At 44.5% G+C, this 129,040-nt stretch overlaps 1 protein-coding gene across 16 annotated transcripts; it reads right to left on the bottom strand.

Annotated features, from left to right (window-relative positions):
* Positions 1-9,246: 9,246 nt before the first annotated feature.
* Positions 9,247-128,506, bottom strand: ABLIM3 (actin binding LIM protein family member 3). Of its 16 annotated transcripts, none has more exons than XM_063723911.1 (23): positions 128,267-128,506; positions 127,813-127,912; positions 86,524-86,661; positions 71,612-71,795; positions 69,586-69,698; positions 62,876-63,002; positions 59,222-59,315; positions 53,036-53,123; positions 39,352-39,410; positions 36,770-36,841; positions 30,157-30,286; positions 29,270-29,368; positions 27,499-27,546; positions 24,839-24,973; positions 23,312-23,376; positions 21,930-22,077; positions 19,954-19,983; positions 19,293-19,351; positions 18,377-18,437; positions 17,503-17,597; positions 16,963-17,043; positions 15,670-15,753; positions 9,350-11,498 (listed from the first exon to the last, which is right to left on the bottom strand). In XM_063723911.1, the coding sequence occupies exons 2-23, from the start codon at positions 127,823-127,825 to the stop codon at positions 11,385-11,387; spliced, it is 2,037 nt and encodes a 678-aa protein (XP_063579981.1). In that variant the 5' UTR covers positions 127,826-127,912; positions 128,267-128,506; the 3' UTR covers positions 9,350-11,384.
* Between the last annotated feature and the right edge of the window lie 534 nt (positions 128,507-129,040).

Here is a 129,040-nt window from a genome sequence, read left to right as displayed (position 1 = left end):
GACCTCGTGATCCACCCGCCTCAGCCTCCCAAAGTGCTGGGATTACAGGCGTGAGCCACCACGCCCAGCCTCTCATAAATTGTATTTTAAGTTCTCAGGCTAGCTCACTAATTCTTCTAAAAACATAATATTTCATTTGAAATAATTTAGAAAAACAGTATGAAATGTTACTATTGCAAAAACAGACAGAGGCTTTTGTAAAGATTTTTATTTTTATAATGTTTAAAAAAATATTTAAGATAGAGACGAGGTTTCACTATGTTGCCCAAGCTGGTCTCGAACTTCTGAGATCAAGTGCTCCTCCGGCCTCGGCCTCCCAGAGTGCTAGGATGACAGGCATGAGCCACCACGCCTGCCCTGTAGAGATGTTTAGAGAACTTTCAGAAACTTTCAAGGACTTTGGAGATATATTCAGAGAATTGGAACGAAAAAGTAAAAAAGGCTAAGGAAAATGTACATGTGTCTATGGAATAATTTATGGAGTGGAATTAACTGAGCTGTGGTCTGGGAAGGATATAGAAATGGGAGAACACAGTCTGTGCACAGTTCTGAGAATCAACAAAAAATTGTTGCTGGGAAGGTATAGGGGTTCTGGTTTAAATAATTACCCATAATGTCCACTAGATGGCAATGTTGACTAAGTTGTCTACAGCTTGGTTGCTGTCAGAGTAACTGAGATGGATGAAAAAGTTATTTGCGGGTTTGGACAAGGAGTAACTATTTTTTTTTTTTTCTGTATGTTTCCTTTAGTGAGTTCTATATTCCTCATAAAAAATAACAATCCACACTGTCCATAAATTCGCCTAGGCAATATCGATTGCACTCTGTGCAAGTTTCTATTGAGAGAAGAAACGCTAAGTAGGAATGACTCCCACCCTCAGGGAATCTACAATCTAGTAAAGGAGATAGACATGTATAAAATAATATAATACAAATTATTGTATGAAAAGTACCAGAGGAGAAATAAAGTGGTCTTGGAGTCCATCAGACAAAGTAAGCCTTTTTTACTGATCATGGAGGCTGTAATGGATGACAGATATTTGGAAGGAGGGCAACTGAGAATGTGTAATGAGATAACATTATGGGCAAAGAGCAGTGAGAGCAAAGACATTGAGCTCAAAGGCAGCAGGACGTGTCTGTGAAGGAGTTCAGGTTGGCTGGATCGTGGGTTACTGGGGGGTAAGCATCAGGGCAAGGATGGGAATGGAGGTTGTTTGTACCTGCTTTTCTCGTCCCCTTTCCATTTCATTTTGAGTGCAACTCTCTGGCAAGGATTTTTAGAATCTGCCTCGTATCTTCCCTTTCACTACCTACTTTGCTCACTTCCAAGTTTTCCAGGTTTGCCTGGATTTTGTCTAAAGAATTCTATGTGGGGAGCTCCAGCTCTGTAAGAAGATATCAAATTTAGCCCTAGTGAACAATAGCAGGAAGAAAGCTTTCAACTCCCTCCTGCTCCCTGTGTTGTGAAAACAAATGATACTCCCTAGTCTCATTCTTCGCTTATCAGGTGGAACTGGGAAACCCTGGGAAAGAAAAATTTGGAGGCTCAGGGTTATTTGTTCCAGGGAGAGAAATGTACTCTAGCCTCCTAACCTGTCACCTTACCTCTAGGGATGGTTTTCACCACGGCCAACAGAGCGACCATTCCACGATCCCAATCAGACCATGCAACTACCCCCTTAAAAATATGTGATGGCTCCCCTTGGCCCTCAGCGGAAAGTCCAGATTTCTTATTATGGTGTTTGGGGTGCCTTCTTCACTGAGCCTGCAGAGGAGACTTCAGGAAGAGTAAGAAAAACAACAGATGGGTGCTCAGATCTGGGTTCCCAAGTCAACTTCATTGCTGTGTGAATCTCAGTTCTTTCACTGGGTCAATAGTACATAATTTCTTGTGTGCTCCTTTCCCTATGCTTCCCTGTCCCCCACCAGACTGCAAATGCTGTGAGAGCAGGTGCTGTGTCTTACTCATTGCTAGATCCTTAGAATCTAGCACAGTGCCCAAACACCTAGTAAATGGTAATAAGTATTTGTAGGATGAGTCAGTGAAAACATACTCAAGGGTGTGTAAGGCCTGCCAGTATTGGCTTCTATTAATGCATGTGTCCTGGGGGTCCCATTTGTCCTCTGGGATTGTCGTATTTGCTTATTTATTTGCAGGGGGAAATGAACTTGTGACCAGGCATTGTGGAGACATGCCGCTGTGCTGCCCACCAGCCCCTGTGTGCTGCTGTGGATGTGTGGCTTCTCCTTGGCTCAGGGCCCCTCTCCCATGCTCCTTTGTGTGGGGTGATCCCCAGAGCCCTCTGATCGGGTGTCTGCCTGATGCTGGCTGCAATGAAAACCTCTCTTGTTCCACTTAGCACAATGTTGCCATTATAGCCCCTATCCAGGGAAATGACACACGTCTGCTGGTCCGCCCTGGGCCCCGGAAAGCAGATAGAGAGCTTAGTGGCTGTTTCTGGGAGAAAGAGAAAGAGTTTCATGGATGGATGAAAACTCATTCTTCCCATGTGCCTTCAGGTTTCTGCTCCAGGGCACGGGGCTCCTACCTGCATGGAGGCAACAGGGCTCAGCTTCCACAGTTGTTAAAGCCAAGCCCAGTGGTTGTGTCTGAAGGAAAAGGAGCTTTTGTTTTTATGCCGAAATGCTGCATGAAGCTTACTCCCTCCCTTTGGATTCTTCTCCTTAAGTGAGATCTTAGGCTCCTGAAGCGAGGCTCATGCCCTGAAGCACCTACAGGGCCGGGCAGGGAAGGGTGTGCAGGAAGCAGGCCATGCAGGAAGCAGGCCATGCAAGTGGAGGGGCCACGGCAAAGCGGAGCCCTCTTGCTCCATCTGAGGGGCCAGTCACCAGTCAGCTCAGAAATGGAGTGGCCAATCTTCAGCTTTTTCAGCAGAACCCAGAAATCTAGATTTTAGTGAGAAATCTCTTTTGATTTAAAAGTGTTGGTAATGAATTCCAATTGTTTTAAAACATTGTAATAGCCAACTAAAACACCCCTGTGGACTTAATCTGGACTATAGCCACCCCCCGGCCCCAATGTGGAAACTTGAGGGAAATTAGGGACCCATGAAGACATCTGGAGGGTCTGTCCAGCCGGGGGCCTCCATGCTGAGGCCTGAGGAGGGTGTGCAGCTCCTAACACTGCAGCATGGACTAACTCTATTCTGAAGATCTGGGCTGCACGCCCCTAGCTTCATCTGTGGCTGCAGGCTGGTGCCAGGTTGCAGAAGTCCAAAGTGGGTTTTATAACCTGGAGCTAGAAAAGCTTTAGAGCCCCCAAAAGCCTGAGACATTAGCCCGTCTGGTCCCTTCATTTGTCAGTTGGGGAAACTGAGGCTGAGAGAAGGGGAGAAATCTTGCCTGAAATCACACAAGGCCTTAGAGCCAGAACCAGGAGCAGTGATGCCCTGATATGAGGTCACCTGAGCCACTCTGTTCAGTGTGTGGGACACAATGGTGAAGAGAATGACTTTAGTACAAGGTGGATCTGAGTGTTACCCAGCCCCGCCCCTGCACAGTCCAGGGACGATCTTCAACTGCTCTGAACCTCAGATTCCTCATCTAAAAACTGGGGCTACAAACATCTTCCCCACACAGCAGTTGTGATGCTTCAGTGTAACTGTGTATGTAGAGTGTGGAGTGGCTGGTGCCATGCCAGCACATGGTACATTTTCTTCAAATGCCAGCTGGCAGTCTATTCAGGGAGGAGATTTTGTATGATATAGCCAAGTGCACAGGCTTTGGGTGAGGCATCTCTAAGATCAAGTGCAGGCTCTGCCACATACAGCTGTGAAACACTGGATGAGTTATTTATCAAGGGCCCAATTGCCTCATCTGTAAAATAAGGATGAAAGTAGTACCAGGGGATTAAATGAGATCTGTAAGGTGCTTAGCACAGTGTCTGAGCCATGGTCAGAAGTGTTGGTTATTATGTAATCAGTGTGGGTTTCCTCTGAATAATTTGTCAGATGTTTATGGAAAAATATTAAGGGATGCTGAAACCGTGGCCACATACCCAGGCTGCCCCCTGCAGGGAGTTTTATATAAATCCAGTCCCTGGAAATGCAACTGATTCTGCCAGGTTCCTCCTTCCCTGAAGGAGCTCCCGGTGCTCCTGGATGGGAGGACTACCAGGCCTCCAAATGCTGCTACCCACGGAGTCTGCAAAGGAGTGGTGTTTTGTATGCACATTTAAAAACGTTACATAGTCCGATTATTTTGTTAGAATGACAGATTGCTAGGGCCAGATGGACAATTTGTCCTGATCCAGGTGGGCAAGACCCTGTGCCTTAGGGAGGCAGTCACGCTTCTTTTGTATGACAAGGAGTTCTGTATCCATAAGGAGGTTTTGGAAAACCAGAAGGCTCTAGGTCTGGGCCCTACAAACACTTTTCGGTGACAGACTGAGGCAAGCTTTTACCCTTCCTATGTGTTCCCTAGTGATTCATGTCACACTGCGTGCTCTGATCGGAGCACATGTCTGCAGTGTTTAAGTTGTGGTCACTCTCCCTCACACAGATGGCAAAGGAACACGTTTGGGATTCCGCTGCCAATATTCATTCACTCTGGGAGCCAGTGTATCTGTCACAACTTCTTTGGTGGCAAGTGATAGAATCACAACTCCAACCAGTTTTAACGAAAAAGCTCAAAGGGTAGCTGGGTAGCTGAAGGGGCGAAGCTGGTTTGAAGCCAAGCTTGGATCCAGGAAGGCAAACCGAGCAGTCGCTCTTTTCTCTCCATCTCCCGGCTCTGCCCTCCTCTGTTTAGTCTTCATCTTCAGGCGGTCTGTTCCAATCTGTGGCAGAGAAGGCCACACAGCTGCAGGCCTGAATTCCTTACACCTGGAGATTCCAGGTGAGTAAGGCAGCCTCTCTCCCTGCAGTTCCAGCAGTGGCCCAGAGGGGGCACTCATACTCTAGGTAAACCACAGGCTCTAAGCCCAAGGGAGGTGCTGAGCAGTGAAATGCAGCCAGGCGCGCACCTGCAGCACACCACTTTATCAACTAAATGCCGCGACTTCTATTTTGCACATCTCATTTCATTCGTTTGCTAGGGCTGCCACAACAGAATTTCTGCCAGCAGAGCTGGTTTCCTCTGAGGCCTGTCTCCATGGCTTGTGGATGGCTACCCCTTTGCTGTCTCTTCACGTGGCCGCCCCTCCCTGCATGGGCTCCCTGGCTGTCACCACGTATCCAAATCTTCTTATGAAGACACCAGTCAGATTGGATCAGGCCCTACCCTAACGGCCTCATCTTAACTTAGTTACCTCTTTAAAAGCTACCCTATGTCTAAGTAGAGTCACATTCAGAGGTACTGGGGGGTTAGGGAATCAAAATATGAAATGGGAGGGTGAGGACACAGTTCAACTAGCAAATGGCAAGGCTGAGACTGCCCTGAGGGAGGATGCGTCTAACCACGTGCCCTTACCCATGACGCCGTACTGTCCCTGCTGGAGCTCATGGCAGCATACCCGGAGGCAAAGGATTTACAACCCTCAGCAGCGGGGAATATGAAAGGCTGTATCCACTGAAAACCTTAGCGAGGTCCAGGGACCCCCTGTCTATATGATGCCCCAGCAGGATACCACTGGTATATGACAGTCTTGGCTGTCAGGTGAGCTGTGGTTCAGCAAGACCTGTTTGTTGTCAAAGAATTTTGGGTTATCTTCTCTCTGCAGCGTTTTCAGATTGTTTCTCTTGGGGTCCCCGAAGACCAGCTATCATGAAGACATACGGGGAATACAAATACCTTCTCTCCTCCCTTTTCCATCAGGTAGAACAGCGTTTCCCAAAGTGTGGGATTCAGACAATTGGTGAAAATGTGAGCTATGTTTAGATATTACACAGACCAACATATCTGGAGAGTTAGGAATTTATGTGAATTTCTATTAAAAACATATAACCAGGATGGGTGCGGTGGCTTATGCCTGTAATCCCAGCACTTTGGGAGGATGAGGTGGGAGGATCATTTGAGGCCAGGAGTTCGAGACCAGTTTGGGCAACATAGTGAGACCCCCCCCCCATCTCTGCAAAAAATTAAAAATAAAAATTAGCTGAACATGGTGGCACGTGACTGTAGTCCCATCTATTTGGGAGGCTGAGGCAGGAAAATTGCTTGAATCTAGGAGTTTGAGGTTACAGTGAACTATGATCACACCACTGGACTCCAGTCTGGGCAACACAGCAAGACCCTGTCTCTTAAAAAACAAAACTAAACAAAACAAGCTAAACCAACCAAACAAGCAAAAAACCCCATATAAACAGTCCTACAAACCTGTGCTTTTTGCTGGCATTAAAATAGAAACATCAGATACATGTCAATTGAAAGAAAAATATCAAGTAAATAGTATTAAGAAAATAAATAATTCGATGAAATCATGAAGGTGATGCTTGAATGACTGAAATCCAGGAAGCACTGGGATGGTTCCCCCTGAGAAGGAAATGCTTCTGGCTATGGACACAGAAGTCATGCCAATTTTAAGCCTCATTTATCTGCACATTTAGCTCTAATTTTCCCTGAGGCTGACCACAGATGGTGACTTCTGGCCTTTGGTTTCTCTTGTCTCTGTCTCTGGGCCAATCATATTGGACCAGGCCAAGTACAGAGGTGAAAGGCTTGTGAGTGTTGGGGAGAGGCTGACCCTCATCTGCACAGCCCCTGGACTCTATTCATTTGGAGTCTTGCTGCAGGGCTTCTGAGTGGCTTGGCACTGCCCATAGCTGAGTATGTAGGTAGGTGTTTATCATTGTGCCGTCAAGATTTTTAGCAACTCAAAGTCCAATGTGGAATAATGCGTTTAAAACTTAATTCCACACGGAACTGGCATAATTCTGTGAAGGTTAATTGCTATTAATTTTAGTAGTGCTTTTGCCCCCTTGAATTTTGCTAACAGTGCTGAATAACAGCCTTCTAGTCCTGTTTGGCTCTGTGGCCAGTTGCAGCTGCTGACATCTTCCACAGCTGGTGCCCATGTCTATGAACTGGGTGCCTGGTGAGGATGAGGGGCTGCAGGCACAGGAGAACTGGCTTTTTGTTCTGATCTGCTCAAACGCTCAGTCAGCCTGTATCGTGGCTGCGAATTACAACTATTGTATTATTGGCATTACCTTCTGTGGTTTCTGTGGCCTCCAAAGTCACATTCTGCTTCATTGATGTAAGGTTGATCTCCAGTGTCCAAAGGGGTTGCATGTGTGGGGAAAAGCCCCCTTCTAGAATTTCAGACAGTCTGACTCAAAATGTTATGTCTGTTCATGAAAGGAAGATGGGTGAGAGCAACGCTTCTTACACTTCACCATGTGTATGAATCACCTGGGGATCTTATGAAAATACAGATGCTGATTGGGCAGGTTGGGGTGGGGCCTGAGGTTCTGCATTTCACAGAAGTTCCTGGGTGATGCCAATGTTCCTGATTAGGAACAACACTTTGAGTGGCAAGGCTTGGAACAATTCTTCCTATACCCAGCATGTTGACAACCACAGCACAAGCCAAGCACCCTCTACAAAGCCTGGATGGATGAGAGGAGTCCTTTTAGACTCTGTGCACGGCTGGCCCCTGCCTGCCCTCCCACCGCTTCTAATCTCACTCTCCCCTGCATACACCCCACTCCAGCCTCATTGGTACTTTTTGCTCCTCCAACAAGCCAACCTCTTGCTCACTCCAGGGCCTTTGCATCCACTGTTCTCTGTGCCAAGAATGCTGCCAACCCCACTTTTCCCCAGGTACTTAGTTTTCATCCTTTGATTAGCATACGAAGTGAGTTTCTTTCTCATGGTACCTATTTGTTGTCTCTGTAGCAGTTATCTTCATGTGCCAGCTCTTTTTCTGTTGCCTTATTTATGATTCGTTTCTCCTCTAGACCAGAGTCCATGAGGAAAGCCCATTCCCGCCTTCCACACTGTTGTATCCTCAGTGCTCCTGCCTGGCAGGAGATGCTCACTCATGAATATTTGTTGGGTGCATGTGTAGGCAGGGAGCAAAATGCATTCTCATCTTTTCGCACATTTGAGCCACCTGTCTGGAGGGGCCATGTTGGGGCTGAAAGTTAGCATTGGTTCTTATTGAAGAATTGCAGAATGAGAGCTCAGAAAAGGAGCTACTTTTAATTCTAAGCCACATCTCATCGTCAGAGATGTCGAAACGTGAAAAAAGAGTGCATCTTTGAACAGATAAAATACAGTAAGCCTAGCATGTCTTAAACAGAGGTTACGTTAAATTCGTTTATCAAATATTGGATTAAATAAAGGTACTATGGTGGGACTTCTCAGGACTTTCGGCAATGCGTGTTGTGAGTCTATGAGAGAAGGGATGTGATGTGCTCTTTCACGGCACAGCGGTTGTGGCAGAGGCGCTGTGATTTCCTCACCCAGAGGCCATCCTTTTCTGCCCTGCTCTCTTCTTCTTTGTTGGTAGAGGGCCTGGTTCCCCTGTTGAGGCTGAAAATGCCAAATGCCCAGTTTCCCAGCCTTTATTGCAGCAGGAACATGGACATATCCCTAGTTCTGGCCAGTGGGATCCAAGCAGAAGTCTACTGAGGACTTCGGAAAAGTTTTTCTGACTATAATAGACATGCAATAGACTGTCTTGTTTTTTGATGTGATTGTGTGAGGACGTGATGCCTGGAGCCACAGAAGCCTCTTGTAAACATAGAGGACACGTGGCTGAGGACAAGAGCCAACATGCTGAGGATGGTGGGGTACAGAGATACAAACAACCTGGGCTCTGGACTCCATCCCTGAGCTGCTGAATGTACTAACTCTGCACCTTGCATTTCTGGTCGTGCAAGACAACACGTGTTCTCACCGTTGAAGCCACTTGTAATAAGGTGCTCTCTTTACCTGCAGCTGGAAGGATCTTGCCTAATAAGAGTGGTAAGCTGATCTCTCTGAGTCAGACAGGCTGGAATTCACTCCTGGCTCTACTAGCGGTAATTATGGTTCTCTTCAAAGCTATTTACCCATTTAGGAGTTGGAGATGTTAATAATGGCTACCTCTTGGGTTGTTTCAGAAGCTTAAATGAGATGATGGGTGTGAAGTGCTCACATAGAACTTGGAACATTGCTGGTGCTTAGTAATAAGGAACTGTTATTATTATTATTATTATTTTTGATCACAGAACTTCTTTGTTGTTGGAACATCCTTTACCATCTTGAGGGATCCTGCATTCTACAGAAAACAATCCGAGTAATGTTTACCTTTATCAAACTTTCTCATTTTACAGAAGGAGAAACTGAGGCCAAAGGAGTGGCTGTGGTTTTGGTGCTTTTATTTTGAAAAATGTGCAAGGTTCAGCCTCTTCCCATGTCAGTCATTTCCACTCCCACACAAGAAACAACAGAAGGACACAGGTTTAGGGTTGAAATGATGTGCTTTTATGGGAAACAAAAATATCCAACAACAATAACAAAAGCCCTTCAATCTTGCCAAGTTCTTAACCAGTGACAATGAGGCAGCTTCCATGATTGCGTCTGGCTGGGGATGATTCTAAAGGGTCAGGAAAGTGAAAAGACATTGGCCAAAAAGAGAAGTTGCAGGGAGGGCTGACATCCTACATGAGAACACAGCAGACTTCCCTCTGGCCCCTCACCCTATCACCCCTTCAATTTAGAATCTCCTCCCAATCTACAAAGATCCTTCCTGAATTTCCTCAGATGCAATCTCTTCCAGAAAGCTTTCCTTGGTCTGCTCTAACTGCATATGACTTTTCATTAACATCACACACACTTTCTCTTTCCTTCTCCGATCACTTTCTGCCTTACATCCGTTATGTTTGGGTACATGCCTTATGATACCCGCTATTGGTAGGCATATCCCTGAGACCGAGTCCCAGGTTGACTCACCCCATGCTCCCCTCCCCCTCCCCCATTCAGTGCTCAGTATTCAGCAGGTGCTCAACATCAGAGGTGCTCAGTGAGGGTTTGTTCAATTTAAGTCAGTTCTACATTTGCCATGTCACATCACCAGCCTCTTGAGAGTCATTATTGTCATTTTCACTTCTTCATCCTTCCTCCATGATCTCAAAATGGTCCGACTCAAGGCATCTCCAAGAAGGAACAGCCCCCACCAAACATTACCCGCTCAAGGTGAAAGGTTTGGAGAGGAGAAGAGAGGTTAAGCTTTCTCCCCTGTTCAGGGAGGCGAGCAGGAAAGGGAGCCACCGGGAAAATCCAGGATGGCCATGAGCGGTGTTGGCCAACACTTCATTTTGGAATCTCATAAGCAGCCACTCTTCCAAAAGTTTCCCCGTGAAACATGGCCAACTTTGCAGCAGGAGCCGAGGACTGGCGGGGGTATGGTATGGTTGCCTTGCCAGCCCACAGACCAGAGGCATAGACCAAGAACCTTTCTTTGGGACATGGCCTATTTTCTCTCTGGAGGGTGATGAGAGTTGTCTGTCTGGTTGTTCAGTTGGAGCTCTGGTGGGAACATTAGCCCTGCGGTGTGTTGAGTTGTCAGGCACATAGATTGTAATAAGGCTAAAGAATACAAGCTGCAATCATGGGCCTCTCCTTGAAAGGGGGAAGGGTCAGGAGGTGCTGGGAGCAGTGAGGGAGAGAGGAGGGTCCCAAGAAATCCTGCAGCTCTGATTCTAACAGGTGCCCTGCTCTATCTCCCACTTCCGCTCCCTCTCCTTTCCTCTGGTTCTCCAAGTCCAGGTCAGGCAAAGGGGCCAGTTGGAAGTGGTGGAGGGAAGGGAAAGGCCTTTTCCTTTTCCTACCATGAATCCTAGATTTGGACAAGGGAGAGGTTACAATCCAGGGCAGAAGGAGGAGGGTTAAGGAGCTGAGGAGAGGCCTAGGCCCTGTCCACTTCTGTTGACTGGTGTAATGACTAGATTTGAGGCTCACACTTTTAACTGCATTGCCCCCAAAGAGCACTGAGCTCCTAATTGGGGGTGTTGAGAAAGTTCTTCGTGGGCGCTCAAAGGCGCTCATTGATTTGGGGAGACTGCTGCAGATCTTCCCATGGGAGGGCCCCTCTGGGGCCAATAAGGTATGGAAACCACATGGTCAGCGTCAGCCCTAGAAATTTAAGAAAGGGGCCACGAAGCAGAGAGAAGAAAGACTTCTTCAGGCACCTTCTTTAGGAAAGAGAGTTGGACCTTGGGGCACTCAAGTTAGGACAGATGTTTCAGTATAAAAAGGATCCCCAATAAAAGGACAGAGTCCCCTCAAATCCCTTCCCAGATCCCACAGCACTTAGAAAAGAGAAAGTAAGGAGCATAAAAATATCTCGATGACGTGGGCTTGCCTGACAGTACAGAAAAGCAAGTCTCATGGCAGGCAGTGTGTCCCATTACACAAGAGAGGATTATACCGAGCTTCAGTAGAGAGATTTTACATATATCTTTATATAAATGCATATATATTTATAGAGCCTCTGCCTAGAACAGCCGGGCTTGCTTCTTCAGTTCATTCCTCTTCCAGAGGGCCAGCCGGTCAAACTCAGAGATGGTCATGCCAAAGACTTGGTAGAACTCTTCCTGGGACAGGTGGCGCTGAAGGAGGCAGGGCAGGCGGGGGTGGGGGGACAGAGAAAGAGAGCAGCATGAGGATGCAAGATGCAGGGGTAGGTGGAGGCAGCAGTGGGTGCTGCATGTTCCCTTCGGGCACCCTGTGCCTTGCATGGTGCCTGAGCCTGGGGAACGTGTGATGAATATTTGTTGAATGAGTGAATATGGAATGAACATTTTCCCAGGGAAGACTCTGGAGCTGATTTGGCTGAAGAGGCCTCCCCTGCCTATGACTCAAGTGGGACTTCCGCTTCCACTACACATCCCTTGGAGTCCCCTGTTGACCCCTCTGCTTTCTGCATGCCCGCTCCATGTATTTGCATCCAGAAGTGTGTGTGGGTTCATGTTATCCCACTCCCCTTTGAGAGAAAAAGGAGCCATGTCCAAGATTTTAGGGGATATTTCCTCTTACTGATGTTTTAACAAATGATCTGGAAGGCTGTTCATCAGGCCAGTCAATGAAAAAAATTACTGCTCATAATTTTTGATGTACCAAAATGTCCTTTTATCTTTTTCTGATATGAAAACAAATATGCTTTATAATCAAACCCTTGTCTGTATTCTATAATAGATTTTCCCCTCTTTCTGGCCTCCTTCCCTTCCTCCCTTCTAAGCAGCTTTAAAAGTGTGATGCATTGTCAAAAGTTTTTAGAGTTAGAAATATACAGCACTTAAAATGTGGCCAAATGTTAACAATTGTTGTATTTAGTGAAAGGTAAATGGATGTTCATTTTACTATTCTTGAAACTTTCCTGGATAGCTACAATTTTTCAAAATGAAATTTAAAATTAAGTTTACAAAGAGAAATATATGGCATATATACTGCCTACAAACTTAATGGATTCACTTGAGCTGGCTTGTTGGTAGCAATTACATGAGCTAATTGGGTGCTGAAGGAGATTCAGTGAAAATTATTTATGTGACCACACAATAATTAGTCAGTTCTCTGGCTTGTTGTCACTGTGAATTATTATTATTATTTTTTTGAGACAGAGTTTTGCTTTGTCGTCCAGGCTGGAGTGCGGTGGCATGATCTCAACTCACTGCAACCTCCACCACCCCAGTTCAAGCAATTCTCCTGCCTCAGCCTCCCAGGTAGCTGGGACTACAAGTGCACGCCATCACGCTGGGCTAATTTTTTTTGTGTTTAGTAGAGACGGGGTTTCACCATGTTGCCTAGGCTGGTCTTGAACTCCTGAGCTCAGGCAATCTGCCCTCCTCAGCCTCTCAAAGTGCTGGGATTATAGGCGTAAGCCACGGCGCATGGCCATGTGAACTAACATTTTCACCATACCTTCAGAATTTCAAACAAAGGTAATATTGATAATTTTTGGTCAGTAATTTTTGAAGTAGTAGAGCTGGGACCAAAGTCCAGGCAAAATGCATTACATTCTCATTGCCCCTCTTGGTCAGTCCCATTAAAAATTCATAAGTAAGTCTTTCTATTATGAAAAATGTCAAAACTACACAGAAGAGAGAAAATAGGACAAAGCCCATGTCCACTATCCAGATCCAGTAATTGTGAGGTTTTCCACATTTGCTTCATTTATCTATTTTATTTGCTGAAATATTTTAAAGCAAAGCCTAGACATTGTGTCAGTTCATTCCTATGCACTTCAGAATGTTTCTCAAAACACACTGAATATTTTCTCACATTGTGGTTACACAATGCCATGAGTAAACTCAAGAAAATCTAACAAGAATTCCTCAGAATTCCCTGATACCTGTCCATTACAAAGTTCCTGTCTTGAAAATGTCTTTTCACAGTTTGTTTATCTGAACTAGGACCCAGGCAGTGCCCACACATCACATTTGCTTGTTAGATCCGTAAGACCCTGCCTCTTTCTTTGTGCTATTGACTTGTCCATGTTTGTGCTACTCAAGTTGAGTGCTGAAAGACACCTTGGATAGGAGAGTCCCCTTCTCTGCTCCTTCCATAGTAAAGACTGAGGGAAAATGCACTTTGGAATCATTTGTTATTGTTGTTGGAGGGTGGTGGTCAGTATTGGTTCTCCAGTTGAGTTTCTCTATCATGTTCAAAAATCTTTGTTATGAGTCTTGATATAAAAGAATGGTAGACTCACCCTCAAGTAATGTGTTAATAAGTAGGACACACTGGAAGGAGACCAGGGCTTCTCTCCTCTAAGGGCCAGCTGGGGCCTCCTTTCTCCCTCCAGTTCTCAAGGCCCCTAATGCCACGACTGTCCATCTGACATTTGCCACAGAAAGGTGTTAAAGCAGGAAGGTTAAGAGTGCAGCTCTTACAGCCAGGGAGAAATGGCCATGTGACCATGGACAAGTTACCTAACCTCTCCTGAACTTCAATTTCCTTTTCTGGAAAATGGGAGCATCCTAGTGTCTGCATCATGAATACCATGAGGGTGAATGAGCAGATACAGGTCATGTGCTCAACACTCAAGGGCACACAGAAAGCACTCAGTCTGGTCACTTTCACTATCATGGTGATCTTTTCATGCATCTGTTACATTGTGTGATCTGCTTCCAGTTTCCTTGGACTTCATCTTCTCCTCCTCATCTTTGTTGTGCTCATGTGACCCTAGACACACTAATCTTCTACTATGTTCAAACACAACAAGCTTACTCCTACATCAGGTTCTCAACACTGGCTGTTCCCTCTGCCCAGAAAGTTCTTCCTTCTTATAAAAGCATGCCCAACTCCCTCAACTACTTTGAGTCTTTGCTTACTGTCATGCATCCAATGAGACCCACTCTGATGATGCTATTTAAAACTGCAACTCGCCTCTTCCTCTCCTGATCCCCTTCTCTTCTCTCCTTTAACTTTTTTCCTTAGCACTTATTACGTTCTAACACATCGTGTCATTTATTTTTTCTTTGTGTCAACAATATTGACACAAATAAAGGAGACACATCTTGTGTCTCCTCACACAAGAATGTAGTTCCAAGAGGGCAGCGGTGTCTGTTTTGTTCATTGATATATTGTAAGCACCTCGAACAGTACCTGGATGCTTCTGCGGACATAGGAGGAGAGCTAGATTTGCTCCCTGCCCTCAAGGGGCCAACAGTCTTAGGACTGCACATAAAACGAGTGCTTGTGATGGTGGAAGAGAGGGGAGGCAGCACTGTATAGATAAGCAAGGCTTAAGTTAAGCTCCCTCGGTTCAAATTCTGATTCTGTCATCACTAGGTGATCAGCTTTAGCCAAATGGCAGCCTTGCTGAACCTTTATTTTCTCCTCTGTAAGGTGAGGATGATTCAATAAATATTTGTTGGATGAATGAATATCTATTCTCTGAGTTCCTTGAGGACAGGGTCATAGTCTTCCTTCTTCAGTCCCCTCCTAGAACTAGTGCAGGAGGCTGGGGCAGTGTCTTTAGCCCATGGGCCTCAGCTCAGGCTACATTTTAGACATCCTTGGGTGCTTTTAAAAAGTTCTAGGCCTGAGCTCCTTCCCCAAATTGTGATTGAATTGGTCTACTGTGGGGCCCCTGTATGGTATTTTTAAAAATGTCCCTGGGTGATTCTGATGTCCTGGAGAATGTTTCCATCCCTAAAAACTGGCTTCACTGAGCTGCCCTGGGAGCTGTCCCCTTCAGCACTGGTAGACACTTTGATTTGGAGACAGGGAAAGGAGGAGGCCCTTGTTGAAATGTGAGGAGAATCACCCACTTCCTGGGGTGCTAACCCAGTGTGTTAGAGCTGGAAGAACTCACAGAGCTTCCTGGCTAACGTACATTCCCTTCCTTCTGCCCCAACCCTCTACCCTGGGCCAATTCCACGCCATCAAGTCCAGGGTGGCTCATATGCTTTTCCTGAGGAGTGCTGAGCCTCCTATTTCAGAAGCCTGCACTCAATCCCACAAACGTTTTCTGACACCTCTCCCAGCCCAGACCCTGTGGTAGAGGGCAGACAATGTTTGTCCCTAAGAAACTCAGGGTCAAGCAGAGGAAATGGACACATCCATGATCTGATACACAGGAGAGTGAAAGGTGCTTGATGCACTTTGGATATAAAGCTGGAGGAGGTCAGAGGACAAGAGGAGTGGCCCCTCCTGTAGGAGGGTTGGAGGAGGCTTTGGGGCACAGGGATTACTAGTGGAGAGCCCTGAGGAGCAAGGAGGCTGGTGAGATGGGAAGGGCATTGATATGGCTTGGCTGTGTCCCCACCCAAATCTCACCTTGAATTGTAATAATCCCGTGTCAAGGATGGGGCCAGGTGGAGATAATTGAATCTTGGGGGCAGTTTTCCATATACTCTTCTCCTGGTAGTGAATAAGTCTCATGAGATCTGATGGTTTTATAAAGGGCATTCCCCTGCACAATCTCTCTTGCCTGCTGCCATGTAAGACTTGACTTTACTCCTCCTTTTCCTTCCACCATGATTGTGAGTACTCCCCAGCCATGTGGAACTGTGAGACCATTAAACCTTTTTTTCTTTATAAATTACCCAGTCTCAGGTATATCTCTATTAGCCGCATTAGAACAGAGTAATACAGGCATTCTAGGGAGAGGGAGAGGCAGGGAGTGGCAACAGGCTGTAAGGGGCAGAGTGTGCTGCAGCACTAGAGGAGCCCAGGAACTGGAACTCCACACCAGGTGTCTGGATGGCTCAAATGCCGGGCACCATGTTCTGGCCCACCTCTGCACCTTTATTTATGCTGTTCTCCTCTCCATCTCCATCGATCACAAACTCTACTTGTCTTCCTAGTCCATCTACATCCTTCCTTTTTCTGCAAACCTGTGTTGACTGCCTCAGGCCTTAGTGGTCTCCCCTGCACAACAGTAATCTAATGTTCATTGGGCACTTCATACTCAGTATGTTGCCAGACTCCATGCTAAGGGCTTTATGGGTACTGGCTCACTCACTTCTCTTGGCAGCAGGAGGGAAGCACACCAATCACCCTCACTTTACAGAGGAGAAAACCAAGTTGCAGTGAGGTTGTTGCTTGGTTAAAGCTGCCCACCTAGTGATGGCAGAATCAGAGTTTGAACCTAGGGAGTTTGACTCAAGACTTACTTACGCTTTTTTTCCTTCTACATAGTGCTCCCTCCCCCTGTCCCCCATCACAAGCACAAGTTTTATGCACAATCCTGAGACTGAGGGCCCCTTGGGGGAAGGGAGCAAATCTAGCTCTTCTGCAATTCTGCAGAAGCATTGGCCCTAGTTGAGGACTTACTGTCCCTTTGCACCACAGACACTAACTGAATTGAAGAGGAGGCAGCAAAGAACAGCATGGGGAAGTTTTGGGGGAACAGTATGGAGCAGTTTTGGGGGAACAGCATGGGGCAATTTTGGGGAACAGCATGGGGAAATTTTGGGTTGAGGAAATTGGTTCAAGTCCCTGCTTTTTCAATAAGCTGTGTGATCTTAAAGCCACTCATTCCATCCAGCCCCCTTGAGCTGGATTATACCAAGCAACTTCTGAAATTTCTTTCAACCCAAGAGTTCCTGCTCAGTTTTTTAGACTTACCTCTAAACGGGTCCTGTCTACATCCTTGGGCAGTCGGTTTCTTCCTCTTGTAGTCACCAGCAGCAGTTCATAAGGGTAGATCTAAGGAGAAAGGGAGGTGGTCTCCAGCTTGGGTGAGGGTGGTGGGCTTGTTCCTTTCAGGTATATTTTGTGTCTGGGCTCTCTGTTCTATCCAGAAAGGGCCAGAAATTAAGTCTGGAGGAAGAGCTGGATCTGCCCGTCTTGGGGTTGCCCAGCAGCCTTAAGATACCTTCTCTCAAAGACAAGGCCCCAGAGAGTCCCCTAATACTACTAGGAATAAGCTTGGAGGTATTTGCCATGTGCCCATGCAATAATATGGGCACATAACCTCCCAAATGTAAGTGTCTAATATTTGGTGACTGGCAAGCCACCAGAGTGTCTCTGAAGCCCAGGGAGAGTATCTGATTTCAGTAGGCAAGAGACCTAGGGCAGGATTCAGGAAAAGTGGGCCAAGGAGGGGCAGGAAATGTTGGTCTTGAAAGGACCCCTGGGGTTATTTATCTATGTTCCCTTTCCTACACAGACAGTGCTGTCATCCTCCTGGTGATCCCCAGTGTAGCGGCTCCAAGAATCCTGGAGACCCCCAGGTCTATGCACATCCTTTACCTTGTACTCTGCAGAGAGAAAAAGAGACACACACACAGAATGGAGCCCATCAGTCTTTGCTTTGCATCACTACACGGGCCTCTGTCCTACTCTCTCAGGGAGTCTGGCCTCTATTGTCTACTTCTCTTAACCCAGAGACCTTGTCCTCACTGAATTCACCCTGAAGGACAATCAAGGCTGGTATGAGCACAGTGGAAGGCTAAAGATAGGGGTTGGGCTGATCTTGAGATGGTTTTAAGGAAAAAATGGCTTTAGAGATATTTAGAATAGAAATTAGAAGAATCTGAGATCTGAAACACATGGATAAGATCCTCTGTCTTCTGTGGGGAATCCTTTGAGGTTCTGATGTGGGCCCCTTCTACCTGAGCTTGCTCATAGGAGCTGGTCGAGGTTGGTGTGAAAGCATCACTGGCAGAGAGCAGGAAGCTCATGGAATTCTTACTGGGAACAGTGTGCAATTGGCTCTGAGTGCTTCCCTCCACTGGGGCTGGCAGGCAACCCTCGCTCCACAGTCCAGGGAGAAGACAGCAGAACTCTGTGATGGTTCTGGGAACCCAGATGGGACAGGTGGCTTGGAGATCACCCAAGGCCAGGATTTGAGAGGATGAGGGAAAAGCAGGGGAAAAGGGAGGGGGTGGGAAGTGAAAGGGAGTAAGAACTCAGGGTTGGATACAGCCCAGCGTGGGGACAGAATCTGTAGCCATCATTTGCCGAGGGTCAAGCTGCAGTTTTGAGTGGTACATCTGGAGGCACTTTCCCTGCAGACCCCCTGCAGGCCTGCACTCACCTCGCATGCCCCAGTTGACTGCGTTCATGCTGTCGTAGTGGAAGAGGTCTGCGCTGGGCGTCTGCAGAAGAGACAGAACCAGGGCTGGCCTGAGATAAGCTCACCTCTGCCTCCCTGAAGCACTCACTCACCTCCAGAAAATGGACTGGCGCTTGTGGGACATAGGGCCTTCTCAGCAGCCTCTGTCTCAAGTTAGGGAAACTTAACTCGCTGCTATATCCTTGTGCTTTGTCCTGGCACATGGTGGGTACTCAATATATATCCATTTATTTGGTGAATTTCACTTCTTCATGCTTTCTTTCATTGCTCAAATACCCCTTTTTCTAGGAGATTTGTCCTGACAACCTGGCTGGAAGTTGCAAGTCACTCCTTCCATGAACTCTCAATCCTCCTTCCCCTGCTCATCATTTTTCTTTTTCCATAACAGCATGCTCAGGGAGCTCAGAAAATGTACAGGCCATGTTAGAGGCCAGTGGAGCATAGCAGTCAGGGGTGGGCTGTGGGATCAGCTGGCCTGGGCTTGAATCCTGGCTCTACCACTTCTTGTTGAAGAGTGTGGGCAAGTCACCTCACCTCTCTGTGCCTTTCTGCATGCACAAAGTAGGGTAAATGATAGTAACTACCTCCATGGGTTGTGAAGGCAAAATAAATTAGTGCTTGCAAAGTGTTTAGCTGAGACCCTGGCACAGAGTTATTGCCCAATAAGTACTAGTTGTTCCCAAGCCCCTCCCATGGGGGCCCCTTTTCACGAAGGGGTCACCAGGGAGGGGAGCAAGTCATTGCCATACAGTTGTTTCAGTTAACCCACCACTAGCCCCAGGACCTTTGCTCAGGTTTCACCTTACAACAAGCTAATGTTGGATTTATTAGCATTTTGGGGACAACGTCCCCCCCATCCCCCAGCACAGCTTCTTACCCTGTGCAGCCCATTTCTTCGGTAGGCAGGCAGGGAGGCAGATTTGGAGATGAGAGGATCTGAAAAGAAGGATCTAGAGCAATTACCAGGAGTTCCAAGCCATGAGTCCCTCTCCCCGAGGTCATCTGGCCACCAATGGCCAATATTGCTCCCAACCTAGCAGGAAGGGGTGGAGGCCAGAGGCCACCAACTCTTCCTGATGCTCTCCAGATTTGCAACTTGACCATCTCTGGGGGCATTTCACTCTAGCAGAATTCTAGATACCTGCCCAAGGCACCCACTCATATACTCTTGTATCCTTGACCTGCACATCTCTATCTTCTTGTGATAGACCCCTGTGTCCTGGCCACAGGCTGGCTCTGGACAAAGGCCCTGGAATTGAAGTCAAGCTCAGAACTCAGGTAGGAAGGCTCCCAGGTGGTGGAAGAGGTGTGTGCCCTTTTTTCTCTCTGGGACCGTCTGTTGGGGATGGCAATCCTAGTTCCAGAAACCCAAATGCAGACCCACAATCTGACAAATACAATGGAGTAGACTATTTGAGGTCAGCAGTGGGCTGGGACATCCACATTGTATGGTCATTAGAACTATGGAGAACTGCAGCTGACACAGCTCTGTCCCTCATGGGACATGATGGGCTGAAGGTAGGGCAGGCAGAACTTACCACTGTCAGCCAGGTAGTGCGACCGAGGGGCTGCAGGAGAGAAAAGCTGAAGGTCATTGCTCTTGAGGAAAGACAAACATGGTGAAGACAATTCATGGGGACAAAGAAATGTGGCTTCCATACTTGGTCTCCCTGGCTGGCTGGGAAAAGGGGCCTCCTTCAGACCCTCCTGAACTGGTCAGTTTTTAATTGTTGCACTTGCACCCCATCTCCCTTCCCTGTCCAGCTCCTAGCCTGGCACCTGGCACAGGGCAGGTGCTCTGTGATATTTGTTGCACAGATGTGGTTGAACAAGGTTGAATTGCAAACAGCACTGGTGCACTGCACAGACCCCAGAGCCAGGGGTTGAAAACAGTGGCCCTCAGTGGTCAGGCAGGAAAACAGGCTCAGCAGTTCATCCTGGCTCTGCTATTAATAGATTTCTAACTTCAGACAATCTAATTAATCACGCTTTGGTTTTCTCATCTGCAAAACGGGGAGTGATAGTGTCTCCTTTGTAGGATTATTGTGAAGAATATGTGACACAATACAGTAAGATACTTAGCATAGTGCCTGACGCATCTGTAACACTCCATAAAACTGGCTTTATCATTATTGCCACCAACACCAACATCTTCAATCTCACTGAGAGTCAAGGTGTAGTATGGGGAAGAGGGAAGAGCTCATGGCCTTGGGGCCACTCCAACTTGGGTCTGATCTTGACTCAGTCACTTACTGGCTTTTGACTTGGAGCAAGTGGCTTAACCTCAGTTCTCTCATCTATAAAGTGGGTGATAATAATCCCTCTACATTGCAGCTCTACCAGGAGTGTAACATTCCTACAAATGCCTGGCACATAGAAGTGTAATAAATGATGCATTTTATTATCCATAAAGTATTGATCCGAGATGAGATTTCCTGGCAGGACTGCATCTCACAGGAGTAAGAAAAGGAAGAGGCAGACAGAGTGTGTGTGTGTGTGAGTGTGTGTGTGTGTATGTGTCCAGGAATAGGAGGAGCTTGCAATGAGATTTTCAAGAAGTATTTGAATAAAGCCCCTGCTTGTATAAGTTCAAATCATGGCAGACTCACTACCTCAGGAGGCCATCCCTTACATCTTTGAGCCATTCCGATGATTATCAGACATTGTTCTTTTTTTTTTTTTTTTTTTTTTTGAGACAGAGTCTTGCTCTGTCGCCCAGGCTGGAGTGCAGTGGCCCAATCTCAGCTCACTGCAAACTCCGCCTCCCGGGTTCATGCCATTCTTCTGCCTCAGCCTCCTGAGTAGCTGGGACTACAGGCGCCCACCAACACGCCCAGCTAATTTTTTGTAATTTTAGTAAAGACGGGGTTTCACCATGTTAGCCGGGATGGTCTTGATCTCCTGACCTCATGATCTGCCCGCCTCGGCCTCCTAAAGTGATGGGATTACAGTCATGAGCCACTGCGTCCAGCCAAGCCATTTTTCTTTATACTGAATCTGACTGGAAGTCAGAGCTTCAGATGCCCCAAAGCAATGGAAGTGACTGCTCAGGGCAGAGCATGGTCTTATATAGTGCCCCATAGAGCGCCTTTCCAAATCTGTATTCTAGACTTCAATGAAGCTCCCAGAAGGGGCATTGCAGGGTTTGGGGCTAACCTTTGTGGCCAGCCTCTTCTGATTCTTTTGTTGGCCCAGGGGATTGAGACTGGGCTGGCTACATTCCAATAGAACCTAATTTATAAAAGCAGACAAGGAAGCTAATTAAGTAAGCTCCATTACTGATAAATTGAGTGATCTTGGGCAAGTCACCAAAGGCTTCTGTGCCTTCACTCCCCATCTGTATATGTAGGGTGATAAGGGCACCCCACCCACCACAGGGCTGCTGTGAGGAAGAAGAAAGAGGATGCATGGGCTGTGCCTCAAGGGAGCCTGGCTCAGAGTGAACAGCTGACACTGCCAGCTAGTCACAGAGAAAGGTATCCCCACCCTGTTGGGCTTCCAGAGCAGTGCTTACAGCCATTGAGGGACATCTCATAGCCAGCTGTGTGCAGGGCCTCCCGGCTGCTGGTGGAGCTCCGGGGAGGGGTCCAGGGATCTGCATAGGAGCTCGACCGGGCCTTCATTTCTTCCTTCAGAATCAGCCGGCCAATTCCACTTTGGAGCTGAGGGTGGGGGAAGAGCAACATGAAGTTAGAAGGAAAATAAAGGACACTGAGATGGAACGGGCTTGGGCAAGGCTGAGGATCACATCCTCTATAGTAGCCTGCTCTCATGTTTGCCTTCCCGGCGTCCCTCCCACCTTGTGGCACCCATGTTTCCTGTTGCAATCTCATCTTGTCTTCCACAAGTTGTCCTGTGGTCTGGGTAGGGGTCTGGTGGTGGGCACAAAAAAGCAAGCCTGGCCAGTGACAGGATCCCATTGTCCTGGCACAGTGATTGATTCAACAATGGGCAGATAGCCACCTTTTTCTTTTTAACTGAGGTGAAAATTACATAACTTCAAATTAACCATTCTAAAGGAAATGATTCAGTGGCATTTAGTGCATTCACAATGTTGTGGAACTACCACCTCTATCTCATTTCAAAATACCATCATTTCCCCCAAAGGAGATCCCATACCCATGAAGCACTCACTCCTCATTCCCCTCTCCCCCAGCCCCTGGGAACCACCAATCTATGTTCTGTCTCTATGGATTTGCCTAGTCTGCATATTTCATGGAAATGGAATCACACAATATGTGATCTTGTGTCTAGCTTCTTTTCTTAAGCATAATGTTTTCAAGGTTCATCTGCATTGTGGCCTGTATCATTACTTCATTTCTTTTCATGGCTGAATAATATTCCACTGTATGGACATACCATATTTTGTCTATTCATGAGCTGATGGACATTTGGATTATTTCCATATTTTAGCTTTTGTGAATAGTGCTGCCATGGATATGAGTATATATGTATTCGTTTAAGTCCTGTTTTTAATTCTTCTGGGTATATATCTAGGAGTGGAATTGCTGGATCATATGGTAATTTTATGTTTAATTTTTGAGGAACCACCAAATTGTTTTCCACAGGGGCTGGAACAAGGGTTTCACCAGCAATGAACAAGGGTTGCAAGCACCTGCTTACCATTATGTGAAAATAGCTTGCCTGAGCATGAAGCCAATGCAGAGGCAAGCCCCAGAAGTGAAGAGATGAATTTCCTATGGCATTTTTTTGAGCAGTTGGATCTAGCCGTACTTTAAGCTAATTCTACCATTTGATTTTTCAGTTATACAAAGCTATGCTTTTCTTTTTTCTATCATAAGTGGGCTTGAATCTGTTTTTTGTCGCTTGCAAATGAAAAGACCCTCAGTGATATATGCTCTAAGCATCGTATTCAGTGCTGTGGCCTCTGCCCACCTTATGCATGCTGCGGTCAAAATCATCCTCCTCTCCTCCAGATGAGAACCTTCTGGCTCGGGGCACTGTCAAAAGACAGATAAGATCAGCTCCAGCATGTGCACCCCACTCAGCCTGGCTTAAGGCATTTTTTTTTTTTTTAAAAAGAAAAGCCACTTTTCTTTTTAATCTTATTTTTCAATGGAAACAGTCTCGTTTAAGCTAAGCCCCACATCAGCTGAAAGTGGTATCTGCTGCCTTTGTGGTCTCTGAACCCTCCTCTCCCGTGGGGACGGATCACTGCCCACTTGGTTATAGTTGTATTTGTGTCTTACCTTCTTTTCTAAATGAAGACTTCTTTGAGAGTAGCGAACGAGTCATCCTTTTATTAAATTTTTAAATTTTTGAGACAGGGGCTCACTCTGTCACCCAGGCTAGAGTGCAGTGGTGTGATCATGGCTTGTTGCAGCCTCAAGCCCCCAGGCTCAAGGGATCCTCCTGCCTCAGGCTTGCATGTAGCTGGGACTACAGGCATACACTATCATGCCCAGAGAATTTTTAAAAATTTTTTTGTAGAGAAGAAGTGCTATGTTGTCCAGGCTGGTCTCAATTTCCTGGGCTCAAGTGATCTTCCCAACTTGGCCTCCCAAAGTGCTGGAATTACGGGCATGAGCCACTGTGCCCAGCCCCAAAGAGTCATCTCTGAGCTTCTATGAAGCTTTGCTCAGAATGGACATTCAATTAGTAAAGACATTGAATAAGAGTGGATCTTGATGAAAAATCTCCCCCCATACTTGAGAGGAACAGCTTGGGTTGTATGACTGGGTGAAGTGGTATCCGAGGACCACTAAGACCCCTTACCAGGAGCCTTCCACCTCCCCACATCCTTTCTTTCTCCATCCTCCCAACCATTTTTTACCTTACAGCCAAAGTCGTCTCTCAAAAGCACAAATGTGATCATGCCACTACTTTCAATGTGATCATGCCACTCACTGTTTAGGATAACAACCAAAATCCTTACCTCAGCCCTCAAAACCCTGGGGGACCTCCTCCCTCACCTCTACTGCTTCTCTTCCTCTCTGAGTTCAAGGTTAAGTGGACAGCCTTTTCTTTCCTCCAATGGAATCCTCTCTCACATCCTGGGTCTTTGCAGAGGTATTTCTACACTCTCTGCTGTGTTACATCCTTGCCACCCTCCTGATGGCAGCTGAGTGGCTGCATTGAGAAGCTTTTGTCATCTTCAGGCTGGACAGCAGGCCCCTGCCATCAGCTCTCCTACCTTCTGCACATCACCTCCCTCTCATGGCTGGGGCCTATGTCTTCTCCACAAGGGCAAGGACCTGGTCTGTTTTGCTCCCCAGTGTATTGCTAGGGTCCATGGCTAGTGTTTAGTACATATTTGTTGAATGAATAAACACCCTCAGTTATAAACCCTCTAAGCACTCTTATTCAGAATGATTGTATAAAGGAGTGGGCAACTGTTCTGAACACCCGTGTCCTTGGCACAGGTGATAGGGCCCTGGCCCCAGGCTCCTATGGGGGTACTACCTTTGGGGGACCCATGGTAGGTCCAGTACTCAGACTCCGAAGCATAGTAGGGGTCTGGCGAGTAGACGGGACTGTACTTGGAGGTCTGGCTGATGTCTTCACTTGTTTTGCTCTTGGTTGCTGTAGACAAATCACCTGCAGAGGACCCAAGGAGAGCACTTCAGGAAGGCAGAGTGACCGGGATGGGACTGTGTACCCTTTTCCTATCTCTGCCAGGCTCCAGCCCAGGGGAGTGAGGCCACTTCAAGATCAGGGCTCTCTGTTAGAACTGGGCCATGGAGCATCGGAGCTGGAAAAGCACTGGGGCCAAACCCTCATTTTGCATTTAGAAATTGGAGCACCAGAGAGGGAAAGGGGCTTGCTTAAGACTACCTAGCATGTGAGCACCAGAACTGGACCAGACCTCAGCCCAGGGCTCTGTCCAGCACATTCCATGGATTCCCAGGTCTGTTCCAGAATGACCTCTAAGGGTGTGGCTCCTCAAATAAGACTGGACAAGTCTCAGGTGAGCCCCAGCCCTTTAGAAGCCTTCCTAGACCTTTAGAAGCCTTCCTTGTTATAAATTTGAACTCCATCATTCCTTACAACCTGAGATGCCACATTCTGCTCAGGGACTACATAGCCTGAAGGAAGGAGTGCTAGACAGGGAGTCAGCAAAGCCGGGTTCTGGTCGCAGCTCTGCCACTTTACTCAGCTGTAACACTGGGCAGTTCCTACCATCTCTGCCTGTTTCCTCATCTGTAAGTGTCAAAATTGGTCGGCTGGCTCAGGTGCCATCCAGCTTCAAGCTTCCACTGAAGTAAGCCCAGGACAGGGGTGACCAAAAAGACCCACTGCAGTCACAACTACTTACAGAGCAGTGACTTCTCGTGGCCCAAACGTGGGTGACAGGCTGGTAGAGCAGAGAGAGGGGCTGGGGAAGTGTGTGTCGCTGCATGACCATTTCTCATGGTCAGCTACAGGAAGCTTTAGGGACAAGCTCTGTGCTCTGTGGAGCCAGAGTGGCAGAGGGTGGTGGATCAGCTTCAGCCAGCCCCAGGCTATGCAGCCCCCACAACAGCACTTGCTTCCAAAGATTTCAAATTCTTCTCTTTGACTTGGGTCCTGGGCAGCCCCTCCTGGCTGATTGCATTTAGCTTTTTCCTCTGCCCTCTTTTCCAAGCAACCCACCTCCACCCCAGACTCCTCTTGAGTCTGCTTAATGCCACCCCTCAGAGCCCACCTGGAAAATCCCACGAAGTCCTGAGAAGCTTGCGACCTGGGGGCCTTTTCTAGGTATAAAGCCAAACTACCTTTGTCATGTTGGTGTCTTTCTATGAGTACTCAGGGGACATGGCATGTCCTTCACAGGCTGGTATAGATGTGCACATGCTCACAGACTCACTTAGGACCCCCTGCTCAGCCCCCTCTGGAACCAAGGATGTCTGTCTAAACTGTAGAATCTTAGGCACCCAGAGCCACTGTTTAAACTCGTACTGTCCCCTCCACCAGCTAATTAGTTCAGAACCTGGTGCAGGACTGCTTCACTCATCTCCAAGCTCCACCGATTCTGGGCCTCCTTTTGTTATCCAGCTAGATCCTTAAGCAAGTGTGGGTGCACAGGGTGGCAGCTGCTCCTCTGCAGCTTCAATGGAAGGGATGCGCTCATTCAATCGAGGCTTAGTAAGTACTTTTTGCAAAAATGAATGGGTGGTGCCAGTGATGAATGACTTGGTGGTTCTCACACTAAGTGCAGGTAGGAATCACGGACAAAACCAGTTATAGTGCAGATTCTTAGTTCACACTCTCAATATTTATAATTAAGGGAGTCTGGGGCAAGGAAGGGGCCAGGGAATCTGCCTTTTAAATGTCTCTTAGGTGCAGATGGTCCATAGATCATCCTTTAAGAATAAAGTATAATAATAATAATAATAATAATAATAATAATAAATGAAAATAAATAAATAAAATAAAAAAAAAGAAAATCAGTATTATGTATCCTACATATGTATGCAGCTGCTTTTCAAAAGTATACAGACACTATTGTGATTAGAAAAATACAAATTCATTCCAAGGCAAAAAAAAAAAAAAAAAAGAAACACTAAATCAATGAACGAATGAAAGAAGGAAGTGACCCTCTGCAACCTCACTCATCTACATCTCCTCTGCAAGTCTCCATCCACTCTCAGGAGACTGTGACTGAGAACAACTTAGAGCATGGGTTCCCAAGTTGGGCTGAGCATCAGAATCACTTGGAGAAACCATGACACATACAAAATTCGAATTCAGTAAGCCTGGGATGGGGCCCAGGAATCTGTATGCATCCCTTGTTATTCTAATGAACATTTCAAGTATTAATGCCTTGGAGTGTGACTCTCCCAGGGGTATGTGCATTTTACAAAGGTTTTACCAATTATGGAACTTAGGATGCCAGAGAGCAGGTAAGGGGGAGATTGCAAAGGTGGTGGGAAAGAACTGAGGGGACATGAGGACTTTGTTCTTTTGAAATGACACCAAACTCTGCCCTAATGTCACCCTGGGTGATGGGGCAGTCAGCAAGAAGGACCAAGATGCAGCCTTGTGTTTTGTGGCCCCTGGTGGCCTGTGCAGGGCCATCTGCATAGATGGTTAATCTCCCCCCTCTCCTTGTGTGGCCAAGCCCTATCTGCCTCTGACCATACCATGCCGTTTGTAGATCGGGGGTTTCCGGTAGATGTTACTGTCTCCAGCTGCCAGACAGACCAGGAAGGGACAGTGGGGAGGGGAGAGAGAGACAGGAGAAAAGGAGACAGTACTTGGTCAGTTGATCTTAGAAGAGAGAGATGGGCAACAACTTTTTCCAAGGGGCCACATCTTTTTCCCCTGGTGACTTCCTCTTCCAAAGTTGAACTTTCAACCTCGTCCCAACAGGTTCCAAGTAAGGTGCGGGAAGAGGAATGGATGGATCCAAGTGGTGCCGAGGAAGGGACCTGGGGCTTGAAGGGTGAGCATGCAGGCACAGGGGTGTGTGTGCTCAGCAGAGCCCCATGCAGGAAGGTGTCCACTGCCTCCACCAGGGGCCACACCTCACTCCATGTGAAAATTCCCAGGATGCTGCAGCCGAATTTCAGCTTACCTCCCTCCCCCTCCCTCAAAGACAGACAGGATGGGACCCCTCTAGGGCAGCTGAGGAAGGTGTAGATGCAACAGCAGCATGAGCTCTTGAGGGGAACATGAGTGGGGAGTGAAAAACTGAGCTTGGTGTCAGGAGACTGAGGTCCAGGCCCAGCTCTGCTGTGACTCAGAGGGAGACCTTGTCCAAACCACACCCACTCAGTCACGTAGCCCCTGTCTTCCTCTCAATTCCTATCATGACCTGCGGTCACATGACATGATAGTGCTGTTCCCTCTGCCTGGGATGTCTTTCCTTGGCTTCTTCATAGGCTGGCTCTTCATCTTTTTTTTTTTTTTTTTTTTTTTTTTTTTTGAGACAGAGTCTCACTTTGTCACCCAGGCTGGAGTGCAGTGGCACGATCTTGGCTCACTGCAACCTCCGCCTCCCAGGTTCAAGTGATTCTCCTGCCTCAGCCTCATGAGTAGCTGGGATTACAGGTACGTGCCACCATGCCCAGCTAATTTTTGTATTTTTAGTAGAGACGGCGTTTCACCATGTTGGACAGGTTGGTCTCGAACTCTTGATCTCATGACCCACACGCCTCGGCCTCCCAAAGTGCTGGGATCACAGGCATGAGCCACCACGCCGGGCCCCTTCTCATCTTTCAGCTTTAATGTTACCTCCTCCAAGAAGCTCTTCCTGACCGCCCCATCTAGCCTGGCCTCTCTCAGCCTCATCATCTCTCAGGATGGCCTGTTTTATTTATGTTTACAGCACCTATCGCTACCTGAAATTATCCTCTACGTATTTGTTTACTCATTTTTTTATCTCTCTTCCTACATTAGTACGTAAATACCAAATACCATGAAGGCAGGATCTGGGCTGGGTTGAGCACAGTTGCAACCTCTGGGCCCAGAACAGTGCTTGGCTGTACAGAAGGAATAACAGTGGCTTGGGAAGCCAAGTAACTGGCTCACAGTCATGAGCTTATAAGCAGCTGCATCGGATTCCATCCCAAGAGCTTTGAAGCCAAAGTGTGTGGCCTTCACCACTGTGTGCTCCTGCTGCGCCCCTCACAGCCCTCAGGCACTCACGGTATCTCACTCGGGCTCCCTGCCTCTTTTCTCCCCTGGACTGCTTCTTTGAGGTCCTAAGGGAGGTTGGTTCTGACAAGTGGATAATCTGAAGCCCCTGGGTGTGTTGGGGTTGGAGGACAGGGTTGGTGCAGGTGCTTGGTTAGGGAGGTCCCTCAAGAACCAGCTTCTTGGTGCCTGTGTGGCATCGAGGGGGTGACTCAGGCACCTGTGACCCCATGGAGCATGCATCCATCCCAGGAATTCCGGGCTGGCAATGCCTACCTGGGATGTGAAAGTGCTTGGGAGCCTGGTAAGAGGTTGGAGTGGAGGACCTCACATCTAACTGGCTATGGTATGGAGAGCTCCGGCCACTCTCGGGCCCTGGAGCACGCAGGCAGTGGTCGCCAAAGAAAACAGAGGCACAGAGAAAACAGGCATTAACGCGGTGGCAGTTAAGGAAGCAGTGAGGTGATGACAGCAGAGATGGGGGATGGGCTGGGGCGTCCCAGCGTGCTCAGGCTCCAGGGCGGAAGCAGCATGTGCTCTCATGCACCACGTTGGCAGAAACAAGCTTGACCTTGCTTCCTGGCTTGATCCCAAAGTCAGTTTTTGTGAGATGTAAAGATCAACTCTCCCGAGCTCCAGGAAGGCATCTTAGTTTGTCCCTTTTATCTCCCCAACCATCCCCGAACCTCCCCCTTTTGGACGCTCCCTTAATTGCTCCTTTCCTCCATCCAAGCGCTGGCTTCACCCCCAACCTGTGGGTGACTGTGGATGGCCTGATTGGATTGGCTGGGGTGGCCCTCAGGTGAAGGCCAGTTCATAGCCATACTTCTGGTCTCTTGGTTCTGCCCTCTGGGTGGGGCAGGCCATGAGGATGGTGGAGTCTTCTTCCATCCAGGGCCACAGGGCCACCTGCCAGCCCTCTCTCCTGGAAGTTCACCACCCACCTTCCTGCTGCTTCTCAGTGCCACACACTCCTCCATCCCCCCTGCCATCTCAGGGACTCAGAGAGGCCCAGCTGGTCACCTGGGTGGCCATAGGCCTCCAGAGGGCCACACTGTGATGGAGATCGTGGGGGAGCCTTGTGCCCTCTGCAGCAGGGACCCCAAGTGACTGTATTGTCTCCCTGGCTCTTCCTCTCCCTTCAGGGCCTACCCCTTCCTTACCAGAGCGGTAGTAATGGTGAGGTGAGCGGGAGAAGGTGGGCGACATGCCCTGCCGGCTGTAGGTGGGGGAGTCTATGTACCCCGGGCTGGAGGCCCGTCTCTGCCGGAGGTCCAGGTTCTCGTAGATGTCCTGGGAGAGGAAATGGGGCTGTGAGCACAGCTGGCAGTTAAGTGGGCCTGTGGCCTGAGGGTCTAGCAGGCAGGTGGGCATGACATGGAATCTGGGATTCTAGGGGTTGAGGTATGAATACAGAGATCCCCCTCCTCCCTGAGTTACACACACAGCCAGAGGAAGATGGCAGAGAATTTCCAGGGCTTTCCTCCATCGCTTGCAGGCCCTTGAATGAAATCCATGGGGTCAATCCCTGGAATCCTGACCAGGGATCCCAGAAGCCTGAGGGAGGCCATCTCTGGGCAGGAAGGGCAGATTTCTATCCTGTATGACACTGCCACTTCCTCCAGGACACGCACTCGAGTCTCTCCAGCGCTTCCCTGCTTGCAGGGAGCACCTTGGGCAAGGGCTCAAACACCTTCGGGGGGCTGGGGATGGGTGAAGTCCACATAAAGGGGCACAATTATATATCAACTTAATTCTCTATCAGCTGAATTACCTGGGAGTAGGGAGATAATGTTCCCAGCGACTTAGAAGTGAAGAGTTTGAAGGCAGTTGTGGAACAAGCAGAAGGAATGAGAGGAGGACGAGAGGAAGGACAGAACATGGTTAGATGGCTCGGCAGAGAGGGTCTGCATCAGTTCCTTTGTACCCCTCTCCAGATGACTGCCTCGCTGGGAATTCCAGAGGGTCAGACTACTGATGGGAGGCATGAAACCTCGAGATTATGCCCGCCTTTTAGGAAGGGAAAAACCAAGGCCCAGAGAGAGAATACGAAGGCTCAGGGCCACTCAGGGCAGAAGTGGCAGGGACTTGACTTGGACCCAGGCTTCTGTGCTGCATGCTCAGGGCTATTGTCACCATCCTTCTCTGTCTCTCTACTGGTTCATGACCCCTCTACAGTTCATAAGGACAATGCCCAGGGCAGGGCACCCAGCAGTCAGCACCCTGGCTAAGCAGGGGCCAGGCTGGGGCCACCAACAAGGGAGTTGAGCTGGTGGCTGGTGCAGCAGCTGGAGATGGGATGTCTCGACTGAAGAGGGCAGCGGTTCCTCAGCTCCAGCAGCTGGAATGCCTGCCCAGCATTTACACAGCATCTTAATTTTCCAAGAAAGTCAGAAATGCAGATTCTTACATGAAATCTCCCAGCGTTTACATGTTGACAACTAGTTTGCATTTTCAAAAGACACTTTGTGAGTGAAACAAAACAAATCTGAGGGCTGGCTGCAACCTGTGGGCCCTGGTTTGCCATCTCTAACTGAAGGACAAGCGGCTTCTACTAAACACTTGATCCTCCTCTCCTGGTACATTTCAGGGGCCGGAAACCAGAGAATCTCAGCAGTGGGCTCTTCAACCAAATGGAACCCAAATCCCTTAGAGAGGAAGGGAACTTGCCTGAGGTTACAAGTCCAGTTATGGTGGAGCTGGGACAAGAACCTGGGTCCCTGCCCACCAGGACAGGCTTCTGCTGCCTCAAATTAACTCAAGGGGTCTGGGATAAGGTTAGAAATCTTCTAGGATATAGACTGCCAGGACCTCCAGGGTAATTCTGCCCCTGACCCCGCTGCCATCTCCAGAAAACATTTTCTCTTGTTTAGCAACCATTTAATGATTTCAAAAGCCATCTGTTACTGAGTCTTTATAAAAGTGTCTCTTCCTTTGAAGAGACACTGGGGCTAAAGGCCAGATGCGAAAACCAGAGAACATGTCTGATTAGACATGTTATAATCAGGGATTATAAATCTAAATGGCCATTGAGACTGGCAGGAGATGAGCGCCTTGGGCTGAGTACATGAAAAATTCCTACAGTATAAGAAATACAACAGCTTGAGTGATAAGTGGTCACAAGCTCTCAGCTTCAATGCTGGGATTAACAGGGAGTAGGGGGACTGGGGAGAATGGAAAGCTCATGTCCTGTCTATAGGGGGTGCTGCTTCCATCTCCAGATGGCGGAAATGTAGGTTTAATGTTGTCAGCTCTGGTTTTTCAAGAAGAGCCAGAAAGCCAAATGAAATCTCTTCGTTTAAAAAATGTTGGCCATAAATCCCAGTGTAGAAGAGTCTGGGAGCCAGCATTGTGGAGGCCAAATTGTCTGTGATGGAGAGGGCTGGGGACCCCAGCAGAACCTCCTTTCCTACAATAGCCCCAGAGAGAAGGGCAAGACGCAATACCTCTCCATAGCCACATCTCTCCAGCATCTCGTCGGACGTGTATCTGGAATGAGGCTCATAGGAAATGAGGTCGGGACGTTGTACCTCGTAGATAGACTTAACCTTGGGGAGAGCCGCCAGGTCTTTGTAATTAAGGATCTCATTATCCACTTTAGCCTAGGGAAGAGGGAAATGGACAGGAAAGGAATAGAAAGATAGGAGGGAAAACGGAATGCAGAGAGGAAACAAAAACAAGATACAGAAGGAACGAACTTCTCCAGTTTCCACCACAAACAGAAGATTAGGATCAAATTGAAGAATAGTAGAATGTTAGAATAAAAGTGGTCTTAGAGGCCATCCATTCCAACAGGGCTAACATTTATTGAGCACATATTGTTTGTAAGCCCTGTGCTTTACAAGAATTATATCCTCTAGACGTTGTAATGCCTCTGTGAAGTATATGTCAATATCATTTCTATTTTCTAGCTGAGGAAATGGAGGCTCAAAAGGTTATACAATTTGCACCACTAAGCTAATAGATTTGAATTCAGCCTGAACTACACAGCCTGGGTGCTGACTGCCTTCCGATCCCACAGAGTGAGGACATCCCATTTCACAGCATCCTTGAAGAAGAAGATGAAGATGGTAAAGACAAAAATAATCATGATAGTAAAACACTAGCTAACATTTGGTGAGTACTTATTATAAGCCAGGCTCTGTACCAAGTCCCTTATATAGATTAACTCAGTTCATCCATACAACTCACAACTCTAGTAGTAGGCACTAACATTAACCTCCTTTTGAATAAGGAACCAGAGGCACAGAAAAATCAATTAACTTGTCCAAGGCTACATAGCTAATAAGTTGCAAGAGCCCAAATTTCAACACAGAGAGCTTGCCCTTTTCAGCAGCCTCTCCTGTCTTCTCGGGATGGGGAGTTCACTGTCTTACACCATCAGAAGGCTGCATTCAGAAAGCTGCTCCTTCCATTGAACTGAAATGAGCCTCTACCTTCTGCTTGACTTTGGCAGAGTTCAGCCCTCTAGAGCCGCATGGATTGAAAGAAAGCTTCCCCTTGCATGTGACAGCCCACATCTCATGGCTCCTGAAGCCATGTCTTTTCCACGGCCATGTCCTCCAGCTGTTTCCTCTGTGACCTGGTGTTTGCTATGATCAACCAGGATCTGTCTTGAAAGGTCCTGAGGTGCTGCAAATTACAATAGAGGCTGCTAGATAGAGAATCCAGAGACTGTATTAGTCTGATAACGTTCTCCCAATACCATAGGAGCCAGGTATAGTCTCAGGGCCAAGACTACTTTACAGGGAGCAGCATTCATAAATACCTATAAGCTGTGCTATTTTGAAAACCTACCAAAGCTCTTCCACTATTGTATCCCTGCCACATCAGCACTGCAATTAGGGCAGTGTTGCTTATTCTCTGTTGCCCCTAGACCCAGTGTCCACCCTTCCTTGCCTGGATCTATGTCCTGAACACTGCCTGGGCTGTATCACAGGCTCTTTTGCTCTCTGACTTTCAGCTGGGTTTAGCCAATGGGATGCACCAGCAGAGACTAGAGGGTGAATGGCAAGAGAGGCTGGCACACTTATTCCCCTGGCAACCTTCCTGGCTGGCAGTGGGCTGGGCCTGACTCTCTCTGGAGGCTGGGCTTCCCCAGCTCTTGCTAGCTTTGGTAATGCTGTTCCCTTCCCTCATCTCTTTAGGTCCAGTGTGGTAACCACATCATGTTGCTGTAGTCCCTGGATACGTCACTATCTCCTGTGGGTCCACTTAACCCTGCCCACACCTCCGTCATGAAACCTTCCTCAGTTGAGCTCTTTGAGGTAGGCTACCTGATTTCTGCCAGAGCCTGTCTGGTACAGACACCCACATCTGCACCAGTTCTGGGGGTGTGTGGGTAAAAAAAGCCTTTATTAGATGAGAGTCCACTTGCTGAAGTAATTGCTGCCTTTTGTCCTGGCTGTTAGATCTTGACCTTGAGAGCTGTTGGCATCTTCCAAACTCATCTCGACCTGTGACTATTCATTTTGGCACTTTACCCCAAACCTCAAAAATACTAAATTTATATTTCTTCCTATAGCCACTTTGTTTACAGGGCTATAAATGAGCCTCAGGTCTAGAGACACACCAGTTGATCAGAGGCATCCTAACATAATTAGCCAGGAAGGAAGGAAGGAAGAGAACACATGGGTCAAAGCCAAACCACCTGAAGATGATTCTAGAAGTCAGTGGAGATGGAGTAAAGTTTGAAAGTTTGAAAGAACCTGCTCATTTCAGGTTCACTGATAATTCTATTTGAATATAAAATCTCAAATGTCTATTAAAACTAAATTAAAATCCATCTTTATGCTTGTTATTGCATCTATCCAAAGCAGATGGATGAATATTTTTCCAAATTTGGAAGCCATGCTTGGGATGGGTTCACTGAAAACAGGGCTTCTATGACATGTTCAGTCATTCCCAGGAGCAGCTGAGCATGAGGCATCATAAATGGTGAGAGCACGAGAGGCTGGAAGGGGAGACACATGCCTCTGCTAGGATGTGAGGGACAACTGATCTCAATGTGTAAGCCCCTAGTTGGAAGGCACAAGCGCAGGTGTTTCTAGCTGCCATCATAAATTCCATTCTGTAACTGAGTTGCTCATCACAGGGGCAATTCTGGGAATCTTTCTCCAGGACTCCAAGGTGAACATCATCAGGGCTTAACTTATTTCACAAAGGTTTACAAGGCCCCTCAGTAGCACCGGGGAAACCAGCTTGTGATGAACAGTATTACAGTGCAGCAGCTTCTTGAGTGCTCCTGTTCTAGTAACTCTCTTCTGGAAACATACTCATATTTGTCAATAACATTCTCACTGTGCATGCCTGGAAACTAAGCCCATTAATCCTGCTGTGGTCTGGCCCCATTCACAGTGCCAGGGAGACTATCACCTTTCTTGCTTTAGACAGGAATCTTCAATGAGTACAGCCTGTGATCAAAGCAGCTTGTCTTTTTTGACAGCCACATGGTAGTATTGACCCATACTGAAATTTCAGTCAGTGATAACTCTTAAGTGTTTTTCTTTTTTTCTATTTGACCAGAGAAGAAAGGAAAGGTGCCCATAGTCCTGTCAATGGGCATTATCCAGGGATCAAAGAGGAGACTGGATGTGGATTTGAAGTAATTATCTAGCAGTAGTGGACAGGGCCACGGCTGGCTGGTTTGCTGTCTGTATCTAGAGCTTCTTGTCTGGAATGGGTTTCTTGTTACAGACCATTTTCCCCACATTTCTGGTCTTCTTGGCTCCTTTGGCTTTTGGAAGGCTGGAACAGTCCAGAGTCAATCAGATTGAGGTTTTCTGCTCGTTTCAGTTTTCCCTCGCTCTGCATTTCCCACCTCCTTTAGCTTATTTCTGTTTATCCCTCTGCTTTGAGTTTAATGTTTCTTCCTCGGGATGCCTTCTCCCAACTAGTCTTAGATTGTCAGGTCCCTCTGTTTATCTGTAGTATCATCAGAGGACCCCGTGCTTTTCCTTCCTGGAATTTATAACTGCAATTGATGATTCATGGCACTATGTGTTCAATGTCATGAGGACAGGCATCAAGTCTGTGTAGTTAATCACCATTTCCCCAGAGCAGAGCACTGCACTTAGCAGAGTAAATGCTTGGCACATGTTTGTTGAATGAATGAATGACATATATAAGGGGCCTCTGAGGTCATTGAACTCAACTTCTGTCTCTTCTTCTACATCCCTGGAAAATGATGAGTCTCTCTGTGTTTGAATGCCTGTGGAGATGGGAGCTCCGACACATGGAGGTGGGTCTGCTCCATCCCTGGACTTCCCACATGATTAGAAACCTCTTCCTTATGTTTGCAAATTCTTTACAGCCATGTTTCCACATGTGTATGTGGCTTCCTTCTCCTTTCTGCCTCCTTATCACCCACCACTATCTCCACATCAATATTCCACCTAATACCTATTCAGAATACCACTTTGATCCTCAGTTTTTTCTTGCTCTCAGTTAAGTAGTGGGAAACGAGGCGCCTTGTATTGGTTTTAGAACTCAGCAAGGGCTCTTGCTGTCATTGTACTTTCTTTCTCGTGCTCCATGGAACTCTGCATTATCCCTGAAACTCTGGGTTTACTAGACTGTTTGCTTCATGAGGGCAGGATCTATGTCCTCCCTGTACCCCACTGGATCCTCAAGAGCTGGTACAGAGCCTAGCACATGAAGAGCATGCATCAAATGTCAGCTGGATGAAAACCTGAGAGCTCCCTCATCCTTAGTGACTCTTTAGATACCAGGTCAGGAATAAGGAAGGGCCTTTGGTGGTAGAAAAGTGATACATACGCAGATGACTCGGTTGGGTGACCCAATGCTGGATCCAGGGGGTGAGATGGAGGTTTCAGATGTCCGTCTATGCTATGGGAGAGATGAAGACAGAAAAGGTGAGAAGCTGCAACCTGAGCTTGGTGGGGAGGGTGAGACAGGGGGTTAAGAATGCAACATTAGCAATACCATTAAAGTACTCTCTGGCTACTTCTGTACTTCCTTTTTATTCTCTGCCTTTTAAGTCAAGGTCTGAGTGTGAATGAGACCTAAAATGCAAGGACTTCAGGCTGTTGGGGGCAGAATATGGATTTATTTTCTACGTATTTGCAGCTAGCAGTCTAAATAGGAAATTACTCATAAAACTTTTCATTTTGAGTTATCCCAGTCAATAATGTATTTCTTTAAAAAAATAAAATTGGTTAGTATTCATTCCTTCGGAGTTTGTTTATTCAAAATGTAAAAGTGGGTTAAATTTCATGTAATTGCACAATTATGCTGATTCTTTACAGTGTATTAATTGCAAATTGACATCAACTTAAGTGATTAAAAAAAAACTGTCTCTGAACAATGGCAATGATGGATTAATAGCTTCCTTAGCAGAGCAGCATGATGCCAGTCTTAATGCATAAGAGGGTGCCTGCATGATGTAAAGGGATTAGGAATCAAGGACCCACGGGTGAAGTATGTGGTCTTAGGCATCTTGGATTCTTGATCTGTAAAATGAAGAGGCTGAGCTTCAGGATCACTTGATTCTCTCCCAGTTTTCTCATCCTACAATTTAAAGCATTCTAAGTGGGGCTATAAAGTTTCCTAAACTGTGGACTGTGAACTAGCGGTGGTTCTGGGAAGATGAAGGTGGAACATTTGATAATACTGAATCATAGAGTTAGAGAGTAAAATCTAACATTTCAATCCCCTTGATAGATCAAGGAGGCGGTCTCAGTTTGGTGCTAATACATTTCAACAACTATCTCAACAATTGCCAATTTCCTATTTTATTTTTGAGACAGAGTCTCGCTCTGTCATCCAGGCTGGAGTACAGTGGCACAATTTTGACTCACTGCAACCTCTGCCTCTCAGTTTCAAGTGATTCCCCTGCTTCAGCCTCCTGAGTAGCTGGGATTACAGGCACGTGCCACCACACCCAGCTAATTTTTGTATTTTTAGTAGAATTGAGGTTCCGCCATGTTGGACAGGCTGGTCTCGAACTACTGACCTCAAGTGATTCACCCGCCTTAGCCTCCCAAAGTGTTGGGATTACAGACGTGAGCCACCACTCCCAGCCCAATTTCCCTTTTTAAACAAAGAGAGCGCAGGCAACACTGTCTAGCTAGAATTTTAAACATTTATTCTTAAGAATTATTTCATTATCATTGAATTTATTTTATGATTACCTTCTATTTACAGCAAGTATTACTGGTTTCCACGTGGCAATATAAAGTTTTATTTTAAAATAAGTTTAGTTAATAAAAAGTAGTGACTTGATATAAAGAAAAAGATTAAGTATATAATGAAACAGGTGGTGTACAGATATGGCAACAGGCATCAGGGTTGCAGAGGATGACTGAAGTTTGGGAAATGCCACCAAAGGGGAGGAAAATGAAGAAAGGGACAAGTAGGTCTTATACCTTAAATGGGAGAGGGTCTTGGAAGAAACAGGGAAAGAAATTCAGGGCTTAAAAAATAATTATGCATCAATAAATTGGCTCTTTCAAAAAACTTTCATTAAGTGGATGGGATAGCAAGGAAGACATGTTTAACTAGCTGGTCAGAAATTGTGCACTTGCTTTTCTAGTTGGATAGACTCTAGCAGGTAACACAATAGAGTCCCAAGGGGTCAACTTGATATCCGGGGGCCAGGATGTAAAGACCCCATTCCCTATCCCCCAACACACACCCCAGGTGTCTCCTCCACATCATCAAAGACCCAGAAGCCGGATCCTTCCTGCAGCCTGGAAGGCTCAATCCCTCTCTACAGTATCAGGAACCCAGATTCACAAGCCTTCCTGATATTTGTCAGAACACAGTAATTCAGAGGGACACAGGACCTCAGCTGGCCCAGCGCGTACCTGGGGATGTCGGCTGTGCTTTGTTACTGTAGGCACATCATCACCTCTTTAGAACCGGTTTTCTCACAGGCAAGGCAAAGATAGAATTTCTTGCCCATCTGCTTCACAGGGTTAAAGAAGTAAAATCGGACAGTGGCTGTGAAGATGCTTTGTAAACTGTCAATTACTGTGACATTATTAACTATTATTATTAACGAGTGACCTTAGGCTGGGAAAAACCATGGCGAGAGCGTCTCAGCGAGGCCGCCATCTTGCTCAGCAATGGTAGAGTTACAGCCTTGCCCCAGAAAGACAAAACTCACATGATACAGTGCTTTACAGTTTTCAGAGTGCTTTCACATCCGATGTCTTAAGCCCCTCAAAAACCCCACGGGGCAGGTGTTACCGTTAGGGAAATCCAAGGACACAGGCACACATTTGGGAGTGTGCACACTGAGGAATGCTGACCCTGTCCCAAAGCACAGCTCCCTTAACTTGTGGCAGAAAGTAGCAAAGCAGGAGTGCTGGTCTGGAATCTACTAGCTTGCTTACCTTTAACTTCTTCTCTGCCCGGGCTGCCTGTTTGCAGATGGGGTGCCAAACCTCGGAACCTAAGGGGTCATGAAAATAACGAAGACTCAGACCTTTCAAACCCTCCAGCACTCTCTCCATGCCCCACTTTGATTTACTCCGTGGTCAGCGTATGTCCCTTACACATCTGCCAGAAGGGCCCCCTTGGCTTTCCCAGCTCCCTCCTGGCACCTCTCAAACCTATGCGACCACTCACATCCTTTTTCTGTGTGTCCAAATCCTACCCGTTTCTCAAGGTCTAGGGCTCACATGACATCCTCTTGCAAACTTTCTTACCTGCCAGCTGGGAGTGACTTCTCTCTCCTCTGTGATCCATAGTTCTTTGTGTCTCTTTCCACACATACAGCCTTAAGGCACAGTAGCTTATGGATTTTTCATTTCCCACTAAATCAAGAGCTTCTCCTGGGCAGGAACTGAGCTTTATTCATTGCTACATCTCCCACAGTCCCCAGCACGGGACTTTGCTCTTAGATAAGATCCGTACATGTTTGTGGGGTGACGAGATGAGTGCATGATTGGCAGTGAGTGACACATAGCAGGTGGTCAATAAATATTTGTTGAATGAATAAATGACAGTGTGGATAAAAAAGAGTGACAGAGCATGGTGAACTCCAGCTTTCTTTTCTCTTAAAGACTTATGATGGTCTACCAGAGCTATCACATTTAGGGGTGAGGAGGTGTCATGGTGTATATTCCACTTGAGAGCATTGCCTTGACCTGCTAATTCCTCAGAGACTCCAGACTCTTCAAATTTAGTATACTGCTAATGCCCACATTTTATTGTGGATGGGGGTCCAGTTGGCCAGCCCCAAACCCGAAAGGCCAATTTGGAAAGGCATGAGCAACAGGTGGCTGCTCACATGTTGAGAAGCAGCCCCAAATATGACACATTCCCCAAAGGAGGGACAGGTGTCCTGGATTAGAAGGAAAAATAGGAACATATTATCCCTCTGGAGCCATTCCCCTTGTAACCAGCCCTAAAAGGAAAGGAGCCAGCAATGGCTGGATTCCTGAGCATCCAGATGGCATTTGTTTGTCTGACTTTGTTTCTAGGATATACTTTATATTATGCTTTGTTGCCTGGAACCCCCAGGACCGGAATACTAGCTAAGGGATGAGATGGTGGTGAAAGGTCAATAATTCGGAGTGGAAAAGAGAAGAGAGGCCTGAAGTGAGGAGGCCTGTGTTTTTTGTCTCTGCTCAGCTTCTAACACATCCTCTCTCTGGGTCCCGGTTTCCTCATCTGAAGAACAATAAGGTGGGGATTTGGATGGCCTTGAAGATTATTTTCATCTCCAAGGTTCTAATTTTACGGGCAGTTTTGTCTTTTGTGGAACAAGAATCTTTGATTTTTGTCTGCCGACATACTTGGGTATTCCTAATTATTCAACTGGGTTTAATTCTTTCTAAAGTAAAATGCAATGGTTCTCAGAGCCCAGTAGAGGGACTCTGAGTCTGTGGCTTGATCCAGCAATCACAGGGTGTGTCCACTACCAAGCTGTGTGTTGGGATTCTTACTTTAGGGAGTTATTAGAGAGAGCATTTCCGGTTCCTCTCTGAGTTGCTTCCGAATCTATCAGGAATTGTTTATGACTGTGGCTGTGGCAGGAAACACATGTTACAGGTCACTGTAGGAAATGGATGAGATGGACACAGAGGTCTGAGGAGGTCATGAACTTAAGTTAAAGAGGCATAGGAAAGATCAAGAGGGCAGAAGTCCTCATGTGGGGAAATAATGTGTCAAGCGAGGAGGTCAGACTAGAGGGTCTCTTTTTCTTTCTAACCCCATGACATTGGCATTTCACTCTCAAATAAAACTGAGCCAAAAATGGCCATTAACTTCAGCACTCTGCATACTGGAAAGCATATTTACATAAGAAACAAGGAGAGGAGGATCAAACAAGAAAAAAATATAATTAGAAATGAAAAAATCAGAATTTAGGAGTTGGTAGTATATCTGTAAATAAAAGAGGCTAAAAAAAGTTAGTTGGTAGCTAGCAATAAACTTAGATAAAGAATGCAAGAAAAGATGATTTGTTCACGAAGACCCCTGTGAAATAACGGTCTTCTGAGCTTATTCCCTTGGCCAATAGCTCAACAATGTGACATTAACAGAAGGATAACATCATGGTGAAGAAGATGGTTATTCTCTTCCATGGACTTTATCCCCAGAGCCAAAAACAGTGCCTGGCCCATGTGTGTTTAATAAAGAAATGCATGTGAATGACTCATTGGACCCTACCTTTGTATTTTTTTTCAAAAAGATACTAGGTAAAATGCACCCACGGGAGGATGGTGACCATCCTAGGAAGGGGACTCAAAGGCAATTCTAAGGCTGGGTCTTTACCCTGAAGAAGAGACTTAACAGAATGGTGAAAGCTGGTTTCACAGATTTTAATGACTCTCTGTAGGAAGAGGCATTCATTTGTTTTGCAAGTCTTATAAAGTAGAACTAGGACTAAGGGCACAAGGTTCAGGGAAGGAACATTTAACACCTAAGAACTGAATGGCCTTATTCAACTGACAGTGAGCCCTTGTCCCTAAAAGTATTTAAGTGCACATTGGGTATGTAAATGCTCAGCAGCGATATTAGGAAGGAGACTCAGCACACAGTACTTACACTAAGGGATGTTTACCAGCTCCCCAAATCCTTAGAGATTCTGTTTCCATCTTAACAGGTTTTACTGTACCAAGAAGATATTTATTTGCCCCTATCCATTTATCCTGATAAGAATGTAAATTCTATGAGGAGAGGGATTCATGTCTATCATACCTACAGATATATCTGCAGGAACCGCAGATTCTCAATAAATACTCATTGAGTGAATAAATAAACAAAAGAAACATGGCATTCTATCTTAGGCAGTTGGCTTCTCTAACTTGGGCCCAGAGATTTGGACAAGTAGTACAATGTAGACTCTGATTAGACAGCTACAACTCCAGACTGAGTCTACAAGCATATTCACTATATTGGGGTGTGTCAAACTGTGACCTGTGGATCACCTGTCTTGCAGCCTGGTAAAATGCAGATTACTGGGCGCCTCCTGCAGAAGCCACTGATGCCAACTCCCTGGAGGTGGGACCTGGGAATCTGTGATTTAACAAGCTCCCCAGGTGATTTTATGACTCATAATTTGAGAACCACAGGGCTAAATACCAGATAACACTCTAAATTTATTTTCTTGGAATGTTATGTGATAAAGAAACCAATTTTACAAGACAGAGCTCTAGCTTTTTGTGAGTACATTTTCTGCTTGTTCAACTCCTGGTTCCATGAGTCACATTCTCTTGTCCTCTGAGATTGTCACCCACAATTCCAGGCTCTGCAGTTAAAACCTACTATGAAGGTTATGGAAGTGAAGGATTAGCTATTTCTGTATCAGCTGACTCAGAGATAGAGATGTGAATCTCCAAAACTATCTGTCAGCCAGGTATTAAGGCCATTTTTAATCATTAGCAGAGTCAGCAGTCAGTCTTATCTCTCTGACTGGTTATAGCACACTCCACACCTGTAACATCTGGGGCTGATTTAATGTTGGGGAAGCCACCCACCTCTCTGCTGCACCCTGATGTTAAATTTGCCAAGGTTTATTTTATTTATTTATTTTTTTTGAGATGGAGTTTCACTCTTGTTGCCCAGGCTGGAGTGCAATGGCATGATCTTGGCTCACTGCAACCTCCGCCTCCTGGGTTCAAGTGATTCTTCTGCCTCAGCCTCCTGAGTAGCTGGGATTACAGACATGCACTACAACACCCGGCTAATTTTGTATTTTTAGTAGAGACGGGGTTTCTCTATGTTGGCCAGGCTGGTCTCGAACTCCCAACCTCAGGTGATCTGCCCGCCTCGGCCTCCCAAAGTGCTGGGATTACAGGGATGAGCCACCGTGCCCGGCCAGTGCTTTTTGTTTTTTAATGCCAAAGCTGGAGCTGGTATCATAGTCTTCTAGAATGTTGGCATTCTAGAGGTTACAAGTACAGTGATTGAAAGTGGTCCATTGGACAGTTCTGTTTAGTAAGCATGATTTTAAACAGTTCTGAGTCTGAAGGTTTTTAGATACTGCAGGTCACCAGTGACCCTCCCTACTTTCTGACTCCCAGCCCTTCCCACTCCTTGACGTGGGCATTTGAGTTTTTGGCCTTGACCCTAGCTAGGGCATTCACTTACAGCAGGTTTCCTCTCTGGATCTTTTTTTTTTTTTTTTTTTTTTTTTTTTGAGTCTCGCTTTATCGCCAGGCTGGAGGGGAATGGTGCGATCTAGGCTCACTGCAACCTCCGCCCCCAGGTTCAAGCAATTCTCCTGCCTCAGCCTCTCAAGTAGCTGGGACTACAGGTGCATGCCACCACACTCGGCTAATTTTTTGTATTTTTAGTAGAGACAGGGTTTCACCGTGTTAGCCAGGATGGTCTCGATATCCTGACCTCGTGATCCACCCTCCTCAGTCTTCAAACTGCTGGGATTACAGGTGTGAGCCACCACACCCGGCCTCTGGATTTTTTTTCACCATAGCAGGATGAGGTTTCTCAGACCTCTGCCTTTATGACAGCAGCACTATCTTTGTGGCAGTAGACTGGGAGGAACCTTGGAACTGCTCCTTTAAAATCTCCATGCACATAAACCAACCCAAATGCCCATCAATGGGTAGATAAAGAAATGAGTAGATAAAGAAACTGTGATATATACATGAGTATATAAATGATATACATGAGTATATAAATGATAAAGAAACTGTGATATATACATATACACACACACATATTATATATATACACATATTATATATATACATATGTATATATATATGATGGAATACTACTCAGCCATAAAGGAAACAAAATAATGGCATTCGCAGCAACCTGGATGAAATTGGAGGCCATTATTCTAAGTGAAGTAACTCGGGAATGGAAAACCAAACATTGTATGTTCTCATTCATAAGTGAGAGCTAAGCTATGAGGAGGCAAAAGGATAAGAATGACACAATGGACTTTTGGGACTCAGGGGGAAAGGTTGGGAAAGGGGTGGGGGATAAAAGACTACAAATCGGGTGCATTGTATACCGCTCTGGTGATGGGTGCACTAAAATCTCACAAAACATCACTAAAGAACTTCCAAACACCATCCTGTTCCCCAATTACCTATGGAAATAAAAAATTAAAAAAAAACTTCATCCACATAAACAAATGTGGTAGATCCAAAAATGGAATATTGTTCAGCCATAAAAGGAATGACCTGCCGATACCTGCTATGATATGGATGAACCTAGAAAGCATTATTCTCAGGGTGAGAAGCCAGTCACAAAAGAACATATATTGTATGGTTCCATCTGTAAGAGCTATACAAAATTGGTAAATCCATAGAGACAGAAAACAGATTGGTGATTGCCAGGGTTTCGGGGACAGAGGAATGGGAAATGACTGCTTAATGGCATGTATGAGGTTTCCTTTTGAAGTGATGAAAATGATTTGGAACTAGATATAGGTGGTGGTTGTACAACATTGTGAATGCACTAAAAGCTACAGAATTGTGCACTTTAGAATGGTTAATTTTATGTTATGAGAATTTTACATTAACGTAAAAATTTCCCACTCCTCTCCTCCCAGCAGGTGAATTGCTTCTGTAGACCAAGGCACTCTGTTCCTCCTTTGCTACTGAAAGTGCCAAACTCGGCCGGAGAGAGGAGTGAACACTGATATTGAATCTGCCCTGTAATAACAACAGTGTGATCATTATAATCTTGGGTGTTAGTAAATCTTTACTGGTATCAGGCACTCTATGCATCATTTCATGTAATATACTTAAGGGGTTCCAATCCTGGCTACATCACTTACTAGCTGCATTGTCCAGAGCAAGTCAGTTGCCTCTCTGTGCCTTGGTTTCCCTATTTATAAAACAGGGATGACAACGGTATCTGCCTCATAGGTTTGGTTTGAGGATTAATGAGTTAATCCATGCCCAGCACTTAGAACGGTGTCCGCCTATGTCAGGGACTATATAAGTGTTGGGTATTGTTGTTCTTATTGTCTCCTCTCCTCCACCTACAAAAATAATCTGTGTGCCAGGATCTAGTTTGCGTAAGGGGAGAGCAGTAAAAGGGAGACTTGAGGGGAGCAGGGAGCTGGGGCCTGGGTGAGCGAGGGGGCTGCAGCACATGGCAGGCTGGCTATGCAGGTGGAGTCACTGAACAGAAGCCTGGCTTGGTTGCCAGCGCACCCTCCTGGGAGGTTGGGCTTGTGCCCAGGGACAAGGGCACCTCGGGAGAAGTGGGAAAGACTGACTTGCCTGGAGCTGACATGATGAAGTGGGCCTGAAGCTTAATAAAGAAGTTGGAGGGAGAAAAGTGCTTAGTTACCATGAGGCTGGTTACTATGGAGGATATCGGGCAGGATGAGAAGAGGAGAATGGCAATTCCGAGGTGCCTTGTAATTCACGAGAAATAATAGGTGCTGATAATAACAGTTGGGACAGTAATTAATGTATATTGAGTGCTTAGTATGTGCCAGGCCCTAAGTATTCTTATTATTCCTATTGTTACTATTATAACTAATATTTATAGAGTGTCAATACCAGGCCTTGTGTCACACACTTTATAACAATAGTGCTTAAATATAAAAAATAATAACTGCCGTTTATTGAGTACATACGCTGCACCTTATGCTAAGTATTCTTAAAAATGATGATAATATTGACAACAGCAAGCACTTACTACTGCATTACATCATGGGAATGGCCATTTCTATATAACCGGCTGGTTGTCATGAGCTCAGACTGGCAGAACCAGCAATGCTAGGCCGTGCTGAGTCTTTACCATGCATTCATTAGTTCATTTAATCTTCACAACAGCCTTGTGAGATGGAGCCTAGCCTCATCCCTCTTTACAGATGGGAAGTTGGGGATTAGGGAGCTTGGATGTCTAACCTGCTTGTCCGTCTCTGTCTCCCCACCCTGGCCTGAGTGTGGGCAACAGGTCCTTAGACTCTCTGGAACTTCTCTGCTGAGCCTAGCGGGACATGCTGCCTCTCTGCACTGATGGTGGCTGGGGGCTGGCCAGGTCCTCTGTCCTACTGCATGGAGGCAGCCAGTCTGGGCAGGAGATCATGGGGCCAAACACAAAAAGAAACAGGGAAAAGAACCACCTGATGGTGCTCACGGGCCCCTCCACCCAGCTGTGCTGCTCCTAGACGCTTCTTAGTTCTGTGAGCCGATCAATCTTCTTTTGCCTAACATAGCTTGAGTTAGGTTTCTGTCACCTAAAATGTCTAGACTAATAAAATGTCTCATCGAGCTAAAACCTGAATATCTGACAAGCTCTTGACTTGCCCAGCAGGCAATTTTGTTTCTCAGAAAATAGAGGAAGTAAGCCGGGAAATTGCTACTCCAGACCTAATTCTGACCAACATGGACAAATTGACTGCTGAAGTCGATGTGACATGTGATAGGTGAGATGGCCACATCGGCATGAGTCTGTGGTGACCTGAGAGGAGAAGCTGGAAACAAACTTTAGAAATACAAACCTTAAGCTACTACACTGTAATACTTTCTATATGATTCAAGATGCTTGGTAACCCTTAAAATCTAAAAAAAAAAAAAAAAAAAAAAAAAATGGCAGCTCGTCAAAAATTAAAATATACTCTATTTAAAATGAAATATGCTTAGTAGAGTCAGACTTTAGGAAGTATCAATTTAGTACTGTAACAGAATATGTCTGAAAAATCTAAAATTAGGTAGTAGGATTGGGGAAACATAAGATTTAAAGTTTTTAAGCACAACTCCTACAACCTAAGCTGTCAGTAGAGAGATCCAATTTAAAGTAATAATGCTAAACTATGAAATTATAGCAACCAATACTACAATAGTGCCTTTTAGAGGGTGGTTTCATGAAATGCGTAGATGATGACTGAGGGCTGGCGTTCCACAACCCATAACAACGGGAGGCCCTCACTTGAACATCTCTTAGCTTAGTGAACCTTTTCTGAGTTACATCCCAGCCATGCCAGAAATACACAGCTCCTGAAATCAAGACCTTGTATGCTCTGAGCTAAAAAAAAAAAAAAAAAAAAAGTAATCTGAAATAGATTCAGTTACACAAGAGAAGGGTTTGGTGTAATTATCAAAACAAGCCTTTGAGACTCTGTTTCGGATTTGTGTTAACACAGAACCAAGTCTCTTCACTTTATTTTGGCCCATGGACACCTCTGAAAATCTGATGAAAGCTATGGACCCTCTCCCTAAAGAAACACACCTACCATGCAAAATTTAGCAAGCAATTTCAGAAGACTCATAGAGTTCAAAAGGCTGACCATGAACCAGTTTAAGAATTCTGGTAATAGATATAAGAAAATTGCCTCCAAGAACTCTAGCAAGACAGGCCCACCTTGGCTAAGTGGCGTATGCTCTTTAAACTTTCATTCTCATCCTCTAAAATGAGGACATTAATAGCTTTTAGCTGACAGGGTTGTTGTGAGGATAAAATGGGATACTGTGTTTGAAACTCTTAGTACAGTACTTGGCACATAGTAAATGCTCAACAAATACCAACAAATAATAATTATATTAATAATAATAATAATAATAAAATGATGGTATTTTATTATTAATATTTTTATTATCATTATTATTGGTGAGACCTACAATTTGTTATAATACTTTTCTTTAGCAGAGTGAGGTTTGTCCAGTATTTTATAAATGATTTCCTGCCTTGTGGGTTTTAGTTAAATATACAAATGATAACAGAGAATTGTTTAAAAATGTGCAGCTGAACTTGCGTAATTCCAGGGTTATTGTCTCAGGTCTTAGAACAGGGGGGTATTTGGTGTAGACAGAAGGGGAGAAGAAGAGTCTATTTTCTCCCTTTTCCTGGGTACAGGCACATTTAGAACAAGAGCAAAATTTGTCTCATGAACCACATTTGGGATTTTAAAAAACTCTCACTGATCTAGTAACTGCAACCTTTGGGATTTCAGTATAAGTTTTGCCCTGAACCTGCAGCATTTTGGCCATTATTTTGCTGCACAAAATGAGTGACCTAATTTCCTGGTGAAGCCCAAATGAAGGGTTTGGATAACAAACAGATTAGATATTTGGCATCTTTACAAACACAGTTAAAAGATTGAATACACAACAGAACTTAAAACAAATAAAACTTGCTCTTGTCTCCTGGGGCCCCAGAAGTTCTCCTCCAGACAGACGTCAGACTTCTCCTAATTAGAGCCCATCAGAAAGCCATCACATAGCAATTAAAACACAAACAAACTCACCCAAAGAATCTCCCAAGGACCATTTGCCAGTACCATGCTGTGTCCAGCTCCAGAACTGACAAGGCTGGGTTTGTAAGCTTTGCAGGCATCCCAACACTCATACCCTCTTATATAAGTTGCTTTGTGGAGTCCCCAGTGCCTTCACATTCACTATCTCCTCTAATGTTCATGAGGACCTTGTGGCATATGGTTGCTCTCTGTGTGCCAGGTAAGTGGGCCTGCCTCAGTTTCTCCACCTCGTTCTGCTTCCACCCACCCAGGGAAGGCCTTTGCACTCGCTGTTCTCACTGCCTCCTCAATCTTCCTGCCCTTTTCAGCCTCCCACCTCCTACTCATTTTCAAGGTCTTGGCTTGAAATATCCCTTTTTAGGGGCACCTTCCCTGGCTTCCCAGACTAGAGCAGGGGCTTTATAACACATGCCCATTATTCAAAACTTTCTCTGTGCAGTACTTGTCACAGCTTGTCATTGAATATTTACACTTCTATTTGGCACTGTCAACTTCTCTTTCCAGAGAGTGAACTCTACCAGGGCAGCAAGCATGCTTGCCTCGCTCATCTCTGAATGCCCAACATGTAGCAGAGAGACTGGCACATAGCGTGGCCCCCAGTTTCAGTGGATCAATGAAAGACAGTGATGTTATCCTCATTTTACAGGTGAAGGAAGAGACCCAGAGAAGGAAGTCACTTCTCAAGGTCACAGCCTATTAGTGGAATTGCTGACGCTTGAACCCGGGAGTCCTGGCTCTCAGCCATTTCTTTACACTCCTGAGCTACCCAGGAGCAGGGTTTTCTTGCCACTTCTGGGGGATATCATATTGAATCCATCTTGGTGTCCCCACTTGGTGAGGGTGTCCAAGGCCCAGATCTCAGTGGTAGCAGAACCCCCACAAGACACCCACAGCCCAAGTGAGCGTGACTCTAGCACTGCTTGGCCTGGTCCCCCTCGTTCCAGGATCACTTAGCATCCTTTGAGGCAGGTCCTTGAACGCCCTGCAATTACTCCCTCTCTCCCAGGAGCCAGGAGGAGAGGGATGGGGATAATTAATGAGACGGTGACAGGCCCATCTTCATTACTAAGAATATCTCCCACCCTTGGAGGCATTTCCGCTATAGGTTTAATGGTGCATTCTCTCTCAGGATCACAAAGCTGTGCACTTTACTTCCTTGCTTAACTCTTTCAGCACCTGTGGGAAGTTGGAAGAGTGAAAGCACTAACCTGTGAGGCTGTGAGCTCCATGAGGGCAGGGCCTTTGACTGATTTGCTCACTGCCACACCTTCAGTTGTGAGAACAGCAGCAGGGACACAGTAGATGCTCAATAGATATTTGCTAAATGAATGAATGAACTGGGAGCTTCTCATGTGTCAGGAAATCACTACACCTATATCTCATAGTAACTGTTCTTGGTCTATTTTACACACTAGGCAGCCAAGTTTCAGAGAGTTATGAGACTTGCCCAAGGTCAAAAACTTAGTAATCAGTGGAGCCAGGATCCCCGCTGAGGCACTCTGGGTCAAAGCACCAAACATGGTAAGATTAAGATTAGGAATTCAAACAGGGAGGCAAAGACGTGGTTTATTCTAGTGATATCCAGGTATGGATGAGAATGGGAGGGCAGTTTCAATACTAGGAGGTGTGTTCACCGGGGAAGGAGGAGAGGAATATTGTGCAACAAATTTTCAAGCCAAGTGCAAACTCCAGGTTCCCACGGTGGTCAGGATGAAGGCATGGTGCAGGTTGTTGAGCCTCGTAACACTGGGTCCTGCAGCAGGAATCACTCAAGAACCCAGGCAATGAGGGATTGATGTGCACAGGAAGGGGCAGGGACCTGAATATCAGGCAGGGCCTGGGTCCCGGGGTAAAGTGGAAAGAGCCCTGGAGAGGAGATGCAAGTCTAGGCCCTGCTCTGCCCCTACGCGCTCCCATTCTCACACGTCTCTTCTTTTCTCTGGGTCTATTTTCCCCATCTCTACAATGAGGGTTGGCACTTTACAGTTTAGAGTGACTCTGGGATCCTTACCCCTCCAGCATCAGTTCATATAAGTAAGTAGACAGCATCTTAGAAATGGTCACTATGTTTAATCCAACATAGGAATTCCTGCTCCAGGATTCTTAGCAGATGGCACAAGTTTCTGTTGGGTAGCTCTGGGCCAGTGGTTCTCCACTGAGGATGATTTTGACCCCCTGGGGACATGTGGCAATATCTGAGACATTTTTGATTGTCAGTGGGAAGAAGCACGTGGTAGGCATCTAGTGGGTAGAGACCAAGGATGCTACCAAATACCCTACAATGCACAGGACAGCCCACAGTGTCACCAGTGCTGAGGCTGAGGAACTCGACTGTAGGCACAGGGGGACTCATTGCATCTTGAGGGAACTCATGGCTGTGGGCATTGTGGCTAGGACAAGCTGATACTGACACACTCCCTGTAACTGCTGCCCTGGCCTTAGATCTACCTGGAGGAAGGGCCCTAATTCCTTCTCAAGACGGCTATCCAATCACAGCGATTCCACCAATGACATTCACCTGTGGAGGGAGTATGCATGGGCCAGGGTCAGGGCTGAGGGACCAGTGCCAGGAGCACAGGACCTTAGGGAGGAGGCCAACAACTCTCAAACAAGCTGGAGGACACCAGGGGCAGACAGAGGGCTGTGGGGATGGGGGGAGAGGGGACTGTGTTAAATTGTGGGTGGGGTTGGGGAAATCTTGGGTGCCTATGAAGCACGTAGTGACTGAACTGGGCCTCAAATGATAGGATTTCCAAAGAAGGGCACAGGAAGACAAGGGAAAGGGCCATGAGTTCATTTCAAGGCCAAACAAAGTCTCTCCACAAGGCCCAGCCCATATACCCTGCTTGCCTCCTGGCTGCATCTCACCTCCGTCTGCACCCCGGCCACACAGGCTCCACTTGCCCTCATGCACTCACCATTTCTTCACCCACCTCAGAGTCTCGCAGGCTCTGTCCTCTCAGTTTGGTGCATCCTATTCCACTTTTTGTTTAGTTGCTATGGTCTGGATGTTCTTGTGTCCCCCATATCCATATGCCAAAATTCGAACCCCCAAGGTGATGGTCTTAGGAGGTAGGGCTTTTTGGGAGGTGATTATGTCATGGATTAGTACCTTTATAAAAGAGGTGCCAGAGAGCTGCCTTGCCCCTTCCACCATGTGGAGACACAGAGAGAAGGTGCCATCTCTGAGAAAGTGGGCCCACATCAGATATCAAATCTATTGGACCCTTGGTCATGGACTTCCCAGCTTCCAGAACTGTGAGAAATAGATTTCTGCTTATAAGCTGCCCTGTCTGTATCTCAGTCTGCTCAGGTTATAACAGCCCAGATGAACTACAACATCAGTTAACACCCACTCATGGTCTGGATCTCAGCTCCTGGCCCTTCGTCAGGGAGCCCTCCTGGATACTCCTCCTACCCCGTTATGTGCTCTCGAAGGCCCACACTTCTTTCCTGCATCACACTTACCACAGCTGACATTTATTTATGTGATTATGGATTAATGCTCATCTCCTTCAGGGGACTGTAGGGCTGGGTGAGCCTCACCATGGATGCTGGCACAGAGCCTGCACATGGCAGGGCTCAAGAAACAATCATTGAGTGGATGAATAAATGATCAAAAGTTAGCTTTGGCAGCTTAGGTGTCGGGTATGTTCAAGGCTACAAAGGAAGCCTGGGACCTTGGCAAGATTTTAAATACTAGGCTGAAGTGTTTGTAGCTAAATAGGCAGACAGGGAGGGGCCCTGAAGAGCAGGGCAGTGCCAAGAGCACGTGATGCCCTGGGATGGTGGCCTGGGCAGAGGGTAGAGGACTGAGCAGATTCTGGAGACTAATTAGGGGACTGTTGTAAGAATCCTGGGGTAAGAGGGCTGGGAAGCAGCAGACGGAAAGCAGCCCTGGTTAGCTTTGTGGGGACGACTGGCACTCCTCATTCCTCTGTGTGTTCTGAGAGTCCCTGGGAAGCCCTGAGCAGCAGCCTGGCATGATGCTCTGAGATGTGGGGAGAAGGAGGTAGAATAGAGGCTGTGATGCTATAGACACTTTGCAACCCAGACGTCCCTCTGAGGTTCTCTGACCCCTTGGGCCTGTGTAGCTCAGCTTCCCACCCCCAAGGCAGAGCCAGGAGAGTCTGCTCAGAGCACTGCCAGGGAAGCAGGCCAGCTGGGCAGCGGGTGGAGGTGCACAGAGACGGAAGGCAGATTACATGTCACTTCATATTAGCCACACCGGCAAACTTCCCGATCCACCCAGAGAGGGGCCAATTAACTGCAATTCTGAGGACAAGCCAAAAGCCAAGATAACACTGAACCTGAAGGAGATCGCATCTCCTTTCCAGTCATGAGCACGTCGGAAGGCCTTACAGAGGGTCAGATTTACTTACCTGTGAGGTACATTTCCTCTCCTTCAGTGAACATCTGGTGGCAGCGTACACACCTGGCACAGGCTGGGTGGTAGTGCTTCCCTCCTGCCTGTGGAAATGAAAAGATGAAACAGGAGTTCAGAGCCAGGGCTGCTGTCTAGTGGGGCAGATTGGGTTTGAATCTTTCCTGGGTACATTAGTGTTGTTTGCATCTTCATGGCCCTAAAGTTGGTTGAAGCTACCCAGGGGAGTCCACAACCATCCAAAAGACCAGCCGGGAAGCTTCATGATTCACTCCATGGGTCCCTGATGGCAGTTCAGGGGACTTCCACCTACTCTTCTATTCTGACACTGGGAAGGACACTTCAGAGGACACTGGTCAAACTTCCTCATTTCCGGAGGAGGAAACAGGCTTGCTTTGAGGACATCCCAGCATTTTCCCAAGTGAGAAGCCCTTACCACTAATGTTACATGAAATGATTTTAAGTGGTACATGAACCTGGGATTTAATAACATTGGACCAACGAAAAAAAAAAAAAGATCCTTTCCGTCCTCTATACATTCTTCTGATTTTGTCAAGAAGGAAGTACCAGTTCGGTGCTCATGTGTCTTTAACATCTATCCAAAACTTACAAATCTGCCTTTTAAAGAATAAGAACAGGTGTGAGGCTTGGAACCTCCACATGCAATAGAATCTAGCTAGAACTCTATTTATTTTCAGGTTACATGCAATATGGCAAGTGATACTGGCTTTCCTGTTATGTCGTATATAAGTTTTCTTACATAAAAGGGAGCCAACTTCAAGATACTTAAAGTATTTTGGAAGAATGAGCACACGAGGTTCACGGACATGGCAAAAATTGTGAGGCTGGCACACAAAGGACAGATTTTTAGGGCTCACTGGGTGACTTAGGACCCATTGTAGAGCCCCAGGCCAGTCCTGTGACTATTTCGCCCTAGTGTGTCCAGCCCTACCGCAGCTCACCCCAGGGTGACTTTGGTGAGTGCCTTTCCCTATTTTCACGTTCCCTCCCAATCACTATTTAAATTAAAAATGAAAATAATTTGCAGCTGCAAAGACTTCCATGGGGGGAAGAAACAGCCCCTGAGAAGGCTGTGCCTCAAGGGTTCACCGCAAGCCAGCAGCAGTGTTGGGTCAGGATCTGTGTGAGCCAGTCACCAGCTCAGCACTTGCTTCTGGAGTCACAATTCTGACACCAAAATCCCAGCCAAGAGGGCTTGTTGTAAAAGGGACCTTCAGCGGTGGCTCCAGCATTTGTATATGCAGGAGCTTAGTGCAGGAATTGGGTGGGCAGGTGTGCCTTGTTTGAAGAAATATTTTGCGACGTCAGGGCAGGGTTTTCTTTGGGGGAGGGTAATGCCCAGGGGAAACTGATGGATGTTAGGGGTTCTTAAAGGTCCCTGTCCAAGCCATCACTTGATCTGATGCTAATGGGTTCCTTCCAATTCAAAAATTATAATTGCATAATAAGAAGACCTATTTCCAAACTTAGTTTTTTTTTTCTTTTTTTTATGTGGGGGGAGTGGAAGATTGTTGGGATGGGCTTGCCTATTCTGGAGATATTCTCTCTATTCTAAAAACTTAGCAAGAATGTGGGAAAGGCAGATTTCTACAAAAAGAAAAAAATCTCCAATATTCCTTCTTTTCCCCCATTTGTTTATATGGCCTCGCACCAATGAGACAGTGTCCTTGTCATCATCAAAGCAAATATGTTCAAACTTTGGAAGGAGCCTGCTATTTTCCTAAGCTAGAATGTGTGGGACTGATTCCCTTGTACCATGACAAGGATAATCAGTTTAATTAGCAGCCTCTTCCCACTCTGTGTCTCTTTATCATTTTGATTATAGACCTGTTTTCCAGTGTGGCAACAGTGCCTTGGCAAAACTGAAGCCTAGCATTTTCCTAAATGTCATGCCCCACTACCTCACCCCGGCTGAAAGAGGCTTTGTGCCCATCTCAGCAGCCCCAGTCTTGGATGGTGCTGAAAACAGTTTGAGCAAAGGGAGGTTAGGGCAGCCTGCACCCAGAGTAAGGAAAAGCCACATCAGCTAGCTGAGATGAACCATTTTGTCTATTAATGAACTGAAATCAGGAAAATAGTAAAGAAAAATGGCAAAAAATTGGTACCCTCAAAACAGAGCCCTATTTGAGAGGACCAAAAACGGCAAACCAGGTTCAAAAATGTAGCAACAAGTAAACCAGGTTGTGGTCCTTTTTCGTGAGGAAACAGACAAGGATGGAAGGAGTGACACTGACAGCCATTGAGCTCTGTCACTGAGGAAGGGACCATGGGGTGGCCTAGGGAGGAAATGGGAAGGGACAGGATGAGAAACAACTTAATTGAATGCCTGCAGTGTGCCAGACGACGTGCTTGGACGACTGTTGTTCCTGCATGGCCATCATTCTTTCCTCCTTCTTCCAGAAACAGTCCCAAGCCTTTCCTTGGTGGGGCTACCTCTCCTCCATATCAGTCCACAGGGTTAAGCAGTGCTGACCCCACCAGTGAGCATATTCCAACTTTGTGGGCACAATTAGTGGCCCAGGGATGGGCCTGAGATTGTCCAATGAGAGTCAGTCCCAGAATGCTTGCTGAGCTATTAGAAGAGAGAAGTTCTTTTTTCCACTGGGGATGCTGGCTGATAGAATCTAAGCCTGGGGCAACTGGTGTCCAACTTTCCCATCACCAAGAATGCCCTCCTGAGAATAAACTTAACTTGGAAGAAAGTAAGCCAAGATGGCTGGGGATTCTAAATGATTTTGCTTAAGCACTGGATCCAGCTCCTGGGCTTTTTGTTATAGGAGCTGAGAAACTTCCTTTCTGTTGCAGCCCAAAAAGTCTTGACTAACATGTTCATTAGGAATTAAATGATAGTAGTATTGTCTATTGATAGATACAGACTAAGAGGACATATCTTGCTTAAGGCTTCAGGGCTAGAAGTGGTAAAATCTGAATCCAAGTCTGTTTTACTGCAACCATGTCTATTTCCTGACATCATGCTACCTCAAAGACCCCCGAGTGGCTGAGAGCTGTGGGTATCAGTATGGATACAGCAGCCTGGAGTCCTAGATTTTAGCTCTGTCTCTACCAGAAATGCTGCTTGTGACCTTGGAAAAACACTGCATGTCTTGGTCTCACTTTTCTCATCTGTAAAATGAAGAGGTTGAACTAGTTGATTGCTAAAAGTCTCTTCCAGTTCTAAGAAAAAAAAAAAATCAATAAGTCGAAGATGCTAATGGAGCCTTGTAGAAATGGAATCAATCGAAACTCAGTCACAACAGCTGCCTGGGAGGAACAGTCTACCGCAATGCTAAACAACGGTAACTCTCGGGGAAACGGCAGCTGCCACCAACAGGATTTCAAAGCTGCTTGGAAATGCTGAACAAATTACCATCTGTGGCCCTGTCTGTAATCTAAGTTCTTTCTTTCTGGAAAGAAAAGTTTCCTTTTGTAATATCCCCCCACCGCATTGACCCTTCAACCTACTACACTCTGGGTGCCTCTTCCCCACAGTTCTGCAAAGCCAACAAACGACTCTTCTGAAGGTGACCTTTCCCACATCCAACAGCTTTTCCGCAGCCTGCGCAGTCCTTCACTGCTCTACAGAGTTTGACCAACACTCTGACCTCACCACGTTTTCTGAAGCTCTGTCCTTTCACTGAATCCCCGATTCTCCTCCCATATCTTCCTCTGCTACCTCCTCAGTCTCTTTCTGAGTCGCTTTCACTGTGAGCAGCTGCTCGCCAAGGTTGGTGTCAGCCTCCTTCCTTTCTCTCTTTCCTCTGTCTTGGAAATCCTGAGGACTCCGGTGGTGCTATTATTCAAAGCCTCGTGTTTTTAAGATTGGCTCCTCCAGGACTGAGCTTTGTTCCTGAGCTCTGATCCATATTTCTTTTCTTTTCTCATTTTTCTTGCCTCGGACAGGATCTTGCTCTGTTGTCCAGGCTGGAGTTTAGTGGTGCAATCTCGACTTACTGCAACCTCCACCTCTCAGGCTCAAGTGATCCCCCGGAACGGCTAGGACTACAAGCGTGCACCACCATGCCTGGCTAATTTTGTTTATTTTTTGTAGAGATGAAGTCTCACCGTGTTGCCTAGGCTGGTCTTGAACTCCTGGACTCAAGTGATCACCCTGTGTTGGCATCCCAAAGTGCTGGGATTACAGGTGTGAGCCACCACTCCCAGCCTGTGATCCGTGTTTCTGACTGCCTTCTGGAAACACTCCTGGGATTTCAATCACAACTCATCCTAAATGGTACTTGCCATGTTTCTGCCCTACCAGCTTTTTCCCCTGTCGTCCCCAGTTCTGCCAATGACACCAGGCTTCCTATCCTTCAGAAATAGGTAATTCTTTGGTGCAACTTTTAGCTGCTTCTCCTTCAATCCCCATGTCCACAAGCTGCCCCTCAGTTGCAGAGTGATTGGAATTCTACTTCCATAGGGCTGGGCACAAGGGTGGCTTCCCTCTTCATTGCTACTGTACCTCTTGAATCCTTCCTGCCTGGGTCACACAGGGGTCTCCTCACTCATCCCTTCCAGCTTCCTTCCTTCAAATGTAGCCTGTGTACATTATCACGTCATCCTTCCGGAAGCCCAGCTCTAACCAGGACGTTCCTGCCCAGTCCCTCCACAATGCTCCCTTGCCCAGTGAGTCACATGCAAACTCCACCCTGGTATCCCAGGCCCTCAGAAACCCACCCCCAACAACCCTTCCTGGACTCATGCCTTGTCCTCTGCATCGCACTCCTTATGGCTCTCTGGAGATGCTTAAATGTTTCCCAGCTCTGTTCATTTGTTTATATCTCATTGTCTCTGACTCTCTCCGTCAATTCTCCACGTAGTAACCACGGAAATCTTTTTAAAAACATGATCTTATCATGTTAGTCCTTGGTTTAAAACTCTCCAATGGCTTTCCATTGCACTGAGTATAAAACCCAAACTTCTAAACATGGTCTACAAAGTCCTACATGATATGCCATATATGATATACTCTTATATTTCATCCTCCTCTACCCTCAATTTATAGAATTCAGCCACATTGGCAGACTGGGTCAGCTATTGTGAGCAGAATCATTAATTCAGCCAAATCTGGCCACTTGGTTGTGGTTACCATGAGTGCTTGTGTTGAGAAAAATTCTGCAGCCACAATTCTGTGTGGGTTCTCTGTTCTTTGAATGGGTCAGCCTCATTCTTCCTCTATCTTTTCCCACCTCAGGGCCCTTCAAGGATAGTTCTTTCATCCTCAGGGCTCTGCTTCAATGCATGTCCTCAGAGAGTTCCTTCCTGGTTGCTACATCGCCGCCTGCTGAGTCCACATGTGGCTGCAGACTTGTTCTCAACAAAGCACTCATGGTAACCATAACCAACTGGCCAGATTTGGCAGAATTAATGATTCTGCTTACAATACCTGATCCAATCTGATCCTCCGGCTATTGTCATATGGAAAAACTGAGGCCTAGAAAAGCAAAGATACTTACTCAAAATCTGAGCAGGAGTAGAGTCAATATTAGACCTCAATTATTCCTGTTAGGCTATTATTTTTCCTTTCCACTGAGCCCTTCCCTGTTTCTAATTCATCAAGGTGGGTGGTCCCAAAGTATAGGAAGATAGCTTTCAGGCCCACAGGGTGTAGGAAGAAAAGCCAGAAAGACCAGTGCACAGGGGCTCAGCAAGGCCTCAGCAAGGGTTTTGCAGGTTGTCTGTCACTGCAGAAGGAGTCATACATCGAAGGCTGGGGAGAGGCGTTGCCATGGTGATGGACCCGCCAAAGAAGGGCTTAGGGAGCAAGCTGCTAGACAAGCTGGCTCTTAAATCAGCACATTACCAAATGCTAAAACAAACAAACAAAAAAATAAATAAATAAAAAAGACTTCCACCTTCTGGCAGGGCTGGGAGGAAAATTCTAATGTCACTCTCTAGAAATCTGTCTGGGTCCGAATCAAAGATACAACTGATTTTCCCAGCACAGCATTTTTTGAACCAGGAAGAATTTTGTCCACCTTCTCATTTTGGGGTTTCCCAGAGATCTCAGCAAGGTTATCTGCTCAAGGTCATGTAGCAAGCAAAGGTGGAGGAGGGAAAAGCTATGGAAAAAAAGGTATGGGTTGACTTTCTCCTTCTTGTGTGATGACTTTTTGGAGGCACAGGTCACCCTGCCACATCTTCACGGTTACTTATACCCACTCACCTCCAAGACTCTGCCACTGATGTATCGGTCACAAGTCTCACATTTAATGCCAAACTGGGCGTGGTAGTCGGACTCACAGTATGGAACACCATCCCTGCAAGAAGAAGTTCACATAAGATGAGGAAGTTAGGGAGGATCAGTGAGGGTGCACATGGCAGTTAGATTCTGGACCTGCAGCCTATGTTGACTGAGCCAAAGTTCGATACTCCTCCTTTAATAAACAATTTCATCTGTATGAAAGAATCATCTGACTGTGCTTCCAGATCAGTAGATGACAGGAAGCCTCCTGGGACCACCTCCTGTGTGCTCCATTTTTTACCCAATGCTTATCACTTGGCAGACAGTGATAAGATTGTTATCCCTTATTCTTATACCACTCCCTATGACTAATAGCCACTAACATTTATTGCAGCTGTGTGCTGGGCTCTTTGATGGCTTTTGATGGCAACCCTATGAGTCAGAATTATTAGTATCCCCATTGTGTAGGTGAGAAAACCTAAGCATAGCACACTTTAGTAACTTGTTGCAGGCCACCCAGGATGACCTAGAGCTGGAATTCAAACCCAGGTGGTCTGGTTTCTCACCCAGGTTGTCATGAGGATTAAAGGAGATGGGTCCAGTGTACCCTAGGGCTCAGGACAGTGCGTAGCCATACTGAGTACTCAGCAAATGGCAGCTGGAGGAATCGCCATGATTGCTGAGAGGGGTCTTTGAGGAGGACATTTGGTTCTCAGTTCTCTAGGACTGATGTAGAGATAGTTGGGGGCATTGGAGAGCTTAGCTTTGCTTCTGGGCCCTGCCTCGCTCTAATGACCAAGTCTGAACTCTGAGGAGAGAGAAACATTTCTTTCACTTTTGGGTGTAAGAGAACTTGGCTCAGACACTGAGAGACCTAAAGGAGAGGCACATCACTTTTCCATCTCGAAGCTGTTGCCCTATTGAGGTTGCTGGGGGCCCACCCTGGGAAGCATTTTCCTGGAGAAGCAGCAGTGAGGACCAAGGTCTGGAGGTGTCCGACCAAGGTCTGGAGGTGTGACTGTGTCCACGAGGCAAGGACTTGTTTGTGAGCCCCTGAGACACACCTCCCCCAACCCGTTCAACTCCTCCCCCGCTCAATCAGGTTCTCACTCTGTGGGTGCAGGATGGTAGCTCTGCAGGGAGAAAAAGTCATTTGTCAGAAGGTGGATGTGATGAGCCAACAAGATTTGAGTATAAATGCCAACACAATCTCTTTTGGATCCATCCTTCTCTTGGGGAATTAGCAATACACAATTCTAAAAGAGGATGGTAAAATGAGTATTTACTGGGCAATTATTAGGTGCTAAGCACAGATTTCTGAGCCCTTACACAACCCTACGTGTAGAACATCTTCTCTCCATTTTTATAAATGAGGAAACTGAGACTCTGAGCAGTGGAGTCCCTTGCCAAGGTCACACAGGCTGGGCTTCTATCCTGGGCATCTGGTACCTGAGCCAGTGCCTCTGAGCCCCTGCCACTCTGCCAGCAGCCAGGTAAGGGGCCCAGAGCTACGCTGTAGAGGTACCAGGTGTGGTGGGCAATCTGGGCTAGGCCTCCTTGAGAGGAACTCTGAACAACCCCTTAAGTCCCTGGAGAACTCTGATTTAGGCTTCCAGACTCAAGCACTCCTGGCTGGCAACGTACTAAGGGCACTCCTTGCCCTCCTATGGCAGGCATAGAGGGGAATGCCAAACTCCTGCTAGCATGGCATCGAGAGCTCTTGGTGATGTGACCTCAGCTCACCTATGCAGCCCAGGATCCGGCTTCACCTGGGCACATATTTGAGCTCCTATACAGGATGGAGATGTCCAATCCTCCCCTACTGCCCTGGCCTTGCCCAGGCTGGCCATTCTGCCTAGAAGCTCTTCTTTGCATTTTTGAATCTTACCCCCACCTTCCATGGAACTCTCAGAGATTCAAGATTCTACTTCATGCTAGTTAGCAGTCATCCCTGTTTTCTCTGAATATTCACAGCCCTTTACTTGTTATCTTGGACACAGGCAGGTGTTGTTTGGCCAGCATCCATTTCCCCTTCTGCTGATAATAGTACCTCACCTGGATTTCCCTTTGGAAGCCACCCCTTCCCAGTTGAGGTCCCTGTGGGTCACCAGAGGCTGCTCTCTGGCTCTAGGGTTCAGATCCTCTGGGCCAGTGATTGGTCAGGAATGGGCATGTGGCCTAACAGTGGCCAAATCAGAGGCAGCCCTGGGACTTTTGCTGGAGTTCCTGGGAAAGAGGCCTCTTTCTCTGCTAGGCTTGGTATGAAAGCCTGGAGGGCTGGCAATCTTCTTTGCTAGCACTTGGGGAGGGCCAGGTTGAGAACTAATCCACCATGAAGACAGCTGAGAAAGATAGGGACAGAGACAGAGAGAGACAGAGAGAGAGAGAGAGAGAGAGAAAGAGAGACAAAAAGATAGAGAAAGACAGAGACTTCTGAAGTACTAATGACATCCTTAAGCCCCTGGATTCCTCCATGTCTGAAGGCAGTGTGCCTCTGGCCTTCCCATTTCTGTGAGTTAATAAACTCCTATTTTTGCTTTTAATTGAGTTGGAGGTGGGTTTTCTGTCACTTAGGATCAAAAAGGTCTTAAAGAATAAAGCTTGTTTGGGCTCCTGATCACACATTTCCTGGTGTCATAATTCTTCATGAACGCAGCATATCTGTTTCCCATATTAGACTGCAGGGTCTTGACAGCAGAAGCATGTGTGCTGCAGCTCTGTGTGCTTGGCATCAGGCCTGGCATCAGGCCAGAGAGTGGCACCTAGGAGCATCTGGGGTCATATGATGTCAAAGCTGTGACAAAGGATCTGTGCTGATAATTGCTTTTAGGTACTTGCGTATATAAATGTGGTCACCGGGGCCCAGCAACAAGGGGATGCTTGTCTAATACTGCAGTGTGTGGGTCACTGGAGGTTGGCCCCTCTGGATAACTATGCACCCATCACCTCCTCTCATTTCCATTAAATTCATTCAGCAGATATATTATTGACTGTGGGCCAGGTGTTGCTCTCAGGGCAGGGGATATAGCAGTGATTAAAACAAAGCCCCTGTCCTCATGGGTACAGAGATTAAACACTATTATTGGAGCAAGTTATTTACTCTCTCAAGTCTGAGTATTCAGTGGGGATAAATTCCTCAAAGGGGCAGTTATGAGGATTTAAAGTGATACTTCATACAAAGTAGTGAGTTCCTTCTACATAATTAAAGCTCAATAAATGGTAGGTAGGTAGTATTATTAGCATTATTACAAAGTTACCAGGGATAAATATGTAATTACCAATGGTGGTAGCCTGTGTGAAGGAAACAAGGTACTCTGAGGGCCCAAAACTCTGAGGTCCCAAAATGGGGCAGTAAATGAGAGACGGCTGGAGGGGAAGGCATGGGGACCAAGACCAGAATGGAGAGAAGGGGCAGCAGGTGTGCAAGGAACAGGGAGGGTGTCTCAAGCAGAGGGAACCCCCCTGGGAGGGTCCAACGTGGGAAAGCGACTGCTGGGAAAGATGCCATTTGGCCAGAGTGCAGCAGCAGATGGAAAGGAAGAGAGATGATGCTGGAGATGCGGGCACAGGCCCGATGGGGCAGGCCCCACAGAATGCAGAGGCCCAGGCAGCTGGGGCAGGAACAGGGGGACCCACTTGCTGATGTACTCCCCGGTGAGGATGACGCTGCAGGTCTGGCACTTGAAGCAGCTGACGTGCCACTGCTTGTCCAGAGCCAGGAGTGACTGGCCGTGCTTGATCTCCTCCTTGCACCCGGCACAGTCTGCAGAGACAAGAGGACACTGCTGAGCAAAGCACCCTGGGCCCTTTGACCCCCGCTATCTCAGGCCCACGTCGAGGAAACCTCTCCCTGAATGCCAGTGTTTCCATAGTTGCTCCCACCCTGACACTGGAAGCTGCCCAGAGGCTCTCTCAGGGGAGAAGAAAAGCCACTGGAGTCCTGGCCTCTTGACAAGGGGTCTTGGTGTAGGAGAGAAAGAAAGACTTCCCTGCTTGTCATCAAGATCACGTTATTCACTGAAAGTGGACCCTGAACTACTTCCAGCCCTCCTCAAATTGCTAACTAAGCTCTGCTGCTGTCTGTGACCTTGCCATCTGCAGTGTCAGCATCACCTGGAAGCTGGCAGTGTGCAGCATTGCAGGCCCCACCCAGACCTCTTGAATTTTAACAAGACCTCCGTGCAGAGTAAAGTTTAAGAGGCACTGCTCCTGGGGATAGGCTAAGTATACATTTTTTCAAACCCTTAGGCTATATATGCATTGGCAAGGGCTGTGTTTATATTTTGTGGTTAAATCTATTCCTTTGCCTAGCACAGTGCTCAGCCCATAGCAGGAACTCAAAGAATATTTACTGAATGTGTATGAATGAATGGGCCTGATGGTACCCAGGGAACAAACAGAATTACCACACCCACCCCTTCCCCATTGTGTTTCACACATCGAACATGTGCCTTCCCAAGTGGCAAGGATTACAGGGTCTGATGAGACTGTCCCAAACCAGAAAGGTGCCCTCACTCCCTGACACGGTCACCCTGGAATGTGAGTTGGGGCCAACAGAATGTGGGCCAAGCCTAGCATCAGCTTGTTGCTCAATGAATGTCTGAGGAGGGTCCGGAAATGGAACCAACGTCCAAGGCACTTGGAAACTGCTGGGAATTCAGGCCTAGCCAACCGGATGACCCACTTTGGAGGAGGAAAGGGTCATGGGGCAAAGTTGACCAGAGGACAAACTTCCCTGTTGGCTCCATAAGACAAATGCACACTTGGGAGTAGTGAGGAGAGCAGAAACTGCATGTAAAGTTAGGGGATCCTGGCTGGACAGCCCCCACATCCAGCTGGGAGCCTGTCCTAGAAGAAAAGATGATGTATCTGCAAATCTAGGAAGGGTGGTGGGTCCAGCCGGCTGCAGGGAGGGTCTGGGGCCTTGATGAAGTGTTTGTATGAGTCAGTTCCCACAGTACTCTGCCTCTTGGCTGTTGCGTGCCTTTCTAACATCCCTTAGTACAAGTTGGGGGCATAAAGGTCTCTACTTGCAAAATGCTTCAAGCCCCAGGCCTTCAGATGGGGGCTGAGAGAATAGAGTTTTGGGATTTATCTCTCTACCTTTCTATTTTCCTGGGGTAAGTCTATAAGTCTACTTGCACCCCCTGCCCAATAATTAGACTCCAGAATGCAATAGTTTAGAGAGGTCAGGTACCTCCTTCTCTTTTATAGATAGACAGGGGTCTGAAATGACTTGCCCAAGCTCAGTATAGAGGAACCTAAGGACTGTAGACACCTGGTCAAGCTTTCTAGGCCAGTAATACTGAACTTGTGTCTCTGTGGGCCTCCCCAGCAGGGCCTAAAAATTCCATAGGGGTTTGGAGTTCACAGAGTATTTGGTCAAACATCCCACCCAATGCAGTAACCTACAGCATTCTCGACAAGTGGGCACCCCTCCTCTGCTTAATCACCTCCAGTAGTGGGCAGTTTAACCCCTCCTGAGGAGGGGGTGGTGAGGAAGTCCACTCTGCCCTTGGACAGGTATGATTGTCATGACTGTCTTCTTTATATGGAGCCGAGACTTGACTCCTGTGACTGCTCCCATTTTTATGCATCGAGAATAATCTACCTGTTTTCCCATATGACAGTTCTTTTAAAGAATTAAAGACAATTATAGTTTCTCTCTTCTTTATTCCTTACACTTTTTCTGCTTGACATGGTCATCCACTGATCAAATTCACTTGTGGATTCCATGGAGAAAGACATGTTATTGGCAAACAACACAATTCTCCGTTTCTTCAAAAAAACTTATTGCATAGCTGTATCCTTTCGTGGCCACATTCTAGTAATGAATCCTATCTCTTCGACTTTCAGTGGTACATCTGAGATGAATTTAGCCCCTTGAGTTAAGCTGTAGGAGATAGTACAGCGCAGTGGTCAGAGGCTGGGCTGAGAGTTGGAGTGAGTGGTGGGAAATTGGCCTAGGAGAGAATCCCAGCTCCTTCCCTTATGAGTTGTATGCTCTCTAAGCCCAGACTTGCTCATCTGAATATCTTCCTTAAAACACTGGTGTGAAGGTTAATTAAAACCAGGCCCGTTAGGCCTTAGCACAATGCTTGGCCCATATGTATCCAATAAGTGGTTGTTGTCATTATTATTTCACATTCTCCTGTTTTTAACCCACATTCTGTGCATTACCCAATCCCTGTTCTGAAGCCAGGAGCGATAGTCCTGTTGTAGGGAAGCCTGCTGATTCCCTGTGAGAATTCTGGGACGTCTTCTCCATGTGGCTTTTCTTTTTATGTTATACTGCTGCTCCCCCATTATATCAGCTTCTTATTTATTAGGACCTTTTCTCCCTCTTCTTCCTCCTTTCACTCTTGACTACCAGTGGAGCCTCAGGCATGCCACCCAGGAGCCCGTGGGTCTGGTGTAATAAATAGAATCAGGAAAACCACACCCTGTTCCAAGTTGGTGTCTGCAGAGCCAGCTGTCCACTCCTCCATATGTTCCTTTCTATTCCAAAATTATAATCTTTAGCTGGCAGAATGTATGATGCTACCACCTGTCCCTCTCAGATCCCTCAGTTATAAACTGAGGCCCCCTAAAGACGCTAGACAGCCATTTTTATCCTTTTTAGACTGTGTCATTCATTCTATTTAAGTCAGCAAAAATGAGTGGGTTTTGTGAGTCATAGCAAACTCCGTACCTTGTTTTAGGCAACTAATCCAGGAAGACTAGACACTTCCCAAGTTGCAAGTCATGTCTCTGGTACAGGGTGTTAAGGGAATAGGATCTAAGGCCAGACTGGCTGGTCTCACATTCTAGTTCCATTACTCATTATCTGGGTGACTTTGGGCAAGTCATTTATGCTCACTGAGTCTCAGTTTTCTCATCTATAAAATAATTACTCTTATCTCCCTCATAGGGCTGTTGTAATGATTAAATGAAATATCTGTATAAAACACTTAGTGAGGTGCTTGACAATAGTAATAATCTATGCTAGTGGTGGTGATGCTGGTATTGTTGGTGTTGACAGTGTTGGTGGTGATGATGGTGACAGTGATGATGGTGGTAATAATAATGGTGGTGATGGTGTTGATGCTGCTGGTGCTGGCGATGTGGTAATAGTGGTGATTATGGTAGTGTTGGCGAAGGTGGTGGTGATTGTGTTGGTGGTGACAATGGTATTGATGGTGATGGTGGTGTTGTTCATAATGGTGATGAGGGTGGTGATGGTGGTGATGATGGTAGTGATCATGTTGGAGACACAGTGTTGGTGATGATTGTGGTGGTGGTGTCAATGGTGTTGGTCATGATGATGGTGATGATGATGGAGAAGGTGACGGTGATGATGGTGGTGGCAGTGGTACTGCTGCTACTGCATCTGATTGTTCTCAATGAGGTTTTTGCAGTATCTGGCAACAGTAACAGTCAATCAGTGTTAGCAATGATGGTGGTTATGGTGGTAGTAGTGATGGAGGTGGTGGTGGTGGGGATGATGGTAGTGATTGTGTTGGTGGTGGCAGTGGTGTTGGTGGTGATGATGGTGGTGGCACTGATGGTATTGTTCATGATGATGGTAGTGATGGTGAAGATAGTGGTGGTGATGATTGTGGTGATGATGATAGTAGTGATGATAATGATAATGTTGGTGATGTTAGTGATGATGATGGTGGGGGTAGCGGTGTGATGGTGATGGCAATGGTAGTGATGGTGGTGATGTTAGTGATGATGATGGTTATGGTGGTGGTGTGATGGCAATGGTGGTGATGTTAGTGATGATGGTGATGGTGGTGATAAGATGGTGATGACAGTGGTGGTGCTGCTGCTGAGACTGCTGCTGATTCTTCTCACTGAGGTCTGTGCAGTGCCTGGAAATAGTAACAGTCAATCAATGTTTGCAATGATGATGATTATTGTGGTGATGGTGATGGTGAAGGTGGTGGTGGTGGGGTTTCTGCTGCTATTGTTGCTGATTTTTCTCAGTGAGGTCAGTGAGGAAACATTTCTTCTTCCTGTGGTAAGTAACAGAATTATATTCTCTTGACAGTTCCTGAGTATTTTTCTTGGTCTCTTTGGAGTAGACACTGCTCCTGACTTTCCAGAATATCTTTATTTACTCTCCAGAGATGAAACATCACACTTGTAGCTTAAAAAAACCCAATTATTTTGTTCTTCTTTTTCTTTTCCATGATATGTTCTTTTTCTTAGCCATCTCTTACACCTGGCTTTGGTTTCCTGTATCCCATGGGAGCTCAGAAGACCTTCCAACACCCCATCTAGTCAGGAGCTATTTTGCATTTGCAGCATGAATAGTGATCACCTTTGGAGAAAATACCTCTATAAAACACACCACTGTAGACAATCAGTGATCAATCACGGATTGATGTCTTTACTTTGTGAGTAACAAGATAAGCTATAATACTAAGTATGCCCCCACAGGAAACTGTCCATGTGCTCATTTGCTCCTCTTGACTCACTTTTTCCACACCTTCTTCTACCTCCTAATCATCCAAATTATGGTGGACACATTTGGGAGCCTCTCTTTGAAAACATACTCACATGTGAGACTCCCACATTCAGCTGAAGAAATATCCCACCTAAAGAGTAGGTGATAGGTGCAGCACAAATGCATACAGTAACACACAACCCAAACTAGGGGAAATAACAACTGACCCAGGAGTCTTATTCTCAACTTCTTTTGGTGTACTTTCTATATTAAACTTCCATGCCAATATCATCCCTCACTCTGTATTTATAGAGCATTTTATACAAGCAATGTATCTTAGTTTGATCCCTGAACTAATACATTTGCTTTCCCCAACGCTCCTGTGAGGAAGATAGGAAATTCCATCCCTCTTTCATAACTGGGTAAACTGAGTCTCAGGGAGGCTTCATGACTGCTTTGCAGCATGCAGAAGTTTGGCAGCCTCCTGACTCAGGCTCACTTCTCCCTCTGTTACCTCACACGTGGCCCCATCAGTCTCTGGGGTCCTCAGCAGCACTGGCCACAGGGTCGTGGTCCCACATCCCAGCCTCCTTGTTTTTCTGTCACTCTAGATGATGCTTTCAAGGAGCTGTGAAGGATAACACTGTATGCACTCAGCCACCTTGACATGGAAACCTGGTTGGAGCAGCAATCTATTCTTGAGCATCATCAAGGATGCCGAAGAAAGGGCTCTGCACATTCCAGGAACAGATCTGATTTGGCTGAAAGGAAGAGCAGGCAAGGGAGGGAGCCTTCCCACTGTCTTTCTCCTCAGCTCACCATAGCTGAATGGACTCCAGGGGAGCCCCTGAGAGCTAAGCCCTGCTGACTCGGGGTGATCTCTGCTTACTCTCTTTGGCTGGATGCAGCCCAGCATGCTGACTCTGCCGGTGCCATGGCCAACAGCAGCACCCTGCACCCGCACAGTGATGCAGCACAGGAGGCTAATGGAATTTTCACTGATTCTCTTGTCGAGGCCAGTGAGAGTGTCATATAACATGAAAGAACATTGGAGCCTAGTGTGGCTTACCAAGACCAAGGGGGCTGGGTCTATGTGTGTGTGGGCACGTGCAGCAGCATCCTGCCAATGGCATCTGGGAACAGTGATTTAGATATCTTATCACTAGGCACACTTGAGTGGGATGGACATCCCACAAATTAGAATGACCATTCTGAGGCATGCTCCTGGTCCTCAGTTTCCCTCCAAATCTGTGGTTGGTGATAAAACATAACATTCATCATGGCATGACAGATGCTGCCTTTATCCCTAGACAGTGGTTCTGAATCTCAGGAACAGCAAATGAATCACCCAGGAAGCTTACTAGGAATGTTGATTCCTAGGTTCCATCCCTAGAGGTGCAGGGTGAGCCCAGACATTTGCATTTTTACAAGTCCCACAGTGAAGCTGATGCAGTGGTCTATGGAACACTCTAAGAGGCACCAACACAGCTCTTGTGGTTTGCTCCCAGGGCACCCCGTACTACCTCTTCTGTAAGCCATGTCTGCCAATTCTTATTGGTGGAGTCGGTAAAAATTCAGAGCCACTCGTGAAAAGACACTTGATCAGCCCTATTGAGGTATCCGTGGGACATAAGATCAGGAACTCAGCTTGTCCCAGAGGAGACATACCATGCGGCAAATATTGGCACTGGCTACCACTGTTTATGGCCAGGCAGCCCCTCTTCCCTGCATTGTGCTTGTGAAGTTTGTGAGTCTGGGCCACATGCCAACAGGGTCATGATGCAGGAGGCCTCCAGGTTGGGAACCTCTCCCACTTCCCTCCAGGCCTGTGGGAGCAGTTGGCAGTGCTGGGAGAGGGGAGCCCAGAGAGATCACACCAATGGACAGGGAGATACCCGTGGGGAGGACTCACGGCTTGGTCCACGAATCTTGATGGGCTTACTGCTGGCCATGGACTGGGAGCACGTTTGGCACACACATTCTTTACCGCTGAAGGTCACCTTGTCTCCAATGGGGAAAGGCTTCCTGCAAGTGGGATGAGGGAGAAATTCAACACACCCTCTTCTGAGGGATTCTGTAGCTAACCACACATGTGCTCAAAGCACTTTGGTAACACATACAGCTTGACTTCTAGAGCACCACGCAAATTCAAATGCTGTTCACAGTGACAGGCCAACTAAACTGCTCAATTAGGGGCCTGGCAGCAAGAACTGGAGCCCAGTTAGGCTGTTTGTATATTTTGGGCAGATCATGATGCTTATCTAACCTTACTTGTCTGTGCTGTAAGAAGTAGAGGTTACTAACTCCTCATATACTTTTTCTCTCTTCTGGAAGGACTTTTTCCATCCCAATTTGATTTATCCCCATATGTTAATAATTCATTCAACTCCCAAACTTACCAAAATTTCTTCCTTTTACTACTCAGGCATTTTTGAAAATCCCCCTTCCCAAGAGGAAGTTTGTAAGTCTGCAAATAATCTCTTCCTCTTCTCATCTGGATTTGTTCAGTTTCCACAGCTGAGGAGTCTCAAATTTGTACATGCTCTGCCTCCCCAACTAAATTATGAACCATATACAGAATCCCTGGCACCATCACGCCCACTGTTGAGCTGCTCTCACCCGTGCAGTGGGATGCCTGTTATGAGGACTCTCAGCACAGCACCTAACATTGGCTCCCAGGGGCTCCATTGCCCTTGTATTAGCACTGTGGCATGATGGAGGGAGCACTGGGGTGAGAGTCGGGGGAGCTATGTTCTTATTGTGGCTCAGCCACTAGCTTTTGGTAGAAAGACATTGCATGATCTTGGGGAGTCACCTGGCTTGACAGAAACCTCATCTTGTACCATAGGAACCCTCTGTGCTAACCTCTGATGGGTCTGGGATTCCAGGGCTCAGGGCTCAGGTTTTAAGAGCTGGGTAGATGAATGAATTCCATGAGGGGATTATGTTTTCTTACACACTCTGTCATTAGTCTCAATCAGAAACTCTAACTAGTTATTCTAACTGGTAAGTGACTGGTGGTTATTTTATGTGGAGAATAATTAATCCATACATTCCTTTCCCAATTAAAAAATACGTATATACTCTAATCATGCTTTACTTATGATGTAATCAGAGCTGTCCATTAACATTTAATGTATTTGTGGGTAGGGCTGAGCTTTCTTCATTTTTTCATCTCCTTAATGTGTTGCTTGGCATTCAGTGGAGTCTTAATGTACACTTGCTGAATTAACAAGTGATGGAGATGCGGAAGGTGAAGCAGGAGGCAGGGATGAACTCTCCATCCCTGGAGATGTCCTGAGGGAAGGTAGATGACTATCATCATGATAATGAAAAGAATAATAAAAACAGACACTCTCACATACTGATCACTGAGCTAATATCTTTGCATCATCATCTCATTGATCTTCAAGAAAACCCAATGAGGTTGGAATGGCTTTGACCTCCATTTTACTTGTGGAGAAACTGAGGCTTACAGAGGTGGGGGTCACTTGCCAGGGCCACTCCAACAGCATGAGGTGGTGCCAGGATGATGGAGGAAGGCTATGAACAGACATCCGTGTCCCACCTGTGGATGAGGGTGTGGGAGGATGGGCCAGATCCACAGTTTCCAAACTGAGTTCTGAGAGAATCAGTGGTTTCTTTGGGGGCCTTTTGAGAGGAATTGGGAGGCTGAGTTTAGACGTGCAGATCCTCACTCTGCCTCTATCACAGGACAAACCAGTGTTTTAGATCAGATTGTATTTTATAAGAAAGATTCAGATGCTACAGTGTTTGAAAACCACTGGCCCATCAGATCCCTCCACACCTGAGGTTCCAGAAATCTAAGTGACCAGCACAAACCTTGTAAATCCCAGAACTTCCTGGAAAAAGCCAGGTCTTCCCCTGCCCCGGGGGCTTATGCAGAGGGTCCCAGGCCCTGCTGGTCGCCCACTCACCTGCACAAGCTGCACACGAAGCACTTGGGGTGGTAAGTGCGGCCCAGGGCCGAGATGACTTCGCCTGTGATGAAGTCCCGGCAGCTGTCACAGCGGGTGCCATAGAGTTGCTGGTAGTCCTGGGTGCAGATGTACTCCTGGTTCTTGAAGAAGAAGCCTGACTGGGCCAGGCCACAGCCACATACTTGGGGAAACAAGGAGGAAAACAAGGGCAGATTGAGTCCAGGGAGGGTCTGCAAGCAGAAGGTCCTCACTGGGGGAAAGGCTGGTGTCTCACTGTGTCATGAGTGGCCACAGAATGGTAGCATGTCAGACTTCACAGGCCTTTGGGGCCAGTATTCCTTAAAGAATGGCCAGTAGGCCACTAGCATCAGTATCACCCCCAGAGCTTCTTATAGTCCAGATGCCTGGGCCTGAATCAGGCTCCATGGGACTGAGGCCTGGGCATCTGCATTTGAACAGCACTCCCTCACCCCACTAGGCTGATTCTGATGCACACTAAGAAGCACTGGGTGTACAATCCTCCCAATACAGAAATGAAAAGTTTAATGCCATGTGGCTCACGCAAGGCCACACAGCTGGTGGAAATATGAATGTAATAAAAGAATCATTCAGTTAAACATTTCCTGGGTACTTTCTATGTGCATGATTCTGTGCCAGGTGAGGAGCAGTGTGAGGACCATATGCTCCAAATCCCAACCTGGAGACACCTTTGGATGGCAATGGGATGGATGACTTGAAGTCTAGAATCTGTGCTCACCATAGCCATAAGGAGTGGGGGGCATCTATTCCCAGGCAGGAAGAATAAAACACAATCCCTGAATTTCAAAGAGCTAAAAATGCTGCAGAGAGAAGATCATATAGAAAAAATGTCCCATATCATCGGTGATGGTCCACGGAACCGGTGCAAGCAGTAAGGACTGTGAATGAGGTAGAAGAAGGAAGCCTTGTCAGTTGCAAGGGATCATGGGAGGCTTTTCAGAGGAGGTAGCATCTGAGTTGAACACTAAAGGAACAGAATGAATGAGCCAAAGCACAGAGGCAGGAAGGTGCAAGTGATATTTGTGTGAAGGCTAGAAGTAGGGGTGGTGTTTGTAGGAAGTGGTGGGAAGTAATGCAGGAAAAGATTGTTCAGACCAGTTGGAAGAAGGCCTGAATCCAGTTTAAGAAGATTAGGTTTTGTAGGATACTGAAGAGCCATGGATGGTTTTTTCCCTAGTTTAGAAAAATTTAGAAAAATATCTCAAACGTATACAAAAATGGGAGAAGATTGTAATAATTCTCCATCACTCAGCTGCAAAAATGATCAATTGCATTGATGGCTTTTGAACAGAGATGCAACAAGGCATTTCATAAAGTCTCTTGGAATATTCTTTTGGATAATAGGGAGAAATAAATGTAGGACAAAATAGAAAAACAAGTAGATTTATAGGTGTTTCAACAATTGAATTATGTGAGATCCACCCCCACTGAAGGACTTAGAAATATGAGATTTACCTGTAAGGAGTTAAGTTGTGAAATCAATACATGATGGGCAGAGCAGAAAGATGCAAAATTTCTTCCAAGGGAATAAATGGCTCACAGGGCCACCAGAACTGTAGTAACCCACTGAATGTACCAATCAGCTAAAGCAAGGATGCGCCAGTGAGGAAGGGGCCTGGTTAGCAATCAAAGGAAGGCAACTGGGGGGCCCATTGAAATCCTGTCACCAGCTCCCCTGGTTCTGAGGCTGCTGTCTGATGGACTGACTTTCCACCTAGATTGCCTCTGAGAGGCCAGGTGCTGGCCAGGCCACCATGAAACAATCCAACTCTAGGTCACACCTCTTGTCTACATTGATGAACAGGTATTCTGGCTTTCTACATCAGTTTCCTGAGGACTTGGTTAGTACAAGTCAGCTTTCCCAAGGGTGATCAATGATGGGAAAACCAATAAGATAGTTAGCAAGACTGTAAGTCTGAAGAGTCAACCTGGAACTGAGTGAAAACACCCCAGCAGATACTATCTCACCTTTAACAGGGGAAGTTGTTTTGCAAAAGCAGCCAGGTTAAAAATAGGAGAGACTGCCAGGTGAATGCCAGAAATATTTCATAAATGTTTGTTCACCTTTGGGGACTGGAGGCTTAAGGGGTGAGGCTGAGTGAGGAGGAGGCAGCTTCAGAAGTCACTGCATGGGGGGAGGGAACAGCTCAGGACAGTGGGAAACACAGTGGTCTGAGAGTCAGACCACCCAACCTCTGGTCTTATCACTGCCACTGAGTCTCTGGACAACGGTGAACTTTACCCTCACTTCTCTGGGGCCTCTGTTCACTCGTACGCAGAATGAAGGGGCTGAGCTTTTCTTTTAGAACTGACATGCTGTAAGTCTATGAGAAGAAAAGCTTCCTTTAGGGCTTACTATACGCCTAAACATTTTAAACTCAGTGTGGAGCATTGCCTGTGGCCCCCGACCCCACCCCTATGAAGAGGCAGGAGTATGGTGGAGATGGTGGTGGTGGCAGAAGTCTGGGAAGGGTTCATCTTCCATCAGGCATTATGAAAACTCATCACATCAAACAATGTCTGGTCTCACGAGCAGGCAAAGCCAGAGCACAGGCTGTTCTGGGCCATGCAGGTGGTGGAGCAATTGACTTCATGGCTGTGGAATCAATTAGGTCATGGCCTACAACCTCATTGGAAACAGCTCCTGTTTTTTCCCTTTTTTTTTCTCTCCTTTGTCTCCCTTGCCAACTCCACCCCCAGAGCCACCTCTCCCAGTGGAGAAATCCAGGCGACCGTAGGAAAACTTGGAACAATCAGTCCTCCGTTTCCCCCAAGGAGCTGAAGGAGGAAGCTTTCAGTAGAAAGGATGTAAAGGTTGATAAGCCTCTCAGGGGTTCCTGGAAATACAGTGGGGAGCACAGGGATGGAAGGCAAGCTGGACCAGCATGACAGATGAATCTGAGGCTGAGTGGAGCCAGACATTCAAATAACAGGAAAGCCAGGGAGAGGGTTTGCAGTATGGAACTGATGTGGAATGAATACACCTGAGACAGTCATTATTCTGTGAATCAAAATAATGAAGTCTATCAATTAAAAAAAGCAGACCATATGGCTTGACAATGGAACGCAATATTGAACGTTAAAACTGCTTTGAGCAAATCCAGAATAAATGCTCAATGTAAATATAAGGCCCAGAAAGAGGGCTTGCACACAGCCCCGGAATATGTCAGTGAACAATGTGATGTTTTGTAGGTTATCGGACCTTTGTCTGTGGTCTTGTTCTAGCACTCAAGTGCTGGGAGATTTTGAAAAAGTTACCCCAGCTCTCTGGAGCTCATTTGTAAGATGAAGGGGCTGGGTGGTTAACTGAGGACACATCTAGATCAGAAAGTCCAAGACTCTGTCATACAGTTTTAGTGATTTTCAACTTTTTGAATGAGAATGGATTTTATGAAATTTCAAAATCCAAGAGTTAGAAGGGCGCCTGAGGGTGATCTAATTCATTATTCAGAACATTTCATTGTGAAATATATGATACATAGAGAAAATGTATAAAATATATATGTACGGTTTAAAGAAGAATAGTAAAATAACTCCCATGTACCCACTACCGAGTTTATGAAACAGAACATCACCAATTTCTTAGAAGCCTGTTCTCCTCTCCTTAAGAGCACCTCTGTCCCATACTGTCCCTAATTATGTGTTTATCATTCCCTTGCTTTACTTTATAGTCTTACCACCTGTGATGTATCCATAAACAATATTTTGTTTAGTTTGGCCTCTTTTTGAACTTTATGTTGATGGAGTCATACTGCAATTGTCCCGTGCCTGCTTCATTCCCTCAGTATTGTGTGTTGAGATTCATCCACGTTGATGCACGTAACTGCAGTTCACTCATTTTCACTGCTGTGCTGTATTCCATTGCCTGAATACATCACAGTTGGTCTACTCCACTGCTGAAGGGCATTTGAGCTACTTGCAATTTTTTGCTTTTGTGGAAATGCTGTTCTAAACATTCTTGCATTTGTGAGGTAATGCCTCACTGTTTTCCAAAGAGCTTTTCCTATTTACCTTCCCACCAGCAGTTCCTACTGATATATATCATCAAAAGTACTTAGTAATATCTGACATATTTGGTCAACATAGTGGATGTGAAATGATATCATTTATCATTTGGTGATTTTTAAATTTCATTTCCCTAATGGTTAATCAAATTGAGAATTTTTTTCAAATGTTAAAATACTTGCTAATGTTTTTTGCTCCTTTTATACATTTTAGACTTGTAGAAATTCTTAATATATTTTGGAAATCAATCTTTTTTCAGTCATTTATTACAAATATCTTCTGCAATTTGGGGCTTGCTTTTTGCTCCCCTTTTCTTGTTTTTGGATGAACCAAAGTTCTCAGTTTTTACGTTGTTGAATTTGTGAATCTTTTCCTTTATAGATTGCCCTTTCTGTGTCATGTTTCAGAAATTATTCTCTACCCTGAAATCCTAAAAAGGTATCTCCTATATTGTCTTCTAAAAATTTTATTGAGCTGCCTTTCATAGTAAAGCAAATCCACCTGGAATTGACTTTAGGGAATGATATACAGTAGGGATCTGATTTTCTCCCACATGGATAATTAATCATCTCAGCATCATTTATTAAGCAGTCTAATCTTTCCCCACTGATCTGCAAAAAGCAAGTTTCCATGTATATGAAAGTTTGTGTTTGGTTCTATATTCAGTTCCATTGGTCTTTTTATCTGTCCTTAATCCAAGATCACACAGTCTTAATAGGTTTTAATAACAAATGATGATATCTGGTAGGACAGGCCCTCTTGCTTTGTTGTTCTTTAGGAATGCTTTGATTATTCCTGGCCTTTTGTCAAGAATATAATTTTAACTGATTTCTTAATTTCTATGGAAAACCTTATGGAATGTATTAGAATTGTTTTGAATATATAGTTCAACCAGAGTAGAACTGTCATCTTTTTGATATTCCTATCTTTCTATCGGAGAACTTACCATATTAAAAAATTATTTAGGTATTTAATGTCTTTCTTATGATATTCTATAAATTTAACAATTTTATAATTTTTATCTTATACAACTTTATAAAATTTATTTCTAAATTAAACTTTTTTTCTTATTCAGGTAAATGGTGTCTTGATTGTTAATGGTGAATACAAATGCAATTTTTTTCTATATTTATTCTGTATTTAGTAACCTTAATAAATTTTTATTGACTTTCTTTTTAGTATTATTATTTCAGAATGTACCTCTAAAATATTATGACTCTTTACAAAAGCCAACCACAATAATCTAAAAGCATTGAAAATAATGTCTATTAAGGCATTATCAAGTCAGCGTGTTCAAGTTTTTCCAATTATCCCATCCTTTTTTTCTTTTCTTTTTTTGTTTTAGTGACTAGTTGTTTGAATAAAAATCTATCAAGGTTCACACATTGCATTTGTTTGATGTACCTCTTAAGTCCCTTAATTGCTAGTTATTTTTCCTTCTTATTTTCTCCTTGCAATGTATTTATTAAAGAGACTGAGTCATTTCTACAGTTTGGATTTTGCTGATTGTATCCCTATGGTGTTGATTAACTTGTTCTCCTCTCTTTTACATTTTCTATAAATGGCGGTTATATCTACAGACTTGAAATTCAGGTCTGATTATTTTTTTCTTTTTAGGAATAATACTCCATTGATGTTCTGCACTTCTATGATTTGGGGGGTGGTGTTGGTGAGTAGAAATGGCTGTTGATGATCATTGCTAGATACACTATTTCATTAAAGCTTTGCAAAATTAAAATATTCTAATTATTTAATTCTTCATTTATTAGGTGGAGCGTTTCTTTCTTTTTTTTTTTTTTTCTTTTTTTTTTGAGACGGAGTCTCACTCTGTCACCCAGGCTGGAGTGCAGTGGCATGATCTTGGCTCACTGCAAGCTCTGCCTCCCAGGTTCATGCCATTCTCCTGCCGCAGCCTCCTGAGTAGCTGGGAATACGGGTGCTCGTAGGTGGAGTGTTTCTGTAGATAGAAATTTTCATCAACCCTTTGCTTATAGTTAAGTACTGTACAGTTTGTACAATAGGTTAAAGTTTTGATTCTTTGCCCATATTATTTGTTTCAAAATAATGATTTCACCAGCATTATCTAAAAGTGAACAATGGGCTCTTTTCCTTTCTCCTTATTATAAACTAATTTTCTTATTGATTTTACTAAATTGTAGATTCTTTTGGGTTTTCTATGCAGACGATTATATAATCTAAAAATAATAACAGTTTTTTTTTCCTTTTCAAACCATATAACTTTTATTTCTATATCTTGCTGGATTGTCTAGGACCCTCCAGGCCAAATGTTGAACAGAAGTCATGACAGTGAGCACCTCTATCTTGTTCCTGATCTTAGAGAATGCCTTCAGCATTTTACCATTAAATGTTTCCTTTATAGTTTTTGTATACATAATCTATCAATTATGACGGCTTTCTTCAATTCCTCCTAGTTTTAAAAATAACTAGGTATACAGGAGGCTGAGGCAGGAGAATGGCATGAACCCAGGAGGTGGAGCTTGCAGTGAGCCGAGATCGTGCCACTGCACTCCAGCCTGGGTGACACAGCAAGACTCTGTCTCAAAAAAATAAAAATAAAAATAACTAGGTATAAGTGGGTGTTAAATTTTATCTAGTACCTTTTCTACTCTATTAAAATAATCAAATATTTTTATCCTTTCTTATCTTTATAGCAAAATACATTAACCAGTTTTCTAATATTAAGCCAATTTCAAATTTCTAGAATAAACTCAACTTGGTCAGTTATGCTATATTTTTCACACTTTTCTAAACTTGGTTTGCTAATATTTTGTCTAAGATTTTAAAATCCATGTTCATGAATGATATGGACATACGATTATTTTTCCTTGTTTGGTATTGTGCTGGCTCAAATGAGTTGGGAAGTGTACCCTTTTTCTCTTCTCTGAAAGACTTTCTATAAGACATAGATGATTTGTTTTTGAATGTTTTGTAGAACTTGATTCCAATGCTGATTTTTGTTTCTTTGGTAGAAGAGTTTTAACTACAAATTCACCAATTCAATATCTTGGATGATTATAGGACTACTCAGGTTTCAAAATTTCTTCTTGAGTAGGTTTTAATTTGCACTCAAGAATTGATAAATTTTGTTATCTAAGTTTTAAAATTTATTACTCTAAAATTGTTTACAATATTTCTTTTTATGTCTTTAATTTTAATAGCAACTACAGTGATGTCCCTATTTTAATTCTTAAGATTGTTGATTTGTATATTTTCTCCCATTACTTGAATAATTTTGCCAGAATTTTGTCTATTTTACTTGTATTTTTAAAGAATCAACTTTTGCTAATCCTGTCCACTGTGTGTTTTTTCTTTGATTAATGTCTATTATATTATTTCCTTCCTTCTATTTTACTTGGATTCATTCTGCTCTTCAAACTTTTTGAATTGAACACTAGTTCATGGTTTTCGAACTTAATTCTTTTCTGTTATGATAATTTAAGGCTACACATTTTCCTCTGAGTACCACTTTAAACCACATTTTGTAATGCAAGTTTTTGATACATAGTATTTTTGTTATCTTTCAGTTTCAAGTGTTTTCTGATTTTCATTAAGATTTTGCTAACCATGCCATCTTTCATCTCAGTTCTGTCATCTGGGGATCATTTTTCTTCTGCTTACAGAACATACTTTGTAATTTCATTTAATGAGAGTTTGTTGTTGGTAAATTCAGTTTTAAAAAATCTAAACGTGTTTTTACTTTGCTTTGGGTCTTTTATTTTAACAGTTTTTGTTTTGTTTTGAGACAGGGACTCACTCTGTCGACCAGCCTGGGGTGCAGTGGCGTGATCACAACTCACTGCAACCTCTGCCTCCTGGGCTCAAATGATCCTCTCACATCAGCCTCCCAAGTAGCTGGGACTACAGGCATGCACCACCACATCCAGCTAATTTTTGTATTTTTTATAGAGAAGAGGCTTCGCTATGTTGCCCAGGCTGCTCTCAAACTCCTGGGCTCAGGTGATCCGCCCGCCTTGGCCTCCCAAAGTGCTGGGATTACAGGTGTGTGCCACTGCACCCAGTTCATTTTAACAGTTTTAATGAGATACAACTCAGAAGTCATATAACTCAACAATTTAAGATGTACAATTCAACCATTTTTTAGCATATTCGCAAAGTTGTGCAATCATTACCACTATCTAATTCCAGAACGTTTTCATCACCTCCAAAACAAGCCACCAACCCATTACAAATCACTCCTTATCTTCCTCCAACCACCCCCAGCCCTAGATAACCATGAATCTGCTTTCTGTCTTTATATAATTTGCCTGTTTTGAGCATTTCATACATATGAAATCCTACAATATGTAGCCTTTTGTGACTGTTTTCTTTCACGTGTTTTCAAGGTTTATTCCCATTGGAGCATTTATTAGTATTTCATTCCTTTTTATTGCTAAATAGTATCCCTCTGTGGAGATAGATCACATTTTATTTATCCATTCATTGGTTGATGAAGATTTGAGTTTTTCTACTTTTTGGCTATTATGAATAATGCTGCCATGAACATTCATTTATATATTTCTGTGTGAACATGTATTTTTATTTCTCTTGAGTATATACTGAGGAGTGGAATTTGGAATTGCTGGGTCATATGGTAACTCTACATTTCATCTTTTGAGGAACTGCCAGATTATTCTCCCAAGAAGCTGCACCATTTTACATTCCTTTCCACTAGCAATGTATGAGAGTTCTAATGTCTCCACATGCTCATCAACACTAGTTATCTATCTCTTTGATTATAGCCATTCTAGTAGATGTGGAGTGGCATCTCATTGTGGTTTGATTTGCATTTCTTTGATGGCTAATGACGTTGAGCATTTTTTCATGTGCTTATTGGACATTTGTATAACTTCTCTGGATAAATGTCTATTCATATCCTTTGCCCATTTTGAAATTAGGTTATTTTTCTCCTTATTATGCAATTGTAAGAATTCTTTACATAGCCAAGACACAAATTTTTTTCAGATTTATAATTTGCAAATATTTTCTCCTATTCTATGGGTTGTCTTTTCACATTCTTGATGGTGTATTTTGAAGCACAAAAGTTTTAAATTTTGATAATATCTAATTAATATATTTTTTCTTTGTTGCTTGAGCTTTTGGTGTCATAAGTAAGAAGGTTTTGCACAACTCAAGATCACAATGATTTATTCTTATATTTTTTCCTAAGAGTTTCTCAATTTTACCTTCTACATTTAGGTCTTTGATCAATTTTTAGTTAATTTTTATGTATGTGTAAAGAAAGAGCCTGACTTCATTTTTTGCATATGAATATTCAGTTTTCCAAACACCTTTTTTTGAAAGGACCATTCTTCCCCTCTTGAATTATCTCAACAGCCTTGTTGAAAATTAACCAACCATAAATATAAGAGTTTATGTTTATATTTTTGATTTTATTCATTTCTATGCCTATCCTTGTGCTAGTACCACCCTATCTTGTTTATTATAGCCTTGTAGCAAATTTACAAGTGGGAAGTGTGAGTTCTCCAACTTCTGTTCTTTTTAAAGATTGCTTGGCTATTCTATGTCCGTCCCTTGAAATTCCATATGAATTTTAGGATCAGACCATCAATTTCGGCAAAGAAGCCAGCTGAGATTTTGATAGGGATTGCATTTTCTATGGACTGAATTCTGTCCCCACCCCCAATTCATATGTTGAAGCCCTAACCACCAACATCCCAGTATTTGGAGATGGGCCTTTGTGTGATAATTAGGTTTAGATGAGATCATAAGGGTGGGGCCCTCACGATGAGATTAGTACCCTTAAAACAACAGACACTAGAGAGTTTGCTGACTGTCACTCTCTCCCTTTCCCTCTCTGCCATGCGAAGATGCAGCAAGATGGCAGCCATCTGCAAGCCAGTGCTGCCATCTTAATAATAAATAAGTCTTTTGATTTATGAGCAAGGGACACCTTTCCATTTATTTAGGCCTTGTTTAACATTTTGTAGTTTTCATAGAACACATTTTGAACTTCTTTTGTTAAATTCATTCCTATGTATTTCTTTGATGCTATTGCCAGTGGAACTGTTTTCTCAATTTTATTTTCAGATTGTTTATTGCTATGGTATAGAAATATAATTGATTTTGGTATTTGATCTTATATCTTGAAACCCTGATAAACTTACTAGTTCTAATAATTTTTTAGTATTTCTTGGGATTTGCTATAAAAGATCATGTCATGTGCAAATAGAGATTAGTTGTACTTCTTCCTTTTTAATCTGGATGCCTTTTATTTCATTTTCTTCCTTAATTAACCTAGCACAAACCTGAAATACAATGTCAGATAGAAGTGGTGAGAGCAGACATTCTTGTCTTGTTTTTGATCTTACAGGGAAATGTTATATATAAAATTTCAGTGCTGCAAAAGGAATAGCACTAGAATATAAAATTTTCTTTTTAATTCTCAGCAAGGCAAGTTATTACTATAGAAGGGTGCGCCCTTACAGATTGAGCAAAGGTGAGGGTGCACTTGGACAAGGGAGGGGAAGGGGTTCTTATCCCTGAGGCACGTGGCCCCTGCTGCTGTGTTGTTTCCCTATTGGCTAGGGTTAGACTGCATAGGCTAAACAAATTCCGATTGGCTAATTTAAAGAGAATGACGGGATGAGTGCTTTGGCGGGAGTCAGGGCAGAGCAGGTAGCAGGTAATCTGAATGAGTTAGGGTGGAGCATGTGATCAGAATGAGTTAGGGTGGTGCAGGTGATAGGAATGAGTCAGGGTGGAGTAGGAAATCGGAATGAGTCAGGGTGGAGTAGGTAATTGAAAAAGGTTGCTTTACGAGGAAGTTAAGTTTAAAAGTAGAAGGCAAAGAATTGAACATACTAACATATTAACTCTTTGAAAAGAAATTTAGAACTCATATCTAACAGAAACACTCGGTCTTTCACCATTAAGTATAATCTTAGTTGTAGGTTTGTCTTTGTTCTAGAAAGATAGTTTTGCTGAATACATAATCTTTCCTTGACAGTTATTTCTTTCAGTACATTAAATATATTCTTCTGCTGTTTTCTAGTTTCCTTGTTGCTACTGAAAAGTCAGCTGTCAGTCCATTTACCATTTATATGCAGATGATTTGTCTTTTCTCCCTGGCTACTTTTAAGATCGGCTCTTTGATGATCTGAGGTTTTACTCTGGTATTGTAGGTGGATTTCTTTTAAATTTTCCTGCAGGAATTTATTAGGTTTTCTGGATTCAAGGATGTGTGTCTTTCAACAGCTCTAGATAATTCATAGCTGTTGTCTCTTCAAATATTGTCCTCCCACTCATGTTCTCTATTATCTATCCCCAGAACTCTGATTAGATATATATGTCAGGACCTCTCACTATATTCTCCATATATTAGCTTCTTTTTTATTTTTACCACCTTCTCATATTTTTGATCTATTATCTGTATAACCTTTTTTGGATGAAATCTTCTGGTTTATTAATTTTTTCTTTAGCAACATCTAATCTGCTATTTAATTGATACATTGAATTAATTTCAAAGATTATATATTTCTATTTTTAGAAGTTTTATTTGTTTCCTTTTCAAATCTTCTGCACTATTGCTTATAATGCACTGTTGATTTTTTTTGCTTATATTTTCTAGCTTGTTTAAATGTAGTTATTTTAATATTTAATATTTAAATGTAGCTTGTTTAAATATAGTTATTATGTAATGACAGAAAATTTCAATATACAAAGTTGTTGAGGTTCTGATTCTGCTCGCCATTGTTTCTGCTGGCTCTCATTCCATCATAATTTGTATGTTTTTGACTGACTGTGAGTTACTCATTTTCCTAATAACACTATGTGTGGAAAGTCTTTGAGGCCTGGAATAAAGTTGAGTTCCTCCAAAGAGGAGTATCATTTGTTTTTGCCATTTGCCAAGTGGGAGACCACTGTAACTTAAATTTTCTGCTTGACTCTATTACATATTTTATATATTTGTTATAAATTTTTATTTATAACAAATATATAACATGAATATAGTCATGAATCCATGTAAAGGGTGGATTACGGACAGATATTTTCATAAGTAATTTTTCATAATTTTTTTTTTTTGAGATGAAGTCTCAATTTGTCACCAGGCTGGAGTGCAGTGGCGTGATCTTGACTCACTGCAACCTCCACCTCCTGGCTTCAAGCGATTCTCCTGTCTCAGCCTCCTGAGTAGCTGGGACTACAGGCGCCTGCCACCACACCCAGCTAATTTTTGTATTCTTAGTAGAGGTGGGGTTTCACCATGTTGGCCAGGCTGGTCTCAAACTCCTGACCTCGTGACCCTCCCGCCTCAGTCTCCCAAACTGCTGGGATTACAGGAGTGAGCCACTGTTTTATTCCCCTCTACCCAGTGCCAAAGTTGGAACAGGCAAGTTTCCTTGCTCTCTCCCTCTCCAGAGCCAGTTTATTTCTCATCCATCATACACTGAGAACATTTTTTTCAGGGGAAACAGTTTTATACATAGGTCTTCTATTGGATTCCCACTTTGACTAGATGCTAAGCTTTGCCTCCTGTTCTCCATGATCCATTTAGACAACAGAGTAAAAGCTCAAGGTCTCCAAGGTTTAAGATAAACTGTCAGGATGAAATAAGGCATTGGGAGTCACAGCAGGGTTTCTGTTTCCATTTTTAGCCTCTGTAGATTCCTTCCTTTCATGTCAGCATGGTAGTGCATGTTAAAAGAGTCGTAAAAGAAATTCATAACAATTTTAGATTCTTTAGATGAGAAAGCTATCTAACAGGGTACTTAATTGTCATGTTGATTGCTGTTGGAAATAAAAATCCTCTCATTTGTTTTACCTTTAAGTAAACGGACATTGAAAATATTCAGAAAAATATTGGTCTATTTTTTTCCCCTTAAAATCTCCATTGAAAGAGATTCTACAAACTCCGTGTGGTAAATGTGAAAATGGCCAAACTATTCCTTTCTGTATTAACACCCTTGAAATCTGATGCTGCAGATCTCCCTACAAAAGGCAAAGTTTATTTCTCCGTGACCTTGAATCTGAGTTGGCCATTTGGCTTGTTTTGGCCAACAGCAGGACATTAAGCTGAGGTTTGAAAAGCTCTTACCTATTAAAGCTTGTTCTCTCATTGCACTTGGAGCTCCGAGACCACCATATGAACAAGCCCAAGCCAGCCCATTGGAGGATGAAAAGCTATGTGGAGACACCGGGGTTAGCAGCTTGCCAACCACTGCCAGCAGACCCACCCGCCAACTGCATATCATCATGATGAGGCCAGTAGAGATAAGCAGAGCTAGAAACTGGGAAATGCTGCTCAGCCAACCCAGAGAATCATGAACTAAATAAACGATTGGTTTAAGCTATTAAGTTTTTGCTTAAGTAAAAGGTAACTGATACATTCTATTAAGAATATAATCACATGATTATATCCTTTACCACTTTATAACAATTTCCTTGTCTTTACACTTTGTCCTGCCTCAATTTCAGAGGGTGTAAAAATAATCACTCACCAAGATATTCTTGCAATTCAACTTATACTAAAGGGGTTTGCCAATACTCAATATAAAATTCAAATCACACCACTTAAAATGTATCTCGTATATGCATCTATAAACAAATTAGGAAATTCGTATATGTAATTTGTTTGCTCAGTGCAGAGTCTAGTTAGATCATGAAGAAAGAAGTCCAGGATTTTCACAATGGCAGGGGAAGTCACTCTCAGGTGCATGAGACTGAGGCGGTTAGTGAAATAAAAAGAACCGGGGGTTTCAACTGACCTTAAATTCAACATAAGCCGGTAGTGTGAAGTGGCTTCTCAGGAAGTCAGTTCAATATCAGTTACATCAACAGAAATGCAGTCCTTTGTATTTGCTAGACCTTGAAAACTGTGATCTGTTCTGAGTATCATACTTTAAGAACGACAGTGACACACTAGAATGGATCAAAGAGGAAGACTCCAGGACAATGACACTGTTGGAATCATTTAAGATGAGACCCAATTTAAGGACCTGTGATATAGTTTGACATGGGGAAAACCTGGATACGAGTATCTGAAGAGCAGTCAAAGGGAAAAGCGAATACAAAGTATTCTTCAGACTTATGAGGACAAATATAAGATCAACAAAAAAGTTACAAATTTTGGGTCATTTTCTAAACCCACAGGGCAATCCAACATTAGAATGGCTGCTCTGTGGAGCAGGGAAGCCTGAATGAGGCGGTCAAATGCGGAGGCTGGAGAGACATTGTGGAAGGGCGTGTTGCCCCCGGGGCCAGAGGGCTCTCTGTGCTCTTTCAGCTGAGTCCCTTTTCCTGCTGCTAATTATCTGTCTTCTTTAGGAACTCTTAGCTTGGTTGAGTCTAGGATTATATAAATTAGCCCTGTGTAAGCTGTAACAATGAGAGATGACCTAACAGCTATGTGCTCCCAGATTGCAAACCTTACCAAGGTCAAGATGTCTCTTCTCCCTTGTTAAACTTAACCTTTGAAGATTGCCACATTGTCATAGAATAGCTATTCATCTCAAAAAAAAAAAAAAAAAAAACTATCTTGAATTTTATCCAAGATAGTTTGCACTTTCATTTGCTCTCACATTGATTTATAGGCACAAACCAGGAATCTCTTCAGATGAGTAAGTTAAGCTTGCAGATTAGTCTTTTTCCTTCTGGGTCAGCACCTGCCCCTCCAAGGTTACCAGGATCCTTGTCTCCCTCACATACCAACACACTGCCCTCATTCTAAGGGAGAATCTCATAAGAAGAGGCTCAGAGAAAGTCTCTTTAGGTCTTTGTAGATATTCCAGCTGCCTGTGTTTGTTCTTTCTGACCCTGAGGCATGACCTGGTGGTGCAAGAATGGTCAGGAATCTAAGAAGAGAGTGGGGGAGCTGAGCCTCCTACCTTGACAGGTGAAGCATCTGATGTGGAAGTGGTTGTTGTGCACACGGACCACTTCCCCTTTGCAGGTGTCTCCACAGCGGTAGCACTGGATGACATTGGAGCTGCCCCGTGGATTGTAAGGATTCTGCTGATAAGGAACTGTAAGAGAAACAAAGAGATCACTATCCAGAGGCCCTGATTCTTTACAAAGTCTGCGGCAAGACATTATCATAATTGTAGCTGGAAGAAAAAGTGGAAGGGGAAGAAATGATGTGCAAAGTATCTTCAATTCATCATCAGGATGACTGCCAAGCTAGGGCAGCACTGAGTGGTATGAGACATGTCCAGAGACCTCCTTAAGCAGGCAAGGACTTTTGAGCGAGCATCGCCTTTCCTTGCAAGAACACAAGCCAAATCCCTGAATGAAGACAAATAAGAGGACATAGAGTATTTCAAAGTAAATTATCAGAAATACTATCTTTTGAGTAAGCTTTAAATTAAAATTAGGCCCCAAACTTGTCCAAGGGAATTTAGGACTTGCAATTGACTCAGAAGTTTCAAAGAGGTGTGTGGCTGACCCTGCCTCCAAATGGCTTTTGAGTTAAGCGAGTTACAGCCCCTCTCTGGGCCTCAATTTTCATGTCTATCAAATGAGGGTGGTCAAAGGTAGCACAGACTTTTATAAGGAAGGCATGAAGGGAAGGGGAGGCACTCTGGCTGGAGGGAGGCTAACAAGGGAACTTATCTCAAAGCTGCCTTTGAACAGCACTTTCCATAAAACTGGGAAAATGTTAACATGTATACAATTAAGAAAAAAATGCTGGTGGAGATTATGAAAGGGTTGAAGTCACTGGGAGCTGCAGCTGAGTGGCCAGCATTTGATGATGCTTAAGAATTCTACTAGCTTATTGGGTCTATTATTCTCTTGCTAAGACCATCTCCAATTTTAGTATATGTGCTGCCAAAGTGAGAATGCTAAGACCATTTCATGGCTACTTTTCTAGATATCCTTTTCCTGAGATACACTTGGCTTGGCCATTCTAAAATCTAGTCATCTGATATTTCATTAGGCACCTGCCTAGAGCACAAAAATCTCAGGGTTGGAAGGAATGTTGGTAGCTGTCTGGTCTGATCTCATTATGCATAAGCTGTTGAGGTAACTTTGCCACTGAGAAACCTACTCTTCTCTCTTATAGAAAACCCCTGTGGCACTGGAGAGAGAATTACTCATTCTTCAATTCTCCCTCAAAGTTGAAGGAATAGTCCAAAAACGTCTGCTCATACCTTATTAGGAGAAGGCTCACTCTTGTCCTGGTTATAAAGATAATCACCTGATTGAAGGGGAATTGGTACCTATAATTTATATATGTAGACTTCCTGGATAAACTCTGAATAAGTATATCATAAATTAATCTGGACTCACAGCAACCTTGAACTACAAAGGAATTTAAAGGTCACCTACTCTAGGGATTCTTGACCCTGTGTGGTAGTTATATCTGTTCACTGGAAATTTGAACCTTTTCTTCTAGGCACATGGAGGATTGCACATGGTGACTTGCTTGGCAGTGGAATGTGAACTGAAATTGTGCATGTCCCTTCCAATTGGAAGCCTTAGGAGCCAGTATGTGATCTGCTATATTGCCTTTTCCCTAACTCAGGAATGAATGTTACCCCAGATGGTGTGCAGGATGCATCAGCTTGGATCCAGATTGAGGAGTCATGGAACAGAACTGCAAACTAACCCATCATAAAACTCTATCATGAGCAAGAACAAATCTCTGTTGTCATAGCCTCTGAGACTGTAGCATAACCTCGGATCTGACACTTCTCTTTAATTAAATTTAGTGTTATATACATTATCTTGTAGCTTTGTTCATATTCTCAAAGAGGTCTATGATCTCCAAAACTGATCTCATCTGCCCTCCTCCTTTTAAAGAGGAACAGGAAATCAGGACTTCTGATCATCTCCCGTTTACAGGTATCCTGAATCCCAAGCATGCTATAGAGCAAAGAGCTGGTTGCTTAGCACTGAAACTGTGGCTTCTGACAACTTTGCTAACTGGGGTGGGAGAATAATATACTTCTCACAATCTTTCTTTCATGGAGTTTACGCACATTTTTCATCTATTTTTCTCTGTCTTAAATTCAAGACAAAAATCAAACGAATCAGCTAGTTAACTAAATCATTAATTAACTCATTAAATAGGTCAATACATGCAAAATATTTCAAAAACTGCATTAAGTGCTCCACAAATGTTCACTGGTATCATGGCCATCACAACCCCCCTACAGCTCTGAGCAATCATTCCCCACCCCCCAGAATGTTCATAAACATTCTCTTTAATCTTATTCTCTTTTCTTTTTCTGATTCTGACTCAATGTTCCCTGGAAAATACTTCACTCTCTCTTCTGCCCTGAATTTGTGAGAAAAATATAGATTCTGTTTATATGAGCAGTGTGGTGATCTACCACTGCCAAGGGAAACAAAGCTGTGAGTCTGAAAATAAAATAAGAATGAATAGTACAATCATCATCATTAATGCTGAGTGCTCTTGGAAGTCTCCAACAGTCCCTCCAGGATCACTGCACAGACTTTCATCTACCTCCTCTAATTCAACCTGTCTTATTGTTCAAGAGCCAGCTTCTAAGATCAATTTGATTTTTTCTAATTGGATTTGATTTTCTGGGAAAGTGGATTTGTGAGCATGGTCTTCCAGCAGAACTCAGTCTTTGAACCACCCGGATAAAAAAGCGTAAAATCAAAGTGAGGGGAATGGATTAGGAAAATAAAATTTTCTGGGGCTGAAGTAGTGATGGGACCCCAGCCCTAACCCTGCTGCATCCCCTCAAGAGAAGGTTGCTGCTTTGCTGATGCTGCGTGTGGCCAGAGCTCTGATGTTTGTAAATAGTCCCATAAGCAAAAATTCATACATTTGGTGTATGAATACATACATACACCATACAACTGTATGAAAAAATACATACAGTTGGTGTGAGTTCTTCCAGATTGCTGATGTAAGCTGTGATTATAAAAGAACAGTGGTGTAGCAAGATCTGAGCTCACAGGTGTGGCAAGACCTTTCCTCATGCAGACTGGAAGTAGGAACTCTGTGTGTCAATGGAAGCTAGGCTGGGATATGCCACATCCCTGCTCCTGCCCTGGAAGCCAACTCATTTCCAGTAAGATTTTATATTCTTGGCTAATTAAATCAGAAACTTAATCTAACATTGTTCTGTGTATGTGTACATGTGTATTGGGGGTGTGTGTTTACTTCTTCCTACCAATCTATAACTGCCCTGAAACGTTAAAATTTGTTGATTTTCTGCTGGTTATCATTTCCACTAATTTTTATTTCAGAAAATGCAAAGTTTCAGTCACATGATTTATAACATTTTTCTTATGGGTGAATGTCTTTTGAATTCCAAATTGACTTACACATGAATATTTGAACTACCTCTTATGTTAGAAACTGCCTACCCTTGAGAGAAACATTTGAGACCAGTCACAAGCCTAAAAGGACATTAGCTGTGCTCACTTGTGAGATAATCCATGAAGCTGCCACGTTTAGACCTTATAGATTATGTGATCAATTTCTGAAATGTATGCAGAGAACCTCTGGCTTCTTTTAACATTACTGGCCAATAAAGGGTGCCCAAGACAGACATTCCCCATTACTGGCCCTTAGTGCCATCCACTAGAATGTTCTGAGATGATAGACATGTTCTAGACATCTATGCTGTCCAACATAATAGTCACAGGTGACCACTGGGCACTTGAAATGTAGCTAGTGTGACTGAGGAACTTAATTTTAAATTAAATTTAATTTTAATTAATATAAATCTACATCTAAATAGTCACATGTGATTAGTGGCTACCATAATGACAGTGCAGCCTGATAGTTAAAAACAACAACAACAACAAAAAAAGACAACCAAAACAACAAAACACCAGGCAGAGGGAAAAGAAATGAAACTTGGTTGAATCCTAGAAACATTAAAAAAAAATGTACAAATTAATTTAGGAATATCATCTCAGACTAAAATGATTCATTTTTATCCCTAAAGAGTTCTAAAGTTGTGCTTAAACAATTTGCAATTGGAACCAATTACACATTCACCCATCCTGAATTTGATCTGGAAACAAAAGATCATGAGCAGTGAAATAAATGCTGATTTTTGAAGAAATCACACACTTTCAGGCACTGAAAGACTGAACAATCCTAATCTTTCCAAGAATAAAAGCAAGTAAACCAGTTGCCAACGGCTGTCGGTATAATTAAGAAAAAACAAACAAACAAACAAACAGCTTATTAATGCCCCTGAGATTAAAAATTAGGGATTTGAAACATTAAGCCCTCTTTTATATGCATACCAAATCTTTAGAGTTCTATGAAAAAGTATATCTTAATTCCACACTAAATTTGTAAGTAAAGCTCTTCCCAAATTTTAGAGATAATTTCAAGTTGCTGGAGCAAAACAACATATTGGAAGGGGAGGTGTGACCGACCTCTGGGTAAATGAAAAGGAGCATGGGACTTGAACATAACAGTAAACAAATTCAGCATCCAGTTTCTCCACCTGACTTTTCCTCCCTCTCTCATCTGCTGTTCTTTGTCTCTGTGTGGCTGGGGTAACCTGGGTTCCAATTCCCTCTCTGCTGTTACCTACTGTTCTAATTTTGGGCACATCATCTAACTTCTTTGGCCCCAGTTCTCCCCTTTGGAAGAAGTTGAACAAAATGATCCATACGGGTCCCTCTTATTACATGATTCTGCCTTGTGTGTCCTCTTCTGCGATTTTTCCTCTCCCTCCATGCTCTCTCCTCTCCAGTAACTGGTCTCACTTTTAAACTAGACGTTGCTTTAAGTTATCAGATTTATCAGTCTCTTTTAAAAACAGCTAATGACACGATTCCTCTCCTATAAAAATGTGACCTAAGTTATGTTCTTTCACTGATGTGCTGCCTGCACATGGTTTTTCCTCTCCTGAGAGTCGCTTGACCTTGTAGATAAAAATGTTCCCACATTTTAATAGAGTGTCTTTAAAGCAGTCTTTAAAAGGTAGGAGCACCTATGCTATGCTGGTGTATAATTAAAAGAGTGGCAAAACTGACTTGGAGACAGCGTAACAACTGTGAATAATTGGCTGGAAGTGTAATATAAACAGTAGAACTTCTGGTTGAAAGGTGAAACATCAAGCAGAGAATCCACTGGTTCAGCAATGAGCACACAGCAGCCCAGGGCCCAGGGGATGCCACACATAACCATGCAGGGTGCAGCCGCTTTCACACTCTGGCTTCTCAATTAGAGCCCAAAACTCAGAGTGTTCACAGGCATCTGCTAAATACCAAAGAAGACCCAACTGTGGGTCCAGGCATTTTGCAGGTAGAAAGCAGCTGCCTGAAACATAAAGGTGGGGCTTGTATATGAGAGGATCTGGTACTTCACAACAGGGGCCTCCGGTTTGATTTCAGAGTTGAGCCAGGGCCCAGGTGCCGATCCTGTTTCCTACAGTGAGGCCACAGAGTCATGGGATCGTTGCACTGAAAGGGGTGACACAGCGGGTAAGGAATGGATGCTAGAGTCACTGGGCTGGGTTTGGATTCCAGCCCTGCCACTTGCTGGTTGTGTGATCTTGAGCAATTTACATAAACCCCGCCTCAGTTTCCTCATCTCTAGAGTAAGAATAACTGAAGTAATTTGTGAGTATTAAATTACTTAAATTATAGAAAAGTGCTTAGTGCATTGCTTGGCCTCAATAAGCAATAATTAATATTAAAGGATCTCTGAATCCATGTCTCCTCACCCCCATCCCAGTGCAGGGATTCTTTCTAAATCACCCCTATCAGCTACCCACTGAGCTTTGCTCAAATATTTCTCAGATTCATTTTCTGACAAGTCCAGCAAAGGTTTGCTAGTTTTTCCTTTTTGCTGACTGCCAGGAAAAAAACCCCTTGGCTGCAGACCATTCACCACTATAAGCAACCTCTTCTTTCTCCCTCTATCTCCGGAGGTCTCTTTGTTTATGGGTTTGTGTGGGCTGCAGAGGTAGGTGGCTGACATGCTTTTGATATATCCTGCAGAGAAATGTGTGAAGTGGGTGTTTCCCTGTGTGAGGAAGAGGGGTTATGATCTATATTATCCTAGGGTGTTGTATTTTGGGCACATCTGCTGTTTCCAGGGGAGGCATCAGTGTGTTTGTTGTGTGTGCTTACTTAGAATAAGTGAGTGATTTGTTTTCTGAAAACTCTGATAGGGAGATTATAAGAGCCGCTTCTGGTAACTCCAAGGACCATGCAGGTGTCACCTCATTGTGGCATTAGTCTGCATTCATTGTATGAATACCTGGGACTAGGCTTTAGAGCAGAAAGGGCCTGGGAGGCTATTCGTATACATGAGATTGTGAGCTCCATGAGGGCAGGGACCATGTCTTTCCAGTTCACCATTACACCTCAGTGCCAGGCACACAGTGAGTACCCATCTCATTGTGTCATTGTTTCATTCATATTTGCAGAATAAAGAAGAGGATGGCTGAACAGGTCCAGTGGTTTCACTTAAGAGATGAGAAAGCTGAGACCCAGAGGACAAGACAGAAGAGGACAAGAAAAGCTCACACAGCAACTGATGCTTGCCTCAGTGCATGGAGGTATCTGTTCTTGGAACACAAAATGAGAGAGGCCAATCAGAGAGGGTTAAGTGGGAAGAGTTCACAAGAGGCTACATTATCCTAAGTCTGGAGGTCATGCTGAGGTTTAGGGTTAGAGTTAGTGGGCTGGGGGTGCATGTTCCAAGACGCAGAAGTATAGGAGAGGGTTTGGAAGTGAAGCCATGCATGAAGTAATAGGAGCAGTTAATGCACAAGGAAGGGTCCTGAAAGATAATAGACAATATTTAGAGGGTGGGTCCTCTATGTCAGGCAGTGTCCTCAGCCACTTATATATGTCATCTCATTGAGCCCTCATAACTCAAGAGGGGATACTATTATTCTCATTTTACAGGAGAATGAAACTCAGAGACCTGAGACCCCTTGTCCAAGGTCACACAGTTAGTAAATGGCAGAGGCAGAATCTGAACCCAAGCAGTCTGACTTTCAAACCCGGGCTCTTACCACTAAGCTCAACTGCCTGCATTGCAACAGTGCCAGTGGAATGGCTACCTCTGGGGAGGAAGTGGGAAGCAGGGGTAAAGGTGTATCTAACTTTTCCCCAATAGTAGTCATCCATTACCCAGTTGTTTTAAAAAATAGTTTAAGAAGATGTAAAAATAATGATTGGAGGTGACTAGAATATAGGCCAGGAAATAGGAAGAGCAGTTCAGCATCCCTGGCAGGTGATGAAGAAGCAGTGATTGCTGCTCTAGGACCAGGGATGTCAGCTTTGGGCAGCATCCCTGGCATGGGCAGGTAAAGCCTGACAGGTGTGTGTGCTGGGTCCCAGAGAGATGCAGGTGCTGCAGGTGTTGGCAGCTGCAGCAGGGTGGAAGTACAAGTCCTCTGGGAACCCCTGGGTCCTTTCACAGATGGCCCCGACCTGGCTGCAGTTTCCCATGTCAGCAGGTCAGTAACACAGCCTGTCTTCCCAGGAGGATGTTATAAAACCTTTGCTGCAACAGAAACTCCTCCACAGCTTCTCTCTGCCAGGCTCATCAGCATGTTCCATGGTCATGGCGTGTTGCTGGCAACACGGCTCGTGCCGCCTTCTTCAGAAACGTGTTGTCAGGACATGTGTCAGAACGGCATGCTCTTGGCCAGCCAGACTGCTCTTGTCTGACAGCCAGCTGCCACATGGCAGCTACAGCATAAAGGATTTGGGTTAGATAGACCTAAAGGGGTCTTCACTGCAGTGAGCTTCACAAGCAAGGAGGACTAAATGGCAGCCCATAACATCAGAGAGTTCTTTATTTCTTATATTTCAACTGGTTCCTATTTCAAGATAAGAGAAAATGAAGTTTCAGCTGCCAGATTGCCCGCCCCTCCTTCCTCTCTTCTTTCCTCCTCTGCTGTTGACTGTGCCTGTGTCCGCGGGCTCAGCACAGGGCCTCTTTCAAAGTAGTCAAGTAGATCTGTGTTCTCATTTCTTTCCTCAAGATTCTCCTCCCTACCCATGTGCCAGGGAACCATTCTTATTAGCTGGGCATAAAGAAGCCCTTTCTGCCCTCCCTAACTTATGCTTTCTCTAGAATATTTAGCTTTGTGATAAATCCCTCTGTTTTTCTAAAGGGACAGGCTTTTAAAATTCAAAAGCTAGGAAGCCACCCCTTTTGTCCCTGTTTTCTGCTGCCCATCCCAGTCCGAGGCCTTGCTCACTGAATAGAGGGAAAGGCACAAGAGTGGTGGGTAAAGGAAATCCCAGTTAATATTTTAAAAATACCATCCGGCTACACTTGGTCATGGGTTTTAAGAGCATTATATGCACAGTGGTATAAAAAGTGGCTGAGGAATAAAGAAGATTTGATAGAGAAGGGGAAACACCCCTAGGGTGTCTACCAGTCTGGGCATTTTTTCCACTTTGGAGTGGGCTTCTGCCAATCACCACATACTCTCTTGTCACTGCTGAGTCAGTTCCTTGTGATCTTTACAAAGCCCCCAGTCAGGAACACAGAGGAGCCTGTAAAAATAGCTAAAACAACTAACATTAATGGAGCAATCACTATGTGCCAGGCATTGTGCTATGCGCTTCCTAAGCATCCTCTCATTTAATGCTCATGACTTCATGAGACAGATACCGTATGATCCCCATTTTATATATGAGAATTTGAAGCACAGAGAGGATAATTAATTAGCCTGAAGTTACACCACATGTAAGTTTTAGAGTTAGTGTTCAGACAGGCATCAGTAGGTCTAGAAGGGGCTCAATTTCTTCTCATCTCCTCCCTCTCCAGTGGGTATTCCATCAGGGCCTCCTTCTGCCCAGTGTATCCTGAAGGAAAGAGGAGGGACTGCCTCAACCCCAGCAGGGAGAATGGGGTTGCCTTGCACTGGAGGCCTGCGGTGCCCTTTCCAGCATCTCTCCAGCTTATCTGAAAAATACTACTTGGGTTTCATCTGGGGCCCTGGAAACTATGTTGGAAATAGAGGAACTTTAGGAAGCCAGCAATTGTCTTTGTGCTGTGAGTGACTCAGTCCCCTGGCCTTTGAGCCAGAGGTTTTAATATGTACACAACACTTGCTTCCTGAGATGCTGGCAGGCCATCATGCACTGATGTATTGCGGGGAAATCCATGGAATCTTAACTGTGAACCCGGCTTTCCTCAACATGGCGGGGAAGTATCAGAGTGGAGGGAATATAGAAAATATCTAGTCCAAGCTTTTTTTTTTTTTTTTTTTTTTTAAGCTATGAAGACTTTCTTGAAATGAAATGATGAAATGGCATTTAGGTTATACTGTTTCTGTTGCAAACCACGCATGGAATGCAAACCTATGACACCCTGGTCATCATTCAGGGAAATTCCCTAGACCAGGGGTTGCTTGCATTGGATGTGGCTCCCAGACAGACTTTATTTGGATGGCCCAGTGTTTGTTTTTACATCCTTGCAGATCACCATGGTTCCTACCTCTTGTTTTTGCCTTACCCCTGGCCAGCTTCTCTCCTGTACTGCCAGGCACTTTAAGGCCTTGGAGCTATGAGCCCCACCTGGAAGCCAGGCAGATGAATGCAGAGCCGCAGTGACTGAAGTGGGGTAGGGCCTGGAGTGCCACCCCTTGTGACCCCATCCCACCTCAGGGAAGCTTCCAGGTCCCCTTCTGCCCCATCTCATCCACTCTCCCATCTTGACAGATGCAGCCCTGTGTCTCAGGGTCTCTATGATGCTAGCCACACCAGGACAAGGAGGAAACATTGGGGAAGTTCCAGTTTCAGATCAGGGACACTTGCCTGAGGGCAGGCCAAAATGAAGGCTAGACAATGCGAGTCAGGAAATTCCTGAAGCCGTTGCAAGCACCCTCCATTCTTATGGGGCAGAGGTCTACGGGAGGCCCCTTTTTGTGTTCAAAGTGCTCCTCCCATTGCTCAAAGTCCTACGGGACTACCCACTGATGGCCTCCGCAGTCATCTGCTCACTAAAAGCTCATCGGAAGTGATCACGCCATGTGACAGGACCCTTCCCACAGAAATCTGAACTGCTGGCCAGGGCCCCATTCCCCAGGGCTGTGAGGACAGCCTGACCACCACTCCAACTCTGTCCCTTCCTCTTGCTCCTCTCTCTCCCTGTTCATTCGCTCTCCTCCCCTCTTTCCCTTTCTGCCTTCCTTTCTTCTTTCTTCTCTGTCATACTGCAATTTTTGCTAACATCTGGTTCTTCCTTGGGAGACAGAATCAGTTCCTTGTCTGTCATTCAGTTTTTGTGAGGCCTCAGGGAGGACACTCCCCATCTCCAGGCTCTTGTTTTCCCATTTACAAAGTACAAGAGTTGCATTCTGTCATCTCTGTTTCCTTTCAGTTATAATTTTCTATGCATATTAAACACAGGTCACAACATGACATGTTTTTAGAGGCCAGGCAGGTAATATAAATGGAAAAGTTGACCCAAAGGGACCAATCTGGAGAGTCTGGGCCACCTAAAGGGGAAAAAATTACTGGGCCTCAGGGGATTATGGCCATGCACAAATAGGTCAAGTTTCCAAGAGGCCTATCTATGGGGGCTGGATCCTGCCTGTGGGCCACCAATTTGGGGTTTCTGCATCCAGACAGATAGATGACCACAAAGTCACTTTTAATCACCATCTGAGGGAAGTCACATGCTCACCACATGCCTGTAGGATCTGGAAGAACAGAATATTCTGAAATGAGGTCTTGCAGAGCCCCTGGGTGGATGGGGGCGCACCACAGAAGCATGACACTCTCAAGGTCTCAGTGACATTACTCAGGGGCAGGTGGTGGTTTTCCAACATATTTTGACCATGACCCACTGGATGAAATTAATTTTGCATAATGACTCAGTACACAAATATGTGAAACAAAAGTTTCATAGTCAAAACTTAGTACAATCAAAATTTTGTAGTGCACATGATATGTACTGATATTTTATTTTCTTTTTTTATTCCATTCTGTTTCATTATTTTATGCCATTTCATTAAAAAATGTTATTTGCACCCCAATACATCGATTTCAGGATCTGGCAATGGGTTGCACACATAATGTAAAACTAGGGTATGTAAAAGATCACAAGTCAAAGAATGGTAAAAATTCTTCTAACTTTGTGCTGTCCAAAATGGTAGTCATTAATCATTTGTGATTATTTAAATTAAAATTGTTTAAACTTAAAAATTCAGTCCCCCAGTCTAACTAGCCAATTTCAAGTACTCAGTAGCCGCATGTGGCTAGTGGCTGCTCTAGTGGACAATGCAGAAATAGTGTTTTCCTTCTCATGGAGTGTTCTATTGGACATCTGGTCTATGCCAAACTTCACTGTTTGCTAATGAAGAAACTGAGGCACAAGGCCCTTCAAAGAGATATATGTGAGATTGGGAAGGCATAGACTGGGGCCAAACTGATGAAGCATGTTCTATTGGACATCTGGTCTATGCCAAACTTCACTGTTTGCTAATGAAGAAACTGAGGCACAAGGCCCTTCAAAGAGATATATGTGAGATTGGGAAGGCATGGACTGGGGCCAAACTGATGAAGCCTCAAGGATGTCTGTCAGTGGTCACAAAAGCAGTCAAGATGAGATGTGGGCTTTGCAGATTTATCCTCACTACAGGAGTCTCAACCCAAAATCCACATCCTGCGTTCCATACACAAGCTGTCAGATCCTAACCTCAACCTTCACAGAAAGCAGAAGCCAATTTCCATGTTCTACTGGGCATTTATGGGAAAGCTTATGTCAGCTGGAGAGCAAATAGGGTATGGAACCCGTCAGATCTGGGTTCAAATTCAGGCTCTGCCTCTCACAAACCTCTCAGTCTGTGTAAATGTGAGCAAGGTGCTTTGTGTCACTGAGCCTTAGTTTCTCCATCTGTAAAATGGGGATAGTAGTATTTTACCTTCCTTTCAAGATTTTTGAAAGAATAAGATGCAATATACATAAAGCACTTATCACATTTTCTGGCATATGGTAAGTAATAAGAAAAGGCTTACTATAATAATAATGATAATGATAGTAATACTACTAATAAAATGAGACTAAACAGTGTGGAGATATAAAGATAAAGTAAAAACACTTTCTACCCTAAAGGAAGTTCCAGGCTAGGGTAGGGGAAATTGCTTTTTATTGCATCTCTAATGCTAAGCCCAGTACTAGTAGGCACTTGATTTATATGTTTCAAATAAATGACTGACTAAATGACTAAATTATACCCACAAGTAGCTACAATCTAAGGTAGAACTTGGTAAAAGAATCAGAGAGGACAATACATGAAGTGAGATGATTTTGATGAATTATTCCTGATTAGGAAGGGGAGGAGAGAGAAAGAAAAATTAGGGAAAGTACCATGGAGAGATGGCATTTTAATTTTTTATGAGGTTGTTGGTACATGATACATGGGACTAAGAAGTCAAGACACAATAAGTAACCAAGAAAAATACAGAAGAAAAAGACCAAAAGACAGTAGGAGGAAAGATAAGGAATATTTTGAGACATCTTTGAGATAAGAGAATTTAAAGATCCTCCCCCCAAATCAATGGACAAACATTCCATTTTATCTTTAGGAAACAAAGCATCATTCAAAGTTTCAAACTGAATTTGTGTGGTCTGGGGGAAATATTTAATCTCTGTGAGTATCAGCAAGGAGTTCTCAATTATGGTTTGGCCCATGTATAATGCCCTGCAAACAGCGTTTTTCACCCACAAATGTAGTGGACATCTGTTGTTTTGCCTGCTCAGCATCTGCTCTCTGCTTCATCTGGCATAGAACCTCTTTCCTGTAGGGAAACCACTCCATGGGGTTTGGGTGGGGCCTGTCCCAGTATGAGGTGGGCGAGTAGTGGTTAGGCCAATTAGAACAGCCCAATCCCCTTTCCATATGATTGGTAGGCATATGACCTAATTCTCTCTGAGGCTTTTCTGCAAGAGCTCTTAGAAAAGCCACCTGTTTGCTAAGCCAAGAGGAGGTAGTCTGGGGCTCCTTTGCCGTCTTGCTCCACATGTTGAGAGAACCTATTAGAGATGGAGAGAGAGAGAGAGAGAGAGGCAGAGGGAGAGAGAGAGAGAGAGAGAGAGAGAGAGAGAAACAGAACCCTGAATGCATGCATCATTTAAGTCTGTGGATCTTCCTGGATCTGAAGCCACTGTGCTTCCCAATATACAAACCAATATATTACACTGGAATGTGGGAGGAAGGATCAGGAAAAATAACTAGTAGGTAGTAGGCTTAATAGTTGGGTGAGGAAATAATCTGTACAACAAACCCCCATGACACAAATTTACTTATATAACAAACCTGCACAAGTACTCCCGAACTTAATATAAAAGTTAAAGAAAGAGATAGAAGCTAGTTTGAGTTAGGGTTTTTTCACTTGGAATGAACTAATTTATGTCCTAATTACCCACAGTTCTCCATCAAAATCACAATCTTCCATTAATTTAAATTAAACAAACATTTCAGGACCACTTTATGCTGATACACCTCCTGTATCTAACATGAGCCATAGCATCTTGTGGAAGATAGAACGATGAACCAGGTGAACATGGCCCATGGCCCCTGCTCTCATGTGACTCACACTCCAGTGGGGGAATGGTGGGAGAGGAAGAGGAGTATCGTGGCAGACACAGTTGCTTCCCAGCAGCCACTCCTTCTTCTGTGAACAGAATCTCTCTTTCCTGGAGGAACAAATTTTTGTTTACTCTCCCCTGAGCAGCCATGTCTTTTGAGAAAGGTTGTGACCTTTCCTGACTTGGGGAGGGAATCTTGTTTGGTGAAAACTGATCCCAGTAATCTCGTTCCTTTGCCAATGATTTAATTTAGGCAAAGACATGTGAAATACTCCTGACTAACGAGACACCAGGGAGGTCCCCTGGCATGGGAGAGGGTCCTGGGAAGGTTTTCTTGGATGGAGGTTGTTATCCACATGTGATGCTGGAACTGCAGCCCTGGAGTCCATGATGGATTCTAAGGGGAGAGCCCCTTAAGATGGAAGGAATCTGGGTCTTGATGGTGTTGCTGAGTCTCTGAATTAGCTTACCTTGGAACTGTCCCTCTCTGGGTTTCCTGTTATGTCAAATAAACGTGTTTAGATTGTTCAAGCCAGTTTTAGCTGGGGGCTGTTGCTTGTCACTGCAAACATTTTAGCATCTACGCAGTTAGGAAAGCTTTCTGGACCAGCTCTGGATATGAACAAATTAGCCAAGCAGAGTTAGGGTGAGATGGGGGGAGGGGGGTCCTACAGCAAAGTCAGTGGTTGGGGGGTTCTACAGCAAAGTCAGTGGTGGGAAGGAACTGGAACAGATTCCTTCAAGGTGCTTTCACTGTATGAGTGTTTCTCAAAGTGGTATCACCTGCTTCAGAATCACCGGGGTAGGGAGTGGGATTGTTAGAATACAGATTCCTGGGCCCCATCCCAGACTTACTGAATTGGGCTTTACAATTTAAACAAGCTCCTCTGGAGATTATTTTTCTCACTAAAGGTCAAGAAATCTTGGGCTAGACTAGAAAGAAGATCTTCACACAGTCTTCAGCACTGACAGAATTTTAGAAATCTTGATATCTGATACTAATGTGTATCAAAAGTGCTGTCACCATATCAGGTGCCAATATCCTTCAAATATTACAAAGTATATTTTCTCTGATGTGTTTGCCAACTTTCACAAATGTTTAAAAAAGTCAACTGGCATTGAAAAAATGTCCCAATACAGCTAGATGAAACACATACTTAATGCACTCAGCCCTGGCAGATGGTTTTTCTTTTCTGAAGTTGTTGTTCCTTTTAGGAAGAGCTGTCTTTGGTCTGTTATTAAAGCCATCTTCATCAGGCAGAGATGAACAACACAGGTGGCTATGCTGGCAGAGAGATGGGCAGATGGGCAAAGGTGTTTTTCCTCACTCCGTCGTGTCTTCCGAGCCCTGTCCCTTCAGATTTCAGAGCCAGTATGTGATGGTGTCACTTGTGCAAACCAAAGTCAGTCCTTCAACATGACAAATTAAAATTCATCATTGGCCCCTCATATTCCCCTTTCTGGCTTACTCATTACCAAGCCATATAGACCAATCCCTTACAGAGCACTTGAGCTCAGCCTACTGTCTTCATCTTTTCCAGCCATAGCCCAGCAACAGGCATTTTTCACCTGGGCTACCACAATAGCCTTCTGCCGCATCTCTTCTCCAGTTCACCAGTTCTCTATTGTGGACAATTCCCTGACCCCTATCTCTCGCCCAGCAGTCATTTGACAATGCCTGAAGACATTTTTGGTTGTCACAAATGGTGTGTGTGTATGTGTGCGTGTGCTATAGGCATCTAGTGGGTAGAGGCCGGGGAGGCTGCTAAACATTCTACAATGTACAAGACAGTTCTTCCTTCTCCCCTCAATGCAGAATTATCTAGTCTAAAATTCACAGTGCTAAGTTGAGAAATCCTACTTTCCATGGATCCCCTCCATCCTACAGATCTCAGGTCAAAGGCCCTTCACTGACTTCCCTCAGGAGTATAAACCCTACTTTCATGGGTTCCCATAGTCCTGGGTACTCTCTGTTGATTGCACTGCAATCAAGGATGTGTTTGTATAGTTAGTTGTGCTTATTTGCTTAATGTTTATTTCCTCCATTGGGCTCTAAGCTTGATGAGGGCAGGGACGGTATCTCTTGAGCTTATCTCTCTAGTCCTAATTCTGAGCATAACACCTAGCATACTGTGGTTTACAAGAAACATTAAAAAAATAATTTACTTTGTACAATTCATGTGCAATTAAAAAACACAGTGATTAGTATAGCTCTTGTCTATAAGAAAATGACACCCTTGTTGAGACCATCTGAAAAATCTATACTACAAGATGAGAAGTGTCTTGTAGTGTAAGAAAAGCATAGTCAGGATACTGCAATGTTACCAGTTCTGAAACTTTTTGGTGTCAGCACTCCTTTGTACTCTTAAGTTTTATTGCAAACTCTAAAGAGCTTCTGTTTAGATGGGTTAAATCTATAAATATTTATCATATTAGAAATCATATCAGATATTTTTTTAAAAACAAAAATACACAAGCACAGATTCCAACAGCCATCAGGGTGATGGCCTCATCATACATCACCTCTAAAAAATTCCACTGTAGTAAAACAATGAGAATGAAAGAGGCAAATAACTTCTTAGAATTATTATGCAAATAGTATTATCTTGTGGACTCCTCAAGGGGTCTCAGGGACTTTCAGGGATTCCTTCAAAAGCTGTTGTACTCTAGAAATCCTGATGCTATAGACATAACACCTTGAAGGGGAATCAGAGCAAGTTGCTTGTAAATGCTCCATCTCAGCTGGCTCTTGAAAGATGGGTGGCATCAGGACACCCCACATAGACAAACACCTCTTCTGCTGGCCCACTGAATGGCTCCACAGCAAGAATAAGCAAACTATGGCTCAGGGACAATTCTGTCCCACTAACTATCTTTGCACATAAAGTTTTATTGGAACACAGTCTTGCTTACTCATTTACATATTATCTGTGATTGCTTTCAGGCTACAATAGTGGAGTTGAGTAGTTGCAACAGAGACCACATGACTGCAAAGTCTAAGATATTCACCATGTGGTCCTTTACAGAGAAAGTTTGCCAACTTTTGTTCTTTAGAATGTTTACAAAGGCAAAGAGTTCAGTAAAAACTAAACCTGATGTCAAATGACTTCTTAAATGCACTCCTTGTCTCTAAATTAGATTGGGGGTTAAAGAATGAGGAAGAAAGGTGGGAAAGAACATACTTCCATCAGGTGGGGTAAAAAGACCACTAGCTTGGTAAGCCATACTGAGACTTCTAATTCTCTAACATACTGGGAGACTTGGGGCAAGTCACTTACCCATTTCGGAATGCTAAAGAGGATGGAACATACAGGGGAAAATTTCCCAATGGCCAGAGCTACCCAGGGATGAAATAACTGCTTCTCTAGGTAGTGAGCTTTCTGCATGTGGGAAGCTGGCAGAGGCTGCATGATCACTATGCCAAGACAGATGGGAATCAGACTTTTGAAAGTCAGATGCATAACTGTATTAAGTCAGGGAGCAGTGACTAAGTGCTCAAGGGTAGGTCATGCAAGTGAGTGACATCAGTTGGGATAAGACAAAGGGAGTGGGAGATTGTGGCTAAAGAGGCACAGCCCCTACTCAGTTCCAACTGATTCCTACCAGGTGGGGACATGGGCTCAGTGAAACCAGAAATATGGATTTTAAAGTAAAACTCCCAGTTTTTATATCTTGGCTCAAATACTTAAAAAATAAATGAAAAGAATACTTTTTTTACTTGTGAGCCAACTAAAACACATTTATGGATCATTTTCTCACCCAGGCCATGACGATAAAATAAACTTTGGTGCCATTGCCAGGTTAAATATGCTTAGATTCTAAGCAAATAAAAGCAGCCCTTTGAGGGGTTTTTGATTTTCAAAGTATCTTAACATCATATCTCATATTTTTGTTATTCAATAGCATAGTCAGGACTAGCACCCGGTACTTGTGACTCTAAGCCTAGTGTTCACAGGACAGCTGCTGATGCCACCACAGCAGAAGAAAGATCTGCATTTAGAGGAGTGGATGGAATGGAATGAGATACATATGAGTAGTGAAGGGAGGAGAATTAATCAGAATGAGTGAGCAGGGAGAAAGGTCTTTCCAGGAGGTGCAGTAGACATGACTAGGGCAGTGTACATACAGAAGACAATCCATTTGGAACCACATGCGTGATATCAAGTGAACAGCTACTTCAGGGAGATGTTTTGACTTCAAAGGCTTAGGAACCAATAGATTCCTGTTTCACTTGAGTTAGTTGGAACTGGGTTTTTGTTACTTGTACTCTAAGAGTTCTTACTAATACAACGTCTTAAAGAGGAGATTAAAGGTTTGCACTATTATAGCGCAAGAACAACCAAAAACAATAAATAAGTGTATTCCAATAAAATGTATACATAAATGTATTCAATTCAATGCATAAATATATTCCCAAAAATGTGTTCCAATAAAAATTTGTATACAAAGACAGGTAGTGTGTCAGAACTGACCCTTGAGTCATAGTTTATCCACTTTTGCTACAGAATCATTCAATGGGCTGGAGAAGTGTACAGAATGATTCAATGGGCTAGAGAAGAACTGATTATACCTATTTTACAAAGCCTGCTCAGAGGTTATTTGCCTGGGTTATTAGACTAGATGACCTTGAAGGCCCCTTCCCACTGTGAGATTCAAGGATGCTTTGAATTGATTTTGTCTTAAGTATATAGAGGTAGAATCTCTACTTTCAATTCAAGCTATGTTCAGAAACTATGTTTGGAATGAAATGTGTCCTCCAACAAAAAGCCTCCAACCATAATTACCAGTTCTACAACTGAGCATATGTTGATGGAAGCCTCGATTCACAGTGAGCCAGTTAAAATGCAAGAAAGGGACAGCTAGCAGATCTTTCAAGTTAGAGTCCAGGCTGTTAATTACTTTTGTAAAAGAAATACATAAACATACAGATGGCAATTACAGTAAATATGATCATCTACATATAAATATAAAAATCCTACCCACTCCTCAAGGCCTATCTCATATGCAACATACTTCTAGAAATATTTCCTGCTTCTCCCCTCTTCCCTCTCCAAATATGAGCTTTCTTTAAAAATCTCATGTCATGCGCTTCTTATGGATAAGCAGTGGTTCTCAAACGGATGCATTCTCAATCCTGTTGCATTCTCAAACAAGTATGCATCAGAATCCTTGGATGTCTTGTTATAACACATGACCCAGGGTTTTTGACTCAGGGGGTCCAGGGTAAGGACTCAAACTGTGCATTTCCAGCAAGTTCCTAGATGATGTTCATCCTGTGGGTCTGGAGACTACATTTTGAGAACCACTGACCTACAGCATAGTTTACCTATAATGTACCTACTTTTTCATTTGTTTTATATCTTTATCAGACTGCAAATTACTTGAGGAGGGATGCTACTCAGTTCTCTGTACCCTGGAGTATTCCTGTGGGCACTCAACAAACATTTGGACACACCTATGGGGTGAGCTGAGGAGTTAAGTTTTTGGTCAGCATAAACGTGACAGCTGTTTCCCACAACAGGTATTTCTTGAGCCCGCAAGGAAGGCAAATGCAACACATTCGTTCCCATGAAACAACCAGCACAGGAAATTTCTGTGGCTAAACCACGCTGTAATGGAAATCACAAAACAGTCAAGCCCACCATTCTGGTGGAAGAAAAAAACCCAAATGAAACCTGTCAAATGGTTATGCAACTTTTACTGCATATAACATTGTTACCGTGCTTTAGGGGGGGTGGGCAATAAAAAATAATAGAAATACTAAAGACTATCTAAATACCCTTTATAGGAAATCCAATAAAAAAGTATGTTGGAAATATAAAATGTTGACTTGTTGTGTGACCAAACAAGAAGGGCTCACCTGGGGAAAGACCATCTTCCCTAAAAGCAGCAACAAAGGAAGCAGAGACACCTCCAGAGAGTGATGGATAAGCACAGACTTGAAATTAGGGGAAGAGAAAATGTGAGGAGGGACTCTGTGTTGGCTGAATTGGGTCCTCCTGTCCCTGTCTCTCTCACCCCCCAAATTCACATGATGAAGTCCTTACCCTCAGTACCTCAGAATATGATTTTATTTGGCAATAGGGTTTTTAAAGAGAAAATTAAGTCAAACTGAGGTCATTAGGGTAGGCTCTAATCCAATATGACTGGTGTCCTTATAAGAGGGGACGGGACACAGGCATGTACACAGGGACAGCCACAGGAACTCACAGGGGGAAGATGCCCACCTACAAGCCAAGGAGAGAGGCCTCAGAAGAAACCAACCTTGCCACACCTTGATCTTGGACTTCTAGACCCCAGAACTGTGAGAAAAAAATTCCTATTATTTAAGCCACCCCGTGTGTGGTATTTTGTTATGGCAGCTCTAGCTAACTAAGATAGACTGTAAATAATTATTTTAAATAGCATAAAGGATATAAAAGCTGTCAGGGAATCAGGACCATGCAACGGCCCTGGAGTAGAAGGTGCCCTGCCCTATCTTCCCAAGTCCCAGCCCCATCATCTGCTGCTTGGAGGAGCTCAACAGGTTGTAAGGAGTGGTTTCCTTTCCTCACTCATTCTACATACAGTAGCCAGGGGGATACATTCAAAATGCAATCCGATGATGCTTAACCCGGACTCCCACCACCTCCAGTGGCAACTTAAAACTATTCAATGACTTCACTCCACTCTTGGGATAAAGCCAGACTCCTTGCCATGGTCCACAAGGCCCTGTGTGATCTGGCCCCTGTTGGTCTGCCCAGCCTGTCTCAGACCCTGCTCCCCTCTGGCAGGAGAAAGCAGCCTCACTGGCCTCCTTTCTTTTCCAATGCATCCTGCTCCCTCTCCACACTGGGAGATTCCCACTCCAAAACAGACACACCAGAGATGCTTCCTGTTCAGCTGGGTTACGCGTCCTAGAAAACACATTTCGAGGCAGGTGGCTTTCAGCAGGGAGAAGTCCTGCCTGCTCATGCCCCACTGCCCTGGTCAGGTTAGCCATCAGGAGAAACTGTTTAAGCAGCAGCTGAAAAGTGTCAAGAGCATCAAGCGAGGGGACTGGTAAAAAAATGAGGCCTATGGAGGGGCACGCAGGATGTTCTTCCCAATCTAGACACTGATGAATCCTGGTGACAGCACCATTCATCTGGGAGTTGTAAATGGAACTGAAAGGTGAAATTGTGGGCCTGTCAGCCAAAATGAGTCACCTGCTCTGAAGGGCATGATGAAAGGTTTCTTTCTTTCTGGTCTGGATTGCTCACGCCCTTCCAGACACAAAGAGAAGAAGCAAAGCCTCTATCCCATGGTCACTATTCTGTGCCTCTTTTGATCATCATTTAGCTGTAGAGACTATGCATTTGGAATGAGATACTGAAACACATGAAGGGATGCATGGCCTAACAGTGGGATGAAACATTTTGAAATTAAGACAATTGTATATGAGGGCACTAGACCCACAATGAACTGAGTGTTTTACCTTGCCCCATTTACCTATAACCCCAATAAAGCTGTGTTTGCCTTGTGCTCAATTTCTGTGTCGAGTTGTATTAAATTTTAATGATTGAAAGAAACACAGCCAGCAACCAAAAATAATAAAAAAGCAATTCAAATCTGTTCTGGCTTTATTCTCAAAGAACAGTCAAGGGAGGAAGGCATCTGTTTAATAACCAGCAAAACAGAGGCTAACGCAAAGGCTTTCTCGTTCATTGCCTCGTTAGATCATCACCAACCACGAATCAGGTGAGGCAAGAATCACTCCGGCTATTTTATAGATGAGCAAACTGAGGCTTGGGGAATTGGGGAATGTGCCCAAACTTCAACACAGGCGTTCTGACTCCTAGTTCAGTAAGCTTTCTTTTCTCTATAGGCACGCACACACACACACACACACACACACCACACATACACACACACATACACAGCCCACACATACACACACACACACAAAGTAGACCCCTTTCTACCATTCTGTGCCCTAAAATATTGGCTTTTTTCCTTGGTACTAATGGCAGAAAAAATGACTATTACAATGTAAATTCAAGAAACCCCAAGAGATTCATTAACATTTGATTCCCAAACCCCAGCTAAGTGTGGCATTCAAACAGGAAGGGAAAAAATATCAAAGGAACACACAAGGATTTTCACTTGCTCAGCCTCTCTAAGCTAGATTAATGCCTCAAAAAAGAAATACTGCCAGAATACCCCTCTTCTAACCAAAGAGGCCCTCTGTCCCCAGTCGACTCCAGGAATCCTGGTACAATAATTAACGTGTGGGCCAGAGGCCCAAACTCACTGGCACAGGGCAGATTTTCAGATGAGAAACAGAGAAGCTCCAAATCCTACTCACATAAAGGGCTTATTGACATTATCTGCTGAAAAGAATACAGATTTCAAGAGAGACAGCCAGGCAGAGGGAAGGCAGAATTTTGGCCATGGAGGAAGTAGGTGGGGGGAGGGGTGGACTTCTCACCTAGCTCGAAGCCCCTAATCTTTCCCGGAGCATTCTTTAAGTGTGTAACCTCAAGTGGACTTTGCTACTGGCTAAGGAGCATTTCCCATAGCACTGATGTCAGAGACCCAAAACAATCCAGGTCAGCAAACACTTTCCACTGTAAACAGAAGGTTTCAGAGAGCTCCCGCGGGCAGATGAGCTGTGGGTGATGCCCAGGTGCCCTGGGCTAGAGGACAGGCTCCAGACCTGGGGCTAACTCAAAGGACAGAAATGGCCTGGGTGAGGGCAGCCACATCCATATCCAGAAAATCCAACAAAGAAGGTGGTCTGATTATTGGGAAGAGAGAGAGAGGGAGGGGATTAAGGCTAAGAAGCCCCATGGCTGGCCGAGAGATGTGAAAGGAGCTGAATAAGATGATATGAACATGGGCATTCATTCCACTTGCTCTTGGGCCCACTGCTGGGCTTGGGATGAGGAGGGCCCTGGAGACGGAGGACAATTCCCCCATGTTAGACACTTAGCCTGTGTGTGCTTCAGATTCTTCCCAGCCTGGAGGTGCACACAGAACCCCCAGCTTACAGGCCAACAGAGGGGCCATCAAGTATAGCCATAACTAGAAAGTGTCTCTGTCTTCCAAAGCACTGGATGTCCTAAGCTTTCCCTGAGTCCCTTGACACAAAAAGCTTTTCCTGAGTGAGCACACTACAGTGACACCAACTTTAACCTGGGGTCATTTTTTGGCACCCACCATGCCCTAGGGAAGACCTGGCTCCAAGCAGAAAGCCCCGAGTCAGCACAAGTAGGTTACAAAGTTTATACACCAAAGTTCATGTTTGTTGGCACAATTATTTATTCATCAATATTTACTGAGTAATTTCTTACTTTCTTTTTTTTTTTGAGATGGAGTCTCACTCACTCTGTCACCCAGACTAGAGTGCAGATGTGCAATCTTGGCTCACTGCAACCTCCACCTTGCCGGTTTAAGTGATTCCCTGCGTCAGCAGCTGTGATTACAGGCGTGCACCAACATGCCTGGCTAATTTTTGTATTTTTTTTTTTAGTAGAGATGGGGTTTTACCATGTTGGCCAGGCTGGTCTTGAACTCCTGACCTCAAGCGATCCACCCATGTTGGCCTCCCAAAGTGCTGAGATTACAAGTGTGAGCCACTGTTCCTAGCCTTACTGGGTAATTTCTATGTGCTAAGAACTGGGGATACTCTAGTGAATAAAACAGTCATGTTTGCTAATGTTTGCTATGCTTCGGGAGTTTATCATTCTGTGGGAAGGGTCTGTGACAAGTAAACAGATATTTACAAAGTGTGACAAATAGAATGAAGGAAATAAATAAGGGGTGGGGACAGGTAATCTAAAGGTAAAACATTTCAGCTGAGACTACAAGGATGGGAGATGGCTGTCTGTGGAAAACCAGGGATAAGTACAAATGAGATGGAGAAACAGCATTTGCAAGGAAGAGTCCAGAAGCTGGAAAGCACATGGTGAGTTTAGGGAGGCCAGTGCAGCTAGAACATCAGGGCCAGGGAGATGCTTGCACAAAATAAGTTGGAGAGGAGGTTTGTGAACTGTATAATGCTTAAAGGTTTACCAAGAATTTTTACAGGTGTTACATAGTTGAAACAGCTCTTTGAGGTTAGCAAGGCTGATAGGATGGAGCCATAGAACCGATAAGGATACTGGCCTCAGAGGTCACAGAGTTAGCAGGAGAGCTGAGATCTCAAGTTAGTTCTTCTGTTTCCAAGCCTAGGACTCTATCTAAGGGAATAGGTATATACACACATACTCTGTTTAAGGGGATACACACATATATGTTTAAATTGGGCATGATTTGCAATTAATGAAACATATAGATTTTAAATACAATAAGTTTTGACAAATGTATAGCCCACAACAGTTTAATCAAGATAAGGTATATTTCTATCACTCTAGATAATTTGCTGCAACCTTTTGCAATCAATCACCCCTCCCCCAGTCAAAGGCAAACTCTGTTATAATTTCTGTCCACATAGATTAGTTTTGCCTTCTTGAATTCCATATAAACGGAATCATACAGTATGCCCTCATTTATGTGTGGTTTCTTTTACTCAGCATGTTTCTGAGATTCATTCATGTTTTGGCATGTGTCAATAGTTTGTTCCTTTTTATTGCTGAATAGTATACCATTGTATAAATATAACCACAGATTGTTTATCCATTTGTCTATATATAAACATTTGGGTTGTTTCCAGCTTTGGGTTGTTTTGAATTAAGCTGCCAGGAACATTCTTGCATAAATCTTTTTGCAGATATATGTTTTTATCGCTCACAGGGAAATATCTAGGAGAGGCATTGCTGTATCATAGGTAGGTGTATGTTGAATTTTTATAAAACTGTGTCAGTTTTCCATAGTTGTTGTGCCATTTTACATTCTCACCAGAATTTTAGCCATTTGGGAGGCAGTAAAAAGGTGGTTTTTAATTTGCATTTAACATGACTAATGATGTTAAGCTCCTTTTTATGTGCTTATTAACCATTTGTACATGTAATGTGTCTGTTAGAATTCTTGCCCATTTTTACAAATTTTAGTGTTCTGGGAAGTGATTGCCTCCCTTGAGGTTGTAAGATATTCTCCTACATTTTCTTCTAGAAGCTGTGTAATTTTAGCTTTTGGTTTATTTAGGTCTGTGATCTATCCTGGATTAATTTTTGTGTATTGGTATTGATCTTGTAACAGTACTAGTGATGGTTGACTAGACTTGTCAAGTATAAGGACTCCCTATTTTTCTTTTACTTTTTACTTTTTATTGTGGCATAACTTGCATAGAGTCAAGTATATAAATCTTCAATACACAGCTCAAAATGTTTTACATATATATACAACCATGCAACCACATTTAGATCATTTGAAGATTCCTTTTTTAACATAAATATTTGTTATCCTCTGTATATTAGTATTACATTTAAGTAATACTCACATGTTAGCTTTCTGCCATATTGACTTTTTTCAAACACATGCATTTGACAGGCATTATGCATTTGAATTAGGAGCACACATGGATTTGTAAGCTCCAGCAATAATTGCATGGCTCTGCAGTGATCTTTGGCTTGCAGTTGGGGAACAAATGCATTATACTCCATAGACACATGATTTCTATCCTCAAGGAGTTTATAATCTAAAAGAGGGCACTAAGAAATGCACATGAATAAATTATGTTGACTCACAGCAAATGACCTGTAATTATAAGAATGTTTTAAACTAAGGGCCAAGGACTTCAGAGGAGGGAATAAAATCACTTCAGGAGTGAATGAGAGGTAGCAGGTGGAAGAGTATTTAAGCCTAAAGATGCCTGGGCTGTTGACAAATAGAGGTCATTATAAAGGCAACTGCCAACTGGAAATAATGGTTTTTAAAAAGTGCCTTTGTTGGTACCCTTTCAGTTGTACTTTACAGAAACCCAGTGGAAACCAGTTTAAGCAAAAAGAGAATTTGTTGGTTCTTACAACTGGGAAGTCTGGGGTCTGAGGTGGCTCTGCCTTCAGGTATGGCTGGATTAGGGGCTTTCCTATATGGTCAGAGCTAAGACTTTGTTTTGCAGATGGCTTCTTCATGTTTGACAGTCACGGCCACTGGTATTCCCACACTCTTTTCTCCTTAGCTCAGCAATCTCAATGGAATAAATACTTCTTCTTCTGAATATCTCCCTATCCAATTCCAGGGAATACTCTGATTGGCCTGTCTTGGGTTTAATTTCCACCGATGAGCAAATACTTGTGGCCAAAGTGGATGGGAAACTCTGATTGGCTAGCATAAGTCATATGTCATTCTCAGGGGCGGGGGGTGGGGGACAGAACACCATGGTGACAGTCCATTAGTATGACAAGGAGATGGAGAGAAATTCTTATAAAGAATCAGAAGGAGGAAGGATAAAACATGCTGAGCAGACACCCTGGCTATCATATTAGGCCACAAGGCATGTGGGCTGTGAGTAGGAAATGTGAATTGGGAGCAAAGGGGGAGGATTTGCTCTGCATACTGAAGTGTTGGCATGGAATATTGTCCTGTATGTTCCTTCCCAAATGTGAAAGTCTCTGGTCTGAGTATCATTCTCTGCCTCTGAAGAACTGTTTATTCTGCAGATCCCAGGGCAGCCTGTGCAGCTTGTCATTTAATGGCCAGTTGAGAAGACTCATATAATATCAGAGTGTGATTTATGAGGTGTGCTGACTATGAAGGCAACACAAAGAATGGAACGCTTTCTGGTCCTCTCTGTGTCTATTCCCAATGACCTTTTCTATCTTATTTGAAGTAACACCCCTTGTGATTACAGAGATAAACTAAATTAGAAGGATTGAACATTTCTTTGTCATCATTTTGGACTAGAATCTCAGATTAGAATCTCAAAGTTGCAAAAGACCTTCGAGGTCATCTAGTATAGGGGTCAGCAAACTGGCTCACGGGCCAAATCACCCTCCACCTTTATTCTTGTAAATACATTTCGATTGGTACACAGCCCTACCCATTTCTTTACACATTGTCTATGGCTGCTTTCATGCCACAGAGACTGTGTGACTTGCAAATCCCTTTACAGGAAAGGTTTGCCAGTTCCTGGACTAATGTGACATGTTCCCTGCTTAATCAGAATTGCCCTCTCCAACATTCATTTCACACCTGACTCATGCCAAGAACTGAAAGAGATAATACATGCAAAATGTTTGCATAGGGTCTTACGTGTAATAAAGTGCTCCTTAAATGTTAGCTTAAAAAGTCTTGTGTTACCAATATATATACCACTCTTCTTTCCTAGTGGAATGACCAAGTGGTGACTATGTCATAACAATAGCACGTGTTGGTTATTTTGTATCTTTAAAAGGGGTTTTCCCAAAATAGTATATTGAAATGTGTTTCATACTGATCACTATTAATCATTATTGAGTATTTTCCATGTGCCAGGTACTGTGCTAAGCATCTCACATATATTCATTCACTTAAAGTTCACCTATCATCCCCATCTTAAGAGGAACCTGAAGTTTGGGGGTCTGGTATAAAGCAACTCTCTGAAGGCGGCACAGCTAATAAGGGTCACGCTGGAATTTGGACCCAGGCAGTCTGATTCTATAGCTCAACTTCTTGTCAAATATACGATCTAGCCTTCTCAGTTTGGTCAATAACCTAGTTTTCAAAGTACCAGTTTTCACAGTCCCAGGTATTGGAATATACAGCAAGCCCACCCATGGGCATAATTGCAGAAATGCACAGCTTGGCTGCAGAACAACTGGGAGCTCATTCTTCCTGCATCCCCACACTCTCCCTCGCATCCACTCACAACTGCATTGCTGCACTAGGTCTGCCTCTCACTGCCTCCAGGCCCTCTGATGCATGAGGTATGTGTTGCTGGGGAGATCTTCCTAAATAATGCACAGCTCTGGACAGGTCACTACTGGACTCCAAACCTCTCCTGACTCCTCATTGGCTGTAGATTGTAACAAATACTGTTTAGCGTGGCATCTGACACTCTCAAAGAGCTGATCCTCACCAACTCCCAGCCTTTTCTCACTGTCCTCATACTCATATTCTCTAGCGTATACAAACTGGACTTCCTAACAGTTCCCGATGAGGGCTTTCTGTCTTTTCATTTTGGTCTCTGTCCCAGTACCCAGACAAAGGCCCAGGACTCAGGAATTGTGCATTAGGGTGTGTGGAATGCCTGCCTAGGAATGAGTAAGCCCATCTAGACTGCTCTTTCTTTTCCTTCAACCCTACACAACGTAAGTTTGTTCCCTGTCCCAAGGACCAGATTGAATGGAACCTTCTCCAACAAGCATTCCCAGGCCTTCCAGATGAATTTGGCCTGTCTTCCTCTGTACTCTTTCCTTCCCTCTCAGCATCTGCCATGGTTTATCTCACATCACAGTCATGCATGCTTGCATCTGCCCCTCCAAGATGCTGGATGGAAGCAGTCTGAGGTCCAGTTCTCTGTCCTGTGCATCGTTGATTTCATAGTGTCTGGAATATGGAATGTCACTGTCTCACAGCGTGAAGATTTGTTTCACTGCCCGAGTGAATGAGTGAATAGTGCTGGGACATCCAATGGGAAGACCAGCCATCCCAATCCATGTTTCCCCTGGTGATCTCCATCATAGTAAAAATACAGAAAGATGGCAAAAAGGAGGAGCAGGGAGGAGGGAAAGGAGGCCTCAGGGTCAGACCAATACAGTTTAAACATCTGCTCCTCTGCTTCCCAGCTCATGTGACTTTATCCAGTCAATTTACCTTTGAATCTCATTTTCCTTTTATGTAAAATGAGGATATTGAAGTATTCCTCATTAAATGAATCCATCCACATATTCACTCAAGGCTCCATCACTTTTCTTAACTTTGAGATTTGGAGCCAACTATCTCTTCTCTGGGCTTCAATTTCCTTCTTTGTAAAAAGAGAATAATGTCAGTGTCCTCTTTATAGGACTTTTGTGAAGCGTAAGTGAGCTCATTCATGTGTCCAAGAAATGCTTTTATAAGTGATCATCACCCTGCATCAAACACCATGTTGAGTGTGCAGGACTCAGCAGTGAATAAAACAGACAGGGTTTGTCACACAACCATCATGTAGCTTATAGTCAAAGAAGGATGAGAGATAGAAACGAAGAAAATGAGCTAATGAAGAAAATAATTACTGACTGTGGTAAGCTCTGTGAAGAATGGTGAGAACAAATATAACATGGGGATATTCCTTAGACGTAGAATTCAAGGAAGGCCCATGTAAGATTGTTGTAAGGATTAAATAAAATAATAGATGTAAAACATTTGCACTCAGGCTGCAGTTGGAAAAGTCTCTGGATTAGGAGGAGGAGGAGAAAACATTAGTCTGAGTCTAAGGAATTTCTGATGGGGATTGGGCTTCAGTTCCTGAAATGCTGCCTCTCAAGTTCCTTCTCCCTACATGTAACAGGCCCAGGCTCTGTCTCTGCCAGTTGAAAGGGGGATTTATAGTCACCTGAGGTTCCTGCACCATATAATGCTAACATCACAGGCAACTCTCCTTCAAGAACAACTCATGCTGACTGTGAAAAATATCTAATTTTATGGTTGCTTTAGACCATCACCAGAGGGGCAGGGCTGGGATCCCTGGGCTGTTTCCGCATATCTCAAAACACAGGAACAGACCTCGGGCTGCCCCTGCTCCTGCAAGCTGAGCGTGGCTTGCAGCGGGAAGATTGGCATTTGATAGAGTGTGCTTCAGGTGCTTAAAATAGATCAGCTGTGTCATTAGACTATTGCAAAGCAGTTGCTTCATTGGCCCTGCTGGCCTGGTGAGGGCACGAGATAACAGCCCGTGGAGAAAGACCTGTGCTTTGCACAAAATTAAGCAGATGAGAGGACGAAGCTTTGGAAATGATAGAGGCAGTAGAGAGTAGCATTCTGCAGCGAGAGAAGGTGGGGCTGTAGCACAGGCACACAAGCAGCCACCACAGCCCCTGGGAACAGCAGGGCGGCATGTGGAGCCTGTACGTTCCCCTTGTCTGGCTGGTGACAGGCTTAGAAAAATGGCCTAAGAGATGTTTAGGGAGCCAGGTGAAACCTAATCTGAAATCGCTGAGGGACCATCCATACTCTCAGGCAGACACAAAACCAACATGTGGAACTGCCTGGCATCTTCCTACTGTTCCTTCAACATCCTCTCCCCATCATGTTTCAAGTCCTTCCACTGTTCTGGTCACTCTTTCCTGGGAATATACGGGCTGATCACTGTCCTCCCTGAACATAATGTTTCAAATAGAGCCTGATCAGGGTCTGCAGAGTGGGACTCTCACCTCCTGTCCATATGGCCTGAAATCGCATTTTTTCCAGTAGGCCGCACTGCTCAGTTGCCTCTTTCTGAACTTGAGACCAACTCCTGCTCCCCTAACCTCTTCCTCCAATGGCTGCCATGCCTGGTGTAGGAGACATTAGGGAGTGATGGTCATTGAGGAGGGGAAGAGTTCAAGTCATGTTTGGGAGGTAGAAATGACCAGATGTGGCGACAGATGGAACACAGTAGAGTGGAGGAAAGGGAATTGTCTCAGAAGACTGCTTTCTAATCACTGACTTATGACTGGGTAGATAGAGGTTCTATAGATCAACTGGGACTGTAAGAGCTAAGGTAGGCTTTTTGCTTTTGTTTTCTTAAGAGAGTAAGTTTATTAAACTTTGAAGTGCCTTGGGAATATTCTAGTAGCCATCTTAGCAGATGATCAGAAACATGACCCTAGAGCTTAGGAAAGAGATCTTTATCTGTCTTTATCCTGGGGCTTATTACAGAGAGTGGGCTTTTCATGAATGCGTTAATTCATCAATTATCTTTTGAGTACCTACTATGTGCCAGACACTGTGCTTTGCTTTCTGTGAATTATTTGCTACCTTGATTTCTTCCCGAGGAATAAGGAAGAATCCGCCCTAAACAGAAGAAATTATGTTGGCATGATCTACTTTCTCAAGCAGGAGGACTCTATAATGACAGAGGAAAGGTTGTGAGTAGCCACATGGAATCATTGTTGTGGCCTTTCAGCAGTCATCCCTTAGCTGGGTGGCTAATCAAACTCACCTAACCCATACAGAGCTCATGCTGTTGACTAGATGTTCTCAACTGGACCAGGCATGTCCCATATGTCAGAACATTCTCTGGAACAGTTCAGCCTCCTCGGACACCCTCTTTTGGGCTAGAAAAGGTACCCAGACCTGGGATCAGTTATCTAGAATTGCCCTCCTTTGTTCTGTGTCCTACTCTCTTTTACTAGGTTCTCTGAAAACAAAACTGACCTCCAGGAGATCAGGGCAGGATATTGTTTGCCCTGTTATTTGCCTAACTGTATCCAACAGGATATGACATCACCCTTCTGGGAATGGGTCAGTTGGGGGAATAAGGACATGTGGCAGGGTTTTGCTCACTTCATGAGGACTTTAATAGCATGGCAATGTTAATCAATTACTAACTTCAGACAGGATTTTCTCCATAATCATTAACAGATGTGCTGCAGCTTCCACATCTCTGTGTGAAGAATCACTTCTACATATTTGATGTTTTACGGATCATCTACTGGACTGCAGTGGCAAGGTGACATAAAAATATCAAGCTGTCACTGTGTAATTTAATAGGAAGTAATAATTGTGGCAAGCCAGAAACTAAGTATATACCCCATCCAAAGCAGGCAATCCTATTGATTGCTGTTAGGAAGAAAAATTGGGTCAGAGCTGCAAAATCTTCCGATTTCATTTTGTTTTTAAGAGAGCTAGAAATCCCACTTCTGATTTCCCAATTTCCCATTGTCAGCAAATAATTCAAATTCACTAAAAACCTGGTGTAGGGCAAATAAGACGTGTCCCTTTACATTGGCCACCAGGAGGCACATTTTGCCCAGCTGTGTGACCCATGATGCTAAAGGCCACATTGGTTCTATTTACTGTTGTATCTCCAGCATTATGCTTGGTGAAGAGCTGGTGTCCAGTAAATACCTGATGAATAAACAAATGAACAATCCAATTCTTATTCCCTGTGTTGGACAGGCCCAGGAACTAGGAAGATTGGAAACGAATGTCGTGACTAAATTCCCTTACACTATTGAAACACCACAGTTGTGAGAAATGACCAGGTGGGGTGGAAAGTGTGGCAAACAGACTGGCTGTGGACATACTCAATTACTAGGGTCTTCCCATGTGGTGACCTCCTACGTGCGAGCACTTCCCTTCAGATTCTTAGGAAGAGAGGGTCTACCTCCATGGGTCAGGGATAGCAAAATGAGGGTTTAAACATCAAGACTAGATAGATAAACTTAGTGACTCTTGCATTTAGTAACCAACTGTCAGCATCTCACGCTAGCATGAACAGTGGCTGACATTCAGGGGAAACCAAACCACAAGAAAATCTCCTTGAGGAGTCATTTCCTTAACAAACACTCTATTATGGATTGAATTGTGTCCCCACAAACTCATATTTGAGGCCCTACCCCTCAGTACCTCAGAATATAACCATATTTGGCAAGAGTCTTTACAGAGGTAAACAAGTTAAAATGAAATCATTAGATGGGTCCTAATCCAATGTGACTGGTGTCCCTGTGGAAGGGGGAATCTGGACACAGAGATACACATGGATAAAGGTGATGTGAAAAGACCCAGGGAGAAAGGCAGCCATCTCCAAGCAAAGAAGAGAGGCCTCGAGTAGACATTTGTCTCGCAGCTTTCAGAAGGAACCCTGCTAACACCTTTGTTTTGGACTTTTAGCCACCAGAGCTATACAACAATACATTTCTGTTGTTTAAGCCACCCAGTTTGTAGCACTTTGGTGCAGTAGCCCTAGCAAACTAATATATACTATTTATTTCAGAAACCTTTGTTATGTGCCATGCACTGTTTTAAGGAATTCACAACTAACTTATTTATTCTTTATAACTCTTCTATGACAGAGGCACTATTATTTGCCTCCTTGTAATTATCATTAGAGATGAAGAAGTGAGGCACAGAGAAGGTAAGTGACTTGCCTAAGGATACACAGAAAGTACAAGCGGAGCTAGAATTTGAGCCCAGCAACCTAGCTTCAGTCTGTGCCCTTAAGAACTGCAAAGGAAGAATTTATCTGGCATAATACCCAGAAAGTCGAAGGTGTTCACACACTTCTGGTTGTTTTCTGTACTTTTACAATGGTTTCTGCCTAAAGTTGGGTAATAGCCAGTTGTTGACCATTCACCACAGCAGATGCTATCTCAGCAAGATAAAGCTTTTGCCAGATAGGAAAGCTGGAGTTCAGAATTGATATCACTTCCTTTACACAATCCAAGTGCTCTTGAAATCACATTGTGATTTTTCTGAGATGTGTTATAGTCATTTTGGATGATTTTAAAATTGTTCCTTATGTTATTCCTCTAACCGCCTCTTAGCCTTAGGTAATCATCTGTCAACAACTGCTTCATTCATTTGGGAAGCACTGTTTTAAAACAATCTCTATCCTTGTAGAGTAAATAATCACTTCTACTTTATCTGTTTTGCAGATGTAGAATTTCTAGAGAGGGCATCCTACTGTGTTCTTGTGTGTCAGGATCCTGTTCTTCAGGGATCCTTAGATTTCTTGATCTGGGCAATGGCATTAGCAGAGGAAGGTCATCATGCCCCGTGCACTGGGTGTCTTCTATTCTGAACTCCCTCACCTCTCCAGATCCGTTCTGCCTGCTTCCCTACTCTGGACTGTGCCCTGGGAAGCTGCTGACCATTATGAACATATCAAATGCCTTCCTTGCTCTCTGGCTTCTGATTGGATTTGACCAATGGGAGGTACCCATAGGCGATCTGAGGGAGAGAGAAGAGGAGGATCAGTATATCTATCCTCCTAGTTCTTTCCTTGGAACTAGACTGGCTGCCTTCCTGGTGCCACAGCCACAGTTCCTGTCAGGCAGCCTTAACCCCATAGCCAGCTGGGTCTCTGGGTCCAGCTGGGGGCAGTTGTGGTAGCAGTCGGTCATGAGCCACAGTTACTAGGCTCCTAGTACTGGGTCATGCTTGCTTCTCCTTGTTTGTTTCTTAATGTCCTTTTCACACACTTGTGAAGAGTCTTTCCATTTAACTCCTCTCAAACTGCCAATCTGTTCTCTGCCAAGACCCTACCTAATAGAATCCTCCTTTTCCTCTTTGCCCTATAAAACAATCAGTGGCTAGGACATGCAGTCTTTATTTTCTAAAAGATTTTTCCCCTTATTTCTAGTTTTATAACCATCCACATTTTGGCCCTAGACGTTTTCTGAACTAGGATAATTGGGATCCTAACTTTCTGTCTTCCCTTTTTCAACCCATGCCATATACAATGCCAGGTTAATAAGCTTCCTGTAGGCTTCCCGGGAGCTATGACTTTCCTATGTAGAAAATCCAGCACCTACTGTAATAGCAGAAGAACAGATTAATTTTTAATCAGAGGATTTGGTTTTAATGACACTATCTTTCCAGAACTTTGCTTTACTCAACAGCCAACTCAACTTCAGACTCAACTCCATTCACTGAGACCCAATGCCTGTGAGTTTCTAATGTTATTTCACTTAATCCTTAGAAGAACCCTGCACCTTGGCATTTATTGCTCATATTTTATACATGGTAAAATTCAGCTCAGAGACATGATCTATTCTGTCCGAGACCACAGAGAGAGTACATGATAGATCTTGAGTTTGAACTCGAGAATCCATACCCCAAAGCTCAGGTTCTTGCTGTCCCAGCATGGTATCTACTTATCCCATGACATCTTTGTGGGAGTTATTTGACCCTTCAATACTCTCTTCAACAGAACAAAGTCTACTCCAAAAAAGTAATTTGTTAGCATACGAATCCATGGTAAAGACCAACAAAGTGGCTAGAGGCAGGAGGAAGCCTATAAAATGAGTAGGAGCAGTATGTGGTACCATTGATCTTGGTGCACTTGATGCTCTGGAGGGTGAGGAGGCCAGCCTTGGTGAAGTGTGAAGTGTGGGGCTGGGCAGAGGGGCTGGTGCTAGTGGGGAAAGGGCTTTCTGGGCAGAAGGAACCATGCATGTAAAGTCAGCAGGAGCAAACCCTTAGAGGGAATGGGAGAAGGCACATGTGACAAGGACACTAAGAACTGAGCACTGTAGACAAGATGGGGCTGGTCAGCAAGGCCAGGAGCAGGCCACATGGGGCCCTACAGGCTTGCTGAGGAGTTTCCTTTCTCACCCTAGGAGCATGGGAGCCTCACTTTAAGCAGAGTGTGATACAAAGTAGGGATGCGGCAGATGGCTGAAGGGGGCTGGCGTGGATGAAAGGAGGCCAGTTAGAGGCTGCCTCAGTAGGTCAGGAGACAAATGAGAGATCCTTGGAATAGGTTGAGAGTTCACGAGAGAAAGAAAGGCTGGATGTTGGATCCACCCTACAGAAGACAAAGTGGCAATGATTGGCCAGTTTCCCTCCTTTCCTCTGAAGTCCTTCACTGAAGCAAGTGTACTGACTCAGTATGAGCCCAGGCCTTCCCGAGCCTTGGGTGTCCTGCTCACATGTTTGGTGTCTATTTTCTCCTGAATGAGGACCAGACCCCACCTGCTGTGCTCTACTTAGGTCTGCCCACCACCTCACTCCAGCATCTCCAAAATTACCCCTTTCTTAATGTTCAGCTAGATTTCAGAAGAAAGGATTCTAATGAAACTAAAATTCACTTTGAAGAGCCACTGACTAAGCATGCTCTTGTTTTTGTAATCTAAGCATTTTTTATTAGTAAAAACAATTTACAAATGTTTATAAAACATCTCCTCATAATCCCATTTAATCCTTAAAAAATCACACTTCAGACGTGCTTCTCAATTCATGAGAAGGACGTGACTGAAGTCTGAGATGTTGTGTGACCTGCTTGCTAGTGTCATAAAATCCACAATGACAGCCACGATGCCCACAGTGATCATGACAGTGTGACCACCCATCATTGACATGATGCCAGTTGTGCCCACAGCCAAGGTACCACACTCTGCATACTACACAAAACATTAACATTTGGTTTCCATTCCCAGCTGAGGTATGCCTCATCATTTTCATTTTTTGCTCATGAGACAACCATACTGAGGACCACACATCTAACACATAAAAAAATGATAACTGGAACCTGGAACAGTCTGATTCCAGGGCCTGCACTCTATCAATTCTTATCACTGCTCAAAGACCACAGCCCCGTGCTCCTCTTCTCCAGATAAAGTGATTAGGAATTTCTTATACAGATGACCCTTGAACAACATAGGTTTGAATAGTGTAGGTCCACTTACACAGATCTTTTTCAACTAAAGGCAGATTGAAAATACAGCATTTAGACAAAATGAAAAAAGAAAATGACAGGCCAATATTCCTGGTGAACATAGATGCAAAAATCCTCAACAGAATACTACCAAATCAAATCCAGCAGAACATCAAGAAGTTAATTCACCATGATCAAGTAGGGTTTATTCTCAGGATGCAAGGTTGGTTCAATATACTCAAATCAATAAATGTGATTCACCACAAAAACGGAATGAAAAACAAAAAAAATGATTATCTCAAAAGATATGGAAAAAGCTTTTGATAAAATCCAACACCCCTTCATGACAAAAACTATGACTTCAGTGAAGTCTCAGGATACAAAATTAATGTACAAAAATTAGTAGTATTTCCATACACCTGTAACACTGAAGCTGAGAGCCAAATCAAGAACATAATCCCATTTATAAGAGACATGCACACACACGCCCACACACACACACACAGAGTGAGAAAGAGAAAGAGAGAGAGAGAAACCCTAGGAATGTATGTAACCAAGGAGGTGAAAGATCTCTTCAAGGAGAACTACAAAACACCACTGAAATAAATCAGAGATGACACAAACAAATGAAAAAACATTCCATGCTCATGGATTGGAAGAATCAATATCATTAAAACAGCCATACTGCCCAAAGCAATTTATAGATTCAATGCTATTCCTATCAAACTAGCAACATCATTTTTTGCAGAATTAGAAAAAACAATTCTAAAATTCATGTGGACTCATAATAGGGCCCAAATTATCAAAACAATCCTAAGCAAAAAGAACAAAGCTGGAGGCATCACATTAGCTGACTTCAAACTATATTATAAGGCTACAGTAACCAAAACAGCATGGTACTGGTACAAACACAGACATATAGACCAATGGAACAGAATAGAGAACCCAGAAATAAAGCCACATACCTACAGCCACCTGATCTTTGACAAAGCTGACAAAATTAAGCAATGGAGAAAAGACTTCCTATTCAATAAATGGTGCTGGGACAGTTGGCTAACCACATGCAGAAAAATGAAACTGGACCCTTACCTTTCACCATATACAAAAATTAACTCAAGATGGGTAAAAGATTTAACTGTAAGACCTCAAACTATAAGAATTCTAGAAGAAAACCTAGGAAACACCATTCTGGACATTGGCCTTGGGGAAGAACTTATGACTAAGTCCTTGCAAGCAATTGCAACAAAAACAAAAATCGACAACTGGGACCTAATTAAACTAAAGAGTTTCTGCACAGCAAAAGATACTATCAACAGAGTAAACAGACAACTTACAGAATGAGAGAAAATATTTGCAAACTATGCATCTGACAAAGGACCAATATCCAGAATCTACAAGGAACTTAAACAATTCAACAAGCAAAACAAAAACAACCCCCCCCCCCAAAAAAAACCATTAAAAAGTGGGCAAAAGACACAAACAGACACTTTTCAAAAGAAGACATAGAAGTGGGCTGGGCACAGTGGCTCATGCCTGTAATCCCAGAACTTTAGGAGGCTGGAGCATTTGAGACCAGGAGTTTGAGATCAGCCTGGGCAACATGGCAAAACCCCGTATCTACCAAAATAAACATACAAAACGTAACTGGGCCTGGTGGCACCCACCTGTGGTCCTAGCTACTCAGGAGGCTGAAGTGGGAGGATCGCTTGAGCTCGGGAGGCTGAGCCTACAGTGTGCCATGTTTGTTACACTGAACATCAGCCTGGACAACAGAGCCAGAACTTATCTCAAAAAAAAAAAAAAAAAAAAAAAAGACATACAAGTGGCCAATAAACATGAAAAAATAAAAATGCTCAACATCACTAATAATCAGAGAAATGCAAATCCAAATCACAATGAGATACCATCTCACACCATTCAGAATGGCAATTATTAAAAAGTCAAAAAACAACAGATGCTGGCAAGGCTGCAAAGAAAAAGGAATGCTTATACATTGTTGATGGGAATGTAAATTAGTTCAGCCACTATGGAAAGCAATTTGGAGAATTCTCAAAGAACTTAAAACAGAAATACCATTTGACCTAGCAATCCCATTACTGGATATATATCCAAAAGAAAATAAGTCATCCTGCCAAAAAGACACACACACTGATATGTTCATTGCAGCACTATTCACAATAATAAAATAGGGAATCAACCTAGGTGTTTATCAACAGTGGACTGGGTAAAGAAAATGTAGTACACATACACCATGGAATACTATGCATCCATAAAAAAGAACAAAATCATGTCCTTTGCAGCAACATAGATGCAACTGTAGGGCATTATCCTGAGCAAATTAATTCAGGAGCATAAAACTAAATACTGCATAGTCTCACTTATAAGTGGGAGCTAAACATTAAGTACTCATGGACATAAAGATGGCAAAAATAGACACTGGGGACTACTAGAGGGGGAAGGGAGGGAGGAGAGCAAGAGTTGAAAAACGAACTATTGGGTACTATGCTCAGTACCTGGGTCATGGAAACAAGTGTATCTCAAAGCTCAGCATCATGCAATATACCCATGTAACAAAACCTGCACATATACCTTCTGAATCTAAAATAAAAGTTGAAATTTTTAAAAATACAGTATTTGCAGAATTTGAAACCCGCCTACACTGAGGGCTGACTTTTTGTATAAGCAGGTTCCACAGGGCTGACTGCAGGACTTAGTATGCACAGTTTTACCAATCCCCATGTGTACAAAGGGATGACTGTAATCTCACGCTTTGCCTCTATTTCAGTGTTGACATTCCAACCACTGATTAGGAGTTGTACTCAGTGTCAAATGTGTTACACATCCAAGTACCTTTCATAACCCAACAATTAACTGCATGACTTGAAGAAGCCACTGAGCATTAACTACAACGTTTCTGAACACAGCTTCAAATTTTCACCCATAAAATGGGTAAAAACACCCATCTCACAGGTTGGGTGGGACAGTCTGGTGAGCTCAATCAGGGGAGTGCTTAGCATGGTGGCTGGTGGAGAATAAGGACTAAATAAATAGAAGTGAAAGAAAAACTAAGCAAGAGTTTCTATTAGGGACAATATCAGGCATGAGGATCAAGTTAAGAATTTCACATCTCAAAGGGGAGCTTTTTTGCTTAGTCAGGTCACCCAAGGACCTCCTGCCAATGCCCTATCCATATCACCCTATGACTCTGTTACTCCTTTTCTTGTGAGGTCTGATGTCTACTCTCTGCATTTGCAGACTCTTGGGTTTGGGAGGTACCTCCATGATGATGGAGTTAAGCCCTCAAAGCTCTGCGCTTGCTGTGTCCCCCAGGTGTCTGTTTAGAGAAGCGCTTCCTCTTGGGGGAACCCGGAGGGCTTCCAAGGCTGCTGAGCCATTCTCCTCTGTTCATTTTCCATTACTGCAAAATTCACACACTCTCCCTGCTTATAAAAAGTAGTGGCATTTTTGCCAGTCCTCATCTTCTGCAGTATCCAACTCTATTGGTTCTTTTTTCTTTTCTTTCTTTCTTTTTTTTTAAAAGAAGGATAGTCTCTGTTTCCTTCTTTCAGGAATACTCAGTGTTACTAATAGGACAAGAGTTCCTTAGCATTCCAGAGAGAGAAAAGGGCAGAGTCAGTTGCCTGTTATCTTTTCTTAGTTCCTTGAAAAATAAATGAGCCATCTTTCTCTTCTGTCACTTAGTGGGAAAGGACTCTCATAAATACATTTTTTTTTTCCTAGAGATAGTGAGAAGTGACAGGCAACTCACATCTTTATTTGCCTGAAAACATGCAAATGCAAACATGTGACCCACTAGCTGATAGGGGCTGCAGGATTTTCCTCTTTTCCTGAGCCTGGTATGAAGCCAAAACACCGTTCCAGCCTGTCAAAATCAAAAGGCAAAATTCTTTGGCTGTAAGAGGCAGAGGGAGTCCAGCCACACTCGCTAGCTTAGCATAGATATGCAATACACAAAGGAAGACAGCAGAGAGATGAATCATACAAATACATAGTAAATAAATATATTTTATTTTCATCTCAGTAGCTTTTGCTTTTTTTTTTTTTTTTTTTCTCTTCCATGCCAGGAGGTGGGGGTGGGGTGGGGTGTGTGAGGAAATAGTAGGTTTTGGCTGGATACACCTTCAATAAGGTCTTGATAGTTCTGGCCTTGTTGCTCAGCTCTAGCTTTTTAAGAAAAAACGTGTAGATTCTTAGATTAGAAGGCTTTCTTTTATTATTATTTTTTGAGACAGGTCTCACTCTGTCGCCCAGGCTGGAGTGCAGTGGCGCAATCTCGGCTCACTGCAACCTCTGCCTCCCAGGTTCAAGCAATTCTCCTGCCTCAGCCTCTTGAGTAGCTGGGATTACAGGCCCACACCACCACACCTGGCTAATTTTTGTATTTTTAGTAGAGACGGGGTTTCACCATATTGGTCAGGCTGGTCTCGAACTCCTGACCTCGTGATCCACCTGCCTCTGCCTCCCAAAGTGCTGGGATTACAGGCGTGGACCACGGTGCCTGGCCGATTAGAAGGCTTTCTAATTCAGCCCCTCTCATACAGATGAGCAGTCTGAGATGCAGAGAGGGGACTGATAACAAAGTCAGAGACCCAGGGAAGTGACTGTTCATAGGGGTTCTCTGGTTCAACAGCCCTATGCGATGCTGGAATAACCTAGACAGGCCAAGCTGACAAGAGGGCAGGAGAGTGAGTCTGGAACCAAGACGTGCCCTCCCAGGTCATAGCACTACATTGAAGAGAAACAGACTGTGCCTTCTTGACTTTCGGACGGCATTCTCAGTAGCTGAGGCCCTACCTGGCAGCAAAATATCTGGTCCTGGCTCTGCAAGCAGTTGTTGCCTTTGGCATGTTAGAGCCCTTGGCTAAAGGGCTGTTCCTGTCCTGTTGTTCTCAAGGATAGCTAACCAGCCTGCAGGTACATAGAGAAACCAGCCCTGGGCCCACCGGGCTGCAGGCACTCGGGAGCTGGATCTTTCACAATCTCCAGACCCAAAGGTGGCTTGGCGATGATTTGTTTATCAAACTGCGGTTTCCCAGCCCACTGCCTGCTCATACCCACCTACCCTCCCGCCTGCCCACAGGCCAGCCTCCCTGCTCTTCCCACCTCTGGGACAGGCAGGGCCCTCCATGGTTTTCCAGATGTGTGCAGGGAGTTCTCCTCAGAGCCCCCACAGTCAGACAATGGCCACACACTGCTTCCTAGGCCTTCCCAGGCTGTGCTAGAAGGAGACGAGCAGCCTTCCCAGCAGAGGCGACCGGCGCCGCTGATAAAATATTGGCAAAATTATCACGAAAAGCCAGAGTCATGAAGCTATCCCTCTGCCAAGGAGCACGGAAAGCACCAAAAAGGAGCCTGGGGGTCATGTGTCCAGAGATGCCAGGCTTCCTTCCTCTTTCCAGGCAGCCCGAGCGCAGGCTCCCTCACCTCCCGCCCCCACCCCTGTTCCCATGGCAAAGGAGAGGAGGATCCACTTACTGCTAGTGTTCATGGTGATGTCTTTGCACTGGGTCTTTCATTCAATACGGAGGCCCCGGCTGCTTTTTAAATCTTCGGTTCTTCGAACCTCACTCATCACCTGGGGGGTGAAAAGGCAGTCCAGTGCCAGCTCTGTATCCTCAGGTGCTCTCTCTCCCTCTGCTGTCCCCTCTCTGTCTGGGCTGTAGCCCCTGGCCTTGAAGGCGCGTGGACTAATAGGCGCAGGTGAGAGCAAGGAGGAAGAGGCGGCAGGACACCGGCGCCCCGGTCCTCCTGCTCCTCAGATCGGAATCCCGGGCAGAAGTGGGGTTGGCAGCGCCTGCTCGCGCGCACCCCGGACTATTCCTGCCCAGCGGCTCCGGAGCCCAAAGGGGGTGTGGACCACAGGGAGGCAGGGCGGGGGCAGCGCGTCCCCGCCCGGCTTCAAGGAGCAGCGACCCGCCCCGGAACCCACCTCTCGGCCAGTGTCGGGAGCCAGAGGCCCCTGCCCCGGCCCCTGCGACTGATTCATGAATCCTGGTCTTCGTCTGGGGTCTCGAATTCCAGGGCTAGCAATGCGAAATAGGGGAGCTCGACATCCATGATGCGGGCTCGCGGGTTGGCAGCGCAGGGGGCGCGGCCGCTCGCTGCTGCCACCTGCTGGACGCACCGGCGCGTGTCCGAGGCCCCGCCCCGCCGGGCTTCTGCCTGGGCCCTAGGGTGTGATGGGAGATGGACGAGACCCTGTGTCCTGGGACCAACGAGGGAGTGCTTGAGCGCTTGTTTTCCCTCCCTCGATCCTGGGGGTCTAAGGGCTCGACAATGATAGGAAAAGAAACATCATTAGGAGGGGCCGTGAAGGAAAACCTGGCTTTGCAGGAAGACAGTTTCCACCCGGCCCTGCTCTGGCAAGCTTGGCGCAGTCTAGGCTCAAGCCGGTCGCTACCGTCGCTGCCTCATCTTTCTCAACTATGAATATGGCGTCTGGACAAGTGGATAACACGTAAGGGGCTCCTCCAGCCTCCCAGCGTTTATGTCCCCTCTTCCCTCACAGATTCCCTTTATCCCTTATCGCTGATTCATCATTAGAATTGTTTATTACCTCTCTTCCCCACGAGAATGTTAGCTCCATGAAAGAATGGGTCTGTCCGTAGGGTTCACCTACAGGCCCTCAATACCTAGCACAGGGCCCGGCATATAGTAGCTACCAATAAATATTTGTTGACAGAGCAACCCAGACATTTTCTGG

Source organism: Pongo abelii, chromosome 4 (assembly GCF_028885655.2).
Source record: "Pongo abelii isolate AG06213 chromosome 4, NHGRI_mPonAbe1-v2.0_pri, whole genome shotgun sequence".
Classification (NCBI taxonomy): Eukaryota; Metazoa; Chordata; class Mammalia; order Primates; family Hominidae; genus Pongo; species Pongo abelii.
The sequence above is the reverse complement of the archived record's forward strand: the minus strand, read 5'-3'. Positions and strand labels throughout refer to the sequence as shown.

What these genes read in the sequence shown, in the direction of transcription:
- ABLIM3 (XM_054555150.2), bottom strand. An exon ending in CCCGATCTACAAACGGCATG is followed by an intron (nt 24,974 to 27,498) that starts GTATGGTCAGAG and finishes GGTCCTCTGCAG; the next exon opens with GTGATTTGTCTACAGCAACC. An exon ending in CTACCATGGGTCCCCCAAAG is followed by an intron (nt 23,377 to 24,838) that starts GTAGTACCCCCA and finishes GTCTTTTGACAG; the next exon opens with TGCCCCGAGCCAGAAGGTTC.